This window comes from Hakea prostrata, chromosome 2, assembly GCF_041222555.1.
Source record: "Hakea prostrata isolate BN-2017 chromosome 2, UWA_Hpros_2, whole genome shotgun sequence".
NCBI lineage: Eukaryota > Viridiplantae > Streptophyta > Magnoliopsida > Proteales > Proteaceae > Hakea > Hakea prostrata.
Genome location: NC_142601.1, coordinates 42573150 through 42717328, shown reverse-complemented (window position 1 = coordinate 42717328; position 144179 = coordinate 42573150). Strand labels below are relative to the sequence as shown.

The 144179-nt window shown below is 39.0% G+C and overlaps 1 protein-coding gene and 1 long non-coding RNA gene across 4 annotated transcripts in view; one reads left to right on the top strand and one right to left on the bottom strand.

Moving 5' to 3' along the window:
- The first annotated feature begins 24665 nt into the window (after positions 1-24665).
- Positions 24666-101388, top strand: LOC149024393 (D-lactate dehydrogenase [cytochrome], mitochondrial-like). Its single transcript, XM_089144651.1, has 18 exons — positions 24666-25020; positions 25334-25436; positions 25636-25736; positions 38464-38512; positions 41792-41884; positions 49655-49769; positions 53623-53683; positions 54934-54970; positions 55041-55102; positions 55600-55696; positions 60603-60677; positions 61362-61470; positions 72640-72749; positions 83712-83774; positions 98394-98473; positions 98719-98849; positions 99639-99682; positions 100218-101388. The coding sequence occupies exons 1-18, from the start codon at positions 24770-24772 to the stop codon at positions 100335-100337; spliced, it is 1701 nt and encodes a 566-aa protein (XP_089000777.1). The 5' UTR covers positions 24666-24769; the 3' UTR covers positions 100338-101388.
- Positions 101389-141546: 40158 nt separating this feature from the next.
- Positions 141547-144179, bottom strand: part of LOC149024392 (uncharacterized) — a 13908-nt gene continuing 11275 nt past the window's right edge. For 2 of the 3 annotated variants that reach the window (XR_016171638.1, XR_016171639.1), the window contains 3 exons: positions 142932-143040; positions 142729-142824; positions 141547-141887 (listed from right to left, as the gene is read on the bottom strand). This is a non-coding gene — a long non-coding RNA (uncharacterized LOC149024392). The remainder of the gene's footprint in view (positions 141888-142728; positions 142825-142931; positions 143041-144179) is intronic. The other variant, XR_016171640.1, reaches the window with a different exon arrangement.

Sequence of the window (144179 nt, the reverse complement as noted above, 5' to 3'; positions counted from 1 at the left end):
CACCCAAGCAATCTTTGTTCACGAGCAAGAGCACCCAATGACCAATTCTAATCTACCAACCTAGACTAGAATTGAAACAGTTACAAATGAAGGATATTACCTTACAAGAGGTGTGACACTTTACCTCTTGTGTGAGTGTGATGCAATGTGAGTTGTATGCTCAAATGGAAATGTATGCACCACCGATGCCTTCAATCACCTCAAGCTTGGCTTCCACAAGCTTGATTAACACCTTGGTATGTTTCTTCAAGGTTGGGGAGAGGGTGAGAGGCAAACCACAATTGCTTGCTTGAGATTTGAGAGCTTAAGATCACTTGGGGAGTAGTAGATCAAGTATGAGGTTCAACCCTCTCAAAAGGGGTGAATTGGACTTAAATAGATGGTCTTTGAGTGCCTTAGCCCAATCCCCAATGGATAGAATACGAACATAATTTTAGTCCAATTTTTAGTCCAGACGGTCGTCCGTCTAGGAAACAGCCGTTAAAAACTAGCCGTTATTGGCTTAGTTAAACCAAATGGTCGACTGTCTGGCCAGACAGAATTCCGTCAGACTTTCTGTGACCAAAAGTTGCTATCAGCAACTAGACGGTTGACCGTTTGGCAGACGGTCATTCGTTTGAGACGGTCATCCGTTTGAGACGGTCATCCGTATGGTGCACAGTTTTGCTGTCTTAGTTTGGGACTTTGACTTGGCTTGGGGTTTTGGACTTTTTGGTCAACCTTAAGCCTCATACACCTTCCTACTATGTCCTAGGTCAGTCTAGTGACATGATATGCACATGATTACTACAATTACATGAGAGTGCATATAGAGGTGTCCTAAGTCCTAATTCAAACTAAGTCTTGATCATTGAAGTTCTTGAGTCTTCTTGTATTCCATTGTTCATGATCATCTTCATGTCCATCTTGGCATGATCTTGGCGTGGGCTTGACTTGAGCATGACTTGAGCATGAGAATATGGCTTTCACTTGGAGTTGGTCCACTTGTTCTCATCTTGAACTAAAACAACACAACTCAATATAGCCATTAGTAATTCATGTTTGTTATCATCAAAACCAATGGAGGCTGATGTGGCAAATGCCGACATGGCATTTTCCAACAGAAGCAATATTCTTTTCAGTGTATCCAAATGGAGGCTTTCAAAACTCTTATGAAGTGTTCTACTCATTATGGTCCTAGTATTTCAATTCACAAGTTTTTTCTTCTTCTTCTTTTTTTTTTTTGGGGGGGGGGGGGGGGGGGGGGGGGAGGGAATGGATGGATATTTCAATTCCAAGTCATTTACTTTTCATAGAAAAATAATTCTTGAAGGAAGAAAGAATCTTGAAAAATACATTATAGAACTAAAACTATCTTGGGTGAACACTAGTTGCACCATCAAGTTAGACTCATGGACTGATTTAAAGGAATTTTCTTTTATTATGTGATTGCTAACTCCCCTAGAAGTGTTATTTTCTTGAAATCAATGGAACATTCCCGTGTTAGAACAACAAAACCTTTTATTTTAAATATTTTTTATGGTGTAATTGAAAATATTGGTCCAAATAATCTGGTTTGAAATTTTTTTATAATGCTTCAAATTATAGGATGGCAATTGACATGTTTATTGGAAAATATTGATGGTTATTTAGTACTCATTGTGCAACTCATGGAATCAACTTAATATGTAAAATATTTATCAGCACATTATCTGGGTTGAGGAGATTTTTTATGAGACAAACAATATTGGTTGGGGGCAGTGGTGTCAACCAAGCATATGAAAATCAAATTCCAAACAAATAAACGGATAGGGGAGGTAACTTTTGATCAAAAAACCTCCAGACAGTGTTATGTTTTGTACTTGAAGGACAAAGCTGGGCCCAAAAAAGCCACAGCCTTATCAATTGAGGTTTGAGATGATCGGGACAAAGACGTAATGCAGAGGCCTGAACCTGTTGAAAAGTTGAAGCGAATCCAACTGGATTCGGATGATGGAGAAAGAACGACCCTCATCGAGTCTGAGCAAACAAGATACTTCAAAGAAGAATTAAAGGGCTTTCTTCAGAAGAATATCGATGTGCTCACATGGTCGGCAGATGATATGCCTGGTATAGACTGATCGGTGGCAGAGCACAAGTTATGGATAGATCCAAAGGCCAAACCGGTGATACAAAGAAGAAGGAATTTCTCAATTGAGAAGCATGAGGCTATCCGGAGCGAGGTGGAGAAGTTGAAGAATTTGGGATTCATCCAACCGATCGAGTGTCCAACCTGGTTGGCCAATGTTGTGATGGTCAAGAAGTCAAAGGGGAAATGGAGGATGTGTACCGATTACACAGACCTCAACAAGGTCTGCCCCAAGGACTGCTACCCATTACCCCAAATAGATCTTCTGATTGATGCAACAGTTGCATATGAAACTTTAAGTTTCATGGACGCGTATTTGGGATACAATCAGATCCTCATGAACGAGAAGGATGAAAAGTTTACGGCATTCATGATCGACCGTGAAAGCTTTTACTACAAAGTCATGTCGTTAGGAGTTGAAGAATGCGGGAGCAACTTATCAAGAGCCGTGAACAAAATCTTCAAAGATCTGATCGAGAAAAACATGGAAGCTTATGTGGGTGATATGCTTGTGAAGAGTCTCCACCGTTCGGGGCACATAGCAGATTTGATAGAAGTATTTTCTCTCTTAAGGAAATATCAAATGAAGCTGAATCCAGAAAAGTGCGCCTTTGGGGTGTCTTTGGGAAAGCTTTTGGGCTTCATGGTTTCGCAACGAGGGATTAAAGCGAATCTGGTAAAGATATAAGCCTTAATCGATATGGAGCCTCCAAAGACTGTTCGAGATGTACAATGCTTAACAGGTAGAATAGCAGCATTGAACAGATTCATAGCACAGTTGGAAGAAAACTGCCTTCCTTTCTTCAAAGCTTTGAAAGATCTTAAAGGAAGCAAGGAGGCACGATCGACAGAAGAGTGTCAAACAGCGTTCGAGAACTTGAAGGTGATGTTCAAGAAACCTCCACTATTATCTCGATTAGGGAAAGGTGAAACCTTACCAGTTTATTTGGCCACTTCACTATTAGATGTAAGTGCAATTCTAGTTCGAGAGAAGGACAAAAAACAATGGCCAATCTACTATGTCAGACACGTACTTCTGGATGCTGAAACAAGATATTCAGAGATCGAGAAACAAGCGTTGGCCCTAATGATGGCAGCAAGAAAATTAAGGCCTTATTTTCAAGCACACCCAATCGAGGTATTAACCACTTTCCCCTTGAAAAAAGTTCTTCATAAACCTAACCTGTCTAGGAGAATGGTTGCATGGTCGGTAGAGCTTGGAGAGTTCCAAGTTGATTACAAACCCCAAATAGCTATAAAGGCTCAAGCCTTAGCTGATTTTGTGGTAAAGACTACAGTTCCAACAGAAGAAATTACCGAACCCAACCTCTTGACCATGTGGGATATCTACGTTGATGGTTCGAGAAACAAGCAAGGTGCAGGAGCAAGTGTGGTGTTAAGAAGTCTAGGGGGCTTTATTATACGATATGTGCTGAGGTTCAGGTTCGAGGCAAGCAATAATGATGCAAAATATGAAGCCTTCTTAGCCAGCCTTCGGTTAGCAAAAGCCTTAGCAATGTCTGAGATAATTATTTACAGTGACTCTTAGCTTATTGTTAACCAAGTACAAGGAGAGTTCTGGATGAAGGAGCCTAGGTTGCAAAGGCATCAGGAAACAATAAAAACTTTGAGAAAAGAGTTCAAAGAAGTCCAAATTTATCATATCTCGAGGAAGGAAAATACTATGGCAGACGAGCTCTCAAGGCTTGCAAATGCGAAGGAGAAGACACTTGAACCATTGGTATACATTGAGGAATTAAGTTCCTCGAGCACCAAGGCAGAGGAGGTATTTTACATAAAGGACGAATGATGCTGGATGGACCTAATCGTGGAATATATCCAGAACGACAAATTGCCCGAGATTCAAAAAAAGCTAGAGTCATCCGTGTTCTAGCAGCAACGTTCACAATACAAAATGGTAGACTGTATCAAGGATCTTATGCTGGACCACTGCTCAGATGTTTGGGACCCGAAGGATCGAAGAGTGCCTTAGCAAAAGTACATGACGGAATCTGTGGAGCACATATGGGTGGTCGGGCATTGGTACATAAAATACTAAGGCTTGGATTGTATTGGCCGAACATTCAAGAAAATGCTCTAAAGTATGTATGTCACTGCAAGAATTACTAAATCCATTTGACCATGTCGAAGAAGCCAGCAACAACCTTGACGTCAATCCTTGACCCAATCCTGTTCTCAATGTGGGGGATTGACATCATGAGAAAATTCATCAAGGCATCTGGCAGTCACAAATATCTGATTGTAGCAATTGATTATTTCACTAAATGGGTCGAAGCAATTCCATTGGCAACAATAACTGAGAAGAGGGTAGAAAAGTTTGTGTTGGAGTCGATCATCCATAGATTTGGAATCCCGAAGATTCTCATCACCGATCACGGAACACAATTCGACAACCCTCAATTCACACAATTTTGCGAAAATTATATGATTAAGCATCGGATGTCTTCAGTAGCTTACCCTTATAGCAATGGCCAAGTTGAGGTAACAAACCGAACCTTACTGGATGGAATGAAGAAAAGATTAGAATCCAATAAGGCTTTATGGGTTGAGGAACTCCCGAATGTTCTTTGGGCTTACCGAATGACTGTTTGAACACCCACCAGAGAAACCCCATTCAAATTGGCTGATGGGTCAGAAGCTTTAGCTCCTTTAGAGACAATGGCTGGCACCCTCAAAGAATGAGAGTTCGAAGAGAATACAAACAAGCAAGGATTGTTAAACAGCCTAGATCTACTGGACGAAGTCCGAACGAAAGCCATCGCTCGAACTCAACATTATCAAAGGAGCATAACCTCCCACTACAATGCCCGAGTAAAGCATCGACAGTACCGTTTGGGAGACTTGGTCCTCAAAAACACTTTAGTATCTGATCCACGTCATCAAAGAAAATTGGACCCTTCAGTGGGAAGGACCATACATGATCGTGAAGCCAATAGGTTTGGGAGCTTATAGGTTGAAGAATCCAACAACCGATTGTGAGCTTGATCGGTCGTGGAATGCTAGGCATCTTAAAAAGTTTTGTCCCTGGATGTTATTTTAGTTTTGAGATGTAACACAAATCAAATTTTCAAGATCACAGTGCAATTCATACTTTCAAACACCAAACCTCTTTTGAATGGGGGTATAAGGGTTTCAGTAGTTCAATCAATTCAAAAGGCTTCAGTGTTTATTGATCAAGTTCCCTCTAAAAGCTTAGAAAAATTCTGAAAATTTTTCCAAGTATGAGGCATCGGCTTAGCCCAAGTGAGACCTCCTAACACTTGGAAAAATTCTTCAGGAATTTTCTAAATATGAGGCATCGGTCAAACCCGGATGAGACCTCCAAAAGCTTAGAAACATTCTTAGGAATTTTCTATGTATGAGGCATCGCTTGAACCCGAATAAGACCTCCAAAAGCTTAGAAAAATTCTCAAGAATTTTCTAAGTATGAGGCATCGGCCGAACCCAAATGAGACCTCCGAAGGCTTAGAAAAATTCTCAGGAATTTTCTAAGTATGAGGCATCGGCTTAACCCGAATGAGAACTCCAAAAGCTTAGAAAAATTCTCAAGAATTTTCTAAGTATGAGGCATCGCTCGAACCCGAATGAGACCTCTGAAGGCTTAGAAAAATTATCAAGAAATTTCTAAGTATGAGGCATCGGCTTAACCCGAATAAGACCTCCAAAAACTTAGAAAAATTCTCACGAATTTTTCAAGTATGAGGCATCGGTTGAACCCGAATGAGACCTCTAAAAGCTTAGTATGAGGCATCGGCTTAGCCCGAGTGAGACCTCCTAACAGTTATAAACATTCTTAGGAATTTTCTAAGTATGAGGTGTCAGCTTAGCCTGACTGAGACCTCCTAATACTTAGAAAAATTTTCTGAAATCTTCTAAGTAGGAGCATCGGTATAACCCTAATAAGACCCCTTAACACTTAGAAAAATTATTGGAATTTTTCTTAAGTATAGAGCTTTGGTGCACCCGAACGTTATTCATAAGATAAAGCATTCAATGAAGAGTCACTAGGGAAAGCATGAAAAGAATAATCTAAGGGACAATGGAAACAAAAGGGGAACTTTTTCATTGATTTTATGGCCAGAGGGGGCCAACCCTTACAAAAAGAAAAAGTGAATACAGAATGAAGTCGGTAGAAAAAGTAAGAAACTATTGTTCATCTTGTACATATTCAGGTTCGACAATTTCTAGAGGTTCAACAATTGGGATCTGATCTAGGAGGGGCCTGATTATCTTGGACCACTTCAACTTCGGGAGACAGAGGAGGAGAATCATTAAGGTAGAACTCCACATTCGGGTCAGCTACGGGGGGATCATCCTTCGATCGAGCCCACTCGAGAAGTGGTTGCTTCAAAGAGTCAAATAATTTGGGATGGCAGACCTCATCAAATGGACTAGTGTCGAAGGCTGGGTCAACTGACAGTATTGCTTTCCACACATCATTCTACCTGTCTCTGTAGGCCTGAGTGTTGAAGGGGACCAACAACTCATTGAAAGGCTTACTATTCAGATACTTCCGAATACAAGCCTTCCTGGCTTCAACAGAGATGTGTTCGGGCTTAGAAGGAGTTGTCCGATCCTAGAGATCCTCTTTCTCCTTCACCAGGTTTTCAATTTTTTTCTCTACCTCTGCCAGCATCCCTTGGAGGCTCCTCACCTCCCAATTAAGATCACCGATCCTCTCAATGGCAACCTTTAAATCTTCGTTGGTCCTCCCCAGCTTTATATTCTCCTCCCTCAATCGAGTAATCTCAGATCCGCTGATCACCTCCTCCTCCTGTTGTTTCGATCGAGCATTGAGACGCCCAATCCAAAACATAGCTTCCATCTGTCGGTGAAAGCTATCAGCAATTTCCCTGAGGAAAACCACCAAGATTGACGATCAAGATCAGGAAATCTTAAATACTTGTAAATTTCACGAAGAAAAGTTCACAGAGGACTGGTTACCTGACCGAGGAATTTACGAATCCCTCATCACTGATGAGACTCAAGGATCTTGCATTTTGCAAGCATTTAGGCAAGGGTGCCCCACTGCAGAGCATTTTCGCAATCTTGGGTGACCCGATCGGTCACCTTCAATTTCCACTAGGGAACATAGATCTTCCCTCTCTCCGGACCCGTTCATTGTTTCTTTGATGCAACGTCATCGGCCAAGTCATGTCTCCTCTTAGTGAGGATGACATCTTCGTGGGTGGATTCTTCCACCTCAATGGGAGCTTTACCTTTTCCCGAACCCTTGGTTAGCATCTTCAAAACCCCATTAGGGCTTGTGGGGTAGGCTTCAAGGAGGAGGCGACAATGCCTCGGGCTCTTTCCTCCTCACCCGAGGGGTTCTATCTTCTGCTGCCTCCATCCCTTTGGCAGCTAAGGCCTTCACTGCCTTTGGGTTGTATCTTGGAGGCATTGCACGATCAAGAAAACAGAGTTAGCAAAGCAAATATGGTGAACAAATCAAAGTAAGTTATGCAAAGTTTTAAATGGGTTAGGGAGCTAACCGGGGGCTAGACCCCACATCTGGAGGACAACTTCATACTTCATCATTAAGCCATGAATCTCTTGACACGCCTTGATTGATTTAATCTTCCTGGTATTTGCTTTCGTCTTCGAGAGTCAAATGGCAGAGCACGATTTGCCTGGCTATAGGAATCGACCCAATTCCAGGCGATCGGGAAATTAAGTTCGGATGGTGGCTCCCAGCAAAAGAAGTACCGATGACACCACCCCTTATGATTGGAAGGGCAGGTGCCCTTAGCTAAAATACCACCCGAACATTGCATATCGGTTTTATGGCGTTTGGAGAGAAAAACTTAACCCGAAGGACCATCCAAAGCCCAAGAAAGCCGACGATGTGACGCCAACTATTCAGGAGGAGCATCCATTGGCGAATCTCCCAATGATTCAGAATCTCAAAAAACAAGGGGGAGAAGAACGTGAATCTAACACTACTCTTTAAGGTATCCAGATAAAGAGAAAACTCTTCGGGAGGGTTAGAGTTAACCCTCTCGTTCAGGTTAGGTACCCGAAGGAGGTATGCTGAGGGCAACGAGTAATAATCCAAAGCATATTCTAACTCATCATTAGTGAAATGAGAAACAAAGAAGTTGGGGCCTTTGGTCGGCCTCTTAGATGGTCAGGAAGTTTTGGCAACAACTTTTGAAGATTTTTGTTTTCGGGAATAGGGAGGCAAAGTATTCCCTGAGAGTTCCCTAGGGATTTTGTTTGGGCCCATGGAAGCAAGCCAACGATCAGTAATCCTATCACCTCTGTCACCAGACAATTCAACATAGGCAGAGGGGGTAGGTTGGTCGCCGGGATCTTCTCTTCCAGCAACATTATCAACGGAAGCATCATCTGAGGTCCTTCCACTACCCATTGTAAAGAAAAGAAAGGGTTTCTAAGGATTTTCTACTGGAAGAAGAAAATAAAAACCCAATAACAGAGCCCCAAACTCGAAAGAGCAAGCAAAGAGAATGAAGAAACAGTGAAGAAAGATTGATGAACTTACTTGTTAAATTATTGGAGAAGGATTGAAGCCTGGAGACTGAAAAGTTTGCAGTTGCAGGATGAATGCAAAGAAACCTCAGAGACATACAAGTTCGCAAATGAGAAGGTAAAAGTTGAAGTCAAAGTCTGGAAGAGTTTAAATAGGCAAAATCATTAGATCGTGTATGGTTGAGATGCATCTGAATCAATGGTCGAGACCAAGTGACCTTTCGTGATTCAATCCAATGAACGAGGTTAATCCAATCTAACGATTACGAAGAGCTGTCGATTCAAACCCGGAGGTAATGATGATTACAGCTAACATAGGCCATGTGGCATAAAGGGAATAGGTTACAAGAAGAGTGGGTGGCATGAAACGTATCATTGCAGCAGACTAGTGCAATAAATGCAACTTTTGGAGATCGGGAGGATGTTTGGCATTCTGTCCACCTCTTCTCAATGATCGTGATTGGTAAAAAGCAAACCAAGCTCTAGGTAATCTTGACCGCTTGGCTTGGGGGGCTTATGATGAGGATAAAATAGCCTTGAACTGGGTCCAACCACGGTTGGGTCATGAGCTCCGGTTGGAACCCTATCGAGGTCGGTCCATAATTCAAATCCAATAATTAGCACAAGGACGAAAGGACTCTATGGTTATGGGAATTAACATACTCCCGAAGAATTCAGGATATGTGATCGAGTTATAAAGGGTAACTACCATGATGTGGAATCGTGCCAAGAAAGGTAACATGCCTTTAGTTCCGAGATATAGGTAAAAATCCTAAGATTGAACGGCCACCAAGATAATGTATGAATGAATCCAACGGTTGGGAATAAGAGGTAAAGCCTATATAAACTAAAGGGCCATACACAACGAAGGTATCTGAATCGTTTCCCTCCATTACTATATTCAATTCAAGCTCTGCAACTAGCCAGAGCTCTGTGATCTGTTCCATTACTGACTTAGTCTTCGGAGGTTGTCACCCAACCGTGCGGTCAAGCCACGTCTAACCCCATCTTGCAGGTTATCATCAAGGACCAGGAGGCTAAACCAATTTTGGATGCATCACCCCACAATTCATTACTGATAATGACCAAGAACCCATACAAAATCCTGAAACTACACTTAATTATGGGATTGACCAAATTCATCATTATTGTAATCATAAATTAAAACCAGCTACTTTAGCTTTCCATAACCATTGCAAACAATATAACCCCCATTTTTCTATTGATATTGTCTACATTAAACATGATTTACCACCCACTGTTAACATGTTATTAGGACTCAATTTTCTCTTTTATCATACTTCCAGACTACTTCTTACCAAAGACACCCTCCTCTTCTTTCAACACTGTACTATGACCCCAACAATTTATGGTTCCTCCTATCTCTCAGAGATCACCGCAGACCAACGTGGTGGAGGTATAGCGAAAATAAATCCAACAATAAATTTAAAAAATTTAGAAAACCAACCTCAACAACAAACTTGTTCTAGTACAAGGAACCAGTGCGGGTTACCCCCTTCACAACTCTTAGAAACTTCCCTAGAAACCTCTCTAGAATACCAACTAGATACATATCTAGAATACTTTTGTCAAATAAACCCACAAGATTTTGAAAATATCATAACAGGAGAAACTTTATATTATAGCATAGAAAATAATAAAGATATTCAGCAAGTCATAAGAAATTTAGAAAAAATAGGTCTAATAAATAATGATAATCTATTAAAACATTGGGAAATAGATAAACCCCTGTGTAAACTAGAAATAATAAATCCTAAACATAAATTGATACAAGCCAAGCCAAATATACTGCCAAAGATAATGTTGAATTTAAGATGCATATGGAGGAATTTATAAAATATAATTAATAAGAAAATCAAATTCTAGACATTCTAGTGCTGCATTTATAGTTAACAAGCATTCTGAACAAATTAGAGGAAAAACTAGAATGGTTATAAATTATAAAAGATTAAATGACAATACATATGAAGACGCTTATAAAATCTCAAATAGAGATTATCTCCTTAGTTACATACAAGACTATAAGATATTCAGTAAATTTGATTGCAAATATGGATTTCACCAAATTAAAATGCATCTAGAATCTATTAAATGGACTACATTCACTACAACCGAATGACATTATGAATGGTTAGCGATGCCATTTGGACTTAAGAATGCTCCTTCTGTTTTCGAAAAACTCATGGATGAAATATTCTTTAAACATAGAAATTTTGCTATAGTTTACATTGATGACATATTAGTCTATAGCAAAACACCCAAGGAACATATTAGCCATTTACAAATTATATTTTTCAGAATTTCTGAATCATGAAATAGTCATTTCTAAAAAGGAAATGGGAATAGGAAAAACATACATAAAATTCTTAAGAATGGAACGGGGAGAAGGGACAATAAAATTACAACCTCATATTGCTTCAAAAATTCTAGAGTTTCCAGATAAATTAACAAGTATTGCCCAAATAAAATCGTTTCTAGGATTAGCAAATATGGCTAGACCTTTTATTTCTAACCTAGGAAAAATATTAGGACCATTATACCAAAAGACTTCCCCTAATGGAGAACATAGATGGAATAACTAAGATATAAAACTTATTCAAAAAATTAAAGAATTATTTAAAAACGTACCACCATTAAGATTACCTTTTTCGCTAAAACGATCATTATATTAATCGAAGAAGAAATATTAAAAATACATCAATTAGTACCTTATAAGGAACCAACCTCCCTTATCCGCAACAACTGTTGCCCCCAATACACCCTTCATCACTAGTTCCTACTCAGATTAGAAAACCACTAACTCATAAAACGAAACCTAGGACATCTAGAGGCATCCACATCAAGTTCATTAAGGATTGAAGCTGACCAAGGAATGTTAATATCAGAAGTTCCTGTCCTAGCTGCCAAATTTGCCAAAAAAATCTGCCACTGTATTAGTTTCATGATAGTAATGTGAAATCTTCCAATCTATAGTCAGCAAATATTTTTATAACTCTCTCCACATATGAAAGATATACCAAGGTATTTTCTTCTGCTGTATTAAAGTCACCACAGCTTTTGAATCACTTTCTACCCAAAGCTTTGTAATTTGTAAATGCCTTGCCCAACGTAATCCGTGAATGAAAGTTTCCAATTCATCCTAAAAGTTGGTTTTAACATCTAAAAAATACTGAAACTGAAAACCACCGTTCATTTCGAAATATTCCTCCACCGCTAGACCTTCCTGGATTGCCTAAAGAAGACCCATCAATATTTAGTTTAACCCATCCTGCATCAGGAGGACACCAAAAAATTTCTTGTGGAGGAGCAGCACTAAAGATAGAGAAGTGAAGGCCCAATCTTCTTGCATCCGAAAAAATGGTAGGAGTTACTTTTCTCCCATCCATTTTAAAACCAAACTGTACTAAGTTTGAAAAAATTAAACTCACCACCTCATCAGTCCTGAAATTTAAATTTTCAAACCGGATTTGATTGCGGACCATCCAAAGAAAGTATAAAAGCAAACAACATCCATTAATCCAAGCGGGTATATAAAGGAGACTGTGAAGCCTGGTGTTTCCAAGCCTTGAACGACTCTACCATCGAATCTTTTACTGTCCAACTATAACCAAACTTTGCTGCAAAAGCTTCTCCACATCCACGTGAAAATGAGCAGTGAAGAAAAAGATGCTTTATGTCCTTTGAAGCTTTACCACATAGATTACAACGAGAGGCCAGCATAATCCCTTTCCGAGTCAACAAGGCATCAACAGGTAGCCTATCATGAAAAAGTCTCCAACAGAAAACTTGTTGTCTAGGCTGCAAAGAAGTCTTCCAAATACTTTTAGCCCATTCCATTTGTTCTCCTTTTCTACGATAGAGATCCCATGCCGATCGAAAACTAAACTCTCCCCCCACTGAACCTTGTCAATGACAAACATCAACAAAACCAGCACAAGGAACAGGATATAACATAATAAGAGAGATTACCTCTTGAAATTTGGCATTGTCCACTGACGGAAATCTCCACTCCCCTTGCTGTAAACAATATGCAACAGTCAATTTCAAATGACCCTCTAGATCTAGAGGAATACCAACATAGTCTGCAATGGTAAAATTCCCCAACCATCTGTCAAACCATAAATTTATATTTTGACCACTATTCATGAGCTTGAACAAAACCCCAAACCTTCCTCAATCCCAACATAAAAAATGACTGCTGCCCATAAATCTTTAAATTTCCCCTTTTGTCCACCATCTTCCACTTTAAAAAGTGAGCAAAACCAGAGTGTTTATATTTAATTATCAAAGCCAACTTGCATAAGGATGCAAAATTGACATCTCTTAATCTCCGAATACCCAAACCACCCTCACATTTTGGAGTACATAGTTTTGTCCAAGACATAATAACCTTCTTCACAGCCTCTATACTCCCTGTCCAAATGAAGTTACGCATCTAAGCCTATCCTTGAGAAAGAATAGAGCTAGGCCACCAGTACACTGAAAAATTATGAATCGGCATGCTAGAAATAACTGAACGTCCACTCTACCTGCCAAAGATAACAGCTTTCCACACCACCCTTGTAGCCGATTCTTAATCTTGTCTAAAACTGTAGCAATCTGACACGAGTAACTCTTCCTTTAAAAATATTTACCCCCAGATATCAAGTAGGAAAGAGAGCAATTGGGATATTTAATAAGTCCACAATTTTCTGTTTCCGACTAGGAGGCACACGTCCAAGAAAAAGCTTACTCTTCCCCAAATTGATATGTTGACCCGAAAATTCTTGATACTTCAATAAGAATTTTTTTTCAAAGCTTTAACATAACATAAAGAAGCATTTGAAAAAATAAAAATATTATCAACATATATCAGTACGGAAGGAACTTCTACTCCCCTAGGACCTGGCAAAGCTCTCAATCTACCAGCAGCTATAAAAAATGAAGGCCCCTGCATAGTACCTCTTCTGCAAGAAGAAAAAGAAGAGGAGATAAAGGGTCCCCTTGTCGAAGCCCTTTCTCAACTCCAAAGAATCCAACTGGTCCCCCATTCAATAAAACTGAGATTCTAGTAGACTGAAGCATCTCATGAATCCAACCAACCCATCTATTTGAAAATCCGAAAGCCTTCAAGACCAAGAATAAAAACTCCCATGATAGAGTATCATAAGCCTTCATAATATCAATCTTAATTCCCATCCCTCCCCCTGTAACAGAAGAATGTAAAATATTTGTAAGTTTAGAAGCTACAGCAATATTTTCATAAATCATCTTACCTTTCTGGAAAGCTCCTTGCTCCTCAGAAATAAGCTTAGGCAAAAGAGGACTCAGCCGAGAAGCCATTATCTTTGACAATGCTTTGCAAAAAAAATTCCCCATACATAGAGGCCGAAATTTGTCCAATGTAGCTGCATTCTCCACCTTGGGAACTAAAGTGAGGAAACAATTATTTACCCCTTTTGGAAGTTTCCCTTTTCGAAAGAAGGATCGAACTGCAGCCCCAAAATCGACAAAAAGCCATCTGATCTTGGAGAACTATCAGGATCTAGGTCCCATACCACTCCTTTGATCTCCTCATTAGAGGGCAAACCTTCAAGTAATAAACAATCATCATCCATCAGCACTTTTGGAATCATAGACAACAACTCTGGGTGACCCAAGTAGGAACCAGTTTTATGATAGTTTTCAAAGTAAGTCACCACATAATCCTGCAGTTCAATCGAACTTGATGTCCAAGTGTCATCCATTCTTTGCAAGGATTTAATAGAGTTTTTATTCCTTCTAAGTTTAGTAGAGAGATGGAAAAATTTTGAATTCCTATCTCCCTCCCTCAACCACCTGACCTTTGCTTTCTGCCGAAGAAGAGAGTCCAGACGATCCATTGCTTGTACAAGTTTTGACTTCAAGGAAGCCTCTTGATCAAAATATTCATCATTCATATCAAGTTGATCAATATTATTTTGAAAGGATTCTAGATCTTTCTCCGCTTGTTGTACTTTAATAAAAAGATTAGGAAAGGTCATTTTTGCCCAGACTTTAAGACGCTGCTCTTAACATTCTTCAATCTCTGTGCTAGTACAAAAATGGGGTCACCAACAACCGGTTCCACCCAAGCCAAACGAACCACCTCCAAAAAAGAATTGTCGGTCATCCAAAAATTATTGAACCTGAAAGGAGAGTTTACCGGTTTGACTCCTTTGTCAACAAAGACACAAATCGGAGAGTGATATGACGAGTGTGTCGGATGAGTGATCTGTTTAGGACCACCAAACAACTCTAACCATCAAGCATTGAAGAAACTTCTATCAAGGACCGAACGAACATTACCAACTTTGCGTTGATTTGACCATGTAAATTTCCTACCCGAAGATGGAACTTTAAAAAGCTCACAAGCATCAATGGTAGCCTGAAAATCAGCTGCTGCGTCCATCTGGAATCTGCTTGAACCCCTCCTTTCAGACACCCATAACACTGCATTAAAGTCCCCCATAACAAAAAATGGTAAGCTGGACAAAGGGAGAGCAATAAGATCCTCCCAAAGCCGTTTACGATTAGATCTATCACAACAAGCATGAACCATTGATATACCAAATTGCACACCTTGCCACTTGAATTGAAGAGAGAGTTGTTGGTCAGATGAAGAGAGAACAGAGGGCCGCTGCAACTCTCTCTTCCAAAAGACTCAAAGATTTGGAACTTTCTCCAGCCGAAAATTATACACAAAATTAGAAGAATATCCCAATCTATTAATAAAGAGAATTGGGCACTTACTGACATCCACTTTTGGTTCAACGACACAAAAAATGTCTGGTTGATGAGTCATTAACAGCATTTTAAGGGCCTTCCTATCAAATGCATTACCAATGCCGCAAATATTCCAAAAGAAAAGCTTCATATCAACAGTTACAAAGCAGCACTTTCCTCTCCCAATGAGAGGCTCTTATTTACTGTAGAGACTTTCCCTAAAGCAGCATCTACCTTCTTGAATTCCTCTGCCAACAAACCGTTTTTACTTGTAGCCACTTTCTTCACTGGATGAGCCTTCTTAGGATGACCAAGCTTCCGACGAGAAGAGCCTTCAGCCCTCATTGAGATAGAAGACGAAGGAGGAGGAACAACTTCCAATTGCAGCGTTCCATCATTTTCAAATATGGCCGAACTCTTCTGGGCCCCACTAGAGTCCAACGCATTTTCCCTAGTTGCCACGTCAGCCCCTAAGGAATTCTCTCTAAAATACCTTCCTTCCTTGGTCGAACCTCTTAGTGAATTAACAGCATTGGGTCCCACCAATGAATCCCCCAAAGTAAGGTTTTCAAGTTGAATAGAACTCTTACCCGCAACATGAACTGTTTGAATTTCAAAATGCTTGGCCGAATCACACCCTTCATTCTTATCATTGGGTCCCACAAATGAATCCCCCAAAGTAGGGTTTTCAATTTGAATAGAAGTCTTACCCGCAACAAGGACATTTTGAAATTCAAAATGCTTGGCCGAATCACACCCTTCATTCTTATCATTGGGTCCCACAAATGAATCCCCCAAAGTAGGGTTTTCAATTTGAATAGAAGTCTTACCCGCAACATGGACATTTTGAAATTCAAAATGCTTGGCCAAATCACAATCTTCAATCTTATCTTCGGGTCCCACTAGTGAACTCTCCAAAGGAGAGTTACCAATAAACTTAGAACACTTATCTGCATCTAAGGATTTTTGAAATTCAAAATTTGTGGCCGAACCAATAACCACACCATTTTGAAAATCAAAACCATCATCCAATTGAAGGTTTCCATGAGATTTAGAACTCTTATCCGCATTAAGGATTTTTTTAAGTTCAAAAGGGTCGTTGTCCTCGGTAGGAGTCGAAGAAGAATGATTCGAAGAAGAGTCCTTACCCAAAACCAACACCTCATTATCAGAAACCCCTTGATTTAAAAAAGAATTAACTAAATTCCCATTGGCAGACGGAGAGTCCACTAGCCCAGCCTCCACTAAAGCCGCATGAACCACTTGAGAGGACGAATTACTCTCACCCTCTAACTCCTACGTCTTTGCAATCCTAATAGAATTAGGACCTTCATTCAGAACAGCATCGTCATGCGCCAAGTGTTGAGGAACAAACTTCTCTTTAGCCGAAGGAATATTAGTATTGCAATTTTTGCCCAAATGACCTTCTCGATTGCATCAAAAACATCTTTGAATTCCATCCTCATAGATCACCTTTTGAATGAAGTTGAAAACACGTGTAGAACCAGGTTCAAGGCGCTCTATTTGAACTTCAGACACTCGCTCCGGTTCCAATTCTAATTCCACCAGAATTCTTGCGTAATGTCCCAAAGAACCAAGACGAGTGTGATGGTCTAAAGAAACAGGATGACCTACCGTCTTAGCAATAGAAAGTGATACCTTGGCATGCCAGTATTCAAGAGGAAGATCAGGGAAGCGAATCCAAACTAGTTTGGTAAACGATTGAGGAGCATGAATGTTAAAATCCGAACGCCAACATTGGAATCGAATCAGTTGATTGCCAATATTCTAGACACCTCTTCTCCAAACTTCTGACAAATCTTCCTCACATCTAAATTGAAAAATCACGAAACCCTTCCCCAAGGAATGAAAAGAAACTCCATGCTTCAGTTTCCATGATTTAGAAGCCAGATCACGTAAAGCATCCATTGTTGTCTGACAAAAGTTTGCCCTCCCAATCAAGGAGAAACGAAATTGAGTACGCTACAACTCGTACTCAGTTTGAGGAATAACAATACGCCGATAAGATCCAGCCTACATAGGGGATGGGAGGGAATCAATCACAGGCATAATGGAAGTCCCTACCACCCCAGCGAAAGATCTCCCACCGTCCATCTTCTGAGAGAAGCAATTACCATCCCTATCCGAAGACCTATGCACACCATCTTTCTCCAGAGTTTCTCTCTCCTCCATCAGAGTTCATTTCCCCATTAAGATTACCTACTGATAAGGATTACAGAATTTTAGAAACTGATGGATGTGAAGAAGGATGGGGAGCCATCTTCAAAATAAAACCATATGAATATCACTCAAAGACTCGGGAACAAAATATTCTCAAAATCAACATCCGTAGAATATGAAGTTGAGCCCTACAAAGGACAAAACAATGGAAACATTTCTTACAAACATACAATGAACTATTTGTCAGGCGAAAGCATAGAAAGAAACCAGGTGGGTCATACTCCCACATTTTTATAATAGGGGGTATCAAATCAAAATTGAACACATCAAAGGCAATGACAATAAAATAGCTGATTTATTATCTAGGATAAACCAAATATTGAAAGACACAAAATGAGTGCACAGGATAGGCTAAGAGATCTAAGAAGAATACATAAGCTAGAAAATAAAATAAGAGAAAAAGAAGCTGAATTAAATTCTATGAGAAGAAGAATTGCTGGAATAGTACATGATGAATCCATATACACTATTCCAAAAGATGAACTTAACAGGATTAATAACAAAGCCATGATATATAATATCACAAATGAACTATATTATTTAAAAGACTCCTATATTATAAACAAAAATGAACTGGCTAATTATGTTGCTTAATAATGTAGGAGGACGAATTCTTAAACACCTTTCTTGGGAGATGGCCATCCATTTCTCAGGATCATCAGCTAGAGTCCCTACCTATATCCTCTCCCCTCACACCAAACCAACTACAACCTTCGGGTACTACTGGTGTTTAATAAGCTTTTCTTCAATTCTGCTGCCGACGGTCCCCACTTAAAGTATTCTCAGTATAGTCTCTTTCATTCTTCTCAACTTCAGCTTAAGGTAAAGTTTCTTGATGATTCATCAAGGATTTGGGGTCAAAAAACAGGGAATTCCTCGAGGGCGCTGGAAAAATCATCGTGTTTGGGTATTGCCCAGATGCTATCAATGATCCCATGAATGAAAAAATAGAGTTTGTTGAAGTTCAGGAACTTAGGCAGGCTGACCAGGAAGCGAAAAAGGAAGCAAGGCCCTATTTTCAAAGGTCGTTGCTGGAACTTTACTCGAAACAGGAGAGATTATTAAGAGAATATCTGTGGCGAGCTCTACCTTGCGACCAGCTGCTTTTAATATTTGAAACATTTAATGAAGTATTCAACCGAATTAATTAGTTCTGGTTTAAAGTTTCTAATGTTCTATTAGATTTACTTATGGTATTAAAGTTTCTAATTCTATTAGGTTTCTAATCATCACCAATTTGCTTGCATTACATTGTCATTACAAGAAAACGGGCCAATGGTGGCACTTTGGGTAAGGATACAACGATGTATGTTAACTTAGAGGGGCGTTTACCAAAAAAATGCCGTTGTATGTTACTTGTTACGGCGTTTCTGTAAAATGTTGTTGTATGCTAAGGTTTTAGTTGCGTTCCTGAAAGTGCCATCGTATGTCGTGAATTCATAAGGATTGTATAGCACTTTGTAAGGGCATTTTTGTAAAATGTTGTCATATAACACCTTTTGACTAAAAAACACCGTTGTATGTAGCTTTGTAATGGCGTTTGTAAAAAGCGTTGTCGTAGGTCCCTTCACTCATGCCGTCAAATTTTGAGGGATTATATAACATTTGTATTATATAACACTTTTTAACGGCGTTTCTAAAAAATGCCATTGTATATAGGTTTATAACGGCGTTTACAAAAAACGCCGTCGTAGGTCCCTTCACTTATATAACCTTTTCTAATAGCATTTCAAAAAAAATGCCTTTGTATATAGGTTATAATGGCGTTTACAAAAAACGTTGTTATAGGTTCCTTCACTCATGTGTTATATAACATTTTTTAACAGCGATTTCGAAAAACGCTATTGTATATAGGTTTATAACGGCGTTTAATGTAAACGCCGTTGTAGGTCCCTTCACCCATGTATTATATTACATTTTTTAACGGCATTTCAAAAAAACGCCGTTGTATATAGGTTTATAACGGCATTTATAGAAAACGCCGTTGTAAGTCCCTTCCCTCATGTCCACAATTTTTAAAATATTATATAACATTTGTTAACAACGTTTCTAAAGAAACGCTGTTGTATATAGGTTTATAACGGCATTTACAAAAAACACCGTCGTAGGTCTCTTCACTTATATAATATTTTTTAATAGCATTTCTAAAAAATGCCGTTGTATATAGGTTTATAATTTGTAAACGCTGTTATAAATCCCTTCACTCATTTATTATATAACATTTTTTAACGGCGTTTCAAAAAGACGCCGTTGTATATAGGTTTATAACGGCGTTAGGTCCCTTCACTCATGTCGTGGTATTATAAAATATTTTTTAACGGCGTTTCTAAAAAACATTAGAGGAGACGTCTCTTTAATTTAAATGTTATATTAGACTGATTACATGTCAACGTTAAATGTTTACATTGATACATTCGTAAAACCAATATTGGTGGTTGTCTGTGAGGTCCAGAATTTGCCATGATCGAACAAAAGAGAAAGAGAAGACACGCCAATTGAACTAAGAGGTTGAGGTGTTTTATAAGATTTTCTTCAATTTTGCTACCGACGGTCCGCACGTAAAGTATTCTCGTAGAGCCTCTTTCATTCTTCTCAACTTCAGCTTTCAGTGAAATTTCTTGATGGTTCATCAATGTTGTGTGGTCAAAAAACAGGGAATTCCTCGAGGGCGCTGGAAAAATCACCATGTTTGGGTATTGCCTAGATGCTATCAATGATCCCATGAATGAAAAAATAGAGTTTGTTGAAATTCAGGAACTTAGGCAAGCTGACCAGAGAAACAAAAATGGAAGCAGGGCCCTATTTTCAAAGGTCGTTGCTGGAACTTTACTCGAAACAGAGGAGATTATTGAGAGAATAACTGCGGCGAGCTCTACCTTGCGACCAGTTGCTTTTAATATTTAAAACATTTAATGAAGTATTCAACCGAATTAAGTTGTTCTAGTTTAAAGTTTCTAATGTTCTATTAGATTTACTTCTGGTATTAAAATTTCTAATTCTATTAGATTTCTAATCACCACCAATTTACTTGCATTACATTGTCACTACAAGAAAACGGGCCTATGGCGACACTTTGGGTAAGGATACAACGACGTTTTCATTAAACGCCATAAAACGCTGCTGTATGTTAACTTATAGCGACGTTTACCAAAAATGCCGTTGTATGTTACTTATTACGCCGTTTTTGTAAAACGTTGTTGTATGCTAAGGTTTTAGCTGCGTTTCCTGAAAATGCCATCGTATATCGTGAATTCATAAGGATTGTATAGCACTTTGTAAGAACGTTTTTGGGAAACCCTGTCTTATAATACCTTTTAACGGCGTTTTTAAAAAAATGTCGTCGTAGGTCCCTTCACTCATTTCATCAAATTCTGAGGTATTATATAACACTTTTTAACGTCGTTTCTAAAAAATGTCGTTGTATATAGGTTTATAATGGCGTTTCCAAAAAACGCCGAGGTAGATCCCTTCACTTATATAACATTTTTTAACAGCGTTTCTAAAAAATGCCGTTGTATATAGGTTTATAACAACGTATTATATAACATTTTTTAAAGGCGTTTCTAAAAAACGCCGTTGTATATATGTTTATAACAACGTTAGGTCCCTTCACTCATGTCATGGTATTATATAACATTTTTTAACGGCGTTTCTAAAACACATTAGAGTAGACGTCTCTTTAATTTAAACGTTATATTCGACATTTCAACGTTATATTTGATTGATTACATGTCAACGTTAAATGTTTACATTGATACATTCGTGAAACCAATATTGGTGGTTGTCTGTTAGCTCCAAAATCCGCCATGATCGAACAGAAGAGAAAGAGAAGACATGCCAATTGAACTAAGGGTTGAGGTGTTTTATAAGCTTTTCATCAATTCTGCTGCCGACGGTCCCCACGTAAAGTATTCTCGTATAGCCTCTTCATTCTTCTCTTCAGCTTCAGGTGAAGTTTCTTGATGGTTCATCAAGGATTTTGGGTCAAAAAACAGGGAATTCCTCGAGGGCGCTGGCAAAATCACCATGTTTGGGTATTGCCCAGATGCTATCAATGATCCCATGAATGAAAGAACAAAGTTTGTTGAAATTTAGGAACAACGGCAGGCGACCCAGGAAGCGAAAATGGAAGTTGGGCCCTATTTTCAAAGGTCGTTGTTGGAACTTTACTCGAAACAGGGGAGATTATTGAGAGAATAAATGCGGCGAGCTCAACATTGCGACTAGCTGCTTTTAATATTTAAAACATTTAATGAAGTTTTTAACCGAATTAACTAGTTCTGGGGTAAAGTTTTTAATGTACTATTAGATTTACTCTGATATTAAAGTTTCTAATTCTATTAGGTTTCTAATCATCACCAATTGACTAGTGTTACATTGTCACTACAAGAAAACGGGCCTATGGTGGCACTTTGGGTTAGGATATAGTGCTGTATGTAAACTTATAGCGGCATTTACCAAAAATCACTGTTTTATGTTACTTATTACGGTGTTTTTGTAAAATGTTGTTGTATGCTAAGGTTTTAGCTACGCGTTTCCTGAAAGCGCCGTCATATGTCGTGAATTCATAAGGATTGTATAACACTTTGTAAGAGCGTTTTTGGAAAACACCGTCTTATAATACCTTTTAACGGCGTTTTTGAAAAACGCCATTGTATGTAGCTTCGTAATGGCGTTTATAAAAAACATCATCGTAGGTTCTTTCACTCATGTCGTCAAATTCTGAGGTATTATATAACATTTGTATTATATAACACTTTTTAACGGCGTTTCTAAAAAATGCCGTTGTATATAGGTTTATAATGGCGTATTATATAATATTTTCTAACGGTGTTTCTAAAAAACGCCGTTGAATATAGGTTTATAACGGCGTTTACAGAAAACGCAGTCGTAAGTACCTTCACTCATGTCCTCAATTTCTGAAGTATTATATAACATTTTTTAGCGGCGTTTTTAAAAAACGATGTTGTATATAGGTTTATAACGGCGTTAGGTCCCTTCACTCATGTCATGGTATTATATAACATTTTTTAACATCGTTTCTAAAAAGCATTAGAGGAGACGTTTCTTTAATTTAAACGTTATATTCGACATTTCAACGTTATATTTGACTGATTACATGCCAACGTTAAATGTTTGGGTATTGCCCAGATGCTATCAATGATCCATGAATGAAAAAACAGAGTTTGTTGAAGTTCAGGAACTTAGGCAGACTGACCAGGAAGCAAAAATGGAAGCAGGGCCCTATTTTCAAAGGTCGTTGTTGGAACTTTACTTGAAACAGGGGAGATTATTGAGAGAATATCTGACGGCGAGCTCAACCTTGCGACCAGTTGCTTTTAATATTTGAAACATTTAACAAAATATTCAACCGAATTAACTAGTTCTGGTTTAAAGTTTCTAATGTTCCATTAGATTTACTTCTAGTATTAAAGTTTCTAATTCTATTAGGTTTCTAATCATCACCAATTTACTAGCATTACATTGTCACTATAAGAAAACGGGCCTATGGCAGCACATTGGGTAAGGATACAACGGCGTTTTCATAAAATGCCGCTGTATGTTAACATATAGTGGCGTTTACCAAAAAACGCCGTTGTATGTTACTTATTACGGCGTTTCTGTAAAACGCTGTCATATGCTAAGGTTTTAGCTATTATCTCTGAAAGCGCCGTTGTATGTCGTAAATTCATAAGGATTGTATAGCACTTTGTAAGGGCGTTTTTGTAAAATGTTGTCATATAACACCTTTTAATGGCATTTTTTAAAAACGCTGTTGTATTTAGTTTTGTAATGGCATTTGTAAAAAGCGCCGTCATAGGTCCCTTTACTTATATAACATTTTTTAACGGCGTTTCTAAAAAATGCCGTTGTATATAGGTTTATTTTTAATGGCGTTTCTAAAAAAAAAACTAAAAAAATATATTTATTTTCAAAATGTAATTATTTTGAGCGGAGTCGTACTGATAACATATTATAAAATGACAAAGATATGTTCAAGACAAGATAAATTAAACTCTTTTATTAAACTGTGTGCATTACTTCTTTGATATGAAAATATCAAAGTCTATAAGGAAGTATAATATACAATTATTGCACACAATAAGATGCTCTTGATATAGAATGATAAATCGTTGTGATATATATATATTTTTTGAACTGAGGTTCATCCACGATTTACTTCTTCAGGGGGAGCTTTATATTAATGCCGCTGAGTGGGTGCGAACCCAAGACCTTCCCTAGGGAAGTCTTTAACCGCTTTAACATACCACCTTTGGCAGATCGTTGTGATATTTAGTTAATATGAAAATGCAAGTCTTTAAGATTGCACGCTAATGTGGTTGAGATTTTTATTTAGAAATTACATTTTTTGGTATGTATTACTTTTTTAGGAGTGGATACCCACAAATAAATATTATTTAAAGTTTTTTACATGTGAGTCGTCTTAGTGGACCACAAACTAATGTTTGATCCCTTTAGTGCAGTACATTACGTGTGGCTTCCAATTAGACTAACATTGTTTGCTGCCATTAAGTATATTCAAATTTTAAACGTGAAAGGATCAAAATGCCCTTCAAATTATATTAATACATTGTGTTATTATATATATAATTAACGCTTAATGACCAATTATCTCTTTTTAAAATTATATATTAATACAATGTATTAAATAACTAAAGGGGTATTTGGTCCTTCACATTTGAAATTTGAATATACTTAATAACGGCTAATAATATTACTTTGGTTGGGACTTACATTGATTTACTGCATTAAAGGGACCAACATTAATTTGTAGTTTATCAAAGGAACCTAATGTGAAAAACTCAATTATTTATATGACAATTTACATATTTGTTTGGCGATTGTATCATCACTTGACTTAATCCTTAAGAATAAGGGGGCGTTTGTAATTATGATTGTGTAAATTCATTAACAATATGGGCGTTTGTAATTAAGATTGATCCTAAATCATAGGGGTATATACGTAATTTGTAAAAATAAAGAGAAAAGAATAATAAAGAAAATAAAAAAGAACTGGATAGAAAACTAAAAACACCAAACCGGTCGCCAAGACCACCACCGTTCCCCGTGCATGTCAGGAAGTTCACCACTAGCTTTGTCTCTCACACACGCAGGCTCGGTGGAAACCACCATCTAGATTCTCTCATGGCCTTCTCATCTTGGTTTTCTCGTTTAAGTTCATCTTCGAGGAACATTTACAGGATCATCCAGAGCTCATCAGTCCATATTCGCAATCAGAGTACTTACACCGTAGAAGCTTTGAACTCCGGGGGTACTAAACCAATGGGTTTAAGCTCCCTTATTCCACTCGTCATCGCGCTTTCTGCTGGATCAATTGCCATTGACATGGAGAGAAAACCTTCGATGTGTGATGCCACCAGTGTTGTTGATTATCGGTGCGTACTAAATTACCATCAAATGTAGTTTAGTTGATTGATTGTAGTAGTTCTGATCATCTAGACCTCTCATGCAATACTATGTGCCTTTTCATTATGGTGTTTTATACATTATGTTCGTCCACATTTATCAGACTGCTCCTCACCGTTCCTTCTTCCTTAGTGAGGTTCCCGGAGCTTCAATTGTTATGTATTTAGAGGCTGGGTCATTTAAGTGAAATATTGTTAGTTTCATTTGAACGACCGTATTTTGTAGTTACTCAGACAAGCCGCTGATTCGTTTATTTAATCATATTCGGATTTTCAATTTCAGTGGTGGCACCGTTGGGGGCAAAGATAGCACGGACCTTGTTGTTACGGGTTCTCGAAAGGATGTCCCGCAAGAGCTAATTGACGAATTGAAGGCCATTTGTGGAGTAATTTAATCTCAACTCTTCCATGTTCATTCTATCAATACTAATTTCCCATCTAAATGGGTTGTATGTTCATGTTCTGAAAATAGCTTTTAATTTTATTGGCAAAATTGTCCTTGACTTGCCCGGTTTGTAGTAGAAATTTGATGGATAGGATGTTGTGGCGGAGCTTGATGTTTCCTTCATATATATATATATATAGGGGAATATGACGCTGGATTATGATGAGAGATACTTTCATGGGAAGCCGCAGAACAGTTTCCACAAAGCAGTAAACATCCCTGATATTGTTGTTTTCCCGAGGTCTGATTATTTTTTGCATGGTTCAAACCATTCCATGACTTATTTGTCAATATTTGTCTTTGAGATACATTCAGGTGATTTTGCTTTAGGATTGCAAGAACTTTTACCTGATGTTTTGATGTATCAATGAAATTCATGGAGCCACTGGAGTAGGGTACACTAGCATCTCTATGAGACTATGCATGCCTTTATCTCTCCACTTTTAAATGACCTCACTGCCTTCCAGAATATGTTGCTGTTTTACCTCACCTCATTTGTTGCTCCTCTGTGCCAATTGCTCAGAGATACCAGATTGCCAGATATCTTGTACTTATGCCAAACCATTAGCTTTGATAATAATAGGAATGTGCATATGTGGTGTATGAGTTTTCTACCACTGTGGGGTGATCTGGATCAGGTCATAATCTACGTAGCTCAACCTTTTGATTGGACCTGTTGACCTGTTGATCACAATGGGGTAACCTTATAGTTGTGCCAATCCCTGCTGTATAGCATCTGAACTATATTAGTAAGATTGTTATTCGCACAGACAAAAGAGAAAAAACAAAAAAGAAAAAGAAAGAAGAATTATAACAAATATAATCAGTTCTTGGTGTATGTAAGCATTGCAACCTGTTGAAAGAAACAATTGTAGTAGAATGGCTTATTGATCCATGATCTCAAGCCCTTTATTTATAATAAAGTGAAAAGTAAACTATTACAAGGAATAGAAGTTTACATGAATGCAAACTCTAATTTAACTCCTATACAAACTCTTATTAGACTCCTAATAGAATCCAACACTCCCCCTCAAGTTGAGGCATGGATATCACACATGTCCAACTTGACCAAAAAAGTATAAAACATCTGTCTAGGTAAACATCTACAATTTGATCTTCAAACTTATAGATTACGTCTGCCTTATAGACTTCCATTTGATTTGCCCTCATCTTTACTGCAACTTTATGTCTCAAAGGAAGAACGCCCAAGTAAAAAAGTAGAATCTTCAAATGTTGAGAAGACTAAATTTCTGCACAAATCTGAGGGAAAATATATTTTGGGGTAACAATAGCTAGGGTAAAACAGCCAAAGTGAAAGTTTTGATTTGTAGAATGTTAGATCTTTAAAGGGAAAGTTTGCTAAGGGAGAATCTCCAAAGGTAGGGGAAAATTTGTCAAGATAAGTGACAATCTCCAAAGGTAATAGAGATCAAGTTCTGCAAAGGTCAAACGACAAGTCTTTTGCAAGGTTAGATCTCCGAAGGGAAGATGTCAAGTTAAGGGGCAAATCTCCAGGGTTAATAGAGATCAAGTTCTGCACAGTCAAAAAGATAGCTCTATAGCAATGTTAGATCTCCAAAGTGGAAGATTGCGAAGGTAAGGGACAAGCTTTCAAAGGTAACAAGGATCAAATTCTACATAAGGAAGTCTACATGAAAGGCTTTGAATTGTAGACATCTTCAATCTCCCCCTCATGTGTAGCGTTACACGTGGGAAGATAATAACAAAGGAAATTCCAATGGGGAAACTTGGAAAGGAAGAAATTGTAATGGTAAGATAAAAGTATCAGGAAAACAAATCTAGAGAAAATGATAAAATTTGAAAGGGGGTTGACCGAGCCTACGGTGCCACTAATGAATGTCTGATATTACCGAATGGACCGGATTAGAAGATGTAGTCAAAGCAGAAGTAGATCCTCCAATCGGCTCGAGCAAATAAAGTCCATTTACCACGACCAATCTCCTTCCCCAGATCCTGAAGTAGCTAGGTAGGAGTTGGTAGGGGTAGTAGAGGAAGCAGTGGTCGAGGCTGTACCGACAGTAGAAGACTGCATAATACGTCGCAAAGTAGCGAACGCCTCTTGCGAAAAACCAACGTCTGCAGAGGGTGTGGTGGAAACTGTCTCAGAAAGATTAGTCTTTGGTTTTCCCTGTCTTTGTGCTTGTTTTTGCTCAAAATCAGTAGGCTTCCCATGCAGTTTCCAACAATTTTCCTTGTTATGATATGGTTTGTGACAATGCTCACACTTGACAATCTCCTTAGCCGGATCAGATTTAGTGCGAACAGACTGTAAAGCTGATTTCTCCATAATAGGAGTATGAAGCATGACTAATCGACGACTTTCCTCACACTGAACAAGAGCATAAGACTGTTCTAGTGTAGGAAAGGGAGAACGACATAAGACTTGCACTCTGATCTGATCGTACTCCACGTTCAAACCTGCCAAGAAGTCATATACTCGAATCTTATCAATATACTTATATGTCGCCACATCATCTGGATTAGTGGGGTGATAATCCCCATAATGATCCAACTCTTGCCAAAGAGATCGCAACTCAGCATAATAGTGGGCCACAGTTAGTTCCTTTTGAGTAGTCTCATGAAGGTTCTTTCGTAGCTCATAAACCCGTGCATCATTCCCCAACTGTCCATATGTTTCAGTAGTAGCCTTCCAAATTTGGGATGCAGTATCAAGTAATAGGTAACCCCGGGCAATATTTGGATGCATGGAATTCAAAAGGAATGACATAATAAGAGAGTTGTTTGATATCCATTTATCTTGTAAAACACCTGCGGTAGTGGGTTTGATAGTAGTGCCCGTAATGTATCAAACTAGTCCTCTTCCAGCAATAGTCAGGTAAGCAGATCGAGACCAAATCAAGTAATTTGTGCCGTCAAATTTTACCGAAAGAGAATGAAATGTGGAAAAATATTCGGATCCAGTGGGAGTAGTAGTATCATCAATAGTTGTCATGTTGACAAAATTATCTGCAGTTCTTCAGTCTTCACCTTTTGAAAAAAAACTAAAACGTCGCAGAATGCAATAGCCAAACAATGTAAGACAAAAATTTTTCTCCTCTTTTATTTTTTTTATTTTTTTATTTTTTAACAGAATAGCAGATTATAAAAAACAAAATATCAATATGGTTTGGCCAAATATGCAATGGTCTGGTTTGGTCTAAATTCAGAGAGAACCAAAATATGGTCTAAAGTTGGAGAGAACCAAAATATGGTTGGACCAAGATTTATTGTTTACCTGGTTCAGTCTGATTCGTTTTCTTCTTCTTCTTGAAGTCCCAAAAGCCGGAGAGAGACGAAGCAAGTAGCAGACGATGAAGCAAGTAGCAAGCGGCGATGGTGTTTCTTCTCTTTCTTCTCTTCTTCTTTCCTTTTCTTCCTAGTCTTCCCTAATCGAACCCACTGTAGTGCAGTGGGTACTGAAGAACAGAGAAAAAAAAAGGAGATGGGTTGCGAGGGTTTGCGATGGGTGCAGATGCAGCGGTGATGGTATGCCGGAAAAAAACGATGGGTGAAAAAAAATTCAGGGAATTTCGATTCTTCTGGCTCGATAAGAGATGCAGCGGTGATGGTATAAGCAGGGTTCCTCTTCTCTTCTTCTTTCCCTCCTTTTTCTTGTTCTTGCAGTGGCAGATTTCTGTCCAAAACTAAAGAATTGATAGGTGCAAAAAATTTCTGAATTTGAATATCTGCGATAGTTGCAGAAAAAAAGAGGAATTTGAATGTCTGCGATAGTTGCAGAAAAATCCTGCGATGGTTGTAGAAAAAGTTCTGCAATTGTTGTAGAAGAAAGCGCTCTACGATGGTATTACAGTTGCAGAAAATTCCTGCGATGGTTGCAGAAAATTCTGCAATCTGCGATGGGTTTTACGGTAGCAGAAGAAAGAGAAAATCTGCAAAAAATCTGCGATGGGTTTTGCATGAAGGAAAAAATTCTTCAATCGAACTTAGGCTCTGATGCCATGTTGAAAGAAACGATTGTAGTAGAATGGCTTATTGATCCATGATCTCAAGCCCTTTATTTATAATAAAGTGGAAAGTAGACTATTACAAGGAATAGAAGTTTACATGAATGCAAACTCTAATTTAACTCCTATACAAACTCTTATTAGACTCCTAATAGAATCCAACACAACCATTGTGCCGAAATGCTTCAAAAAACACAAGGAAATTGTCTGACTGCTTTAGTCAGACTCAACAAATCATGGTGTCCATCATCGATAAAGAAATTCCTCCAAAGCCGACTAGCATGAGAAGAAGATTGCAAATGTATCGAGATGTAAGAGTGCAGTCTTTTTTACAATATGATGCAAATGCAATAGTCACAATGCAGTTACCCATAAGATTTTTTTTCCATGGTGCAGTTCTTCCTTCAAGAAGACAGTCTAGGCAACTCATCTGGTAATTAAATTCCATTGATAGGTCTATGTCTATGGTTAATTCTTCAGACCTGGTCCATCTTGCTGGCAGCCAACCACACACACACCTGCTTATACTATATTACTAACCAAACTCCTACCACGGACTGAGGTTTGGGTCATTTAAGCCTATAGCTAGCCTTTCAGTTGGAGTCTCAACTACCACTCCACGAGTGGATTAGTTGAGTGACTAGACAACGACTCTCTTTGATATCAATCACAAATCTCATGTCATTTTGGTGGTCTTGGTCTTACCAGAATATCTGAAATACTGATAGTCAAAATTTTGCAGAAATCTGGTATCCTTTTGCCATTATTCTTAGCGTGATATTGGGGAATCTAATTGCTATTGCTCAAACAAGCATGAAACATATACTTGCATATTTCTTTTGGATGAATAAGATTTCATTACCAAAACCCGAGGAGGGGAGACAGAGAAAGTGCAAGAGGCAGAAGGGGGTGGGGTGGGGAAGGAAACGGTCTTTAGATACTAGACCAGAAAGGCGAATCTGAACCCCCGGCAACAATAATATGCCTATTCCTTGGGGTATTTATAGGTCAGATTGAGTATATAATTATTGGAGACTCAAATGGGCAATGCAAGCATGCTGACTTGTATGCTATTCTATATCAATATTTCAGATTTTTTCTTGTCATCCTCTCAATTCCAATCTAAGGAAATTGGATATAGTATGAATTGGTGATCGATATGCATAGAACTTATAGCAGGGTTTCTAGAAATAAGTAGTTTCTGTTGCCTTTATTCTTTTTTAAGGTTCAATGGGGTCCCTACTGTTTGGATCTTCTAGTCATCTAGGTAGAATTCTGATATCCTTATTTCTTCAGTGAGTCATTTTTATGTGTTTTAAGCCAAATTGAGGCCTGGAACTTCACGAAAACCCTCTTTAGGTTATGTGAAACCAAGGTTCGAAATCTTGGTTTCAAGTAGCCTCGAAACCGAGATATGGTTGAAAATCGGAACCCGCGAAATTTTGGTCAAAACCTGGAAATTTTCCTGGGTAGTTTTGATAACCAGCTTTGGGGCTATGTACAAGGTTTTTTGGTTTGATTTCTTGTAGACTACCCATTTAAAGCATAAAGAAGATAATGGCACATGTACTTCACTAAAAACACCAATAAAAAGTTATCATTCAAGTGTTAGTATACATGAGAGGTTCTGAGAAATGCAACCTTTGTAAAATTGTATTGCATACATTGTCTTTGTGATGCAGAACTGAAGATATATTTAAGAAACAAGAAGCCCATTGGGTCAGGCCCATCAAAGGTCTAAAGCTATTACCCAAATTAGCCCATGACTGTCATGAGCTAGGGCTGTTTTAGTGGGTTAAAGTTAGCCCACATATTCATGGTCTAGACCTAAGCCCAAGTCTAGTTCTTGAAAAGTCAATAAAAGAGGCTGTGCTTTGAAAATAAAAGAACTCATTGTCAAAGGAGTTTTCCTTAGTCAAAAGTTAGGTAGTAGTTGAGTTATTAATAGGTAGGTGGTGTTAGCTAGTGGTTGGATGTTACCATTAATGTTTATGTCTCTTTAGACTGCTATATAAAGAGACTTATGTAAGAGGTGAAGACACAACTTATCGATTGAAATCAAATTGCTTTGTTAGCATTCTTTCTTTATGGAGAATCCTTGTATTTGATCAAGGTAGGTTGGTGTTCGATCCAATCGATCCACCTTTGCGGTGTGAAGCCCGGGTGTTACATTGTTATTCTTAATTCCCTCACATTGTCCTTCTATAATTAGAAATCAGATTATTCATGAATCATCCATTCGAATCAGATCCACGGATTGGACAAATTTTTCATTTCAATTTCTTCAACATAGTTCTGCCCCCATTTTGAAGATCTATTCAGCCCATATTGTTATGCTATTATTATTATAATACCACTTTAGTTTCAGGTCTCTTTCACATCTAAATTATGTTTCATCTTAAGTCTATCAAATCTGAACTTGATTCCTTGTGAAAGGTCCTATTTGGCTACTGTTTTGATCAATCAAATACAATACTACATTACTTTGATACACAATTACAAATACAAAAGAATTGAATAACTAAAACGAAGCTTCCAGGCTTCAGTTCCAAGTTGTGTGCATGGGTGGATCCATCCCTTTAGTCATGTAATACTCTGAATACTGTAAAAATGCAGGCCATGTCATGGTACACATAAATTTGTCCATGTAGTCCGTCACTGCCCTTTTATAGGTGGCTTCATCAACTTGAAGTAGATATCCTAGCTTAAGGAATGTGTCGTAAGGCAATGGACTGTAACCTGATGATGATAGTTGAACTGCCATAACTTGCATGTGATAGTCTTGATGGATATCCAAAGATGGAGTCTACAAATGATGCACTTGATCCATCCCCATTTCCCATATGCAAAGATACTGGTTGGAATCGTAGATGCCCCCAGCTCCACCACATGCTCCAGCTCCACCATATTCATATCGATATACATAACCCCCATATGGTGCACTCTTACACTCTTTATGCCACTTTTTGGGATTGGGAATCAAAGAATTATGATGGTTTCTAGTATCCAAATCCTTTACCTTTAGGCTCATCCATGATCATGAATTCGATTGAGCCTGGCAAGTTGGCCATATCTATCTGAGAATTATCATCCTAATATCCATGGTTATGTCTGTGATAGCTATATGTACGTGCACTATAGTGTGAATCCTATGTCGCATACATGAACTAATACTCTCTTGTGAACCTTGTTGGTGATACCTCCTCACGCTGAGAACTCCCTCCATGACTAGGCTTAGCTGGTGCTTGACCACCACTATGATCATTATAGTCATCATCCCCAGAACTATCACCACCACCATCACCATCATCATCATACCCTGGGTCTCAACGGTTGGCTAAGTGGCATCATCATTGGTGTTGAAAAATTGTAGGTCATCTTCAATACTCGTCGATGCATCGGGATGTGGCACAAATGGAAAGGCAAGCTGTTATGCAGTCTCCCCTCTGTTGTCGAAAGTATTCCACATCAACACCCATCTCCTTTGCAATATACCTACTGGGCCGACCTCCCTCCTCTTCCAATAGTGGTTCTCCTTTGTCTCTGACCCACTCGAATAAGGGATTCTCATCATCATCTTCCGCCTTAAGTCTGTTGGCCAACTCAATCAGGGCATTATCATGTGCTCATCCCTTAATCTTATATTGTAGTGCACATAGACAATGTTTTTAGCTGTTTTTCAGCCAATTGGTTATGTCTCTTTGAGTGAATGAGGTTGAAAGTGCTCTAATTTTGCTCACACCCAGTGGCAAATGATGTCTGTGAGAGCACCTTATGTGCAGTCACTGGTAAGTTGGGTGAGTTAGTGATGTAGGGGAAACACTAGAAACTAGGGTACCTACAAAGTGGGCTACTAGACTCTTAGAATGAAACACCTATTCTTGACAGATAGTAAAGAAAAGGAATTGCAACACTTGAATTCTGATTAATCATATGCATATAAGACAGCTAAAGCAGAGAAGAAACACAATAAATCTTAATTGATAAGCCCAACTAAACAAGAATCAATAGGGAAACAAGGGGATGGGGATCTTGGCTCCATAACACTAAATTGAATGCATGAGTATTAAGAAACTTAAAGAAAAGAGAGCTGTCCTAATCAATATCAGATTTCTAACAAAGAATTCTGTAATTAACAATGTAAGGAAATCTTAGGAAGTTTTGTTTTAAAGAAAACTACTGCCAAAGAATAAATGAGAAATAGTTAGGGAGAGATAAGGTTACCTGCTGGTTCTAGCTGCCAAAATAGGGGTTAGAAAACATCTAGGAACAGAAATAATAGAAGGAAAATATTTCAGAACAATGATGAAATCCAAGAAGGGGCATAGGGTTAGGATGGAGAAATACATCAAGACTGCTGTACGAGCAGTGAGAAAAGAGAAGGAGAAAAGGGAAAGAAGAAAAAAAGAAAAAAAATACATAGAGAAAGAAGAAAATTCTGATAGACAGAATAGCAGGGAAAGAGGAAGAAAGAAAAAGAAAGAAAAGAAAATTGGGAAGAGTAGAGAGAATCGATAGAGAGAGAAGAAAGAAGAAAGCAGCTATCCTAAACAAGGAAGAAAATAAGAAGAGATAAGTCTGATCACGCAAGAGAGAAAGGAGGAAAAGTGAGGACTTACCCGAGAGAGAGATGAAACCAAGCTAAGAGAGTTTGCATAAGAGAGAGAGAGAGATAATCTTCTGTTTTTTTTCATTCATTGCTGCCAAAAACGAATTCCATACAAGGTTTAAATAAAAGAATTGATCCCTCCTAACCCTACATGTTTAATTCCCAAAATAACCCCAACTTAAGTAGTAAATATAACCCAAACCCAAAATAATTCAAAATTGGGCCCAAAATAGACTAGGCCCAGCCCATAAAGACTTAAACATAAATTAAAAAATTCAATAGCAAACTACTACCCAACCCACTAAAACTAAGGAAAATAACATGACAAACTGCCTATAAGCAATGCTTCTCATCGAACCACAGGATCTTAGCAATCCGATAACCTTTGAACTCGTCGTTCATTCACATAGATGTTGTTGTGCGATGATCTCTACGTCGGCATCATCGGTAAACTCGGAATTTCCCACTGATGTCCTCAGCAACTCTCCCCGACTTTGAAGAATTCATCTCCGGTGAATAAAGGCTCTGGTAGTACTCGAGCATGTCTGGGTCAAGTCATTGTATCTCCTCCATCGTGATCCAAGTGCTGTTGATCTTAGGATGTCCTCGCCACTTAATTAGGAATTCTCTGTAACCTCCCTCTTTTGTAGTTGTAACTCTCTCATTAAGGATCTCTTCAACTGTCTCAACTTTGTGGTGAAATTTAGGCATAGGTGGTACTGAAGTAGTAGGGAGTGAAGGGGTCTTACCAGCAGGGTCATCAAAAACAAAGGGAAGGGTTTCAAGGTCATCTAAATAGAAAGATGCAGTAGTAGGAGTGCCGTGGAAGGGGACAAGGTCCTCCACATTGAAATATTGTTGATCCCCATGTTAGTTGGCAGATTAAGAACATAGGCATTAGCTCCTATTTTCTTCAGAATCTCGAATGATCCGCACTACGAGCATGTAGCTTGCTCGCTTTCCCTTTAGCGAGAAGCTGCGGTCTGATCCTAACCATCACCATATCTCCTCCTTGAAACTCTTGCAGTTGTTGATGCACATCAGCTTTGGACTTATATTGATCATTACTCAGTGCTATTCGCTATCTTATACTTGCATGTAAATCAGATATGTACTGTGCAAAAGACTTGGTTGATGGGGAAGTCCTAGAGCTGGACACAGCTGGAATAAGGTCTATAGGAGCCTTGGACTGGTATCTTGGACAAACCTAAAAAGGTGACAGACCAATGGTTCGGTTCTTGGAGCTATTATAGGCAAACTCGGCGGAGGTAAGGACCCGGTCCCAACTGGTAAGGTACTCTCCTATAGGACAACGTAACAAGTTCCTTAGACTTTTATTAACAACCTCGATCTGACCATTAAGGGGGTGGAATGCAAAAGAGAAACGGAGTTTGGTTCCCATCATCCTCCATAGAGTCCGCCAAAAGTGACTGGTGAACTTAACATCCCTATCGGACACTATGGAATTAGGCAACCCATGGTATTTTACTACCTCATAGAAGAAGAGTTTAGCCACAATTGATGCATCTTATGTCTTAGAACAGGGAATGAAATGAGCCATCTTCGAGAAATGGTCTATTACCACAAATACAGAATCATGACCTCTTAAAGTCCTAGGAAGACCAAGCACAAAGTCCATACTAAGGTCTAGCCATGGAGCATGTGGTACAGGCAAGGGAGTATACAAGTATACAACCCTGTGTTCTGTTTTCTATTGCTTTGCGGTCGATATGTCTTACATTGACTCACTACCCTAGCATCATCTCTTTTAAGTCTTGGCTAGTAAAATCAGTCCCAAGGAACAAATTTTCGACCGAAATGGAAATTTTGACCTTGCAAAAGGCCGAAGGACATTTTTTCTCAGACTCTTGGAACCTTAATTTCGGGCCTCATATGCACTCAAATTGATTTGGATTCTTGCATACTACTTATTTCAAGCATAATAAACACTACAAAACTACTAGTTTACTAAAAAAACCACTGAAAATGTAACATCCAACTTTCCAAGTATATAGTACATAAGAGAATAAGCGAGAATGTTACTAATTACAAGTCTATTCTATTCAATGTCTCCCTCTTCCATCTGCACCCCATACAAATGACAATACAAGTCCTATGATGTTCACCCCATATAGTTTTGGACGTAGTCAACAACTGCATCTCTGTACGTGGCCTCATGCACATGCATAAAATTTCCTGACGGTGGGAAGTTGTGAATCTCCAAACAAGGAACTAGTGGTGGTGGGCCTTGTGGCTGTGGAATAGAGTGGAAGATTTGCTCAACAAATGAAAGAGCACCCTGGCTGTCAGGAGAAGGATAAGGTCCATACTGATAAGGTCCCAGTGGCTGACTCCAATAGGTGACAGTGGGAGGGACACCATAAGCTCCATAGGCTGCTCCATAACCATAAGGCTCCACTAATGGCTGACTGGCCTGACCCTGAATCTGATAGCCAAGAGGGACACCATATGGTCTATAACCATAAGTCGACTCGGTAGAACCAATACATTCCAAAGCAGTATCATATGAGGACTCTGCAAGCCTATGCCATCTGGATCCTCTGAAGGTGAAGGAGTCTCTAGAATCATCAATGCTCATCGATCTTATAGATCCCACCAAGCTCTCGACATCGGTTGGACGGTAGGACCCATATGATGGCGTGTCCTCTATACTACAACCGTGCTGTCTCCCCTTCCCCTTCCTCGAATATTCAGAGAAAACATTTTGGCCTTGAGATGCAGTTCCAATATGGTCTAAATCCTGTGTCGCGTGGGTGAACTGACTCTTGCCTATGAATCTCGGTGGTCGTCCTCCCCACCCTTGACTCTCACGTACTGATGATGGTCGTGGTGGTGGTTTGTCCCTAGGATTAGCTGAATCCTGATCACGAGGTCCAACACCCTCCTCATCCCCTCCATCATCCCCTTCATCATCACCGCCATTGTCATCATCATCACCATCGTCGTCATCGCCGGAGGCCTGAGTCACCTCATCCTCAGTGTCGGACTAGACAATCAAATCCTCACTCTGGGTGGATGCACTAGGGTGTGGCACGAAGGGACGGGCGGGCTCTGCATGTGCACTCCCCTCCTGGGCTATGAAGTTCTCCACATCAGCCCCCATCCCCTCTGGCAACTGTTCTCTGGGACAACCTCCGTCACCACTTGCTTTAATAATTTATAAATATATTTTGCATCCTTCTTATCTCCAGATGCATCTACTGACTTGAGGAACACTGTCCTTCCATGTGCTTGCTCATTCATCAGAAGATGACAACATGGTGATGTAATTGAATCAAGGCTAATTCTTCCAGGGCTTTGATCTAGGAGAGCCAGAGAAGATAATGTTTAAATATAGGTTTATAATTATATGGGACTGAGTTGCAGAGATGATATAGACAAAGATGCAAGCAATCAAATAAGAAGGAAAAAGTGTCCCATCGTAGAAGTAGAAGAAGAAATGTCGGAATTCTTGCATTCCTGTCTCTCTAATGAGCAAGAACTCTTGTCTAGCTCTCCAATCCCAATTCAATCACATTTTGTGGGATGATCTGTTTTTCAGTATTCTAGGGTTTTCTTACCCGATGGAAATGGGGCTTTCATCATTTTCAACTAAGGGCATAATTTTGTAAATTTGAAATTTTAACACCCTTGAATAAAATATAAAAATTTATAATTACAACTATAATTCACATTTTTAATATAAACCATTGGATTGAAATGGGTATATATGATACAATTTTGACTGTTGCAGAATAAAGGGTATTTTGGTCAGAAACATTATACAGTGTCCTTAGTGGTCTTTTCGGACACCACAGGGGAGGCAGATGCAAGTTTTCATTTTTTTGGGTTAAAAATGACCTGGGTCAAGCCTCATGGGGTCTACATGAAAATTATTCCTAAAAAAATAAAATTCCAAACAAAATAAATAACTAAATCCCCCAGGCATGGTGTATATATGTTAGAAAAGAAGGGGGGGGGGAAAGGGATGGACAATGAAACTGCCATACTCACCTTAACACTGCTTCAGTGGGTGCCTTTCTGCCTAAGTACTTTGACTTTCCCTAAAATGCCTTGGATTCCCCTGGCGCCATGACAACTATGTTGGAAACTAAAAATATACTCTTTACTTAGGCTTCATCTCTTTCTAGATACCTAATCATGTAAAATAACAAATTTCTAGTAAAACCTTATTCTCTACATTGATTTTACCTGATAATTGACTTTTATGCGGATTTTATCGGGATCCAGTTGGAGCATGATGAGCTGTTTCTATTGCATGTTTTTCTCTTCGGTATAAAACGTTTCGCCATTGCCCACCAGAAACATGATTTCTTCATGAATTAACCTTAATTCATTATTTGAACATACAGGTCTGAAGATGAAGTCTCTAAGATTGTCACATCTTGTAATAGTCACAGGGTGAGTTTTGCTGACCGTTTTTCTATGGAAGTCTCTGATTTTTCTTCTGTGTTTATTTTAAATTACACATGGTTATTTCTCCTTCAAAGATATGTTTCCCAATCTTTGCGCACCACTGAAAATGGGGTCCAACCTTTTTGTTCCTCTTTGTAGTTTGTAGTAAATGGAAAAATAGTTTGTCTAATAAAATTTATGTAAAAGAAGATGATGTAACAGATCCTTCACCCAAATACCATGAGCTGTAATTTCTTCTGTTTTAGATATTGAAGAAAAGCAGCGGTTTAATATACAGTGCAATATTTCCCAAGTCAGCTTATCTTCTCCTACTTTGGGTTTAGAGACCCCATTAGTTCTTTTCCCCTCCTCTTTATAGTGCTCAATGGTCAATGCCTATAAAAGTCACCAACTATGGAAAACAATTTGGATACACTTTCGGCTTTATCTTGGGAGATCCTTTCTTCTCTTTTCCAAATTCCTTATAATAGAACATGGCTGAATCTTCCGAAAAATTTGACCTTACAATTGAAAACCAATTTTCTGTTGATGAGAGAGTTTTCTATGTACCCTTGGGAAGTTATGTTTTCTCTGTACTCTAGGACAACCAAATTTAGTACAATACTCAGCATATATAAACCGATGAGCTACTGGTTGTTCCTGTTCCTTAATACACATGATGCATGCGTTTTCCAGATAAAATTGTATTAGTTACAAATTACAATAGGCACAGTCAACCTTCCCCAAAGCTTTAATCCACATGACTCAACGTTTGTGATGGTGCTGTTCCTCAAATTTTGTGTTGCAATTCTTGAGTGTGAGATTAATAATATGCATGAACTGACCTAGCTATGGGTGTTTCTCCCCCTGTTCTCGTGTTTTTCAGAGAAATTTGTACCTTGAATTATACAGTCCTTCAAATATTCTCTCTTCTAACTTTTTTGTAAGTTTTTACATGAGAAGAGCGCATGCTTGCCAACTTTCCAGTCAATACTGATACTCTATTCAGAACAGTGAATCACTTTCAGTAGCTACATTTTTTATTTATTTTATTTCTTTTCTTATTTTATCGAAAGTGGATTGAATAATCGTAGGAAAAGTTCCCCAATCAGATGCGTCTTTTGATCATCCTCAAAAAGTTCTTATAGTCATCTTCAAATGCTCCTTATTTTCTCAATAACCTTCATGAGATTTGTCAATTCCAAGCTGACAGTGATGCATATCCTGCACTGTTGGACTTTTCTCTTTTTATGTCAACTTACGGTTGATGGATGTGGGTTTCTGGCCTTTGTTGCATAGTTTTATGTGGTTATGGGCCCCAAAGCTGAGTGTCTTGGCTAAATACAAAGATAGTTTATTATTATTATTATTATATTTTTTTTGTTTTGAATAACTTCTCAAGATTGGTCACCAAGCTGACAATGATGCATATCCTGCACCATATTGGATTTTTGTCTTTTGAAGTCAACTTAGGGTTGATAGCTATGGGTGTTTTGCCTAGTCACCCCTCCTTTAGATTGACTTTCACTAAAGACTCTTGCCTAGTGTAGAGGCTTTCCTTTTTCTTCTATATGTCCTGTTGGCTAAGCAGTTTTGGTTAGACATCTTTCTGACATAGCTGGAGATTCTTACTTTTTAGATAAATAGCTTGTTAGGCTATTTGTATACCAAGGATTTTTATTGATGAAGAATTGGCTTAGTCTTTTTGTTGCTGTGAAAATAAGCTGTCGTGAGACTCAGTGAAGAGTGAGAAATTCTTGGGATTAGTGAGATTCTAGTCTCGGCTTGTTGGTGGGAAATCCTAGGTCATGATTTTTAACTCTTTATTCTGTTCTCTCCTCTCAAATAAGTGTTATTTCATCAATTATAATCGGTAATTGCTGAGTTTTATTTACGTGGTTTTGAAGAGTTGGTTATCCACTTTTATTGCTGGTCATATGCTTTTGTACTGAGGTTAAATTGCAGCATTGAACCACCTAATAAAATCTGTTGTCCGCCCAGCTTTGAGCCCTAAGTTGCCGAAATCAATATGGGCGATTCAAGGGAATATCACCAGCAGATTATCCTGTGATCAAGCCAGCTGATCTGTTTTTGTGTGTTTTGAACTCTTGTTTATGGGTTTCAAAATTTCACTGTTTTGACTGTTGACTTTGTATCCAACCATTAGAACATTGCAGTATTATGTGGATTATTCAGTTTAACAGTATATGATCATCGTTCAGAATCTGACCTCCATTGGATAGGTTGAATATGACTTTGTCATTGATGAAAATCCTGTTTCAGGGTTTTTCCTGAGAACCTGTTGAAGGAATGGGTGTTTGATCTAAACCTAGAGTTCATTCTACTTGCCCCTACCACCTATCCTCTTAGTGTCATATCTCAAACAGATGAGATTACTGAATAAATCTTGTAAGGATCCGAAAATAAGGCTAAGTGAGAAAACCTGTCATATATCCGAAGTTTTGAGCTCCCTTTATAGCTATGTCAATTTCTAACCTGCAAGATAATGTGTCTTCAAATTAACCTGAATACCTATCAAACCTTCCAAGTTCTGTGAATACCTTCCCCCTCACCCCACCATTCTCTCCTCCCAACCCCCCCCCCCCAAACCAAAAAAAAAAAAAAAACCTAAAAAATAATATGGGAACAAGATAAAGAAGCTCTGTAACTCCTTAATGCCCCCAGGAAAAGATTTGCTGATTTAGATTCTATAAGTGTAGCATTGCTAGAAGTTTATTAGCCTCCCCAATTTTGAGGCTTGACTTGGTATCATTTCTAATTAAATTCCATGAGGTGATTTCTATTTGAGAATTTGTTTATATTTGTTTTTTTGCGTATTGTTTCAGTGAAATTGTAAACGGAATTGAAATTTTGAAACAGGTTGAGGAGTTGTTTCAATTTGAAATTTTATTTTACTCTTGCGCTTGCACATGATGAATTTGATGGGCAATACAGTTTTTGGATGTTAAGAATAAAATTTCTCCTTTCTTCTCCTTATGGTGTCATCACCACCACCTCCATACCATTCAGCACTATGGCCACCAACACGCTCTCTCACAGAATATAGAGAAACTTTCATAGAAATTGGACTACCAAGTAGATTGGTTATTCTCAAAATATTTGTGGTTGATACAATGAAAACAATTTCAATTTCTTGACTGAAGTTAGTTTGTTGGCTATTTCATGAATCCTTTATTGAAATAAAAATCATAACCAAATCTGAGCTATTTCGAATTTTGGCTTCTAGAAGTGATTTCTAAATCACTCCTCTTTTGTCATAAGCAGGTTCCCATTGTACCTTATGGTGGAGCTACATCAATTGAGGGTCATACTTTATCTCCGCATGGGGGTGTTTGCATTGACATGTCATTGATGAAAGTATGAAGCTAAATTTCTGGTTGACTTTTGGACGATTAGTCCTAACTTTGCTCTTATATTTCTTTTTTTATCAGCAATTGGGATATTTCATATTTTATTTGCTGTGGCAAATTGTTCATATTTGTGTAAAGGAGAAAGTCAATAAGAAGTCCCAAACAACCTTGTTGAATTGAGTCTCTGTAGCATTTTGTCCTCTCCCAGCCTTCTTTGATGATCATTACTTGGTTTTCTATGTGCACTGTGTTCTATTAGGTAGGGTCCTCTTCTCTTGTGCAATAAAATCAGTTTTCTCATTAGAAAAATAAAAACTGCTTATCACCAAATGTGTGACAAAAAGAATCAGCAAAAGGACACAGTAAAGAGGTTAAGACTGATGGGGTCTAATTATTCACTGGTTCTTCATGTCATGGTTCAAAAATCTTGGTCTTGGAGGCCAACTCGCTTCTCCAAAAAATTAAGTTGGCTTGTTACCTCACTGAGTTTGAGGAATTCTCCAACTTGGCATCAAACTCAGTGGGTTGTAGGGGTCTTAAAGGGCTGAGACTTGGTGTCTAGTCTGTTTCAAGACTTCTGAACACTGCAAGGTAAACAATTGTGTCGAAATCTTGACGATATTCTGAAAACTTTGAACGTGTTGTAAGTTGAGGAAAATTTACTCAGAGAATTTGTGTCTTTTTCATAGGCCCCAATAGGGTATTTATGATTTACAATCTAAATCCTGCTCTTTGTAGGAAAAGAAATACGAAAAAAAGTAGGAATAGAAAAACTACCTAGACTGATTAGGAAACTAGTCTAACCCAGAATGAGAAACGAAAATATAAAAAATAAGAAAACAAAAACATAATCAAAGTAGGAGTTTTAAAGAGGATTCCTACTCCAGTTAGGAAACCTCTCAGTCTAATCCTTTTGATTGAGAGGGATATTTCCCTCTCACAACGCTACCCCTCGAATTGGGGCATAGATGTCACACATGCCCAACTTGATCAAATGGGATGAAACATCTGTCCAGGTAAATCTTTGGTGAAGACATTTGCTACTTGATCTTCAGGCTCACGCATGGCTTACAGATTAGTGCCGCTTGGATACTTCTCTTTTATAAAATGCTTGTCAATCTCCACACTCTGTCTTGTCATGTTGCACCAGATTATGGGCAATGCTTATGGCAGCGTTGTCATTACAATAGAGGATCATTGGAAGGGGCACCAAAGACACAGATCTTCTAGTAGACTATGTAACCATAGGTCCATAACAATTCACAAACCCATTGAGCCGTAGCTCAAAAGTTTGCTTCAGCACTAGGTCATGCAACAATAATTTGCTTCTTGCTTTGCCAAGTAACTAGATTCCCATCAACAAAAGTACAGTATCCTAAGGTGGATTTCGATAATGTGAACCTCCCTAGTCTGCATCAGAGTAAGCTTAGCTCGAAGATGATTATGTGGGAATAGAAGAATACCTTTTCCTGGAGCTAGTTTCAGATAATGAAGAATTTGGAAGACGACAAACATATGATTGGTATACGGATTGTGTATGAACGGATTCATGATACTAACAACAACAATGTCAGGTTGTGTATTAGATAGGTAGATTAGCTTTCCCACTAATCACTCTTAACAGCTTATATCATAGTTGTTAAGGTGTCGCCTAATCGTCGCCTAGGCGTCCCGGCACCTTCGGAGCGCCTCAAATTGGTGTCGCCTTATTTTCCCTTTTTATTATTATTATTTTTTTAATTTTTTTTAAATCACATGAAAGATGCCAAATCAAAGGCATTGTTTGAAATACTAAGTATCCATTGTTTGAACCTATATGCATATTTATAATGACGCTACATGTGATCAAATGTTAAAATAAAAAAAAATAAAAAACAAACAAAATCAAAAGAGAACAAGTTCTTGACTCGAGTCTCACACTCTCACTCTAATTCCTAATCTCTTTCTCTCTTCCTCTCTTCTTTCTTCTTCTCTTCCATTTCTGCGACGACTCTCTGGCAAGCAACGGCCAGTGATAGGCAACTTCTTCTCTTCCTTTCTTCCCACGTCTTTTTGTTTAGGACTTACTATGTGTGGTTTATAGTATGTTGGATGACTTAAGGTAGGCTAATATTAGTTTTTTTATTATATAAGATATGATAGATTTATAAGGAATTAGAGTGAATGAGATGTACACTAAAAATTTAACTTAAAACGCCTCAACCGCCTCAAAAGCGCCTTGAAGGGCGCCTCGTCGACTCATCGCCTCAACTAGCCTAAACCGCTTTGCATCGCCTCATCGCCGTGACAACTATGGCTTATATATAGGTTGCTCTTCTTTGTCCGTATGTCTTTGGGATAGAAATATGCCTTTAGCTGAATGAGCATCTTGAATCCCTAGAAAGTACTGTAGTTTTCCTAAATCTCTTATTTTAAACTTGTGACTTAGAATTTTTTTTTTAATTCTAGTATTTCTCAGCCATCATTACCTATGACAAGTATATCATCAATATAGACAATTAGAATGGTAACCTGGGGACCTGTTCTTTTAGAGAAGGATGATCAACATTTCTTTTTTTATAACCAACACCATTGCCTTATTGAATCTACCAAACCACGTGTGCGGATATGCTTTAGCCTATATAGTGCATGTTAAAGTCTACAAACTTCTTGTTGGGTCTTGTCATTAGAGAAACTAGGCGGAATTTCCATGTATACTTCCTTTTCTAGTTAACGATTTAAGAAAGCATTCTTCACATCTAGATGCTGAAGACCCCATCCTAAGTTAATAAAACATGCTAGAATAATACTCCGACGGTATTCAACATTGCAACAAGTGCAAATGTCTCCTGATAGTCAATCCCGTAGGTCTGAGTGAATCCTTTAGCAACCAACCTGACCTTGTTGATCTACAGATCCACCACTGTTCTGCTTCACAATAAACACCTACCTGCAATAAACTGGTCTATTTCCCGGAGGAAGAACGACAAGCTCCCAGGTCCCATTTTTGTCAAGAGCTTCCATTTCTTCCAACATTGCTGCCTTGCACTTAGGATTTGCATAAGCCTCTTGCACTTTCGTGGGATAGATATAGAAGAAAGGGAAGACACTATGATGAATGTGAAAGAGAGTCAAGCAATACAACATGGGATAAGTACATTTTCTCAGACCCTTTCAAAGGGCTATAGGTTGTCCAGGAGAAGAATCCTTACCGAGAGATGAAGCAGGTGGAGATCCATGCAATTTTGGAGAGGATTCTTGTAATGGTAAAGGTGCGCTAGCTAGTGCCAGATCGAGAAGGATATTCCCTCTCTCAACAGAATGTTTTAGTTCCACTGAAATCAAATAGACTTTTCAAATAAAAATGTACAATGTTGCAATCAAAATTTCAGAAGTTTCAGTAGTCTGATTGAAATCTGAAAATATTGGAAATTCAGTTGAAATCTCTGAAAATTCAGAAATTTAGGTTGAAATCTTGGATTTTTTGGGTTATCATGGTGACTCCCACTCAAGGGACATGTCGAATCAACTTTTCTAGAGGATATCTTTTCCTGCCCAACCCATCAGCCGTACATGCTCCTAGTTGCATCATATGAGTTGTATCCCAATGGTTCAGTTGGTTTCTTCGTAGTTTGCTGATCCATAACCTATGATAAGTTACTCAAAAGAACAATGCATTTTAATTCCATGAGACTTTTACTAAGTACTAACAATGGTTCACGATCTCAGTTTTGATGGCCATCTTGCTGGGATAAAAAATTCAGATTTGGGAGTTGGGAGAATTTTGTTTCATCCCAACTTGATGGGCTTACTCTGTGGGTTTTAATGCTCTTCTGTTTCGGGGACTTTTTGTCCAGCCTATATCAATCCTTGAACACAATGGTGCCCTCAGTTTTATGGAAAAAGAACTGTAAATGTGAGTTCCATTTTGACCCAAGTTTGAAATTGCTACATTGAAGACGTGAAGATGCACACTAATAACATCAAGCATACGTAGTTCAAACTTCAAACAGGTGTGATAGCTACATCACACATTTTCATCTTCAATGTTCAAATTACGATCTTCACATGATGGGCAGAGTTACAAGACAAGACTCAGAGCACTATGCCACTAACTCAGTGGTCCGTACATAGTTGACCAGCTCCTGCTCCACCACCATCAAAACCAGCTCCACCATGTTTGTCTAAGTAAAATAGTGTTTTGGTCCTACTAAGGTATCTCCAAGATATTTATGATTCTTAGTGAAAGACCAATAATGATCGTTCTTTTGGTTGAGGATTCAGCCTACATAGCCACTCTAGCAATTCACAGCTTCATATAAGGCTCCCCCACCAAGGTATCTGGCAACCAGCACCCCATCCGCTTCTTTTATTTTTTTCCCTTCAACTTTTGGAGCTTTCCCAGATACCCAAAATTCTAGGTCAGATCTCCACTAATCTTACCGTCTGACCTACCCGAAACTTTAGACATATCATCCCCTCAACTTTGGTGACCCTTGATCCTAATCTAATCCCATTTTGACTGCCAATTTCAAGATATAAATATTTTCTTGAGTTTTTGTACTCCCAAAAACCCCATACTCAATTTTGCCATCCAAATCCCACCAAATGTGGAGGATCATATCCCTATATATGACCTACATTGCCTTAAAATTTCAGCCCGTTTTAACAGTCCTGGCCCCAAAATCCATCAAATCTTGATTGGAACCCTAATTTCTTACATGAAAATAACTAATCTATAACTAGATAAGAAACCAGCCAAATCCACTTGGAGAGCATCTTCCCCACCATTTGACCTCCATTTAATCTAAGTTTCACCCTATAACCCCCAGGTTATCCAAATGCATCAGTTAGAGATATCCATGTTTCTCCTAATTTCAAGAAATCACTCTTTGGTCTTGAAAGGCAAGCTAATCTCGTTGAAACCTACCTACCCCTCCTATATGAGTTTCATGGGCATTGTTACATAATAGATCATCATAAACTTCAGCCACATAAGTCTCTGTCGAGCCCATACTACGGAACCCTCCTAAAAGCCCTTATCAAACCTAAGTACCTAACAAGCCACCTATTTGGCCACATAAGTTGGTTCTGATCAAGATCTTGGAAGACCTTGCTCCTAATTGATCATTAATTAATGTAGGAAAACGTCATTGATCTAACCCAATTTTTAACCCAGTATAACACTCTTTCTTCTCCCCTTCATCGCCTTCGTGTTTTTTGCTTGTGAGACTCCAATATCCTTCCTAACCCTATGACCTGCATTTCGTTGCCTACTGCATGCCATGTAGTCAAGGTTCAAATTATTTTTTCCTTCTATTTTTTTGTTTGGATTGAAATATCCAAATTTTCGAAGTGTAATATTCTCTGCCATGTTTTGGTTGGTTTGAGCAATCTCTTTGCACAATAACTCTTCACAAAAGGGAAAGATGGCCCAACAAAAGTGGAACATCCTAATTCTAGTGTTGAAAAAGGAAAGAAGATAATATAGAACTTAACTAAGCTAGACTACAGTAAAGATTTTTGGAGCACAAGGAATATTAAGCAATAAATAAAATGCTCAACCACATCTAAAATAAACTTCAAATTTGGAAGGGTAAGCTCCTATCCTTCACTCGTAGGGTGGTCCTAATCAAATCGATCCTTTAATCCTCCTATCTCAATTTGTGTGGCACCTTCTCCATCCTTAAAGATACCGCTAGATCATGGAGGCTCTTTTTTGTGCTTTCATTTGGAAGGGTCACCACTCATCCCATTTTCTCCACCCCATCAGCTTGTTGCCTGTCTATTTTCCTATGGTGAAGGAGGTCTTAGAATTTGTCAAATATGGTATTACAGTTCAGCTAGCTTGATGAAGCTAATCTGGAATATCTCCTCCAAACATGACTCTGTATGGAATAATTGGTTCTACTCTCACCTCTTGAAATCTAACTCCATACAGATGGTTTCTCTCCCCTTCAACTGTTCCCGAGTTCACAGGAAGCTTTTTCTCCTTAGACCACTTGCTCTCTTGGCCAGCACCACCTTGGTCTTAAATGGTTCATTTCTCTCCTTTTGGCTCAAGCCTTCTCATTTGCTAGGTATCCTCTACAATAACTTCGGCCTTTGTACTATCCAAATCTTGTATTCCTAGGTCTACCATTGTCTCCACCTTCGTCTCTAATAACTCTTGGTCTCCCCCTCCCCCTTAAGTCTCAATCAGGTATGGGCCTCTCTTCCTTTCCTTCATACTCTTCCTTATGATGGAACCATCTGACTCCCCTCTTTCTCGGGTACCTTCTCCACCTCCTCAGCCTAGAACCTCTCCATTTCCCTTGGCAAAATTGTCCCATGGTTCCCCTTGGTTTGGTTCAAAGCTTACATTCCTTGTCATTCTTTCATTCTCTAGAGATCATGACCATTGGCTTCCCACTTCTTTCCTTATCCACCAAGACATCCCTGCAAACCCTAATTGCATCCATTGTTGGAATGGTAGTAGATACGTGGATCACCTCTTCTTCTCCTATCCTTCTCTCACTCCCTATGGGGAATAGCCTTGTTCTCCATTTGGCCCCCCCTCTAGGTGCTCTTATGGGTTGCTCGGGATTGGTTGTGGATTTTGAGATCCTTCCCTGACTCTTCTATTTGTTATCTCGTTGGTAAGTTGGTTTTTGGAGCTTCCGTTTATCACTTATGGTGGGTGCGAAAGTTAAGGAGATGGACCTCCAACTCTAGGTCTTTGGACTCGATTTGGAAAGCCATCTACTTTGATGTCTCTTCTAAGCACCAATTGCTTCCCCATCCCTCTATTTTGGACACCTAAGAGACATGCTCATTGTTGTTGCTTGGGGGTGTTGCTTCCTTCTTTCAGAATACTAGCTAAAGGGTGGTTCTTCTCTGGTATTGCCCCGGCATTCCTCCTTTGTATATTCTTCTCTTTTCCCCTTGGGGGGGGGGTTTGGTAATCATAGTTTATTAGCCCCCAAAGAAGCAGGTGATACCCTCTACTAAAGAGGCATCGACATGTGCATGGTACAAGCCCAAGGAGAACGATGGGATGGAGGATGCTACTAGAAACACTTGCAATGAGGAGGTGCCTCGCAGGTCTAGAAGGATCTGCAGGATGCCTGACTTTCTGAATGATTACTGGGTGTAAAGGAATAACAGAATTCTGTTGGGCATGGGAGCTGTGAGCCTGCTAGTGGCTAGTGAATGATTGTGTTTGCCAGTAAATGATTGTCTATTCCCTATGGTCTTCTTGTAGTGCTTTAAAAGTGACTAGATATCAGAGAAAGGTGATGAGAATGTTGTTCCCAATCACCTCCTTCTTCATCCCTTGAATCCTGTTCTTCTCTTCCCATTGCCCTTTTCTTCTACTGCAATAGCCACAACGCCTGCAAAGACATGACAAACATGTAATCCCATGGTACATATTGAGCCTGATAACAGTATGCATTGCCCATACAAGACGATATTGTATGATACGAAATCGGCTGTGCTCTAGACATTGACTAAGTTTTTATTTCATTGGTGAGTGGTGACTAAGAACTTTAATGTGTGTTTTGTAAGCTTTTATCTTTGGTCCTTTAAACCTATGCAAGGACACTGAATAACTGGTGGCCTTTTATTCTTGGCACTTCTGTTAAATACCATTTTGCTTGGTTGTCCCCTTGCTCAGACATGGTTTATAATCAAAATCATTCTGAGTAAAGCTTCTCAATGTTTAGTTGTTACAAATTTACAAGGATCTAAATTCCTTCCATATAGCAGTTGACTAAGGAGATATCTAATCAGAGGCTACACTTCTGCTGTTTGGCAGAATGTTAAAGCACTGCATGTTGAAGACATGGATGTCGTCGTCGAGCCTGGGATTGGATGGATGGAGCTCAATGAATATCTGGAGCCTTATGGCCTTTTCTTTCCCCTTGACCCAGGTCAGTCTAACCTATATTTCATATTTTTCTTGTCATTTTTGTGTCATTTTGGAGGGGCCCTATCATATTTGACATGAACTTCAAATTAAAGTATTAATTGATGGAAAATTGGAAGTCTCCGATTTGTCAATTCAGCTTTGTCATGGCCTCATTTGAAAATGCCTTTAGCTGCCAGCCTACCAAAAGCTTGCATTCCTTCCTCCTAATTGGTACAAGCATATGGAAGATGGTTCTCAAGTGGTTTCTTCTGTCTTACATTTATTTTACTAACAAGATTCTTTTTCATCACTATTGTTTCAGTCATCACCATGTATCATTGTCTGTTGGCTTGTATATTTCGGGATTAGGCTTGTGTGTTATGTTATTTTGGTCATCATCATCTTCTTCCTCAGTCAAAAGCTGATTGCCTTCATGGCTCAGAGTCTTTTTGACATTCAGTTAGTTTGCAATGGCAGAAAGAAGCGAGGGTAGTAGCTGGATGTTAGGGCTCTCGGTCACGCCATGTGGAGGGGGAGGGGGATTAGTTTTGGTTAGTGGATTATAAATAGGGGGGGGGGGGGGGAAGGTGTGGGGAAAGGTCAGGAATGTTTTATGTGAGTGTTAGGGCAGCCTGTGGCTGAGGGGCAGCTTATGCTGCGGGGGTGACTGGCACCATTATAACCAGTCTATCATTGTTTTCTTGCTGTAGTTTGTTTTTTATCGTATTGGATTAGCAGGTTCTTAACTCTGGACCACTTGCAATGCTCTTGGGAAACCTCACTTTTTGTGCTGCAGAACTATGTGCCTCTTCCACAGTCAAAATTTTGAATGAGTGCACATCCAATCTTTCCATTGTTGTCAAGGCATTACCTGGTTGATGCCTTGGCCGTTGGATGTTGCTATAGGACGAGCATGCCTTATCGTTTGATGCCTTTTTTTCTTTTAAATATTTGAACAAATTGTGTTTTCTCTGACATTTTTATTGGAATCTGTATGTTGTTTAGGTAAATTTCTTTGTTGGTCTATTACAAAAGAAAAATTGTTCATGTAATTCTTAATACTTTGATTTGATGATTTAAGTCACTTGGTTGCATTATGATATGTGGGGTCAACTTATGTATTAAATACTACAACAGATAGTAAAAGAGAGGAGATTCCTCGAAGAGGAATAGAAGAAGTTGAGGAGTTCTTCTGTTGCTACATTTCTGCTGGTCAACAGCATATTGCTGACTGCTGCTACAGCAATTACCATCAACTGACTGAAAAGTTCTTTATTTTTTTTTCTTTTACTTTGTTGGATGTGTATCTCCAATCCTCCATAGCATTTTCTCACAGGAACCTCCCATCTATCTTTCCCATCTCCTTGAAATTGTCTCTTGTTTCTCTTCTATCTCTTCTCCTCCGTTAAACCGTCTGTCAGGAACCCACTGAGAACATCTCCTCCCTGATGTGGTTGTATAAGTTGATCTATTGCTTGTATTGTTTATTCAACTATAATTCCAGGCTGATGAGATTTTTCAAATTATCTGTTTTTAACCCCTTGCCTCCTTTTAAACCTGGTTTTTGCCTGTACTCGTGATCTTGTCACAAGCTGGTCTTTCCCTGGATCTCACTGGTTTGGGATTAACACTGCATTAACATTTCAAGCATTACACTGCTACAAGGTAGAAAAGAGACCTTTTCTTTTCAGTAATGGTCAATATTCTTGCTTATTTTGTTAGCATTCAAACTCTTAAAGGTTATTAGCCTCTTCAAGTACCTTATGAAAGTCCAAAATATGTCCATCACCTTATTGGTGGGAGCTGGTAGCAATTTGGCTGGGTAGTTGTCCTAAAACTTGTCATTCCTGTTGACCTAGGGTTTTACAGTATTTTTTGTTGTTGTTGTTGTTGTTGTTGTTGTTTCCTATATGGAAACAGGATCCTACATTTTCTTTAAGTTTTGGCAGTTTCCTAATTTGGCTTAGATTCTATTGGCTTTCGTTGTTGTTGGGCTTTTTTTTGTTTTCTGTTTTTGTTTTGTTTTTGTTGCTGGGGGGGGGGGGCTCTGGAGGCGATGGTTGGTTTTCTTGTAGAAGTGGTTTGGAGGATCTTTCTGGCCACAGTAGGTGTTTCCTGTCACCCTCTGAGTGGCTATGTTTTGTCTTCATGCTTTCTGACAACTTGTTTGCGCCATCATGCAATGGAATGGATCAGGTTTTCCATTTGAAAATAAAGTAGGGTTTTGAGTAGGGATTTCTGTTGGGGATTAGGTTTATGTAAAGGCAAGATCAAGGATGACTTAGCCCCAGTTAAACCCACAAATCAGAGAATTAGAAATAACAAAGTAGAAATAAAAAGACAAGGTAATAGAGATTAGAGAATGGGGATTGATGGATTTGGCTCTTGACAGAAAGGCTCCTTCAGCCCCTAAGTGGTTTGCTCTCAACAGCAAGGTCCTCACCCTTCTTATCACTCAAGTAAGAGACAAGGAAAAAAAAATTCAAAGCAAAGCTTCATTAATCAATTTCACAAATCTGGCTATGACCGAGTACAGCCAATTACATGTATATAAAGCATAGACTCTTGAAGAAAAATAAGAAACTTCTAATTTAGAAAATTGGAATTACTAAATGTTGCTGAGGTGTCTAATATTCTCAGCAATAACAAAAATAGAAACTTACTATAACTAAAATAGGATCTAGGCTTTATAATCAGCCACATACTTGAATGATAAAATAGAAACTAACTTTGGAAACTTAGAAACAACTTAAAAAGAAACTAAATATTTTAGAAAGATATTTCTGAAGTAAAAAACAATATCATTGCGGTATGTTCCTTGATTTGATTCTTTTCAGCCAGGAGTTTAAAGCCCCAAGCATGAAATTTATGTCATGTCACATGGAAGTTTTTGATGAAAACTTGCTGTCCATGTGTTGTTGATGTTTTCTGGTTTCTGAAATCTTGATTCTGAAGTCACATGTACCTTTTGATATGCATCATGCCATATCTGCTGATACTATGTGATAATTCTTTGAACCCTCCATCAATTGTTTTGGTAGCTTTGTTTTGTATTGATCATATTGCATCATGCTGTTTTGACCGATACAATGCAATATTGATCAACCTCCCCACTGCCCTCCTCCCCACAAAAAAAAAAAAAAAAAAAAAAAAAAAAAAAAAAAAGGGAAAAAGAAAGAAATAGAGGTCTTGTCTCATTGTATTATATCAATATTCTGCAATACCAATATGTATTGGCTTAGATGAGATAAGATAATGTGACAATTTTAACGGTGTTGGCATGTTCGAAAATTGGATTAAAAAACAGCTCCTGAACATGTAATGCTAGAACTCATAATGAGGTATGAACCAAAAGAAAATGGAACTGAATCTTGTTGCTGTCTTGCAATGGATGAACAGTTATTTTCAGGAGTAAAAGGTAAACCTCCGTACCTCAATTTGACATCATACAGTTCATTGTTATGGATCTATGCTGGAGACCAGATGTTCTATCTTGGTTCCCAATTTCTTTTTAAAACATTAATCTGTTACTTTGATGGGAAATATTTCAAATATCTATCCGATGGGTGAATCAGATGAGAAAAGGGCACTGGACTGGCTTTTGTATCTTCTATATTTAGAGGCCTTCTCATTGTTAATCCAGACTCGGAGCTTGAATATTACCTTGATTTAAATACCTCAACAAACAATTTAGTTGCTGGTTGCAAGTTGCAACCTTCATATCTCTGTGGAAGGCGAAGAGAGATTTCTACTTTGTTTTCTTTGTGAATGAATCATATAAACCTTTTTGTCTGTCTTATTTTCCAGTTTGTCATGAAGTTAATATCTTTTTGTCAGTTCCAGCTCTGTTTGATATTTTTCAGTTGCACAAGCAGGTCCTGGTGCATCCATTGGGGGCATGTGTGCTACACGTTGCTCTGGGTCATTAGCTGTAAGGTACTGTTCTTTTTCCTTTACATATGGCTTGCTCAATGTAATTGTGACAAAGCAGAAAGAAAATTTCAGATTTAGTTGAGAACTAATTATTCCCGTGTCTGTTTTTGTTTATTTTTCTACCTGAAAGTTTTCTGCCTTAGCTGACAAAGTGACTATTTTGACATGGGTTGTATTCACATTTGAGGTAATTGTTTGTTGTTACTATTAAGTGACCTAGTTTGCTGTCTTCAGTTTCCTTGCCAATCAACTTGTCAGAAAGAATTAATACCTATAATTTTAACTAGTCCTTCTGACATTGGATGATGCATTTTATCTCAACCTGCTTATAAAGTTGGGCTTAGAGCATCTCGAAACCATGGTTCAGGATATGAACTGCTTAAGTCAATTGGTTTGTTTTTCTACTTGGGTCTGATTCTTGTCTTCTAATAGCCAATACTCAACAGTCACATGATGATGATGATGATGATGGTGATAATGATGAGTTCACTATGGTACCAAGCTTATTCTGTGTGTGTATCAGTGTATGTGTGTGTTTCTTTTGCTGAGATGTAATAGCATGTGTGTCTTCTCCCTACAAGCCGCCTTTTACCATTTTGACATTGGACAGTGCCTCAACCTGCCTAAAATATATGGCTTAAGGCAACTGGAAGCCATGATTCAGGTTGTGCGTGTGTGTGTGTGCGCGTAAACCACATCCCTACAATATGGCTTAAACCTACTGGCTTTTGTGTATGTACAACTATGTTGAGATCTATACATCAACTCGTGGGGGAGTCTTATGATTTCACTAATTTGTGTACCAGGGTATGTTCGTTTTATTTTTTTCCTTAGGTATTCTTATTGTGCCTATTCCAGAATGTTCCCCATTCTGTTCTAAATTAAGTGGCTGTTGAAGTAATGTTTAAAGCCATTATCTAATTTTTCCCTCTATTTCATTGGTAAGATCTTTACTATTGCCGTTTAATGCATTTCTGGCATATTGAAGCAGATAATTTACTGTAAAATTTCCCACAATGTAATTTTGCAAATCTATGTGATGCTTTTGAACCTCTGCATGTTGCTAGGAAAGTTCATATGGTGTTTTATTTGTATATGTAGGGTTTTTTTTTTTGTGGCTGTGTGTGGGGGGGGGGGGGGAGGGGGGGAATATAAACCAGATCTTATTAAATGGTGAAGGTTTCTGTTACTTTCTAAATTATGCTTATATTTTTGTTCTTAGTTTGAGTTGGTGATTAGTTTTCAGCGTGTAGGTATGGCACCATGCGTGATAATGTCATCAACCTCAAGGTTTGTTTTATCCTTTTCTTGTTTCTACCTTGGCAAATTAGATTAGTTTCTCTGATGTGTTTTATTGCAGGTAGTTCTGGCAAATGGGGATGTAGTCAAGACTGGTTCTCGGGCAAGAAAGAGTGCTGCAGGGTGTGTTTCTCTCTCATTCCCTCTCTCCTATATTTTTGCTGCAGGGATTCTTATATTTTTGCTTGAGAAAGGAAAAATTTTGTCCATTCCTGAATGGAGGGAATTTACGCCCGACGTGTATGCAATTAGGTCAACTCGTTCAAAATGACAACACCCCAGTTTAAATTCTCGAGGTTACCCAAAATGCTTCATAATTTCCAAAACTACTGCACGGTTCCACGTAAATGACCAAAATAGAACACTAGGAACTGCCCCTTCTTTGAAGTTAAAAGGTATTGAAATATTGATAACTGGATATGAGCTAGCTTTGGAATCATCAAAACAATCTGTTTGATTGCCTCTCTTCATAAGCTCATACACAATGATTCGCTTGTAGATTGTCATTCTAGTTTAGTTTAAAATAATCAATAGGAAAAAGGTATTGGAATATTGATAACTGGATTTTCCATCTTTTTTGTAGGTCATTTGACAAGCTTTTGTATTTTCTTATGTTGTAGATATGATTTGACAAGGCTGATGATTGGAAGTGAAGGAACCTTGGGAGTAATAACAGAAGTTACTTTACGGCTTCAAAAAATTCCCCAGTACTCAGTGGTATCTTTATTTCTCCTTCATTTAAAGGGATTTTCAGTTCCTGGAAGTTTTTCGTACTGATGTATTTGTTTTGTGATAAGCTGAAATGCTTTTAATCTTTGAACAATATCTCATAAGTTTAAAGTGGAATCTTTTCGCTTCTTAGTAGCTATGTTCATGAAGTCAGATCCAGCCTTAGTAGCAAAAGGTACTTCGAGAAATCTGAATTTTGAACAAAATCGGTGCATTTTGGTGGTTGGTTTTAGTCCATTTCAGTGGTCAAATGTCCATGTTTGTCCCGAGAAACTTCATGGAAACATTAATTAAGCAATCCTAAAGACAACGGAAACCAAATGGTCTAAAAAAAAACTCGACTTAGTTTTATTTTGTAGCCTAGACTGTTTGTATACTATGTCCCTTGAATGTATTTATCTTAAAATATAGCCTATACTAATTTAATGCTATAGCATACACAAATAAATGAAAAATATTAAAATATGCAATTTCTATTTACAAATGGACAAGGATCCAGTATGTATTATCTTTTCTATTTTCTAAATTTGTTGCAAGAAACTCAGTTTATCAACTGCATAAATGTAAATTCAACTCTGCGAAGTCGTAGATCTGTCTATGGTGTCTATCATGTCAGATTTAGATGTCTAACTGTTACTTACTCTTTTTATATTTTGTGAAAATTAACTTGAGGGAGAAGGAAATCTTAAGCTGTGAATCTTCATGAAATCCTGCACCAACGCTTTGTTGTAGATGTCCAATGGTTTAAACAACACAAAAGCAAGGGGTTGGAGTTGGATTCACAGCTTTTGGTTTAAATATGTAATGCCAACCCATTTCAACTGATGGTATTTAAATTAAATGAATGTGTCATTTTGGCAGTATGCAGAGCGATGAAAATTGACTGAATAGTTAAAACATTGCATTCAGATTTGTTCCTCAGACCTCAGTCAATACTTGAATATTTGTTGAAATCTCATTCTCCTTTTATTGTTCAATTTTTTTTTATCTGGTTTTCCGTTCTTATCCATATTATGAGGTAGATATAATGCCATGAGTGTATGCAGTGGGATGGAAACCAAAATCTTGATTTACTCGGAGAAAATTTGTTATGCGATATATTTTTTATTAAATAGATAAGTTGGGAGAAATGGTAAAACAGAAAAAGAAATCAGGAATCATTATCATCACAAAGGTCTGTCATTTTTTCAAATATTACAAAACGTCTATTCTGCCATGGGACAGATGATGTCTCTGTTCCGACCATTGGTGATGCAGTATTGGTGCCCTCCAACTTAATGAACAAGTCCAAGGCGAAGTGGAGTGCCAGTGGAAACCCCTAGGGTTGCCGCCCAGTTGTTTGATTCAAGTTTAATTGCTTTCCTTAGTCTACTCAATAGTTCAGTGGAAAAATTGTAAATTCTGCTATTGCTAGGGGCTATGTATGGTATGCAATTTCTTTAATTAGAAGCTTGTGTTTAATTTGGAATCTTTAAATCAGGCCTTGTACAGATCAAACTATAAGACAGTAGTTGTTGAGCTCTAGTAGCATTTGGCTGGGAATACAAGTCCTAGTAGGAAACCCAGCCCCTAGCATGTATAAGTAAATCCCTCCACTCAATGGGGAGAGGCAGTTCTGATTATTGAGTAGTAAAAGCTTTTAATTTGAGCACTGTGTGTCTGCTTTAGTATTGAACAAGTCAATTAGTTTGAGGATTCACATTGCAGCAGGTCTGGTGGATCTTTCAATATGTTTGGAGAATCAACCCTAAGAAGGTAATAAGTGAAGTCCAACTCAGATCCTTGACAGCCCCCATCAATAGCAGCATTCTAGATTCCTCAAAGCTCCATTCTAGGTCCTAATCAGGTACTTGGAACTCCTCATCAATCTATTTTTCTATTCCAGATTCCCCTTCCATTTTGAAATCTTTTTTCTATTTTTCTTGAATTTTCTTGATTTTTTGCATTTCCCAAGAGATCCAAAATTCAAGGTCAGATTTACACCAATCTAACTATTAGATCTGTCCCAAACTTTAGGTACGTCATCCCCCCAGTCCTAGTGACCTTAGATACCAGTTTGACCTTGTTTTGACCACCCAATTTCAAGATATAGATATTTTCCTAAATCTTTGTACTCCACAAAATCCCCAGAACAAGAACCCTTAGATCTCTCGATTAGCCATCCGAACCCAACGAAACTTGGGGAATCATACCCTTGTATTATTACTAGAATTCCTCCAAATCTCACCCATTTTGTCACCTATAAATCCCAATTTTGCATCTCAAACAATTTATATCACTCTCATGGGATTTAAAAAAAAAAGGATCAAATTTATTAATAAGAAAAGGAAAGGATCCAACACCAATCTTCGAGGGTTACATATCAAAGTATAAAACCTTCCAAAATCAAGATCCCCCTAACCAAAAAAGAAATCTTGGTTTTTGCATAGCATCTACCACAATGAATTCTTGTTTTTCTGTAGCATCTCAAAACACTACAAACCAAATGCCTCTAACCAAATTGAGTATTGCATTGTCCACATTCACCAACTCCTCTTAAGCTGCTTGCAAACAATCATCGACAAGATCACATTGCACCTTCCTTGATGTTGTACCTTCCTCAAAATCAACTTGCTGTTGGGCATGACTTCAACTCTGGCCCCCTCGGCTGGAAGCACCACAGCCTCCTCTCTTCAATGCATAATTCACCCCAGCTCTTTTCGGATGAGCAGCAGCCATTGAGAGTGCAGGGGCAACTTCACAAGACCTGACCATATCTGTCTATTTGGGTTGATGGTTAACCCCCTTGCTAACACTGATTGGTTGCGACCTTTCATATAACAAATCCACCACCAACTCATGATCATTATCAACCACTAGGATGGCCCACCTTCCACACATACCCCATCTACCAAATTATCATTTTGAAATTCAAATCCTTCATATTGAGAGCCCACTTCATTTTGGACTCTTAGACATCCCCCATCCATGAAATTATCATTTTGAATTTCAAATCCTTTATCTTGAGAATCCGCTACATTTCCAACTCTCAGACATCCACCATCCACCAAAGTAATCTTTTTGAATTTCAAGTCCTTCACCTTGAGAGTCCACTTCATTTCAAACCTTCTCACATCTTACATCCTTAGAATTTTCTATTTGACTTTCAAAGCCTTCAAATTGGGAGTGACAACATTTCCAACTCTCCTAGTGTCCCCAAACGACTCAGAATGGCCCCTAGGCACCTTATCCTCATCCATCGAATTTTTAAATTCAAAAAAAAAAAAAAAAAAAATGAAACTCAACTCTTGATCAAACTCTCCATCGCATGCCAGGGTCTCATTTGACGGCTTCTGAGCTGGAAAAGGCTGAGAAATTATAGGAGTTTCAACCAATTGAGACTCTGTTGTAGCAAGAGGCCCCTCCAAATCCAACTTCCCCTTGTGCTTGAGCCTTGCTACCCATCCACGTCACCCTCTTCCACCATCACCCCTGGCGCCACCTCCACCTTCTCATTTCCTTGTTCCAACAATTTCAAACATTCTCTCTCCTCCATCCATGCACCTCAGTCCCACCGACTCTATTTCAACAGTTGGTCCTTTACATGGGATGGGCTAAATATCCTGATTACCTTAAATATCATTTAAGAATGTATGATCTTGGGCCCAAAAAAAACCTAACATAACCTTTTGTCTTAAGAAATCAACTCATCACTGCCCATTTTACAAAGAATCCTCCATATCCCTTAACTAAAATTTCAAGAAACCCTTTCTTGATACCATATGAGTTGGTTCTATTAAAAAAAGATCTTGGAAGAAGTGGCCCTCACTAAATTGGAGTTGCATAAATCGGATAGTTGAATTTCTTAGAAATTTTAAAATCTATTGCAATCAATTTTGAGTAAATATGGAAGCCTATATAGTCCTTTTTGTCAGTACCAAGATTGCTGTAGCTCCCCACTGGGTTGTAATTGATTTCCCAATGCACATGGTTATTGTTGTCTCCTGGGCATACCTGTTCCATTTTGCGGCACCTTATCCCCTCTCTTTGATGGTTGGGCTTTGGTTTGCTTTGTATTTTTCTCCTGTCTATTCTTCTTTATTGCAGTCTTGTATTTTTTTAATCTTTTGGTAATGAATTATTTTTTCGCACTAATAGAAGGAAAAAAAAAATCCCTTTTTAGCCTGCATATCCAAGCATGTGTACCGGTACAATAGACATTACTATCCACTATCCATGCTCAGAGTGGGAACTGGGAACTGATTGTTTATATTCAGAAGGATGCGAAAGCTGAAGTATATTACAGTGTGTAATTATAATGGGTTTTCCTCCTTGTTCGGGACCCCATATTGGAGGGTTGCCCTCTTTTGCAGGAGTGTCCTTCCCCCAATTGGGTTTCTGAGGAGACTGCTTCTTTTGTATCTTCTACCTTTCTAATACAAAACAACCATCAAAAAAAAAAAAAAAAAAAAAAAAAAAACCACTAAAATAAAAATGGATGCCTGATGAGTCAGATTTATCTTGTAATTTTTAAAAACACTGCTTTTTGTTATTACATGGATAAGTACCCAAAAACAGAATCATATTTTGTAGTGGAGATCCTGAAAAACTTGACCATAATCTTTTGAGCATATGAGCTATGTTATATAGATTCTGTTCACACTATGCAAAAATACAAGGTAAATAGTGGCAGGAAGTGGCTTCGGTAATGGAATAATGGTTATTTGTTGTTAAAAAATTTCTAGACTGGAATTTTTTTATATAAGTTCATAAATACTGTGAAGTTCCCCAGCTATCCTACAATTTTTGTCCCAACAGTAGTAGTATCCTGAAAATTGTGAATTGTGCTACCTAAATTTCTTATTTGGTCTTTACATGCTCATATTATGCATTTAATGGCTTACTAATACTGCAGGTTGCAATGTGCAACTTTCCAACGATAAAGGATGCGGCCGATGTTGCTATTGCCACTATGCTGTCTGGGATCCAGGTATAGTTTTAGCTGCACACTAACCTTAATCAGACTATGGCATTTTACAATTTTACGATGAGGTTTCAAGTTTCATTTTATGGTGATGTAATGTCTCTGATCCATCCTACTTTTTATCTTATTAGGGACTGAATGTTGGCCCAAAAAAATAAATAATTAGAGACTGAATGCTATTCTACACGATAAACTCTTTCATCTATTTTTTGTTCTGTGGGTTTCAGTTTCCATTTCAATTTCCCACAATTATTTGAAAATAGTGACATCTTCTTCATGATTCTTTGCAATATTTTTGCTGCTATCATGAATTCGATGTATTCTCAATGGTAGCAAACTCTACTTAAGTTTTGTTTTATCTGTTGAGTACTGATCTCCAAAATGGGTTCTATTTTTAGAGTGTTCCGCCTCCCACCACTTCATTTTGTCTTTCCCTGTTTCAGGGCTTTGGTAGGGTGTGTTACCCTGTAATTAAAAGCCACTTGTTGCTCCCTCTCTTTATCCTTTAGGTCCAAAAATACTTCTTTGCCATCTTGATAGACTGGTATAGTTTTTATTGTCAGTTTGGTAACTTCATAATCTTCAGTTTTATATTTTCATTCAGGTCATTCCAAATTAACTATGCCACTTCTGCTGTATACTCATAGCTGTATTTGTATGTTTTCTGAATGTTTTCATGATCTTCATTAGGTATCAAGAGTGGAGCTGTTGGATGAAGTTCAAATAAAGGCTATCAACATTGCAAATGGGAAAAGTTTGCCTGAAGTTCCAACTTTGATGTTTGAATTTATAGGGACAGGTGGGAATTAATTCCTTATTTTCTTTTGATGGCTGGGTTTCACAGGCTGCATATTCTATTTTATTTTCTCTTTCTTAACAGGAAACTGCAATTCAGTTCCTTGAAGTATGTTTATCATTGGACAAATGTTGTTTTTATTATCAGTCTCAATGCGTAGAGAAGTTATTGTCACATTGGTTTTTGAAAATAATGAGATGAAACCTGGGTGGAATCGAAAAAGTATCAGGTTTCAACTGAAATGGGTTGAAACCTGTGAGATTGCGCAGGTTTCAACAGCTTTTGGTAGATTTTGCCCTTCCAGTTTCGACCCCTAAACCATTTTTTTCTGGTTTTTTTTTTGTGATTTCAACCTCTTTTTCACCCTAAATTGGTAACTCCTTTGCCTTTAATCACACCACTTGCTCCTTCTTTAGGGATTCTAGAAGATTCTTGCAAGGTTTGTTCCAAACTTCCCTATTTTTATTTTGCTTTGTTGATGGCTTGAGTGGCTGTCGTGTAAAGTATTTTCCCCTATGACATATTCCTAGGATAAGATATTTACATTATGCTGATGATCCCACCTACAGAAACACTGTGAATCAGTTCTTGGACAACTTTACACATAACATATAATGGAAGCTTTCATCCATATTCACTATTCAGAATACTACCATGGACAAGGGATGGATCCACCTATTCCAGCACCTATGAAACACTCTGAATCAGTTCCTATTCAACTTTAAACATAACATGTCATGGGAAGCTTTCATCCAGTATCACTATTCAGAGTAATGCTATAGACAGGGGATGGATCCGCCTATTCTAGCCAGCCACTCAACCTAGAACTGAAGCCTGGGATTTTGTTTTTGGTTCTTGTATTGTTGTAATGTGAAGAATTGCTTATTAAAGTATATTATTCACAAGACCCCAATTGGGTATTTATAGTTCCAACCTAGTTAACCTCCATACTATGTAGGAAAAGGAAATATAAAAACAAATAGAAATAGAACTCTAGACTTTTTAGGAAACATAATCCTATTCTAATTATAAAAACTCAGTCCATGTTTTCAACACTCCCCCTCAAGTTTGAGCATAGATATTTATCATGCCTAACTTGCTCATAATGTAATTGAATACCTTCGTGCTCAAGCTCTTTGTGAACACATCAGCCCGTTGCTCGTTTAAAGTAACAAAGGTGATTTAGATCAACCTAGCCTCAACCTTCTCTTTGATCAAATGTTTGTCAATCTCCACATGCTTAGTCCTATAATACTGTACTGGGTTATGAGTTATGCTGATTACTGACTTATTATCTGAGCATAACGGTATATGAACCTCCAAATCTGTCCAAACCTCTTGAAGCAGCCCTTTAAGCCATAGTACCTCACAAATGCCTTGAGCAATCGCCCTAAACTTGGCCTTGGCACTGGACCGCGCAACCACAGTTTGTTTCTTGCTTCTCCAAGTGACAAGGTTACCTCCCACATACACACAATACTCAGAGGTAGACCCCTTATCATTCGGACATCCTGCCCAATATGCATATGTATATGCCTCAATCTTCAAATGTCCATGAGCTGAAATTAAAATTCCTTTTCCTGGAGTAGTCTTCAAGTATCTCAAGATCCGATATACTGCATCCAAGTGTGAGGAGTAGGGATCATGCATATACTGGTTAACAAGACTTACTGCAAATGTGATGTCAGCTCTAGTGTGAGATAGATAAATCAATTTTCCCACTAATTTTTGATACCTTATCTTGTCAACTGGTTCTCCTTCCTTTGCCTTCAAGTGTAGGTTAGGCTCAATAAGAGTCTCAGCATGCTTACATTGTAGCATCCTAGTTTCCTCAAGAAGATACAATGTATACTTCCTCTGGGATAGAGATACACCGCTAGTAGAATATGCCAACTCTAAACCTAGGAAATATCTGAGTTTTCCCATGTCTTTGACCTCAAATTTAGTTCCCAAAAACGTCTTCAATGCTGAAATCTCATCCTCACTACTGCCTGTGATCACAATATCATCCACCTATACTAAAAGTATAGTAATGCTTTTAATAAACAAAGTGGGGTCTGCATTGCTTTGCTTATAGCCATTAGATATCATTGCCTTATGGAACCTTCCAAACCACGCTTTTGGAAATTGCTTCAACCCATATAAAGCCCTCTTTAACTTGCACACTTTCCTATAAGTCTTTGTAGTAGAATACCCAGGTGGTATATCCATATATACCACTTCTTGGAGTTCTCCATGCAAAAAAAGTTTTTCACATCTAATTGTTGTAAACTCCACTCTTTATTAATTGCACATGAAATAATAGTACGAACTATGTTCATCTTGGCAACAGGGGCAAATGTCTCATGGTATTCAATGCCATAAGTTTGAGTGAAGCCTTTGGCCACCAATCTTTCCTTGTACCTTTCAACAGTTCCATCTACCTTGTGCTTGATCACAGACACCCATTTGCACCCAACAGTCTGCTTTCCTATGGGCAAAGTCACCAAGTCCCACGTTTTTTTTTTTTTTTCCCAAAGCTTGCATTTCCTCATGCATAGCTTCTTTCCAGTTTGAGTGAGATAATGCCTCTTGCCAAGTGTTGGGAATAGAAGTAGAGGACAAAGAGGAAATAAAACTTTAAAATTCTGGAGATAGTGACTGGTATGAAACATAATTGAAAATAGGATGTTTGGTGCAAGTTCGAGGCTGCTTTCTTAATGCAATTGGTAAGTCCAAAGTAGTATTAGAAGAAGGGTCAAAGATAGACTCACTTAGAGGAACGGATTGTTCAGGGCCAGGAACCAAAGCATTTAACTGGCTTGGTTTAAAAGGGGTCACTCGTTGCTTTCTTTGATAAGTCTTCAGAGGTATTGTCTCCCCTTGTATATCATCCACCAGCTATTCCTGTCCGGTCATTCCATCTTCCAAAGGAGGATCATCTGCAGGAATCTCAGGAGAAATATCGAAAGGAGGAATCTACACTGGAACCTCTTCACTAAAACTCTCCCCTTGAAGAGGTGTGGGGAGAAAAATAGGAATTTGTTCCTGGAACACAACATCCATAGGGACAAAAAAACAATGGGAACTAGGATAATAACACTTATATCCCTTTTGTGTAGGAGGATAACCGAAGAAAATGCACTTTAACCCATGAGGATCTAACTTTCCATAAACATGTCGGTTTTGGACAAAGGCGACATATCCCAAAACCTTAGGTGACACCGTAAGGCTGCTGTCCCCATCTCATTTTGCCTATCTCAAAACACGAGATATCTTGCAAGATCTCCCACCATGACTGTCCCTAAAAGAACCTCAAGGGGACAACGTTGGTCTAAGACTCGGGAAGACATTCGGTTTATTAGATATGCCACGCGAAAAGGCATTCTGCATGGTAAAGATGAGGGACGTGCTACCTCAGTGGATGTCTATTCTTGCGTTTGGCAACCCCATTTTGAGGTGGAGTGTCGAGCAACTAGTTTGGTGTATAGGTCGCTAAGAGGAAGGGATGCGCCACCCAGTACTCCTTTCCATCGAAGGATTTTGATTGTCGCCCCAAACTGAGTCTTAATCATATTATGAAAAATTTGAAGGCACGAGAAAACGTCACTTTTTTAGTGAAGTAAGTAAACCCATGTGGTCCTAGTACAATAGTCAATAAAGATAACAAACCATCTATGACCAGATACAGACATGGTCCAAGAAGGACCTCACACATCAGAGTGAATGACTGAAAAAGGGATTTTACTACGATTATCTGACATAGGATAAACATGCCTGGTCTGTTTGGCCAAAATACATGCCTCATAATAAAAATCATTCAAATTAAACCTTTTAATCAGATCAGGAAATAACTTGGTCAAAATAGGTGAAGGAACGTGGCGACAACTATGCCACTGTAATAAGGTAAAAAGTGCAGGAGAGGTGGAACTAGTGACTGTAGAAAGAGTTGATGGGGACCCATCCATTATGTAGAGCCCCCCTTTTTGTCTACCACTGCCAATCGTAATCCCCGTTTCCATGTCCTGAAACACACAATGAGAAGGAAAGAAAGTTATTTTGCAGTTCATATCACGAGTAAGGTTACTAGGAGATAAAAGATTAGCCGAAGACTTAGGAACATGCAAGACATTAGGTAAGGTAAGAGAAGGCGAACAAATAATAGATCCTTTCCCAGAGATAGGGGAGAGAGATCCATCAGCCGTTCAAACATCCTGAGCAAAAGGGACAGATGAATAAGTATGAAACAAAGTAGATGAGCCTGTTATATGGTCGGTTGCCCTAGAGTCGATTACCTAGGAGGAATAAGTCGAATTAACATTGTGACAACCAAAAATACCTGTGGGGAATTGTGGATCAACAAAGGGAATAATGACAGAGGCTATACTAGCACTAGAAGTCGGTACTGTAGAAGATGAGTCAAGTCTAGACATCAACTGGCAAAGGTGCTGGAGCTCATCTGAGGAAAGAGGTGTTGGAGTACTTAAGGTGTCAGAATTGGTTTGATTTGTAGATGCTTGATTGCTGCCCTTGATTCCATTCCTACCTCCTCTATAGGAATTTGTTGGACATCCATGCAACTTCCAACACTTGTCCTTTGTATAACGCTCTTTTCCACAATATTCACACTTTACTAGAGGGCAAAAATCATGAGAACTAGATTTATTATTGCCATAATCAGCCACCAATGCAGATCTATCAGATGTCTAAGTGTGTACCATAACTGTCCTTCGAATATCCTCTGTATCTACCATGGCATAGGCTTGAGCCAGAGAAGGGAAAGGCTCTCTAAAAAGGATTTGTGCGCGAATTTGATCAAATTCTATATTCAATCCTGCCAAAAAATCATAAACTCTTTGTTTATCTTCCCATTGTTGATAGGCAATAGCATCTTCAACATTCTTTGGTGTAAACTTCCCATAGAAATCTAAAGTCTGGTAATATCCCCGAAGATTGTTATAGTACTGAGAAAGAGTAAGGTCCTTTTGTTGTAACTGATTGATTTTCCGTCTAATTTCAAAGCACCGTGCATCATTGCCAACTCTATAGTATGTATTTTTAGCAACTTTCCAAATAGTTGCCGCATCAGGAAGGAGGAGATAACTCTTTGCTATGCTAGATTCAATGGAGTTGATTAGAAAACCCATGACTAAGCATTCATCTGTATACCACTTGGAAAGTTGCAGAGTAGGTGTGAAAGGTTTTGTAGAAGTCCCATCAAGATGGCCAGTAAGACCACGAGCACCAACAGCAAGGGAAACCGAACAAGACCATCTAAGATAATTTGTCTCATTAAGTTTCACAGTGGTTATCTGAAGTGGAGAAAACTCACGATCCCATGAATGGAAGACATGGGAGACTCTTCAGATGTACTAGATAAGGGAGATATAGGATCAGCCATCATTACAAGGAGAAATCATTCAAATTTACAAATAGCTCCCCTGAACTTTTTCGAAATTATGAAAAAGTCCCTGAAATTGTTTGGAATTTCAAAAAAGTCCCTGATTTTTTTTTGAAATTACGAAAAGTCCTTGAAATTGTTCGGAATTGCAGAAAAGTCCTTGAACTTTTTCGAAATTACGAAAAAGTCCCCAAAATTTTCTAATTTACCAAAAATCTGCCAATCGAGAAAAGAAATTCAAAGAGAGTAGAAAAGAGAGAAAGAGAGATAAGATAGCAAAGTGTTTCTTGTTTGTCGTCTCCGTTCTCTCCCTTTTCACTAAGAAAGCCTCACCTGTCACTACTAAACTTCGAAAAACCAAGGTTCATGTCTGAACTCGATGTCCAGATTCCTACTGCTTTTGATCCTTTTGCCGAGGCAAATGCTGAGGACTCAGGTGCTGGATCGAAAGAATATGTGCAGCTCTGTATACAGCAATGAAGGAATTTACTACAACAAGATCCTCAGGGACCTCAAGAAGGAATTCTGCTGCAATGGTGATGCTGCCCAGGAGCAGTGGCCGCGATAACGGCTGAGACAACAGAAGCGGTTAAGGAGGAGAACAACAGCAGTGGCAGCGACAGTGACAACGGAAGGAAAAAAAGGCAGCAGTGACAGTGGCGGTTAGCGGCAGTGGCAGAGGTAGCGGGAAATCAAGAGAAAGTTTCTCTAGTTCTCTCTTTCTTCCCTAATCGAAATTAGGCTCTTGATACCATGTTGTAATGTGAAGAATTGCTCATCAAAGTATATTATTCACGAGACCCCAATAGGGTATTTATAGTTACAACCTAGTTAAGCCCTATACTAAGTAGGAAAAGGAAATATAAAAACAAATAGATATAAAATTCTAGACTTATTGAGAAACATAATCCTATTCTAATTAGAAAAACTCAGTCCATGTTTTCAACATGTATTTTGTTGTATATGTAATTTTCTATCAAACAATTCATGTATGCAATACATTTTGTTCAATTTTACAAAATTTGTATTTCTGAGAACCTCTCATGTGTTAGTATACTTGAAAGATAACTTTTCAGTGATTTCTTTTTTTAACAAAATACCAGTTTCATTGCGTTCATTGTGCCTTAAATAGGTAGGAGGCAATAAATCAGATGAAAAACACATCATATTAAGATTGAAACCTGCTATTGAAGCTTGGGTTGAAATGTTCCAAGTTTTGACTAAAATTTCGGCTGTAACCAGCATTTCTTAGTTTCAGGCCAGGTCGAAACCGGCCTCAAAACCGAGATTCCGATCCTTGAGTACAACTGAGACGGTCTATTTATAGGTTGGCCAAAGCTTCACAAAACAGAGAAAATAGGGAATCTTAAATAAAAAAAATAGTACCCGAAATTAGAAATTACCTAAGATTCTATTACAATAAAACAAAACATAATTTCCCTAGAAACTACATTTTGGCAGCCTTAGGATAGAAACCTTTGCTATACGGGCCCACAAGATATCATAAGAAGCATTTCTAAGGCACATGTTAGCTGTGACACTGTTCAGATGAACAGTGTTTTGGCCTTTTCTTCTTCATTCATGCGTCTACTTGGAGTGGGCTTCCATATTTGATGGCTCATTGGGCCAACAAATACTTGCCATGTCATCAGACCCCATGATCTTGCTAGGATGGTTTTGGTGCTCATTCATACAGTTGAAGAAAGTGCTTGTGATCTGTACACTATTCAGGTGAACAGTGTTTTGGCCTTTTTCTTCTTCATTTGTGCTTCTACTTGGAGTGGGCTGCCTTATTTGATGCTGGATTGAACCAACAAAAACATGCCATATCATCATACATTCATACCCCTGACCTTGCTAGGATGGTTTTGGTGCCTGGTCCTACAGGTGCATATGGGCTTGGTGATCTATATCATTTCTTCTTTATGCAGTTAATGTTGCAGTACTTGAATATTTCTTATAGTAAGGCTAAGGGCAAGCACACTTTTTTTTATTACAAAATCAATATTTTGTAGTACACACCTGCCATTCTTGACTTGAGGAAGAAATGGAATAAGGGATGGACGGCCTTATTGGATTGAAGGAAGAAAGACGAGAGAAAGTCTTTCATGGGTGAGGGAGCTAGCTAACATCAGGGAAGGTCAGTTTTGAATCGGTTCGACTCATTAGGGAGAATATAGAATGTGCTCATGTCCCTACAGCCTCAAAGCAAGGAAGCAAGACAAGCAAGGGTTTCGTTATAGGACTTGACCAAACATCTCACGACACGAGCTGACGACAGCCATGCAGCACCTGTATGAGCTTCAGAGAAAAATCTCTTCGTCACATGATACTTGGAGGAATCTTGATTCCATTTTCCTGAGTCAAAATGCGGTGATATCTGGGCCTTATGTGGCCATTAAAAAAAAAGGGTCATGTGAAAGTAAAAGTTAAACTAGAATTCCTGTTAAATGATTCTATTGTTTGATCTCTTTCATTTATACTCATGAACATATGGTCAATGGTCCTGAACTTAATGCAATGTAATAAATCTTTATCACTGAAATCTGTGGTTGGTGATGGGTGGCTAATCTTAGTGTTTAGAAAGAATTCAGCCAATTGTGTGTCCCTCCCCAAGTGTATATTGCATACACAACCCCAAGTGTATATCGCATACACAACCCCAAGTGTATATCGCATACACTCTTTCACATCAATAAGTCACATTTTATTATTCCTACCTCTTAACAAACTTGAGGTCTGTAATCTGTACTTACAAACAATAGGAGACACTGAGAGAACGAACGTTAGAGGAGAATGAGACTACAAACTACAAAGAAGGTACCAATTGATGGAAGTACAAGAAGAAGAAGAAGAAGAAGAAGCGCCTTGTCCCAACTAAATGGGGTCGGCTAAGTGGATCCTTGCCCTCCAATCAGCTCTTTTTGAGGTCATACTAGATATAAGGCCTACATATGCATTCTCACCACCTCTTCTAAGGTTACTATAGGTCTGTCCCTAGTTCTTCTAAATCTTTGATCCTGATTAAATCACCTCTCCAATAGCGCTTAAAGGCGAATTGAATGTGGTCGTGCTACCTCAATTGACCTTCTCATAGCACATCATTTATTGGAGCTTCTCCTAGGTCATCTCTAATATGAACATTTCTTACCTTATCCTTCCTAGCTTTACCACTTCTCCATCTTAGCGCCTTCATTTCGCCTATACTATGTTTATCTTCTTCTTCTTCTTCTTCTTCTTCTTCTTCTTCTTCTTCTTCTTCTTTCTCTTTCTTTCTCTTTTTTTTCCTTCTATTGTAGAGGGGGTATAAGTTTATCGATATAATGGTTGTTAACAACCCAACACTTTGCACTATACATCATAGATGGTCATATGGCTGTCCTATAGAATTTTCCTTTGAGCTTTAAAGGAATACATCAATCACATAAGATGTTGGGCTCACCTCTCCACTTTGTCTACCCAATTTTATTTCTTTGGGAAACATCTTCCTGTATGTTACTTTCTTTATTTTGTTATTGAGCAAAGGCTTACCTAAATAATTGCTTTGTGGAATCTCCTCATCAAGCTTCCCCACCTCATCATCTGTCCGATCACAACCAAAGTTAAAAACTAGATATTTCGTCTTTGTTCTATTTAGATAAAAGCCTTTTGATTCCAAAGTTGCTCTCCGTGATTCTAAGTTAGTACTAATGCCAACTTGTTTCTCATCTACCAAAACAATATCATTAGCAAAAAACATACACTAAGGAACCTTAATTTGAATGTCTTCGGTTAAATAATTTACTTATAAGTGCAAATAAGTATGGGCTTAAAGCTAATCCTTGATGGTAGGGGCGGAGCCAAGATTCAACATTTTTTTTTTTGGGGGGGGGGGGGGCAAGTGTTAATATAACACACTGGAAGAGGGCCAAAAGACCAAAAAATTCCCCCCAAAAAACCACCTTGTCCCCCCCATTCTTACACATGTCTTTAATTATGTTCACATACTTGCAACATTTACCTTCTCTAATGCTTGTCAGATTAATGCTCTAGGGATTCTATCATAAGTTTTTTCTAGGTTAATAAAGTCCATATAAAGTTCTTTCTTACACTATACCTTTCCATAAGTCTCTTAGTAAGGTAAACTACTTCCATTGAAGATCTTCCCAGCATAAATCCAAATCGGTTCTCCATAATGGTAATAGTGGTTTCTTGTCTCAAACGGATTTCAATTACTCTATCCTATAATTACTTTGTATGACTCATCAATTTTATGCCTCTATAGTTATTACCACTTTGATTATCTCCTGTATTTTTGTAAATTGGGACGACATTGCTTCTCCTCCATTCATTTGGGATTTTCCTTTTACTCATAATCTTATTAAACAACTTGGTCATCCATTCCATTAAACAACTTGGTCATCCATTCCTAAGCTCTTCTATACTTGTGATGAGATTTCATCAGGATCTTTTGCCTCGCCTACTTTCATCTTTCTTAGAGCTTTTCTTACTTTGGACATTGTAATTTACCATATAGATGTTCAAAAGTTGGTGCCATTCCGAATGGTTTAATCTTTTGAGTCATAGATACCTGAACTATATTTGTTTAGTAGGCTTGAGAAATAAACTTCCCATCTCTTCTTGATGTCCTTATCACGTAGTAGTACTTTACCATCTTCACTTTTAATGCATTTGACATGGTCTATGTCTCTTCTTTCCTGCCTCTTATCTTAGCTATCTTGTAAAAAGCTTTTTGCCCTTCCTTCATGCCGATCTTATTATATAGATCTTCATACTTCTTCTCCCTTACTTTTGGCACAATTTTCTTAGCTTCATTTCTAGCCAACTTATACCTTTGTGGGTCATCTACATCCTTAGTCCCTTGCCATGTCTCAAAGCTAGCTTTCTTATTCTTAATAGCTGTTTGAACCTCACCATCCCACAACCAAGTCTTTTGATAGGAATGGTGCTTTCCTTTTGATTCATCAATGACATCTCTAACCACCTTCTAAGTTCTAATACATGTAGCCATTTCATTCCACATCATATTTGTGTCCCCCTCAATTTCCTACTTTTCTTGTTTGACTACATCATTAGTAAAAGATATCAAGTGATCTCCTTTTAAGTTCCACCACATTATCCTAAGATAGTTAACCTCACACCTTTTATGAGTTTGCGGAGTGAGGCACACATCTAAACCACTACTCTATGCTATACAGTCAAGCTTTCTCCTGGTTTCACCTTGCGATCCTTATACAACAATCTATCCGACCTTCTAGTTAGGAAGAAATCTATGTGGGTTCTATAATGTCCACTTTTCAAGGTAATTAAATGCTCCTCTCTCTCTTTCAACTAAGTATTTATGACAGACAAATCAAAGGCAACAACAAAATGTGAAACTAATATCCCTTCCTCATTCCTTTCTTTAAACCATGTCAACCGTGTACAAGAGACTAGGATTAGAATCCTCTTAAGAGCAGGGAAGAGAAAGAAACTGATCTAAAATACGAAACAAATATGTCATCCAGGTAAGAAGAAAATAAATAAAAAACTTGAAGCCTAGCTTAAGTAACACCTAATTACCCATGATAGGGACATTCCCTCTATCATGGTAGATTTCTTAACAAAACCAACATGTAATCTATTTATGAACTCAAGTCCCTATCATGGATGTGATACACTTATTAACGAGGCCAGAGTTTAATCTATTTTTGAACATATCTAGTTCTCTACAGGATGTTTGATCATATTTAGTCAATGCAATTATCTGCAGTCTTCACTGTCAATTTTGCTGATTCTTTTATGATATACAGAAGCATATTCACGTGAGCAGACATTAATGGTTCAGAAGATAGCTTCTGAGCACAATGGGTCTGATTTTGTCTTTGCGGAGGATCCTGAGGCAAAAAAGGAACTTTGGAAGGTAGAATGGTTTCTCTTTTAACAAATCCAACTCTTTGTATGCAGATTACTTAATTTTCCACTGATCCTTATATATTTTTACTTGGCCCATGAACAATCCAGTTTGTTGCTATACATATTTAATGACTATGGTATCCTCATTGATAGAGTTGACTCCCTCTGCAAAGTATTACCATCATCATTACTTGACCAATCATTGGTCAATCATTGCTTGACCAATCATTACATATTTCCTTTTGGGAGTTGCATTAAGGTGTTTGCTAAGACAAGGGATAGCTTGGCTCCAGTTATCCTGGAAATTCAAAGAATTAGAAGATTAATGTGGATGGCCAGATCAGGGTGTAGAACTCCACCAGGCATTGTCAGTCTATAGCCAACAAGTAGAAGAAATACTGCTGCAAATTTTATTCAATTCCAAAGTAGTTACTTAGGTGTTCAGGTCAAAGTGTCAATCGGTAGGGCTTCAAAGTGGGATCAGATGAAGGCCTGATGATGCTGAACTGAGCTGCAACTAGGATTTCTGATGGTCAGAATGTTGCCATGGTGGTGTTTCAAGATTAGAAATTAGTTTAGGCGAATAAATTTGAAGATGTAATGGAGAATCAAATTGAATATAAGTAAAATGAATTGAGGTTTTGAGAACCTGGCAGGGTTTGTGAATGGAAGAAAGGGTTGGGGAGGACTTCTGGTTCTAGCAGTCAATCAAATCTCAGTACAGCAGCAGCAGCAGCAGCAGCAGCTTTGAATGGTGCATGTTCTAAATGTAACAGTTGCATAACTAACTTGATGATATTGAGGATCAGTTATGGAGGGGGACTGGAAATAGAAACTTAACGGTGTTTGGTTGAATGGAGTGATGGTTAAATGGAATAAAGGGATGGCGTGATGAGATGGAAAAGCTGGAAACCCTGCTAGGTTAGTCAGATGGAAAGGGAAGAAGAAGCTTCAGAAATAATAATTCTGCAGTCACAGCACGTTCGAATGAGGAACTCTAGGAACGGTTCAAGAGCAATAATTGCAGACTGCGCACAAAAGATACAGAGGCAAGGATAGGTGGATTTATCCTTTTCAGCCAGACTCCTTCAGCCCTATGGTTTAGCACTGATGGCGAGGTTTCCCGGGAGGTTTTCAGCTCTTACGACAATGCCCTTAACCTTCTTGTCACTCATGCGTGAACAAGAGAATAAAACTCAAAGCAAGGCTTCAATTAATCAGTTCATTAAATCATTCATAGACTGTGAAAAGCCAGTTACACATTTATAGTGCAAAGGTTTGCTAAATAAGAAACGGAAACTGGACCTTGCTGAATTATTTAGCTAATATTCTCAACAATAACAAAGAAGAAACTTTCTAAATTCTGAAATCAGATACTAACTTTTAAAAGCTATTATGCTTCATAATTCAGTTGCATGCATGAACACTAAACAAAGTAAATAAGACCCCAAACCTTCTAAAAGGTCTTTGTATGCTCTGGTGTTGGGCCCCACGATATTTTAGTAAAACAGAATACGGGCTGTGACACTTATTAACATTGCTGTTCGCATGCAAAGTTTTTTGGCCTCTTTTTGGCCTTTCTATAAGACCTGCTGGACTGGTTTGACCTGGTCCAGTGGTCCAATTAAAGTTGGTTCGTTTCTGTCCAGGTTCTACAAGATGCATTGAATTTCATGAGCTGCAGTTGACTGCTGGAGTTCACTTCCCTGAATTTTCTGCATTAGCCGTTAAAATATAATATGATTTTTGTTGGAACTAAATCTAATATGCTCTGATTTAGCACAATTGTTACTGTTTTCATTTAGATATGGTATTTATCGATACAGCATTGGCTTACTATTTCGGCATTGATGGGAAGAATCTGGTGGTAACAAAAAGTGGTAGGTGAATTATGGTTATATTCTTGCGAAGAAAGTAGAATAATGAAGTTATATAGGAAATTAAGGTCAGGATATTCTAGTAATGTTATGATGGACACCAACATGGTGTGAACTGTGAACTGAGGGAAGATAAATACTAACTATTTTAGATATTTGTGGTCAATCATAATTTTTTTTTCTCTCCAAAAGGGTGATATATAAGATGGTGCATCTTACAAAGAATTAAAGTGGGATGGATGAAGTGGAGATGTCTGTACTGTGACCAATGTAATCCTTTTAAGGATTAAAGGTTTTGTTGTGGACTATCGTATGACCAGCCGTGATGTATGGTTCAGAATGTTGGGTAGTTAAGAAGTGTCATATTGGGAAACTGTGTAGCAGACCTGACGATGTTAAGATGGGTGTGCTGAGTAACTAGGAAGGATAAAGTTAGGAATGAGTTTATTAGGGCTGACTCGAGAGTCACCCCAATCAACTACAAGCTGCTACTGTGAGAGAGTTCTTTGAGCTTGTATGGTCATGTTCAGTGAAAATCCCAGAATGCTTCAATAAGGAGGACTATAGGATTTGGAGCCTAGATAGGGGCAGGCCCAAAATCATTGTAGTAGTAGCCGTGGGGAAGGACATGCATAGCCTAGGTCTTGTACCAAGTATGACCTCAGATAGAGTATATTGGAGCATAACTACCAAGTGCAGCCAAGGTGCCTTGAAGGAGTCTAGGCACATTTCTAGGAGCCCAGGCAGCTGCCCCCTTATTGTAGGGTGCCATGCACTAATTTTGTCACATCCACCCAGCCGGTACCCTATCTGGAATACCCGAGTGTATGATCCACAGTCCCGAAGATCCAGTATTTCGAGGAAATCATCCTCCTAGATTCACAATAATATAATTCAGAACAAGATTAAATCAAATGTTAACTTTATTAATCAAAAGATCAAGATAAGGTTCAAGAATACAATCAGAGTGCGGAAAATGATACCAATAGAATAAATCAAAATGTAGAATGAGGCGGAAACTCACTCCACAGCAGCATCGGAAAGTAGATTAAAAGATTACAAATGGTTCCCAAAAGAAAGGGGAAGAAACAACTAAAGTCTCAACGAAACTATAAAAGTCAAAAAGAGGATGAGACGATGTCCCATCGCTGGCACACAAGTGCAAAAGCCGAACTACTCCTGATAAGTATTAGTCTCGTACTGATAGTCTTCACCAACGTAGTCACCATAGCTAGTATCTTGAGTACCATAAGAATCATCAACTTGGTCTTCATAGTATTGACCATCATGATCAATAGTAGTAGTAGTAGTACCTGCAGTAAAATCTAACAGAAAATGTTGCAAAAAGGAGTGAGTTCAAAAGAACTTAGCAAAGCAATTCAATCCATAATAACATAATAACACATGATAGCAAATCATACAGAATGCAAAATGATATGAAACGGACAATGCAGATATGCTTCTAAATCTATGAATGCTGGTTTTTATTGGCATACATGCTTTAAGTCATAGCACCATACTTCTTTGGGTAAGTCTCAATCACTCCCCCTCAACCATCTCGGTATTTTGGGTCTATCGGTGGTAGTTGGGTCAAGGCATCCCTCTCGGACATTCTATGGCTGGGGTTTAGGTCACCGCTCTCTCATGTCACCATTGGTCTAAGTATTGGCGCATGTCAAGGTTAAGCCTAGCCAAATGCAAGTCTTTTACTTAGTTATATCAACTTAGCTCCAGATACTTCCATTCCTCACCCCGAGCAATCCTTTCCGGTATCCTTCACCCTAGAGTCAGCGTATCCTATAGTTACAACCAACTCGGACTACGGACTCATCAACCCTATTGGTCAGCTACATCAAGTTAACAGGAAGTTCCCGTTTTCTCTCACGGGTTGGTTACCGGTCTTGATTTCAAGGGCCCTTGTTCCACTTCTGCAACTGTACCAACGAATGGCCTCTCATGAGTATCCACAATGTGATTCATGTCCTTTATGGATGTAACTTTCCGGTATCCGAAGCGCCCACAAATCCCCATTGCTACCACGGGTTGCTTGGTCTCAATTCCCTTCCGATCGGGTTTGATATAATAGGGACATCCTAGCCTAACACTTCTAGACATGCCTTAGGTATGTCAACCAGTAATCAAGGAAAGCATCAAGGGGCACCATAGGAAAATGTCCCATACCACCTCCACTGGTGTCCAAAGACAAAAATGCCAAAAGGGCATTCCCCAATTCCCAATCACAACCTAGGCAATCACATTCCCAATCAGTCATTCACAAGTACTACTGATAATACAAGACATAAGTAAATAATCATTCATAATTGAAATAACAATTGAATCATAAGAACAAGTACTATTGTAGTTGAAGAACTACAACATCAATATAATTATAAGAAACTAAGTACAGCAGTAGTAATGATCATGTAATCAAATATAAAGACATGCATATTAGGTTATTAGGGATCAACCATCCTTACCTTAAGTAATCTTTAAAGAATTCCGTAGAATAATTAGGAAGAGGTCCAAGACTAGGAATTAAAACCTAAACAAGCATATAATAATAATTAGGAATAAGACTTAGAAGATTAGAAGTCAAACGGAAGCAAACAGAGCAAATTTGAGGCTACTGTCTGTGTTGGTCGATTGGTTGGTCTACTGGCCTAGTCGACCAATGGAACAGTATAGGGGCTGCAAACCCTAATTTGGTTATAACTTCTTCGTTTGAAGTCCGATTGGTCCAAAATTTGAAGGGGATCTTCCTAGAACATATTAGGACTATCTTAGAAGGTCAAAACATCAAGTCATGGTCAAAAGATAGGTTCTTGATTGAGCCATAATGATTTAGGGTCTTAATATATACTAACCATGGCTCTCATGGAAAAGGCCAGGGAGAATAAAGATTCACCCTAGGGAAAATAAAGAGTACGAAACCACATCAAGGAAAGCTTTGGGGATGATCCAATAATTAATAAAGGATTAGGGTTCTCAATTGGATATCATCTCATGAAGGTTCCCCTAGATTGGTTATCAAAATAACCCAAGGTAGGTTCACAAAGGGTAAGGGAAACATAGGTTTAGTAATTCAAAACCAACAATGGCATTGGGGAGGATCAGAAATAATAGGGTTCCCAATTTGGATATTCTCTCATGAAGGTTACCCAAGGGTTTCCTCCCAAATTCAACTATTATGGTTTCTCATTTAGGAAAGTAAAGGGATTCACCCAATAATCATGGGGACACAAGGGAAGGTCATGGTAATGGTATGAGACCTTCCCCACAATCATAAACTTTGTAGAAAAAACAATACAAGGGAGTAATCAAGAATTCAGGTAAAATCAAAGAAATAAGAACATCACCATATGGTTCAAGAATATAGAGTGAATGGGGGATTCACTCTATGGCCAGGAGAAACAAAGAAGAGGCCATTACAGTAGTGTAATACCCTTCTTATAATCAGAAGATCAGAAGTATAGAAGAAAGAATGAATCAAAGAAGAAACGGATTGGTTACTAACCTTTTAGAAGAAGAATCGACAAAGAAACTCGAACGGATGCTTGAGGATCTTCCTTGGCTTTGGAGGAGAGGTTCTAGGATTCTTCCCATGTTCTCCAGAGGCTTAGAACTGATTGTGAGTGAAAAACACGGAGTTCCCCCCTTTAAATAGCATAAAAAGTCCCAAAATTGCAAGGATTTCCAAAATTGACCATTATAACCCTGTTGGTCGATTGGCCAATCGACCAATCAAGACAGCAACTCCATTTTAGGGAATTGATGGTCCAGACTTCATTATTTTTGCATGGGCTTCGTACAACACCTCAAACAACATACCTAGCATTGAGGGATGTCTTCAAACCATGTCCAGATAGGCTTTAGGTCCAACAACCAGACTCTCCTTCATCAATGTGCAGCTTCTTCTTCAACTTAGACAAGGTTTCTAAGTATAGAACACAATCATCAATATCCATGGGTTTTGGATCAAACACCATGTCTTCTACTGAGATGGCCCATAGTTGTCTTCTACTTTCATTTCGGGTCTTAGGTCCTACAAACAACAGGGTTTCCAGGTTAGGGTTAGGGCTGGATTTCACAAATTTAATTGGTACCAAATCAAGTTTGGTACTTATCATGCCAGATATCACTTGAGTAATTGACATAATTTCGTTTACTCGACTTGATGTTTATACATTTATTTTGTCCTGCTTAACAGTTTGAGCTCTGTGGTGAAATTTGTAGTACAGCGGAACGGTCATGTGTTATTCCTTGGAAATGCCCTGAAAGGTTCTTCCCCCTTCCCCCTCTTCTTTTCCCAACAGCTCTTCTCCTTTGGTGTCAATGTGATGTTGGCCTACACCTACGACAGAATGTTGATTATCCTTCCTAACAGTTCAAACTTTTATGTGAAAAGGTTGTGAATGATTATTCTTGTGAATTAAAGTTGCAAAAAGATAAGAAGAGAATAAGTAATGGAGAATAATGAGAGACTATAGGCTTGTGTAACGTAGGGTATTTCAACTTATTGTTTGAACTCCAACTTCATTCAATATATATTCACTTAAAAAGAACCAAGACACATAACAATACCTAATTGCCCTCAACCAAAGAAACAATCTACTTTGTCATGTTTTTTCTTCATGAAAGAATGATTTGAAGCAGTTCGAACAGCAGCTTGGTTATCCCACTACATTTGCATAGGAGAATAATCTGTAAATTCAATCTCAGTCAACAGCTGTTTCAGCTCACATGTTACATGCACTATAGCTTAGTATTCTGACTTTATGATGAATTGAGCCACAGCTCTTCATTTCTTGCTTTTTCATGATACCAAGTTTTCCTACAACAAATGTGTTATAACATATAATACTAGTTGATCTTCTATCAAGTGGAGATTTTGCCTTGTCTGTATTTAATTGACTCTCAATCCTTCCATGTCCATGATGAGTACAATAGACCACATTTTTAGGTGTTGCAAGATACATATAACAAAATCCTGATGAGATGGGCTTCTCTTAATGTGTGCTGGAATCTGATTGCTGTGAAAGATGGAACATAGGAGACTAACACTACTCCGTCAGCACTTGAGATAAAGGACTGGAGCTTCAACCTCGCTTCCACCGCCTCTTCAACCTTGTCAGTGCTCTTACCTTTTCCACCTTTAATCGCAGCTACTCACAGAAATGAAGAAGAAGCCCAAACCTCAAGAACCCCCGCTTCTCCCCTTCTTCCTTCATCTAGAATCACTGTTGCTCTCATACCTGTTGCTGCTTTCCTCCTTGACCTCAGAGGCACCCTTGTTGTCCCCACCCTTCCTTAGGTCTCATGCTTGCTTATATCTTGGATTCACTAATCCTCAAGTCTGGCTCCCTCTTCGGTGTTTATTTCTCTCTTGTTGTTGTGCAAATCTCCTTCTTCCTTAGCTCGCTGGTCTTTTCATCTTTCACTTCTGTTCCTTAATCTATCTAGCGGCCTTACTCTGAGCCTTCACCAACTTCCTAATCGGAGTCTGGATTCAAATCAGGAACCCCTCCATTGCTATCCATTGCTCTCGCCTTTGAGCTTCTTTGTTTGCTTGCAACCCCTTTGTCACATCATCTCCATTTACTTGGTAACTGTCTCTGCTATTGATATGGGCAACGGTCTTCTCGCGACGTCACCGACGATCTTCCTCTGCTATTGCCGCAATGTAAGCCCCATCATTGATGCTCTTTATAGGGTCTCAGTGGTTGTCCCCTCCGGTGGTGACAATTCTCGCTCCTGGTTAAAAGTCTGCACAGCCACAGTTGAAGATTTCTCTGCTGCAAAGAATGCCCCTGGTCCACACCACAACCACAGTCACATCCTCAACAATTTTCTCGCGCTCGTGACGTCACCAGTGATCTTCCTCTACTCTGGTGAGTGCCCTGAGTAACCACCGTCAGAATAGGGTGGTCCCCCTACTATCCTTGCCTTTGCTTATGCGTCATTGGCCAGGAATCATGTTGCAATTAGGCTGAGAATTTGGATATGACTCAGTCCATGATTCCTGCTGCCTACGTTGCTAGATCTGAGCCTGACACCCCTAAAGCCTCCCCTCCCCTGATGCCTTCCCTCTGTTGGTCCCCTCCCCCTTGTCCTCTGCCATCGGCTGCGAATTACAGTCAAGCCCTGACTCTCTCTCTCTCTTTCCTCATCCCCTTTTTGTCTCTATATCCCCTCCCTTGTGGGCCCTCAATCTTGGACCGCCACTCTCTTATTTCCTCTCCCTTCAAATGAGCTCACTTTTCCATTTACCCCCCTTAACCCTGAATCCTCCTCTCCCCCTTCTTGTGTCTCCCCCTAATGGGCCTGGTCCATCCTCTCCCTTGCTGGGCCCGATCACCCAGCCCAGGCACTTATCCCCTCCGCTTATGTTTCCTTTTGGTCCAGCCCTCCTATAGTCCTACTAACCTAATCCCTTGGCCCCATTGCTTGCCCAGCCTTCTGGGCCCACTTCTTCTCTGAACCTTCCCCCCTCTTCTCTCTCCCACCTTATCAGCCCTTCCTCTTTCACCTCTCCCCCTTCCGACCCTACCAAGGACGCTGCCCAAATCCTTTGTCGGTCTCTAGTTGTGAAATTTTTAGAAGGAACAATCGCACCAATATAAGGCAAGACTAAATCGGCAAAGATTTTTTTGTAGATTATGTGTTGCTGCGAAATAAGAAAAAGGAAAATATGAACAATAGGTGCTGTTTAGTTTGTCTAGGCTGTTTGCCATTGCGCTCATGGGTGGTTGCTAAATTTGTTGCCTCTTTGGTTGTCTTGTTTGTTGAGCCTTGTGGCTTCTGTTGCTTGAGCTTGCCCTTTGTGGTCTTGTACTTTATTCTCTTTGGTAATGAATTTATTTATTCATCAGAAAAAATAAATCCTGATGAGATGTCCCTCGAGCAAGCAAAAGTTGGCTCATTGTACTAGTAGGAAAGGCAATATGAGGTCAAGTTACAATGAAATAATATATTCTCCCAAGTCCCGACAAGCATTCATTATGTCCAGGATCACCAAGAGCATCACCATTTCCAGTAGTAAGCTTTTAATTACGGCTTATGAAAGTATCTAGAGCTTAAGCCTAACAGTCTTGTCTCCAAATGTAGATTAATAACATATTTGCATTGTGAAGGGAGTATTCCTTTCCTTGATTGAGCCACTTGTTCACTTAAAATTATTTCAACCCTCCCAAATCCTTAGTGTGAAATTTCTATTGCAAATGCATTCGCAACTCAATTTTTGAAGTGTCATATCCTGTAGTATCTATATCATCCACATATTCACTGAGATATATTTGTTATGCATTAGAATGTCAAAACAGTACAGAATGACAGCTAGCACAATGTGTTAGTCTAAAACTCTATGAAAACTTCAGTTACTGACAAACATGCTCAAGGTGATCTTTTTCAACCCACAAAAAAGACTTTTTGAGCATACACAATGTCCTGTACTCCCCTGTTCAACTAACCTTCGAGTTTGTTCCTTGTATATCCCCCTCATGGAGATTCTCCTGCAAGAAAGCATACTTAACATTCTACTGAAATAATTGACAATGATGAGTGTCAACAAGTGAAATCAATATATGAACAGAGATAGGCTAAGCAATAGAAGAAAAAGTGTCCAAAGTAATCAACACCATACATCTGGCCATAGCCCTTGGCCATCAGCATGGGACACCAAATGTGCCAAAGAACTATCTAGATTTACCTTGACCACAAAAACCATTGACAACTAACAGCCAATTTACTATAGGGTAACACAACAAGATCCGATGTCTGATATTCCTACAATGATTATAATTCCTGAGTTGTAGCAGCCACCAACCAGGAATAGACTGTGACTCTGGATCAGACTCCGGAGTAGGATGACCCTCAATAGTATGCAAGCAGGAATGGAAGGTGAAGACTTTGGTAATCTCCAGAGTTTACATGTTTTACTAGCTGTGGAGTCTCAAGTGAAACCTGGAGGAATGTCCATGTAGAATGCTTCTTCCAAATCACCTTGAGGAAGTTATTTTTACATCAAGTTGCTGAAGATTCCAACTGACATTTGAGCACAAGGCAGTAAGGCATGCAGTCATGCACAAAGTTCATTGGCAACAGGAGAAACTGTCTTGATAGTCAAGGCGACACCTTGGCATCCAGACACTTTTCAGGTAGCTAGGCATCTTGTGTTGACTTGGTCACTTACCTATGAATTGCCTTGCTGGTGTCACTCCCCAGGGGTTGAATGCCTTGAATCACTTAAGATGCCATGACTGCTATAAAATACGTGTTGTGAGAGACGATTATCCTCTCGAACTGGCGCTAGCTTGTGCTACCACAAGATTGAGAGAAAGTCCTAATTAGAATAGGACTTCCCCCCTTGAAGTTGTCCTAATTTGAATATGACTTCCCCTTTCAGTCTTTTGTAAGTCCTTCTCTTCCATAGCTGTGTTGGTTCTAGCTCTTGTTTGGGCAAATGAATAAATCAACTTTTTCAGAGCAATTATCTTTCTATCTGCAACGGTATGTGTAGGGGACTCCCCCGTCAATCTGGCCGTTTTACCTCTCAATAGTACTGTTTATTTTCCGTTTAATGCTACAAGCAGATTTGTGTCCTATTGGTCTTTCCCCTTCAGGATGGAACCAGCTCCTAAGTGTCATTCTTCTTGAAGGCTGCATTTCTTCCGCCATGTCATCTTTCCATGTTGGGTATGTGATAGCATCTTTCCAGCCTGTAGAATAATGCTGGTCCAAAGCAGGAAATACCAGGTTTCAAACACTGATGGTATATCCAAAATTGTAGGCATCAAATAGGTTCCTACAAACCCACCATAGGTTGATCATGTACGTCAGAGACTAGGGAGAATTTTTTCTTAGTTCTGGACATTCCAAGAGAACTAACTCATTCAGTTTATTATATCATTTTTTTATTATTATATTTGAAACTTAAAACAATCTTGCTTGAACCACACTTTGGCATTTTCTTGGGTCTGAATTTCTTGTATTGAGATAGTTATGATCAGACTACTAGTAATGATTGTCCAGTTCCTTTTTTCTTGGTTCCAGTGAAATCAGATTTGGTTATTTTCCTTTTTCCTCTTTTCATGTAGATAAGGAAGGAAGCACTTTGGGCTTGTTTCGCAATGGAGCCTAGTTTTGAAGCAATGATTTCGGTGAGTTCCTAATTAGTTCCCATTTATTAATTTGTTATATACTATTATTCAGTAATGATTTTAGATTAGGTTGAGAGTCAATCTAATATATTCCATTTCATGGGGGAACTTTGTGAAAGTAAACAAAGCTTGCATTTCTCTTTCCTTGGTCCACATTAAGCACTTAGTCAGCTTTTGTCTAATCACCATACCTTATTTGATAACAATTGGAGTCGTCACCCAAAACTTGGTGTGGTTTTCATGTTATTTACCTAAACTAAATCTTGTCCAGATGATGAAATAAAACTTTTGGAGGACTTCATTTTTCATAAATTTGCTTTTATTTATTTTATTTATTTATTTTTAAGTTGGACCAGTTCATTTAATTATTACGTAAGAGTTATGAAACAAACCAGAATCTCCTCTTGAGGTGCAGCCACAAGTCTGAAAGTGAAACCAGAAAAATAGAGAAGAAGAAAAGAGAAGAGAAGAGAAGTGAAGAAGCAAAGGGGGGGGGGGGGTGTAGAGACTGCTTCAATAATCTGCATCTATACACAAAGAGCTTTATTTATAGACGAAGATTACAGCTCTAATCACTCACTAATTCTGAGTACATTCCAAAAATAAAAAACTGACTCTCTAAGATTCTAGTGACAGCTCTCAAAAAAGGAAAGAAAATATAAACTAGAGCTATTAGGAAATTAATAACTTTCTAATTTTGTAAAGAGCATAATACTTTTCAAATCTGTAACTACATTTCCTCTAAGACAGAGCTTTCTCTTTTTGAGACAGCTGGGACTCCAAGAAGCCGCAACTTGCTCTCCAAGTAACTACTAGGGTATTGCAACACCCCCCCTCATGCTGGAGAGTATTGATCACCACCTCCCAGCTTGAGGCATCCATCTTCAAAGGCTGGACCAGATAAAGATTTAGTCAAGATGTCTCCAACATGTTCAGCAGAAGCAACATATGGTGTAGCTACAACTCCTCTCATGACTGTGTCCCGCAAAAAATGCAAATCCACTTCCACGTGTTTGGTCCTCTCATGAAATACCGGATTACTAGCAATGTAGATTGCTACCTGATTATCACAAGACATCTCAACTGGATCTTCAACTTCAATCCCTACTTCTTTCATGAAAGATTTAACCTAAAATTTTCAGACACCATTTGAGCCATAGCATGGTACTCAGCCTCAGCACTAGACCAAGCCACTCTAGTTTGCTTCTTACCCTTCTGAGTAATCGAATTCCCTCCAAGGAAGGTACAGTAAGAAGAAGTTGACCTTTGATCATCTCACAATCCTGTCCAATCAGCATCTAAATAAATGCACAACTTTAAACAAGCATTTTTCTTGTACACAAACCCTTTTCCTAGAGCCTTCTTCAAATACTGTAAGATACGCATCAAATCATCCCAGTAAGGCTTCTTAGGTGAATGCATGAACTGGCTAATAACAACTATAGCATATGACAAGTCTGCACGAGTCACAGTAAGATATATAAGCTTCCATACCAACCTTCCATACCTCTGAGGATTTGTCAAATCTTCTCCTTCATTCTTGTGAGTTTGAGATGAGGTTCTATGGGTGTATCAACAAGTTTATGCCCAAGAATACCGGTTTCGGTCAGCAAGTCCAGCACATACTTTCGTTGAGAGAGGCTGATCCCATGATTGCTTTGAAGAATTTCAACTCCAAGAAAATACTGCAAATGCCCCAAGTCCTTAATCTGGAACCGTGCACTAAAAAAATTCTTTACCTCATTGATGCATGCATTATCACTTCTAGAAACATTTATGTCATCCATATAAACAATTAGTACCACAATTCCAAACTTCGTCTTTCTTACAAAGACACAATGATTTGAATAACATTGGGAAAATCCCACTTAAGGTAGTGTGGAAAATTCTTCATACCATGCTCTTGGTGACTGTTTCAACCTATAGATGGATTTGTTAAGTAGACATACTTTAGTAAAATCCCCCCCCCCCCTTAAGCAACAAACTTAGGAGGTTGCTCCATATACGCTTCTTCAACCAAGTCTCCATACGAAAAAGCATTTTTTACATCTAATTGATGAAGAGGCCATCTAAATTAGCCGCCAAGGACAACAAAATACGGATAGAATTTAAACGAGCTACAGGGGAGGAAAGTCTCAAAGAAATCCACACCATAATTTTGACTATACCCTGTTGCAACTAGCCGTGCTTTAAGGCACTCTACAGGTCCATTAGACTTATACTTAATCACAAATACCCAACGGCATTTCAGAAGATCCTTACCTAAAGGCAAATCCACAAGAGTCCAAGTATCCCTAGAGTGTGAAGCCTCAATTTTAGTTTCTATAGCAGCTTTCCAACCAAGATGAGAGAGCCTCAGAGTATGTGATGGAACAGTTATAGAAGGTTGAGATATAGTAAGGGTACGCTACTGAACTGACAAGTGAAGAGTAGTATCATAATGAGAAATGTGATACATCACATTAGAATGTTGGAGCGCTTACCTTTATTCAAAGCAATGGGAAGATCTTCAGGATTATTAGATGATGGAGGAGGATCTGTAGAAGAAGTGATATCGACTGCTGTACCATCTAACTGTTTTTGTTTCTTCCGCCAATGATAGACTTGCACTGGTGGAAACTAAATTGGTACCTCATTTGGGGCAAGAAGTACAATGGGTTATTCAAGGGTTTCACAATCTGGTTCTTCCTTAGGCATCTCAGAAAGAAACAATATTATTTCAAGTAAAGGGGGGGTCAAACATATCATCTTCAAACAACTGATTAGGGTCATGATATGGTGTATCTTCAAAAAAGGTAACATTTGGTATGATGAATTGATGTTTGGCCAAAGGGTCAAAACCTTTGTATCCTTTATGATATCGAGAATAACCTTAAAAAAAAAAATCCACTTTTGAGCCTTGGCTGAAAACTTATCCTTTGGTTGGGGTAAAACATGTGTAGATGGCACAACCAGAAAATAGAGGTGAGTCTAGATACACAAGTCAAAATGGTATTCCTCTTGCAGCGGTGATGATGTCATTCAATTTATTAAGGTGTAAGCTCTAAGGCCATCATCACACCAATATTGCTTAGGTACACTCATATAGGACATAAGGAACCTTGCTACTTCTTACAAGTGCCTATGTTTCTGCTCAGCTACACCATTTTGTTGTGGCGTGTGTGAGCAACTAGACTGATGAATAATACCTTTAGAAGAACATAGATCAGAAATCACATTTTGTATATACTCCAAAGCATTATTCGTGTGATTTTTTTTACAGATGTACTAAATTGAGTAAAAACTTTAGAAAAAAAATCTATAATAATTTTTTAAACTTCACTCGATCCTTTATTAAAAATAACTAGATAAATCTGGAGAAGTCATCTACAAAAATGATAAAATACTGAAAACCAAGACTATTAGGATTATGACAGGGTCCGCAAACATCCGAATATACTAAAGAAAATAAAATTGTACTTCTAGGTTCAGTAGTAGCTGGAAAACTTGTCCTGATGTTTACTTAACTTACATGCTTCACACTTTATTGACTTAACATCCTTGCAATTAGAAAAAACCAACCTAAGTCTACTAGGAGAAAGGTGTCCCAAACAATAATGCTAGTCTAATGGTGACACAGTATACGTCTTCGCAGTAGAAGTGTCAAAATCTGTCAAAAAGTGCAGTCCATCTTTTTCAATTCCTCCATCAATCCTCCTTCTAGTTTGAAGATCCTGATATTAAAAAAAAGATGGAAAAAACAACACAAGACATTGTAAGGCTTTAGCAAGAACGACTGACATAAATAAGATTTACTAGAGATTGTGGAATAAATAAAACAGATGAAAGGTTCAAATTCATGGTTGTCAAAGCATTCGCTTAGGCGGCAAAGCGGTTTTTCAACCGCTTTGTTTTGAACCGCTTAATTGATGCCCAATTTGCAAAGGAACTTCAAGGCCTAAAGTGACATAGAACCTATTTTTTGCTCCGGGGGCATTGCCCCCCACGCCCTCACCGAGGCAACAGAATGTGAAGCATAAGCCATACTTAAAATCAAGAGTCAATGAATCAGTAAATGCGTAGGCGGACGCTTTGACAACCATGGTTTGATGAGATGAACTTATGTTTGTGTTCTTTTTTTGAATAATTTTTCATAATTATGATTCTTAAATGCTTATTTTTTGGGATGAATGTGACTATTGAATATTTGTTTAGCTTATTATAGAAAGTAGTTGTAAAAGTAGTTGTATTGAAAATTTTTGACTCAAATGCTTTGTTCACCTTATTGCTGCCTAGGCGCCGCTTTGTCTACTAATCGCCTAGGCGGAGCCCCAATTGCTTTTTTATTTTATTTTATTTTATTTTATCGCCTTGACAACCATGTTCAAATTTAGTAAAGGGGATACATTTCCATTACTGAAAACGAAAGACTTTTCACCGTTAGCCATAACAATAGGAGTAGGGATAAGAAATTTTGAAAATTTTGAAAACATGGATGAAATACCTGTGATATGTTCGGATGCCCTAGAGTTTACAATCAAAGAATCTAAAGCATAAAACTTAGTAGATATACCTGTTTGGGCAAGACTGGTGGTGGATGTATTTTGACTTTGCTCTAACTATTGTAGGCACTTTAGAATTTGATTGAGGTTAACACTAGTAGACGAGGAACTTTTAGATGCCACTAGAGTAGATACGGATGAGTTATCATTGGTATTCTCTCTAGTGGATGTTGTTATATTAACATAGTTTTCTGCCCACTTTGGCTGGCCATGCTTGTCATAACAATTTTCTTTTGTATGATTTTGCTTGCCACAGTAAGAGCACACTCAATTTCCTTTGGATAAATTTTGTAGGGGGAGTTCGATCTCCTCCCCTTCCTCTTCCTCGACCATTGCCTCTTCCTCGTGAGGGATAAGAGCCACGACCATGGCTTGCAACCATTGCTGAAGTCTCCTTGCTTTCTTGTGCACTCTTTTGTCCACACATATGTAATAACCTATAGAAAGCATCACTAAAAGTAGGTACAATTTCAAATGTCAAAATTTGACTTTGCCTATTAAAAGTTCTGGATCCAAACAAGCCAGGGCATTTGGAAACATTAAGCTCGCCGTGTCTTTAAAGTTTCCAGATTGGTAGTAAGGGGCTGATGTTGCAGTTCTTCAATTAATCCTTCAAAACCACTATAATATTCCATCAACAAATGAGCATCCTGAGAGTAATTGAACATTGGTCATACAGATCATAAACTTGCATAATATTTTTCTCTTGACCTAAGGAGTCGCGTAAGTCCTCCCATATTTGCTTATATGTGTTATAAAACATGATGTTATTTGTAATAAGAGAATCAATGTTATTCCAAATCCATATCTTGTCTACAACATCTTCACGAGCCCACGTTTCATGTGCGGAAACATTGGTTGTATCCAAGGAACAAAATTCGACCGAAATAGGAATTTTGACCTTGCAAAAGGCCGGAATTTCTATGTTTCGGTTGAAATTTTGGTCGAAACTGGACACCTTTTTTATGGAAATTGGAACTTCATTTTTGGGCCTCATGTGGATTCAAAATGATTTGGATTCTTGCATAGTACCTATTTCAAGCATAATAAACACTATATAACTACTAGTTTACAAAAAAGAGAAAAAAATTGAAAATGTAACATCCAAGTATATACTAGAAGCGAGAATGTTACCAATTACAAGTCTACTCTATTCCATGTCTCCCTCTTCCGTTTGTACCCCATGCAAATGACAATACAAGTACCATGATGTTTGCCCCATATAGTTGTCGATTGTAGCTCTGTACGTGGCCTCATCCACATGCCTAATATTTTCTGACGGTGGGAAGTTAAGAATCTCCGGATAAGGAACTAGCTCAACAACATATGGAAGGCCGGTGGCGGCTGTGGTATAGAGTGGAAGATCTACTCAACTAATGGAGCAGCATCGTGGTTGTCAGCATAAGGTTCATACTGACAATAAGGTTTTAGTGGCCGACTTCGATGGGTGACAGTGGGAGGGACACCATAAGCTCCATAACCATAAGGCTCCACTAGTGGCTGACCCTGAGTCTGATAGCTAGGAGGGACACCATATTGTCCATAACCATAAGCTCCACAAGTTGATCCAGTAGAACTAATACTCTCCACAGCAGTATCATATGAGGACCCTACAGGCCTATGCCATCCGGATCCTCTAAAGGTGGAGGAGTCTTTGGAATCATCTATGCTTATTGATCTCATAGATCCCACCAAGCTCTCGGCATTAGCCGAACAGTAGGACCCATATGATGGTGTGTCCTCTATGCTATAGCCGTGCTGTCTCCCCTTCCCCTTCCCCTTCCTCGAATATGTAGAGGAAACATTTTGGCCTCGAGATGCAGCTCCAGTGTTGTTTGAATCTTATGCCTTGTGGGTGAACTGACTCTTGCCTGTGAATCTAGGTGGTCGTCCTCCCCCCTAACTCTCACAGAGTGCTGGTGTTGGTGCTAGTGATCATGGTGGTGGTGGTGGTCTGTCCCTAGGATTAGTTGAATCCTGATCACAAGGTCCAGCACCCTCCTCATCCCCTCCATCATCTTCATCATAATCATCATCATCATCGTCATCATCATCACCATTGTCGTCATCGTCGGAGGCTTGAATCACATCATCCTCAATTTCGGACCAGACAATCAAATCCTCACTCTGGGTGGATGCACTCAGGTGTGGCACGAAGGGACTAGCGGGTGTGCATGTGCACTCCTCTCTTGGGCCATGAAGTCCTCCACATCAACCCCCATCTCCTCTGTAATTTGTATATTAGGACGACGTCCCTCCTCATCCAACAATGGCTCTCCATTGTCATTGATCTAGTCAACTACTAGGTTATCATCAACATCCATCTCAAATATGTCAGCCAACTCGATATTATTACTCTCTTTGTCCATCCCTTGTCTAATATGATCATCCCTCAGTCTCATATTATACTTTATGTAGACAAGGTCCTCTAGACGCTTCACACCCAATCAGTTGCGCCTCTTTGAGTGAATGAGGCTGAAGGTGCTCCAATTTCGCTCACAACAGTGGCAAAACATGTTTGGGAGTGCACTTTGCTTGCAATCGCACTCAAGTGGGGTGAGTCACTTCCAAATTTCAACCACCATTCAGCTGCAACAAACATAGACTCCAAGTCATTTCAATACTTAAATAACTAAATTAAAGATAGAATATAATAATTAAATATATAATGAATGAATTTACCCCCAGGGACGAATTCCCGTCCCAATACAGCCACGGAATGACCGAAGCTCCCAGTGGCATCCCTAAATGCCTTTATCTAATATATAAAAGGAAAAAAAAAAAAAAACTAGTTACTAGGTCAATAAGTTAGTATAAAACTATGAATTGTGAATATCAAATCACTATCTCACCTCCATAAGGATGATTGCTTGTTTAGATGGATCCGGTTCCAACTTCTCCACTACAGTTTGGACGGCATCCATCAACTCTTGCCTCATCCCAAGATTGTCCTTGTAATGGTACTTGGGATTTAAATAGTATTTTGTGTAAGAAAAAAGATTCCTCAGAGTGATTGTTTTAGGTACCTAGGTTCAATCATAAGTAAAAGAGGTGATTTAGAGGATGAGGTTTCCAATAGAATTAAAATAGGGTGGATGAAGTGGAGAGGTGCGTCCGGGGTCTTATGTGATTGGCGTATTCCATTAAAGCTTAAAGGAAAATTTTATAAGACTGTTGTTCGACCAGCTATAATGTACGGTGCAAAGTGTTGGGCTGTTAAAAAGAATTATATAGATAAACTCAGTATAACAGAAATGAGGATGTTAAGATGGATGAGTGGAAAAACTAGGATGGATAAGATAAGAAATGATCATATTAGAGTTGGTCTGGGAGTTGCTCCCATAAGTGATAAGCTTTGAGAAAGTCATTTGAGGTGGCACGACCACGTTCAAAGGAGACCTATAAATGCCCATATACGGAGAAGTGATATAATCCATATTGAAGGAACTAGAAGAGCTAGGGGTAGACCTAAGATAACCTTAGGAGAAGTGGTGAGAAAGGATATGTATAGCTTAGGCATTGTATCTAGCATGGCCTCGAACAGAACTGATTGGAGGGCAAGAATCCATGTAGCCGACCCCATTTATTTGGGATAAGGCTTATTGTTGTTGTTGTTGTTGTAAGAAAAAGTATAAAAGGGAATAATTAATACTTAATAGTGTGATAACATAATGAAAATTAAATTGAATACTAGACTTAACAACTCACCAGCCTTATGTAGTGGATGCTGCACATAGACTCCCATCTAAACTTAGAAGCTTCAAGCGTTGTTGCTACAGCTGCTGCTGCTAGGCCTGCTCGCCTTCGGTCGGAAGCTCCTTGACTCCTGAATCCCGTCTTGCCATGGTTCTAAGTAGAAGAAGAAGTTGAAGCCGGCAGTTGACTTCTAGGTTCCGTCCGGCATTCCTGGAGGCGGAGAGATGCTAGCGGTCCTCCTCTTTGCGTCTCTCCGCCTCCTTCCCCTCTCTCCCTCTCTCTTCCTCTCTTTCTTCTCTCACTCTTCTTCTTGTTTGGCCTTTTCGGAGGAGGAGCAACTTTCTGCCTCATCCTCCTCTCTCTTCTCTTGCTCTTCTCTTCCCTCACACCCTCTCCACGTCTCCTCTCTGTCTCTGCTGATTTTTTGTCGAGCTCTCTAATCTGAGCTCCGTGCTCCTCCCTTTTACCTGTTTTGCAGAGGTTTGGTCGAGCTTGATCTCAAATTTGAGATCAGCTCTCTTCCCTCTATTTCTTCTCCTCCCTTTGCTTCTCCTCCTCTCGCTGTTCTCTCCTGAGGTTGGCTGATCTTGTTCTTCCCTTTGATTCTCCACTTCTCCTTCTGTTTCTGCGATCCAATCTCCCTCTCCACCTCCTCTCTTCTCTTCCTTTGGCAGCCTCTGTCCTCTTCTCGAAAAGAAAAAAAAAAACCTCGAGTGTGTCTGTCCATTTTAGGCTCATCTGTGTTTGTTGAGGGTTCCGGTCTCATTGGCTCCTTAGGCATCGGGGGGTAGTCTTGAGGGGTTTCTTTGCTGTTCTCTCCAAATCGGATACAATCTCATATTCGCTCTCTTTCTTCTCCTATCTCCCAATTTGAGCTCGGCTTAACTTCGTTGAGGGTTCTTTCCTCTTTGGCCTCTCCAGTGTTGGGGGTACGCTTGAGAGCCTCAGTTGTTGATCTCTCCATATCAAATTCGACCTCAGATTCAGATTCTTCTTCTCACTTCGTTTCTCCTTCTCTTCGCTTGTTGTTTCAAGGTTCGCTCCGATTTGATGAGGGTTCCTTTGATGGCTTCTTTGGCTTTGGGGGAAAGCTTTGTGAGCTATCTTTTTTGAACTCTCCATTTTGTTTCGAATCTTATTTGCTCTCTTCGTTCTTTTCTCAATCTTGTGATATTGCATTCCCTTGCGTCCCTTGCCTCTATGGTGCTAGTGTGTTGGTCCTTGTGCTTTGTTTCTAGGAAGGCTTCCAATTGTTCCGATGGATTGGGAGACTGCGAAGGTTCAGCTGGGCCCCTTTGATACGCTTCCATGGTTGTTTCTAGTCTAGCTATGGGTCACTTGTGCTGTGTAACAAGTTTGCTATTATTGATGCCTTAAATTGTTGTTTGGCTCATTGTCTTTTAGTTTGCTTCTTTGTTGACCTTGGGTCTCTTATGCTTGTGTATCTAGTTTGCTTTAGTTGTTGCTCTTGTAGTTGCTAGTCTCAATGCCTCTTAGGTTGCTTGTTAGATGAGGCCTTTTTCTAGCTTTGTCCGGGCTTGTCGCTTGTGCTATTGTATTTCCTTCTCTTTGGTAATGAATTATTTAATCATCCAAAAAAAAAAAAAAAAAACTTGGGTGATTTCGAGGACTTTCTTGTTGCCCTGTGGGTGGACCTGAGCAACTTGCTGCTTCATCCTCTCTACTTCAACAACTATGTGTGGTAGAGTAGGTCTTCTTTGTTGATCTACCATCCTCAACACATACACCATAGGCTCAAACATCTTCACCACTATCCTCACATTATGCCAAAAAGTCTCATCGAGTATGGTCAATTGTGTTCTCCTTCCTCTTACGGATGAAGAACCCTTTCAACGAAACCATTGCTCTAATGCAAACATGCTCCAAAGTTCAGTCTTTCTACTCTCAAAACTCTGCAGTGCCATCCAATTGGTAGCAAATCTGGTTATGCCTGGCCTCACTAAGTCACAATGACACTTGTCCCTCATCATTTTTAATGCATATGTGTGGTTTGAGATGAATGTGCTAACTTGTTGAACTTGCTCCACGGTCTTCTTCACAAGCTTGACCTTTCCGATGTCCTTCAGCATTAAGTCAATGTAGTGAGCAGCATATGGAGTCCAAAAGAGGCTATATTTGTCCATCCATCAAGGCATCAATACAAAGTCATAAAGTGTACATATAATGTAAATATATGCATTTAAAAATGAAAAAAAATTAGTACTATATGTTTTGATACCTAGAGTTTCCTTGCACCTTCAACCCAGCTTTCTTGTAGTTGGAGCCATTATCAGTCACAATTTGGATCACATTCTCTACTCCAACCTCCTTCACCACTTGCTTTAATAATTTATAAATGTATTTTGCATCCTTTTTATCACTGGATGCATCTATTGACTTGAGGAATGTTGTCCTCCCATCACAATTCAACATGAAATTGATGATAGACTGTCTAGTGGGACCAGTCCAATCATCAGCCATCACGTCACTCCATAATGAGCCCACATGGGCTTTAATTCATTAATATACTCGTTTAACTCCTCCTTATGCTTAGGCAAATATACATTATATATTTTATGTGGAGTGTGTCCCTGTACACCACTCCTAGCCTTGCTTATCTCCTCAATCATATTCCTACAGTAGGGCCCATGGGTTGTATATGCTAAAGTACTATGGCAATAAGCCCATTTGGAGAAAGCCATCCCCACTTTTTCCTTCACACTCCCCCATAAGTGCTTCAACTTTCTCTACTTTTTCTTAGGCCTCATAAATAGGGCTGGATCATTGCGAAGAATTTCTAGATCCAGATCTGTTGGATTTGCTGATGAAGCTTGACCCCTTGTTAGGGCCCGTGGGATAGGAACCTCCTACCTCACACTCTGACTCCTCCTCATAGGGACTTAGGAGCTGCCTGTGCCTCCTATACCTGTTGGCTCTCTAGAGGACCCACAACCTAGAGACCTCTGTTGCTTCCTCATGTCATCAACCCTTTGTTGCTTCCTCATGTCATCAATCCTCTGTTGCTCCCTACTCATCATCATCGCCCTCCTGATCTGCTTGGCCTTTGGGTCAAGGTCACATCCATACTCTCCTGGCTCATTTAGACCATAATCCTCGGGATCTGGAAGGCCATCTAAGCATGCATCCTCGAACTCCTCCCTTTGTGTTCTCTTCTCTTTCCTCTTTTGCTTTTCCCCACTAATATATGAGGCCATTGCCGCCTTGACCTCTGAGGGCACCTTTTGGCACCCTACCACATCCCTATTTCCACCAAGCTAGATGCACCTTCAGTCTAGTTGCCCCACCTCCTCATACTTTTTTCTTGCAGTAATTGCACTTGCTCTTCCTCCTATCAGTTATCAATGCCTCCCGTGTTGCCAAGCTATGTCTAACGTCTTTGAAAGAGAGTGTCTGATACAAGAAATACACACTAATTATCTTGAAAAGCTCCACAATATGCTCAAAAAATTACATACATGCTTCTAATAATCATGGTTATCAAAGCGTCTACCTAGGCGGCAAAGCGGTTTTGAACCACTTAAATTGTTGCCGCTCAACTAACGAGCTGATTTCTTGCTGCTTTTTTGCTTAGGCACTACTGTTTTGCCACCTTTTGCGCCATATTACCACCTATATGCTAAAGTAACCGTTTTTTTTACATTTTGTAATTTGTGCATATTATTTTTTTATCATAATTTATTCTACAATGCTGTATATAAATTTAAATATGTGAGCCATTTCGGAATCGAGACCCAATTTACAAATGAACTCCGAGGCCCAAAGTGTGTGTCGGCAACAGAATGTGAAGCATGAGCCATATTCAACATTGTTAATCAATGAATTATTAAATAAATAATGATTTGGAAATCGGAATAATGAGATCATTAATTTATCATGTCGGCATTGTTTGGTTAAAGAAAGAGAAAAATGGATACATCAATTCTGATTACTGATCTATGCACAAGAGTACAAGACACTTATTTGGCGTCACACTATCATAGAGGTAAGTAAGAATGTAAAATTACTACTTTCATTTTCATTTTTCAAATTGATTATTGATATAGTACATACTACATAATTATTGTTATGAATCTTATGATGTTTGATGAGATGAAGTTATGTTTTTAATCTTTTTTTGGATAATTTTTCATAATTGTGATTCTTGAATGTTTTTTTATTTTTATTTTTATGAATGTGATTGTTGAATGTTTCTTTAGTACTTTAGTTTATTATAAAAAATATTTGTATTAAAAAATAGTTTAAAAGTAGTTATATTAAAAATATTGACTAAACCACTTTTGTCGCTTTATTGCCGCCTAAACGCCAAAAAGGAGCCCCAATCGCTTTGGTCGCTTTGACGCTTTTAATAACCTTGCTAATAATAACCTCCTATTTTTAAATATAAAAAAAATATTTAAGTATTTTTTAATGTATAAATAATTGAAAAATATGTAAAATACACACTATCTATCTTAAAAAGCTCCACAACATGCTTAAAAATTTCATACATGCTTCTACTAATACTCTCCTATTTTTAAATTAAAAACATAAATTAAATATATTTTTTAATAGTTACATATAAATTATTTAAATATATATTAAATACAATAAAAATAGATAATTAACAGAAAAAAATTGATTCAACACCATTACACCAATATGGTGTCTCAATTCTCACATACATTAATTTGAAGCTCACACATCTACCATACATACACATTTTTTAGCAATATAATTTACAAAATAATTTTTAATAATAGGAAAAAAAATAGTAGGAAGAATAAAAAATTAGTTTTGACACTACAAATTCATAGATCAACACTCAAAGTAAACATACTAAAATTTGGAAGCAATCCAAGAAGATTTAAGGCACAAACAAAACAAAAATAAAAAAATGAGGAAGTTTGTTACTCATCTAGTAAGATTTGAGAAAATTCACAAATGGAGGAGCAAATCTAGTATTTGAATGAAATGGTGTTGTAGAAATTAGATGAAAAGAGGGATGAAATCAAGAGAAATAAAAAATAAAAATAAAATTGAAAATAGGGTCGAAATTCGAAACTACTCGAAATGACGATAGGTCGATAAATGGCTCGAAAATGTACATTTGATGACATAAGGTTGTATCGTTTCGGGTTGATACAGTATTGGTCGAAATATCGGTTCGTATTGACCGATATCGGTTGATACGATATGATATGGTACACTTTTTGTTCCTATCCTTGTATTTTGTTTCGTTTTTTAAAATTGCAGATATTTTGACCGAAATTTCGGAAATTTCAATTTTGGTCAATCTTTCTTCCATGGCTATATCCTTCAAATCAACTTCAGGACAGTCTTCTTTTAAGTACTTTGATTTTCCTTGGGCATGAATAAATGCATACATCGCGTTTGCCCAAAGAATATAATTTTCAGCTTTTTTCAACTTGATACTTGTAATTTGGAAGGGCATACCTTCCTTGGCCAGAATTTTCGAAGGATCAGCCATTACAAAAGCTGAGACTCTTATTACTGATAGTACAGACAACTACAATCATAGAAAATGTAATTATCTTTGTAGAATTTAATTTCATGTAAACATCACAACTACTATTGCAGCATAATGCTGTTGCTGCCACACACGAACCACCAAAAAAAAAAAACCACCAAGAGATGAAAAGTCAAGTAACCACGACCTTAGTGGAAGGCTCTGATGCCATGAAAGAAACCAGAATCTCCTATTGAGGTGCAGTGCAAGTCAGAAAGTGAAAATCAGCAAAATAGAGAAGAAGAGAAGAGCAGAGAATGAGAAGAGAAGTGAAGAAGCAAGGGGGTAGAGACTGCTTCAATAATCTGTGTCCTCTACCCCAAAAGCTTTAGTTATAGATGAAGATTACAGCTCTAATCACTTACTAGTTCTGAGTACATTCCAAAAATAAAAAGATGATTCCAAAAATATAAAAAAACTAACTCTCTAAGATTCTAGAGACATCTTTCAAAAAGGAAAGAAAATATAAACTAGAGCCATTAGGAAATTAGTAACTTTCTAATTTTGTAAAGCGCATAATACTTTTCAAATCTGTAACTACTTTTCCTCCAAGAGAGCTTTCTATTTTTTGAGACAGCTCACACTCCAAGAAGACATGAGTTGCTCTCCAAGTAACTACTAGGCTATCGTAACAAATTACATTTACTGTTTTCCTTGTAATTATAGTTTCTTGCAAAATTTTATACTTTTAAAAACATGGAGCATTTTGTCCCCATCTGCAATCCTTTCTTTTCCCATTATCCAGTAAAAGACCGAAAGTGGCTTTGCTGCCATTGGATGGAGATTTCCATCGGTGGAAAAGTTGTGATCTTGATCAAATTTTGGGATGTTTTTACATATTTTCTTTTCTTTCAGGATGTATGTGTTCCTTTGTCACGGCTTGCAGAATTGATATCAAGATCTAAGCAGGAGCTTGATGCATCATCCTTGGTGTGGTATGTTGGTCTATTCTAAACATATAACAAATCAGAAGGGGGTTGCTTTGATTTATTTTCTTCTCTTCTTTTGTGTAATTTCTATTCTAAAGCTTATTCCTGCATCTTCTGGTCTGTTATGGTGTGCATCTAGTGTATAGTCTCACAATTTAATGGTAATGAATAATTATACTCAACAGGAAGGAAGAGAAATAAATGCTGATGTTGTTCACATTTTTTCTGTTTTTAAATGTTCCTGACATCAGTACGGTACTTGCTCATGCTGGTGATGGGAACTTCCATGCATTGATCCTTTTCGACCCCAACTGTGAAGAACACAGGAGAGAAGCGGAGAGACTAAACCATTTCATGGTCCATACAGCCTTATCAATGGAAGGTACTCATACTAAAATTTTTGTTGAATATTGGATGGTGTTTATTTACTTATCTCTTTGAATATCCAGCTGTTAAGTCCAGATTGTCTCTTTGAAGCAGCCAACCTATCTGACAGCTGGGTTGGCACACACAATCCTGGTTGGCATATGGGGATGTGTGCCTGCTTCAAGGTGAGGATCAAGTCACCCGGCTCTGACAAATTACGAGGTTTTTAGGAAAGGCTGACTTTTGACTTACATCCTATGTAACGAAGAGTAGATGATAAGTCTTATATATGAAATTATGTTACTAGTTTCTTATGTGTAATAATGTCATTAGCTTTTTCATTTTGTCTCCTTTTCAGATTTTGTTATGTCAGATACCTATGTCAGTGTCAGACACAAATGACTTCTGATTTCTATACAACTTAGACCTTCTGAATTTCCAATTAGGTTCCATTGTAGATAGGGTTTTGGATGCATCCCATTGGCCGTTGCCCATGGATATTGTAAACTAGCAAAAAGTTTAACTCGGGAGGTTTCTGTCTCAAGCTTCTGTGCAACATGGTAATTGCATAGAAATATTTTTACATGTTAATCCATTGCTCATGTAACAAAGAACAATTGGCAGGAATTGGATTTTTTTTTTTTGGGGCAAATGGTTGCATTTTAAAAGAAAAATCATTTCTCTGTTACAGTATTGCAGGGTGTATGAACACAGTTCAGAATCCTTCATTTGTAGAAAGTGTTTTGACGTTTGGAACTTCAAATACACTAATCATCTCCTTCTTTTTGCCTTTTTATTTGTATAGGGACATGTACAGGGGAACATGGTGTTGGCACTGGGAAAATGAAGGTATGTTGACTTCACTATCATACATAATTGGGTGCCATCTTATGTTGCATAATGGTAGTGCACAACTTGAAGAAGGCCATAAGCTGAAACATAAAACACTGTCATGATCACCTAGATGGCATCAAGCATATTTTCACGATCATATCTTCCTAGATGGCATTAACTATTAAGCATTTATACCAAGATATTCACATTGTTTTACCTTGCAAGCTTTTAACGAGGTAATCCGTTCTGCAATGTATATGCATAGATGAGCAATGTCCAAGTCTTTCTTAGAGCTTTTTTTGGGTTGTTTGTGGATTATTAAATTATCGAACTTTGACATCAAAGAGAAGGCTGTAGAATAATGAAATATCTTTTACCTGCATATTTACTATCTACATCAATAGATTACTTTTCCCTGTGATAGGAAACACTATGGTGTACATGCAAACCCTATATATGATTATTTGAGAGCCTAGGAAATAACGTGGTTGCAGTTTTGCTTTCAATGATATTGCCATGCCTAATGGAAGTTTCTTGGTTTTCTTTTCAGTACCTTGAAGAGGAACTTGGAATAGAAGCCTTGGGAACAATGAAAAGAATTAAGGCAGTCTTGGATCCCAACAATATTATGAATCCAGGAAAACTAATTCCTCCTCATGTTTGTATCTAAGCTACACCCTTCTTCAGATTGCAGACACTGTATACCTTCCTAAATTAGGTGAGAAGTGTAAAAGTTATTTAGGGATGATAAAATGATGAGAAACATTATTAGCCTGTCTGTTATACTTTGATTATCCCAACTAGCTACATTTTTAGGATTATTTGCTGGATTTATCTCTTTTTTGGCTTTTTGATGTTCTCTTTCATAATCTATTATTAAAGAAATGGTAAATTTCACACACTGCCACTGTATTTATGAGTTTATCAAGTCTAGTCTGTCAAGTGTGCCTGGTTAACTTTCTCTAAATGACCAAATTACCACCATAATACCTTTATGTCTGTCTCCAAATAACCTATCTCAATTGTATTTGACGCTCTGTTAAAGGAACATTAAAGAAGTTGGAAATCTGCAATCCAAGAAAGAATATCAAAGAAGCTGAAAGTCTGTGATTGGAGCAGGAAAATCTTAATCAGCTCGTAGCTGAAGCATGCCTGGTTGGCGAAATAAGATCTCAGTTCAAGTGTTTCGAATAGGTACCGAAGTCTGCACAACCAAATTATTTCTTCCTCCTCGGCCCCCATCCATCCAAAATGATTCTTGGGGTACAACTAGAAAGTGTTTCCTGTTGTTGCCAAGAAGAGGATATTAGCAAGATAATTAACCCACACCTACATAGAGGATATACTTCCCATTTGAAATAGCTAAGAGGAGATGCACCTAGTAGAAGGGGTCATGGCCTAATAGGCTTCAGCAAGAGTTGGTGCCAAGATAGGAAGTCCGACACCACACACAGAACTTTCGCGTGAAAATCATCTGTCAATTGCATCCCATAAAACAAAGTCGTTATAAGAATCTCTAATGGCTGAGTCAATTTTGATTCTCCCATTTAAGGTTTCACAAACCACCATGCACAAGAAAAAAAAACCACCTTCTTGTGTTAAGATCGAGCGAGGCTAAACCTGCAATGAACAAGTGAGTATCATGAAAATCCTGCCAACTTGGAGAACACAAGGAGAACCACTAAGCACCTGCACCTTGTCATCTTGATTGATTGAGTCAATCTGTGAGTTAAATTTCAACTGTCTATTGCTGATTGATTGGCTCATCCCTAGGCCGATTGACTGGCAGTTGCTGTCAAGGGAGAACCGGGTATAGGACTAAGGGGAAGGCTCCAAAATGTGTACTAACACATTTATATCATGTCCAGGGACTAAACACTAGTTTGGGAAGGTTATACAGGAGGTCTTTAGCCAAACCAGGCAAATTTACTCCGAAACCAAGGTGAGGGATTGTGTGCTAAATTCTGCAATTGTGCTTTTCGTATTCTTTTGTGGTTGATGTTTGCCTATGATTAGTACGAGCAAGCATCATATGGATTCACATTTTCTGTAATTCATTTCCCTACAATTCCCTACAATTTCCCTATAGGATTGTGCCATGTGGCATTTAAGTAATCCAACGGTTATCCAATTTAAACTAAATTTGAATTTTATTTAAACCCACCCATAAATTTGAATTTTATTTAAACTCTAGCTTGTTGGGTAACCGTATCATTACTTAAATGCCACATGGCACAATCCTAAGAGGGAACTGTAGAGAAAGGAATTACAAAGGATGTGGATCCAGCGTCATACATTCATGCATTCATTAAGACTATGGGAATGAATATGGGATCATACATTTGGTTTAAGTTATTGACTCTTATGTTACAAATTCATCAACTTGAGTTCTTTTCAGGGAGTAGATGTAAACTTAGAAAATTAAATCATTATAAAATCATTGTGTTTTGGTACGTGATGTTTAAAATCTTGTATAAATTTATTTTTATTTCATTTAAATTTGCCTACTTAATATTATATGTGCAATTAATTGAAAAATTAAGTTAATCCACTAGTTGCAACCTATTCATCTCCTTTAGGTTGCATTAACAAGTACAACATCGATATGAATGCATGGAATGAGGTGTAGTGAGCATGAGAATAAAAGAGTGCATGAGCAACTTTTAATGGGCTAACTAGATGGATTTGCATACTTTTATTATTGTACATCTTGTGCAGCATGTAGGACTGTAGTTGTTTATCCATTATATTTGTTGTGTGCTTCCCCCTCAAATTCAGTAGAATTCACCTTGTGAAAGTTTCTCTTTTTTAGATGATGGAATAGGTATATGGGCATCAATTTGTGGAACAGGAGGCACTTGGGTATGAATATGGTTAGGGGTGCAAGTTTGGCCCTGGCGGCCCTGACCTGCCCTAAGCCCGCCTTGAGCCCGAATAGGGCTTGGGCTAAAGATTTTGGCCCTAAGGGCGGGTTAGGGCCAAAATATTCTGGCCTTGAACTAGGGCCAAGGGCGGGCTTGGGATTACTCTCTAACCCGCCCGGCCCTGATTTTTGGCCCTGATCTTGGCCCTGACCCAGGCCTTGATTTTGGCCCTGATCCTAGCTCTGATTTTGGCTCTGATCCTGGCCCTGATTTTGGCCCCGATCTTGGCCCCGATCCCCCCGATCCCGGCCCCCGATCTTGGCCCCCGATATTAGCCCTGATCTTGACCCTGATCTTGGTCCTGATTTGAGTCTAAAGACTCTGGACCCTCCACCCACATGGAGAGGAATTAATTGTAATACATATGGGTGGATACTTGACACGTGTCAAATTTTAGAAACATGATAATGTTTTGTAGAAAATTAATAAAAATAAATTATAACCTCATTACCAATGTAATAAGCATCTATTTGATTTTGGCCCTGATTCTGACATTAATTTTGGCTCTAATCTTAATATTAATTTGACGATGATCATGTACTACAGTATTAGATTTTTACCTTGATCTTCATACTAACATTGATATGAGTCTTGATTTTGACATTTAGTCACTTTGATCATATTAGACTATAAATTCACTTTTTATATTATTTTTCCAACAAAGTCATTTTTAGTTCAATAAAATATTGATTTTGTTTTTTGACTAAGGCGAGATAATATATTATAAATAATAAAAACTATTACGTAAAGAATTAATATCTAACAAATCTACTGTGATATTTCAAAAAAATTTATTAAAGACATATAGCTATGTTTGTAACTAAAACATCATTTTCTTTACCTATGAAAAAAATACATTTTTTTTTTGTTGAATACTAAATTATCGTCGATTTCCTTGTTAACAAGGTTTTGAATATGAATTTTTTGTATTGAATAAAGATATCAATTTATTGAACAGTTGTGAATGAAAACATACCTACCTACGACTTAAGGTTTTGAATGAAAACATACCTACCTGGCCAAACAAATCATGGATGAGGGACCTTGGGGTTTTGGTTCTAGAGCTTTTGTTTTACAACCATGGTCGCCTTTTGTGAATCATCAAAAGAAAGAAGAAACGGAGCTTCCTATCTGGGTACGTATTTATGGATTAAATCTTCAATTTTGGACACATGAGGGTTTAGCTTGTATTGCTAGTATGTTTGAGAAACCATTGTTTACTGATCGGAGAACGTCATCATTTGAACGTCTTGCTTACGCGAGGTTCTGTGTAATGGTTAAGGCATCTAATGGGCTACCATCTTCCATCCCAATTGAACAAGAAGACGGAACCATTGTGGAACAGCCTGTACAATATGAATGGGCTCCTCCTGTATGCACCAAGTGTGCAATATTTGGTCATAGGGAACAATCATGCGCTAACACAAACCCGACTGTGCTACCTTCTCAAGAGCAGCAAACTCCGTCGCCGACGGCAGATCAGTGGCAAACAGTGGATCGACGTCGAAACTCTAATTCTAAGGTGAATGGAAGAGGTCCAAACCAGAGTAACTTGAATCTCTCTGGGACTCTTCAAACGTCATTGGCAGGAACGAGTTTGAATCAATCTCAAACTCCTAAAACGACATTGGCGGGAACGAGTTTGAATCAATCTCAAACTCCTAAAACGACATTGGCGGGAACGAGTTTGAATCAATCTCAAACTCCTAATCTGGGCGTTCAGGCAGGACCCACCACAAACAACACGATGATTGTGTTTGATCCAAACATGTCGCATCCCCAACAGAATATGGAATAACAAGGGACGATAGTCTCCTCGACACCGCAAACTCTGCATCCTAGAAATTCTGGATCGGTGAAATCTCGTGCACGGCTATTCTCTAACAGAACTGATACTTCGGATAATGTGAATCGTTTTAACAAGAATAGGTTTGCTCCTCTTCAAAATAAAGAGTCTCTGCCAAACCTCGTTGAACATACAAACCAAATGGATAATATGGAGATTGGTATTAATGTGGTGCAAGGTGGGGGTGGCCTTGAAACTCACCCAAATCTTTCTTCTATTTAATTTATGATTTTTGGAGCTTGGAACGTCAGAGGACTATGTGATGAGAATAAGGCTAGTGTTGTTCTTGATTGGGTGAAACGTAACATGCTTGATGTTTTTGCTTTGATAGAGACTCGTGTAAAGATTCATCAATTTGATAGGGTGTCCTGCCCTTTCATTAGTCATTACCAACATCTTACAAATTATTATGATGCTCCTGGTGGCCGGTTATGGTTATTTTGGGATGAAGGGAAAGTACAAGTCCAGGCTTTAAAGGTTTCCAATCAGATGATCCACATCAAGGTAAAGTGTTGTACTACTTCTCAAGAGCTTGCTTTAACCTTTGTATATGGTTCCAACTCTGTTAACGATAGAAACCACCTATGGGAAGACTTAACAATATTAGGCGATAATATGACATTGCCTTGGGCTATTCTAGGCGACTTCAACGCATACAAATCTTCATCAGAAAAACGAGGTGGGCTCCCGCTTCGTCCCAATCAAACCTCTCCTATGTTTGAATGCTTTCACTCCATTGACTTATAGGACCTCTCATGGTCTGGGTGTAAATACACATGGAGTAATAAAGGTATAGGGGCCGGCATAATTGATGGTGAGCTTGATCGTGTTGTCGTAAATCCCATGTGGAATGATTGTTACCCACTCTCTTCAGCTCAATTTCAGAATCCTGGTATTTTAGATCACAGTCCTATGGTTGTGTGCACTGGTGACCGCCCTCGTATACGTGGTAAACAATTTTACTTTGCCAATCATTGGGTGGAGCATCCAAATTTCATTCCTTTAGTCAAAGAAGTGTGGGCTCGCCCAGCCCCTGGTAGACCCATGTTTGCCCTCATGCATCGCTTGAAGGAATTGAAGGATGTACTTAAGAATTGGAGTCGTAGTACCTATTCTAACTTGGATGGAAAAATAAATGAAGCTCAAAAGTTAGTAGATACTCTCCAATCTACTTTGATGACCAATAATTTTGATGATCAAGTCATACTTCAAGAGAAACAGCAAGAGTGAGACCTTAAATTTTTCCTGGCAGCTAAGGAGGCAGAACTACGTCAACGATCGAGGGTGAGGTGGTTGCAACTTGGAGATGGGAATTCTGAATTTTTTCATCGCTCCTTAAAATCTAGACGAAGTAGAAATACCATTACATCAATCACCAAAAATGATCTCTCCATTCTAACTGATCTTGATCAGATTAGAGTTGAGGCGGGTAGACACTTTGAAGAAGCGTATGCAGGCTCTCAACCCTTGGTTTGTCCAGACTTTGAGTTACCTCTAAACATGCATCTCGACTTTGCAGATGGAGAATGGCTGATCAGACCCGTTACTAATGATGAAATTAAAGGGGTTGTTTTTGAAGCGGATGATGATAGCTCACCTGGAACTGACGGATTTGGGGCACTGTTCTTCAAACATTGCTGGGATATCATTGGTGAGGATGTCTGCAAATCCATACATGATTTCTTTGACAACCTTCGCATGCCACGGCAGATCAAACTTTCCAGACTTACCCTAGTTCCAAAAGGGGAGTCTCATAATTCATTTAATGATTATAGACCTATTGCGGTGAGTTCGTTGTTATACAGGTTTATGGCAAAAATTATTGCAAACAGGATGAGGGGTATCATCCATAAACTGGTAGACCTTACTCAGACTGCTTTTATCCAAGGAAGGCAAATTAGTGACAATGTTCTACTTTGCCAAGAGCTTCTTTATGGCTACCACACCAACACTGGTTAGTCGAAATTTGCAGCTAAACTGGACCTCAGGAAAGCTTATGACTCAGTACAATGGGACTTCCTTTTTAAGGTGCTTTCTAAACTAAATTTCCCTCATAAATTTATTGATTGGATTAAGCATTGCACCTATGAACCCAGCTATGTTGTATTTGTGAATGGAGCTCAATCCCCAATGTTCACTGCCAATAGGGGCCTTCGGCAGGGCTGCCCACTGTCCCCTTCCATCTTTAATATTGTTCTACAATTTTTCTCTGATTCCCTATCTAGCGCCGCTGTATCAGGTGTTTTTGAACATCATCCTTACTGCAAAGAGCCTGGGATCACAATAGTTTGTTTTGCTGATGATTTGATTGTATTTGGAAAGGGTACCCAAGCAAACGCCATTGCTTTGCATGCGTCTCTTGAACAATTCAGGGCGCTGTCGGGCCTCTCAATAAACTGTGGTAAATCCGCCTTGTTCTTTGGGAATTGCCCCATTGATATCAGGACAACTTTCACCAATACCTTGGGCATACCAGAAGCAAACCTTCCAATCAAATACTTGGGCATCCCTCTAGGCTCCAAATCTCTGCGAGCTACTGATTAGGATGTTCTACTCGACAAGATTGAAACCAGAATACATTCTTGGAGCTCAAGAGCTCTCTTTTATGCTGGACGATTGACATTGATAAAATCTGTTCTTATGGGCATCATTTCGTATTGGATAAATATCCTTGTTGTACCTGTTAGTGTCTTGGATAAGATTGAGATGCGAATGGCAAGATTTCTTTGGAATGGTAATGCACACACAAATAAATACAAGGTGGCTTGGGCTAATGTTTGCTTACCGTATGATGAGGGAGGGCTTGGCATAAGGCGTTTGAGGGAAATGAATGTTGCTGGTCTAATGAGACACCTATGGAAGCTTGCCTGCGTGGAACCTTCATGTTGGACGAATTTTATTCGAATTCGGTGGTTGGGAAATCACTCGGTTTGGTCTCTACCTAAACCTAACCGGTGTTCATTATCTCTCAGTCATATTCTAGACACCAAGAAATCAGCAACTAGTCTCATTCAATGCCTTATCAAGGATGGGAAGACCACAAACTTATGGGACGATCCCTGGTTAAAAGGAGGGGTTTTGCAAAAGGAGGGCATGATGATTGCTCAAGCACTTGGTAGACATACATTTGACAAGGTGCACAAGCTTTTATTAAATTCAGCTTCATGGCAATTAACAACGTCTGACCCATATATCTTGAAGCGGTGGGATGAAATAAACGATACCCACATTTATTCTCGCCTTCCCTGTGATTCAGGAGTTTGGATGCCTAGCACAAATGGTATTTTTTTCACTTCGCACTGCATGGGATAGCCTGCGTAAGAGGTCTGATAAAGTTGCTTGGTCGGCGGTGGTCTGGGCAAAAAGAAATCACCCTCGTTTTGCATTTATCACTTGGCTGGCATGTCTAGAACGCCTCTCAACAAGAAGCCAGTTGCGTAATTGGGGCGTAGTGACAAAGACAACTTGTGTGCTTTGTAATAGATGTGAAGAGAACTTAGATCATATCTTCTTCTATTGTACCTACTCTAGTGAAATATGGTGTCATATCTTAGAGCTAAATGGGTATACCAGGTTGCCATTGGCTTCTTGGAAGGATGAACTCATATGGATCACCACACATTTTTGCAGTCCGACAACAAGAGCTGCAATCCGTTGTTTCTCTATGACAACAACTATATATAGAATTTGGGAGGAAAGGAACAATCGAATATTCAAGTGGTACTACTACAGAAGCTCAGGTGGTATTGGGAAAAATTAAGAAGGATACCCACTTGCGATTCGCACACCCTCCACTCAAACTTACTGACACTCAAGAAGATAGGAATTTTTTTGCTCGATGGCACATTGGGGTGACTTTTCAACTTCCAAAGGCAGTTTGTCATAGATGGCCCAAGCCAGAAGGTAATTGGGTGGCTATAAATTGTGATGGTTCTAGTCGAGAAGACATTGGTGGGTACGGAGCTATTGCCCGAAATCGTCATGGTAAGGTTATTTTTGCTTTGGCAGGTGGTAGTAATGAGAAAAATATTACTCGATTGGAATTATATGCGATCAAGCATGGCATGGAGATTGCTCGTGAAATGGGTTTGACGATGATAGAAATTTGATCTGATTTCATGGTGGCCATCCAATCTATTCAAGGACATTTTTCTACATCTTGGAGGGTTGTTGATTTGATCATGGAGATTAGGGAGTTAAGGGGTGGTTTTTTGATATGTAATTTTGTTCATCATGTTCGGGAGATTAATATTTGTGCGGACTTCCTGGCAGGTTTCCTTAATACCTCCCAAGAAATCCATCTAGCTGCAGATGCTCTTCCGTTAGCTCTTTCTGCTTTTGTTTGGGATGATGCTAATGGTAAGAAATTCTTCAGAATGTAATTTTCTTTTTTTTTTTCTCTCTTTATTTAATCAAAGCTCCCTTTCTCCAAAAAAAAAAAAATTTTTTTTTTTTTTTTTTTTTTTTTTTTTTTTTATTTTTTTTTTTATATATAATATTTATATTTTATGGTTTAAAGAAAAAATATGTATGGGATGTGATTGTATTAAATTCTCTTAAATTTACAATAAAATAAATAAAAATAATTTCTTCTTCTCTTTCTTTTTTTTATTCAAAATTAAAATTTGCTTACAACCAAAAAACAACCCACACAACAAAAAAAAAAAAAGAGAGAGAGAGAGAGAGAGAGAGAGAGAGAGAGAGAGAGAGAGAGAGAGAGAGAGAGAGAGAGAGAGAGAGAGAGAGAGAGAGAAACTTGGGGGAAAGACAAATTGGAAATTTGGAATGAAGTTTGACCATTGTCTTAGAAATTAGAAATTAATTGAGAATTGAGATAAATCTTTTTCTTTTTCCCTTCGAGCTTACATATAATAAACATAATTTTCATCGAATAGCAAATTAAAAAACCCTAGAAATTTGGATTTATCTATTTCTCTAAAATCTAAATGGGTATAAATAGTTAAATACATATTGAATATAAGTTTTGGATTATTTGTTGACATATTTACTATTTTATTTTCTAGAATTGAGTTTGGAATTTAAGAATTTAATTACTTTAATATGTATTTTAATTACTACTTGTCTTACATTTGATATTTACGACCAAAGATATGGCCAATTAAATAGGGACAAGGCCAATTAGGGCTTGGGCCAATCAGGGTCAGGGCCAATCAGGGCCGGGCCAGGGCCAATTAGGGCTAATCAGGGCCAACCCATCCCGATCCGGCCCAATTAGGGCCAATTAGGGTGGGAATGGGCTTGGCTTGGCCCTATAGGGCTTAGGGCCAAGGACAATAATCATTGGCCCTGAACTAGGGCCAAGGCGGGAATAGGCTCAAATTATACCATATAGGGCTAGGCTTGGGATTGCAAAAGCCCGCCCAGCCGTGTTGCAGCCTTAAATATGGTGGTAGCTACCGACCCTAGGGATATCGAGCAACATCTGTTATGTATGTGTTATGCGTGTTTGTATAGATTACACTTGGTCTAGTAAAATGTTTTATTCGATGAGACAAGAAGTTTTATATTTAAAATTCTTGGATATTTAATTTATTATATGGTATGGATATTTAAACCAACATTACACTAAAATTATATGGTATTCGGATATATTATTTCTCACTTTCCTTGCTGTGATTATGTACTTGGTTGATTATATGGTTATGGTATCGCATTGATGGTCCAAAGGAGTGTCAGGTGTGATATAACATGGGGTCACTTGCAGGGGCCGTACCCGTTTAAAATGGGGTCTAGCAGTTTTTAAACCTGAAGGTTGGTTAGGTTATATGATTCTTTTAAATTTAGGATTTATCATTTTTTCATATTGACAATGTTTTTGTATCCTCCCTCCTTTTTCATTCTCACCTTTCTATTATATGTCACAGGCATTACTAAACTCTATTTAGTTCAAATATTACACAAGACAATTTTGTTTTCCTTACAATCCGATTGAAATTGGCGAGTCTAATATATAAGATTTTCTTTTGTGATATTATTCTAGTTAAAAAGTGGCGTCGGTTCAGTAAATTATGTAAGACATTTATGTTTGCAGCGAAGCTATTTTTTATTTTCACAGTGTAGACAAAGTGAAAGTATCAACAATGACTTTGCATCGTGGGGCTAACATTAATGTCTTACGGTGCCCTCAAATGCATATTATAAATATAACTAGAGCAAATTATTTGTACACTCTTTTATTTGTAAATAATTATGTTCATATTTATTGAAACTTATTCTATTATGTTTTGAATTATATAACAATTATATTTGTTACGAATGAAACGCACATGTGGAAACACATGCACACAAGGTCGGCATATCACTCGGCCTATCACCCAGATGTTTGGTCGGGATATACCCTGGTTAAGTAAGACATGAAGAATGCCCCATTCACGCTAAGGTAAAAAAGGACATGATATAGATGTAAACTCCCAATCAAGGATTCACCCCACAAACAACTGTACGAGCAGGTATGCGGGACTCTGTCGGCTCCAAGAAAGGTAACTTGCACATTATATAATAGGGTTCCAACCCTTAGGTAAACACACAAACATTTTTTGGATAATCTCTGAGTAGGCTTCGCTTGGAATCCTAGTATGATCCCTAACTAACTTAGCCATCGGAGGCGGCTGCCCGACATCCTAGCCAACCCGCGTCTAACTTCCCTTGTATGTTTTATCTTCTTCATAGTCGAGACCTTAATTGGGAGTCAATCCACTTCAGTTGGGACCAAGGTCAGATCTGGGACGCAAAATCTTTGGCGCTATTTGTGGGAAAGAGAACTAGTCATGACAAGACGAACAAATAATGCCAGATAAACTACCTGGCAAAATACTTCAACCAGGGACCAAAACCCAACCTCCAGGATGACGGAGGTCAACATTCAGCCCGGGAAGGTGATCCAGATGAAACTCAAAATGTCCTGCACCCTTACGGGGAGGGTACATCAGTAGATCCCCAGGGGTGCTACTGCTGCAGATCTGAACGAGATTTAGAGAGGAATGCTCGAGCTGCAGGGAGTGTTGCGTGGGCTGGTGTACCAAGTTGGAATTAAACAAGGACCACTCAACACCTGAGCGGGGAGATTACAACAAGTTGCCCGAGCAGGAAAGGGTACCAAGCCACCGAACGTAAACCGGGCCAACGACCGGCGGGAGGCGCAGCCTAGGACTAGCAAACAAAAGACACGGGGATGGTACAGGGATCAACTCATTCAATCGGTTTTCAGAACCTAGACAAACCCAAGGTCTCCCCCAAAGAAGTCAACCAGGAAAAAATGATCAAGAAGGAGAAAGTCATCCTCAAATACGCTCGAACGGATCCCAATCAAGAATATCAACGTTCCCAATCACGATCAGTTCAGGCAAGTACCATGGCTGTAAAACCCAGCCCTAACCTTGACCCGGAAACCTTGCTATTTGTAGGTCCGGACCAGTAAGTAAGTGCTTTGGGCATCCCGGGGCTTGGTGTGGCTTTGATCCTGGTTGTGTGGTTCTATTTTGGTTCTGTGAATCTGTTAGTTGTGGACTTGGGTGCTCTCTATCTTGGTTTGAGGCATTTCTACCTACTAGGTAAGTCACTTGACTTGTGTGCAACCCCTTTGGTTGGTTTGTTTGGACCTTAATTCCTGTTTTGGTCTTGTGGTTGTCTGTTGGTCGTTGCCATCCAATCCACTCCTAGTTGTCTTTGGTTAGGTTGTTCTTGCTCTATTTGTCCAATCTCGAGTCCCTTCGTTTTGCTGCCTCCAAACTCTCGGGCGCAGACCTCTCGCAAGTCATCTCCCTTGCATCCTTGATGTTTTTTTGGGGTCTTCGTCGACTCTTCTTTTGCATCAGGTATGTCTACTCTCTCTTCTTCTCCTCCATCTTTGTTTTTCTTTCCTTTTTGAGTTGAGGCGGTGGGATGCTGCATTCTCTGTTGCAAACATCTCTGAACATGTTCTCATGATCATCCTAAGGTTTGAGGCTAGAACTGATCTTAACCATGATCATTGCAAGCTTTTGAAGGAATCATGATCAAACCATGATCTAATCTTGTTAAACTTCTAATCTGAATTCTGATCTCTTTGGATCTTCTATGTTGATCATGTTAGTAGTTAATTCTGTGTTTTCCTTCCATGATCCATAATCTATAAATCTCTAGTTGTTCTCTTCTACCTTACTATGTGTTCTTCATGTGCATGGTGTTACATATATGGTGGTTTTATTTCCTTATTTAGATTTATGCTTCTAAGCCTTATTCCATGAAGATCTATGTATGTTTTCATGATACCATTACCTGGCGATCTATCCTCCTATTGTTCTTGTCTTTGTTTTCTATTTCAAATTCATCAAGATCCATGGTTGATTTAATTATGGTAACTTTTTGTTTCCTAATTTGGATCTTGATATCTTGATTGGATTAGTGTTTTGAGGTCCCCTATATGTTAGAATACTACTGATGTAGTCTACCCCTTGATTAGTACCCTTTTGAACCACCAAATTCGGTTTCATATCTTAAAACTCTGTTTTTTTGGGCTCTGTTGCATTGGTCGTTGATTGGTGGGACTCGACCAATCCACTGACAATGAGTCGACTCTTGGTCTTGTTGGATGTTTTGGTATCTTTTCTGTTAGGATCTTTCCTAATATGTTGTATATACTTGTTTAGGACCTTCTTCTCAAGTTTGCGAGATCTTACTTGATTTCTTAGGATTCCTTTGGAGTTATAGGTAAGGATGGTTATTTCCTTAATTACATAGATAGATGAATCTAGTTTCTATATTTGAATATCATAGATATGATTCCTAAATTAGATTCTTACAATGATATACTCTGTTGCATAACTTTGATTACGTAGCATTACTTATTCATATTAAATTGATTCATGTATGATTTACTTACCAATGTTATAAAAGTGATTGTAATAATTGATTTCTTTCCATATATGAAGTTACCATATATGTGATGATATGAATTAATGCATGTGTATGTTAAGTATGGTTTGGAAAGGAGAGGTGTCCTTTTGACACTTCTGTCTTGGACTACTACGGGAATATTATGGGATGTTTCGAGATGCCCTCTGGACACCTTCCTAACTGTTGGATGACATATCTAGGATTGTCTAGTAGTGTTTGGCTAGGATGTCTGTTATGTCGGACCCTATCGGAGGGGTATTGAGACCGAACGACCCGTGGTAGCAATGGGGATTCATGGGCGCTCAAGCCGGTAACCAACCCGTGAGAGGCGAATCACATTGTGGGGGCCATTTATTGGTAGGGTTGCATATGGTAAGACTTGGGCTCACGGGCGCTTAAGACCGGTAACCAACCCGTGAGAGGACGTGAGAGCTTCCCGTTTACCATATGTGGATGATCAATAGGGTTGGTGAGTCCGTAGTCGGGACTATGAGGACTCTAGTGTGAGGTACGGAAGGATCGTCGGGGACGAGGAATGGCGTATCTGGATCGACTTGATGTAACTAAGTGAAGACTTGCATTTGGCTAGGTTTTACCCGACATGCGCCGACTTATACCAAATGGTTGTGAGAGAGTGTGTTGACTTAACCCCCGCCAAGGTTTGTCCCGAGGGATGAAGGACCCATTACCAATCGGCTGCTCAAGACCGGTGAAATGATCCGTGAGAGAATCCAAGATATCTTAAATGGTTGAGGATGTGAGTGGACTTTCCTAAAGAAGTACGGTGCTATGACTTAAAGCATGTCCGCCAACAGAGACCAGCATACATAGAGTTAGATTCATTCATTCATTGCTTGTCTCATATCATATTGCATTTATGTTTGTTACGAAATCCTGCCATTTATGTTATTATGGATTTTAATCGCCTTCACGAGTTTCTTTGAAACTCATTCCTTTATTGTACAATGTTGTTAGACTATCCTGCACCGAGTACTATGACGGTCCCTATGAAGAAGCGCAAGGCGAAGAGGCATATCTCCGGGAAGGTGATTGCGGTTACCACAATTACTCGAAGATCCCGCGAGTGGTTATGCTCCGTACGATGCTTAGTCCGACCATTGAGTGGAAGCGTCCTTGTGCCATTTATGAGATTTACACTTACAAGGATGTTGTCTATAAAGTGGAGAACAATTTAGTTACCCAATGTACTTGCTACTGGGATTAGGTTTTGTCTAGTTTATTCTTTAGAGCTACTTTTCCACTGGTTGTAAAGTGGGATTTTTGCCTCACTTTACTTATCTGTTTGATACTCTGATTATATCTATTATTCTGATTCATTTATGATTCATTCTTTCTTTATTGGATCTATGATTTATCTTCCGCACTCTTGTTATGATTGTTCATGATTATGTTATTGTTTATGTGGGAGGTTGATCACTCGATACCTGATCTTCGGGCTGTGGATCACACTCTCGGGTATGCCAGATAGGGTACCGGCTGGGAGGGCGTGACAATGGCGTCCTGGAGAAATCAATCAGGACATAATTGGTTGCAAAAGAGGGTAGCAGAAGTAGAGAGAAAATTAGAGGATCAGAATCATGACAAGGATTTTGACGTGGTTGATCGAGAACCTTTCTCAAATGAAATAATGAACATGCCACCCCCAGCTAACTTCATCATGCCGACTTTCACCCCTGTTCGAGGGAAAAACCAAACCAAAGGAGCACATATGCTACTTCAAGTCCATCATGACCATCTTGGGCCATGAAAGATGAGCTACTCTGCCGCACCTTCCCGGCATCTCTAAAGGGGCTGACAATAAAGTGGTTTAGTAGCTTGAAGTCGGGCACCATCAACAACTTTAGAGAATTGGCTAGAAAGTTTATTGCCCGTTTCAGAGTGCAATCGGGAGTAAATAGACATATGGTAGCCTATTCGCCATTAGGCAAGGCAGGAACATGTCCATTGGGGACTATTTAAAACATTTTGATGAAGTAGCCATCGAGATCGAAGAACTAGATGATCAAGTGGCATATAGCACCCTGTGGAGCGGCATCACCCACAAGAGGCTCTTGGAGGTCCTACTCTCAATAAACAAAAAACTTACGAAGCCTTGCCTCGTAAGTGCCAAAAACAAGCAAGCTTCTACGAGGTAATAGATGCCCGGGTCAAAGCCGATAAAGATCATAAAATGGACGAGGAGTGAGATGGGCAATCCAATGCCCGAGAAAAAGGAACCAAAGGAAGGTGGAGAAAATACTCGAGATCTGGCCAAGAAGGCAACACCCTCTCAACGTTAGGCCTTCAAAAATCCTCATGCAGATCTTGGATAAGAAATCCCTGAAGTGGCCTAGGAAGATGCACTCCCGACCAAAAGATCGGGACATGAGCAAGTATTTCCGTTTCCACAAAGATTATGGCCACAACACAGATGAACTACCACACCCTCAAATGTGAGATTTAAAAATTAATACAAAAAGGGGGAACTCAGTCAATTTGTCAGAGACTTGGGATGAGGTCGGGATAAGTCACCTGACAACCGAATGAGACCCCGATCAAATAGCCCGGCAAAGCTTCGAAAAAGCCTAAAAAAGGGAAGGAGCAAGAGGAGACTCCCATATACGTTGTGTTGGGAGGGCCGATCATTGAGTCGGTTAGGAAAGCAAAGCAAAAGGCTTGGTTTGTAGGGGCCGTACACCTACCGAAAGAAGAGGAGGAACCAAGCTTGTCCCAAGCCAATTACCTTCATTGACAAAGACTTGGTCGAGATAGCCACTCCACTCCTCACGATGACGCGATTGTCATAAAAGTAAGATTGGCCAATTGAGAGGTCCAACGGGTCCTAGTTGACACCGGCTCCTCAGTCGATCTTCTATCATATGAAGCCTTTAAAATGTTGAAACTAGAGGACGAGATGTTGACTCCTTGTGCAACCCCCCTGTATGGGTTTGTGAGATCTTCAGCCATAGCAGAGGGAACAATCTAGCTCGACTTGAGGATCAAGACCTCACCCAGGGACGCACTTGTTGGGGAAAACTTTATGGTAGTTCGGGACTTATTGACATACAATGTAATACTCGGACGGCCAACACTCAACATGTTAGAAGTAGTGGTCTCGCCCAAGCACATGAAGCTCAAGTTCCTGACTGAGGCAAGGGTAGGAGAATGTAAATTCAACCAATCCATGTCCTAGCAATGGTATATGAATTACTTGAAGAAGAAGTGAAGGTATGAAGGATCGAGAAGTGCACTCACATTCGAAATTCAAGACGATTGAGATGAGGACAACATGCAGAGAGCTGAGTTGGCAAAAAAATTAGAAAGAGTTCAATTATACTCGAACTACCCGGAGCGTGGGACAATGGTTGGGTTAGAACAACCTAAGTCCTTCAAACAAGAGTTAATTGAGTTCTGTGGGATAACTCGGATGTCTTTGCTTGGTCTGCAGAATATATGCCTTGTATAGACAGATGGTTGGCTCAACACAAACTATGGATTCAAAAGGATGTTGTCTCGATCATCCAAAAGAGGCGAAACTTCTCATTGGAAAAGCCGGAAGTAATTAGAGTAGAGGTCGAAAAATTAGAGCGATCGGGCTTTATTGAGCTGACCAAGTGCCCGACCTGGCTAGCGAACGTTGTGATGGTCAAGAAACCAAATGGTAAATGGTGGATGTGCGTTGATTACATAGACCTTAACAAAACTTGCCCGAGCTACTACCCGTTCCCCGGTGATCTACTCTCGCGTCATCGCCGCCCGGTATTCGGTTTTGGACTCTTACTCTGGGTATAACCAAATACTCATGAATCGGGATGATGAGAAGCACACTTCATTCATGATTTATTAGGAGAGTTATTTCTACCGGGTGATGCCATTCAGTTTGAAAAATGCCGGGCAACCTATAAAGGACTGTAAACAAGATCTTCAAAGATTAGATCGGGAGGACCATGGAAGTATACGTCGATGACATGCTCGTGAAAAGCTTGGCTCGGGCAAGGCACTTGGTAGATTTGGAGGAAGCCTTTGACGTATTACTAACCTAGAGAATGTGGCTAAACTCGGATAAATGTGCGTTCGGGGTGTCATCCGGGAGGTTCCTCGACTTCATGGTATCCCAACGGGGGTTTGAAGCAAACCCTTAAAAAAATCAAAGCTTTAGTAGATATGCAGCCCCTAAGAACGATAAAGGAAGTCCAATGCCTAACCGGGAGAGTGGCCGCACTAAACCGATTCATTTCCCATGTGGGGGAGAATTGCAACTCATTCTTCAAAGCATTGAAAGCCACATCGGGAGGGGAGAGAACATATGGACCAAAGAATGCCATAAGGCCTTTAACGAACTCAAGAGATCCCTCGAGACAACTCTCGTATTGGCCCAACCTACTCCCAATGAGAATCTCACCTTTTACTTGACCATCTCCCCGGTCGGGGTAAGTGCAGTCCTAGTCAAAGGAGACACGATGCAAAACTTGTTCTATTACATGAGCCACATACTCATTGATGCGGAGACAAGATACCCGGATATTGACAAGCAAGCCTTGGCCCTATTGGTAACCTCCCGGAAACTGAGGCCCTAATTCCAAGCGCACCCGATCATTTTGCTGACCAACTACCCGCTCAAGAAGATCTTACATAGGTCTGATGTGGCTCAGGTGGGCGGTCGAGCTGAGTCATTATCAAATTGAATTCAAGCCAAGGACAACAATAAAAGTTCAAGTACTGGTTGTTTTCATCATGGAAAACAATCTTCCTCAAACAATAAAAGATGACAATCCCGAGGAACTCTAGTTATTACATGTAGATGGTTCAAGAAACCACTCGGGGTTTGGGGCGGGCTTAACCTTGAAAAGCTTGGATGGTTTATGTGAAATCCCTTGGATTTCTACCCCTTTAACCCGTGGTTTCAAGACCAAGAACCCGAGCCTTGAGTCGGCGATAACTGGGGGCCATTCAAGTCAAGCTCTAAGGATTGGAAATGGAACCAATGTTGGTGGATGACTCTTGTGATGACTCAACAACTCTCCTTAGAGTTTAATTGAAGAGAGAAGATTCATCACGATGGTGTAAAAGGGGTGATTTTGGAACATCCATAGATCGGCAATGGAGAATCCGATTGATGCAAATAAGATATCAAATCGAAGATCATCAAAGGACCTTTCCAACAAGCCAAAAATCATTGAAATCAGAGTTCGTTTGGGGGTCCAAACATGGACTGGTCGGTTGGGCTGGCTGGGTGAACCAACCCCCCACCCCATTTTTTGTTTAGGGGCAAAAATGGAATTTCGGGTTTTTAAGCCCTATTTTATGTTTTAACTCATCCATAACCGCATTTCTTTATGCAAGAACGAGTTTGAGGCTGTGGGAAGAGGAGAAATGAAGAGAAAGAGCGGTTCCCATCCTTCCGAAGGTGTTTTGTGATCCGAATCTTCATGAAATCACTAGGAAATGTTAGTTTTCTTTAACCCTTCTCTTTAATCATAGTTGGTGGGAGTTTCTCTTCTCTTCTTTTGAGGGATCTTTCAAAGGGAATAATATTAGGTATCTTGGATGTTTATCTTTTGTTGTATTAATGATTCCCTTGAGTATGGGAGTATTGGTACATCCCCTTGCAAAAGATTTCTAAATTTGACTCTCCGGCTCACCCACGGGTGATTTACAAGAGCTAATTTGGGGTTTTTTTTATCTAGATTAAATTGGATCAAATTGAAGGTACTTGTAGGATCCTTTTGCTGCCGATTAGGCTTCCCCCAAAAGTTTCGTTTCGTTTCATTTCGACTTTGAATAGGTGGCGAATTAGAGATCATTCACTAATGAGGTTGTGAACTACCATTTTTAAACTAGTGGCTAGGATTCTATTTTTGTGGGAGCATTTTGGGATATCCTTTGAAATCCAAATTGACTCTAATTTGTGATAATTATTTCTTTTGCATAAATAGGTTTATGTATGTTGTATCTTTAGTCACTAAGCTGTGGGAAGGAATTACTAATCTTTGGAGAAAGGATCAAAGTAAATGGTGAGGATTTACTATGTTATACATAATTAATTGTTGCTATTTTAATTTATGTTGTTGATATTAATTGCTATAAATTTCTATCTACCATGATATGCATGTGTGTGACTTTGCACAAATGGAATATTAGATTTATTGCTTGAGTATTTCTCTTTTTGTTGAATCTGAATCCTATATTATTTTTTTTTTTTTTTTTTTTGGGGGGGGGGGCTTTTTTTTTTTCCTTCTTTTTTTCGAGGAATGTAGATTATTGCTTGGACCGTTTATATGGTATGACATTGTATGAGATGAAAGAGGAAGAATTATTATTATCCTTACCTTGTATTTTCTACTAGGGTTGTGGGTTTGCTCATTGCCCTAGTGACTTTATGTTATTGCTTAGGTTATGATTGGGGAATGCCCTTTGGCATTTCTGTCATAGGACACTAAAGTAGGAAGTATGGGACACATTCCTATGGTGCCCTTGACGCTTTCCCTGATTACTGTTGGCATACTTAGGGCATGTCTAGAAGTGTTTGGCTAGGTAACCTCATGAGTACTACTACCCTTCTGGTAGGGGTATTGAAACTGGTTAACCCGTGATGTCAGTGGCTAGGTCTTGTGAGCATTAAGCAGGCCCACTGCCATCATGAGATGGTAGGGTTGTGTGTAAAACCCAGCCCTAACCTTGACCCGGAAACCTTGTTATTTGTAGGTCCGATGACCCGAAGTAAAGTAAGAAGTCAGCTTTGGGCCATCCCAGTGGAGGACTTGGTGTCTGGCTTTGAATCCATGAAAGTTGATGATGAAGTTCTATTTATGGAAACTGAATCTTGATGAAGATCGGATTAGTTGATGGACTTGGAGTGCTCTCTATCTTGGTTTGAAGGCATTTCTACCTATTAGGTAAGTCACTTAGCATGTGTGCAAAACCCCTTTAGGATTGGATTTGATCTGGGCCTTCAATTCCCTGTTTTGGATTTGCTGTCAGCATTGGTCGACTGGGCCAGTCGACCAATCCACTCGACCAATGAGTGCTGTCTTTGGCAATTAGGTTTTTCTTGCTCTATTTAAGTCCAATCTCGAGTCCACTTCGTATTTGCTGCCTCCAAACTCTTTGGAACGAACCAAAGACCTCTGCAAGTCATCTCCCTTGCATCCTTGGTGATTTTCTTGACGGATCTTCGTCGAAACTCTTCCTTTTCATCAAAAGGTATGTCTACACTCTCTTCTTCTCCTCTATCTCTTATTTTTTTTCCTTTTTGAGTTGAGACAGTAGAGGAGATGTTGCATTCTCTGTTGCAAACATCTCTGGACTTGTCTCTCATGATCATCCTAAGGATTAGAGGCTAGAACAATGATCTTAACCATGATAATTGCAAGCTTTTGAAGGAATCATGATCAAACCATGATCTAATCTTGTTAAACTTCTGATTTGAATTCTGATCTCCTTGGATCTTCTATATTGATCATGTTAGTAGTTAATTGCTGTGTTTTCTTTAATGAACCATGATCTATCAATCTCTAGTTGTTCTCTTCTACCATACTATGTGTTCTTCATGAATCATGGTAGTTACATATATGGTAGGTTTTGTTTCCTTATTTAGATTTATGCTTTTAAGCCTATTTCCTTGAAGATCTAAGTATGTTTTCATGATACCTTTACCTGAAGCAATGATCCATCCTCCTATTGTTCTTGTCTTTGATTTCTATTTCGAATTCATCAAGATCCATGGTTGATCTAATTATGGTAACTTTTTGTCTCCTAATTTGGATCTTGATGTCTTGTTTGGATTAATGTTTTGAGGTCCCCTATATGTTAGAATACTACTGATGTAGTTTACCCCTTGGTTAGTACCCTTTTGAACCACCAAATTCGGATTTCATATCTTAAAACTCTGTTTTTTTTAGGCTACTATCTGCATTGGTCGACTGGACCAGTCGACCAATCCACTCGACCAATGAGTACAGCAACTCCAGAATTGGTCTGTGTTGGATGTTTTGGTATCTTTTCTGTTAGGGATCTTTCCTAATATGTTGTATACACTTGTTTAGGACCTTCTTCTCAAGTTTGCCAAGATCTTACTTGATTTCTTAGGATTCCTTTGCGAGTTATAAAAGGTAAGGATGGTTATTTCCTTAATTACATAGATAGCATGAATCTAGTTTCTATATTTGAATATCATTGATATGTTTCCTAAATTAGATTCTTACAATGATATACTACTGTTGCATAACCTTGATTACAGTAGCATTGCTTAAATTGATTCATGTATGATTTACTTACCAATTATATACAAGTGATTGTAATTATTGATTTCTTTCCATATATGAAGTTACCATATATGTGATGATATGAATTGATGCATGTGTATGCTAAAGTATGGTTTGGAAAGGAGAGGTGTCCTTTTGACACTTCTGTCCTTGGACTACTACGGGAATATTATGGGATGTTTCCGGAGATGCCCTCTGGACACCTTCCTAAACCGTTGGATGACATATCTAGGATTGTCTAGTAGTGTTTGGCTAGGATGTCCTGTTATGTCGGACCCTAATCGGAGGGGTATTGAGACCGAACGACCCGTGGTAGCAATGGGGATTCATGGGCGCTCAAGACCGGTAACCAACCCGTGAGAGGACAGGAATCACATTGTGGGGGCCATTTATTGGTAGGGTTGCATATGGTTAGACTTGGGCTCACGGGCGCTTAAGACCGGTAACCAACCCGTGAGAGGACGTGAGAGCTTCCCGTTTACCATATGTGGATGATCAATAGGGTTGATGAGTCCGTAGTCAGGGACTATGAGGACTCTAGTGTGAAGGATACCGGAAAGGATCGTCGGGGACGAGGAATGGACGTATCTGGATCTGACTTGATGTAACTAAGTAGAAGACTTGCATTTGACTAGGTTTTACCCTGACATGCGCCGGTACTTAGACCAATGGTGATGTGAGAGAGTGGTGACTTAACCCCCAGGCATGGAATGTCCCGAGGGATGCCGGACCCATTACCAACTGATGATGAGTGATTGAGACCTTCCTAAAGAAGTACGGTGCTATGACTTAAAGCATGTCTGCCAATAGAGACCAGCATACATAGAGTTAGATTCATTCATTCATTGCTTGTCTCATATCATATTGCATTTATGTTTGTTCTGAAATCCTGCCATTTATGATATTATGGATTTAACTGCCTTACTGAGTTTCTTTGAAACTCATTCCTTTATTGTACAATGTTTGTTAGACTATCCTGCAGGTACTGAATACTATGACGGTTCCTATGAAGAAGCGCAAGGCGAAGAGGCATATCTCCAGGAAGGTGATTGCGGTTACCACAATTACACTGAAGATTCCGAGAGTGGTTATGCTCCGTACGATGCTTAGTCCGACCATTGAGTGGAAGCGTCCTTGTGCCATTTATGAGATTTACACTTATAAGGATGTTGTCTATAAAGTGGAGAACAATTTAGTTACCCATTGTACTTGCTTCTGGGATTAGATTTTGTCTAGTTTATTCTCTGTTCGAGCTACTTTTCCGCTGGTTGTAGAGTGGGATTTTTGCCTCACTTTACTTATCTGTCTGACACTCTGATTATATCTAGTATTCTAATTTATTTATGATTCATTCTTTCCTTATTGGATCTATGGTTTATCTTCCGCACTTTTATTATGATTGTTCATGATTATGTTATTGTGAATGTGGGAGGCTGATCACTCGATACCTAATCTTCGGGTTGTGGATCACACTCTCGGGTATGCCAGATAGGGTACCGGCTGGGAGGATGTGACATTGTGTATAATAGATAAGGGCTCATTGGCGCTGGCCCCCCCCGGGGGGGGGGGGGGCCCGGGGGGGGGGGGGGGGGGGGGGGGGCGGGGGCGGGGGGGGGGGGGCCCCCAAAACCTAAATTAGACACCCTATTTGTTTTGGATGAAGAAGAACTTGTTTGATGTTTGACCTTGAAGTTGGACCTTGAGTATGGTGTTGACATGTTTAGAAGGTCCTAGGAAGTCAAGTCGGACCTCTCCCTTAGTTTAGATTCGAAAACCCATAGAAAATTGATGATGGAATTCCCTACTTGAAGAGCTTGGTTGATTTAGAAAAGAGAATGCACCTTGATGAAGAGAAGATTGATTGATGACCTTAGAGCATGGTTAGATATGATTTAAAGCCATTTTCCTATGCTAGGTAAGTTATAGTTGTTGTGTAGAAAATTTCGTTTGATTCCGATAAGAGAAAGGCCCTCAAATCCCTATTTTAGGCTATCTTGTCGGCTGGGTCGAGTGCCTGGGTCGATCAGGCCATGCTACCCACCCACTCGACCCAAGCAAACGAGAATCCGAGCGAGAATCTTCTGTTTAGGTCCTTATTGCTATATATACCTCATAACTTCGTGTTTTTAGTATCCCTAGCCTCCAAAACACCTAGAGAACGAAGGAAACTCATCTCCAAGCCTCCTTTTGGTGTAGAAGAAGATCTACATTCAACTCTCAAGCTTTCTCTCTCTTGTTCTTCAATCAAAGGTTAGTATTCAATCTATTATGCTATTGATTCATTCTTACTATGATCATTCTCTTCTCTGATCTGAGATTATGAGGAAGATATTGCATCTCTGCAATCATATCTTCTACAATCTCTTCTCTTTCTATAAGCTATGATTTCATATTCATTCTTTACATGATTTTCATGATTTCTTCTTAAACTATGATCATGTTCTTATTTCGATTTCTTCTAGCATATTAGATGCATCTCTATGATCATTCTTACTCTTGATTTACTGTGTTCATGTACTAGAATGAGATCTCATCATCTCTAGTTCATCTCTTTCATTCATAGCTTGTTTTCAATGAAAACCATGTTGTTTTCCAAATTAGAAAGTCATGTTTTCCAAAATAGAAACTATGATTCTAAATTAGTAAATAATGGTTTTAATGGTGATTTGATGTCTAAATTATGCTTTTTAGTCTTAGACTACTGTGTTAGACATTCCCTCCAAGTTTCGTCGCATTTCGGTTTGTGTAGCATAGGTTTCGGATCAAGATTCTCTTTTTATTTCAGGATTTTCTCTTGGGCAGATTGCTTGGGTCGACTGGAGCACTCAACCTAGCCAATCAACCCGCAAGAACAGCAACTCTGTTTTTCATCCGTTTCGACTCCAATCTTTTGGAATCACTTCTTATGACCTATACATGTTTTGTCAAGCTTGTTTAGGTGATTTTGGATCTGTTCTCTGATTTCTTATTTGAAGACTATAAGTTCGGATTACGAGGTGAGTATTCCAACTCACAATATGCCTATTTACATGTCTTATGGTATTATGACATGAATGCATGATTTAGCTACTGTTATGTTAGTTTCCATTATGATATGAATGCTGTAAGTACAGTAGGATCTTATTTCCTTATTTACTTTATGTACTTGATCATGAATGAATACTCATTCATGTATGTTTCTTATTCATTTAATCTTGTCTTATTATACTCTTCTATTTGATGAGATATCTGTCGTGGATGATATGACTGAATTATGATTGTGATTGTTTAGGTATGATTTGGGATTGGGGAATGTCCTTTTGACATTTCTGTCCTTGGACCTCATTGGGAGTAGTATGGGATATTTCCAATGTTGCCCTTTGACGCTTTCCCGGATTATTTGTTGTCATACCTAGGACTTGTCTAGCAGTGTTTGGCTAGGTTATACCCCTGTTATATCAGACCCGATTCGGAAGGGTATTGAGACCGAACGACCCGTGGTAGCAATGGGGATTCATGGGCGCTCAAGACCGGTAACCAACCCATGAGGGGACATGAATCACATTGTGGGGGCCATTTATGGGTAGGGTTGCATATGGATAGACTTGGGCTCATGGGCGTTCAAGACCGGTAACCAACCCGTGAGAGGACATGAGAGCTTCCCGTTTACTATATGTGGATGACCTATAGGGTTGATGAGTTCGTAGTCTGGGACTATGCTGACTCTAGTGTGAAGGATACCGGAAAGGATCGCCAGGGGCGAGGAATGGACGTATCTGGATCTGAGTTGATATGACTAAGTAGAAGACTTGCATTGGGCTAGGCTTTACCCTGACATGCGCCAATACTTAGACCAAACGGTTATGTGAGAGAGCGGTGACTTAACCCCCAGCCATGGATTGTCCAAGATGGATGAAGGACCCTTTGCCAACCGACGTTGTGAGATGAGACCTACCCAAATAAGTATGGTGCTATGACTTAAAGCATGTCTGCCAATAGAGACCAACATACATATATAGAGTTAGAAGCATATTTGCATATATTGTTTCATATCATTGCATATATGTTTGTTTGTGAATGCATGTAAAGATGCTTATTGTGTTTGGATTACTTGTTAAGTTCTTTTGAGCTTACCCTTCGGGGGACTTGTTTTTAGATGACATTGCAGGTATGAAAGAGAACCTGTGCACCAGCACGGAGAACCTTTCCTTACATGGTACAGCTCCGGATGTCCTTGGACAAGGTAATGAACAGCGAGGCAGCCAACACTCGGATTTGGGCTGCATTGATGGCTCCTATTGACGGCAGCCGGCATCGTCTTATTCGCCGATGGGATCGTGCGCTAGATGCTGATCTGAAGCTTCAAGAGCATGACCCTAAAGTGAAGAGGATGAAGACTGAAGAAGAAGAAGAGCCGACTGAAGATGTAGATTAGATTCTCTTGTTTCTTCTAGACTTTTATTTTACTTGTATTAGCTTAGAGCTTGCTTTAGATTTCGATCTACCTTCAGCATATGTTGTGGGGTATAATTCCGCTATACTCTACAGTTGTCTTTTGATTTGGTATCTTGTTATTCCGCACTCTGATATTCTTTAGTGATCCTTCTGTGATCCTTTCTTGACTTTTATTGTTAACTTATTAGAATACAATGATTTGTTCTTGCTTTTGATTATGTTATTGTGCTAAATGGATATGATCGTTCCTAAACTTGATGTTTTGGGCTGTGGATCACTTCCCCGGGTAACCCAGATAGGGTATAGGCTGGGTGTATTTGGGCGAGGGGGGGGGGGGGGGGGGGGGGGGGGGGGGGGGGGGGGGGGGGGGGGGGGGGGGGGCCCGGGGGGGCCCCCGGGGCGGTGGGGCCGTGAGGGGGGGGGGGGGGGGGGTGTGGGGGGCCCCGGGGGGGGGGGGGGGGGGGGGGGGCCCCCGCCCGGGGGGGGGGGGCCTCCCCCCCCCCCGCGCCCCCAGTTGCCGGGGAAGAGTGACTGCGACTGCCCAAAGGAGACTGGTGTATGACTTAATGCATGTTTACTTTAGAGACTACGTTATAGAGTTAGGAACCTCATATCATCAACATGCATCTATTTGTTTCTATTAGTAATTACATGATTGTCTTATGAATTATGATGTGAAATTGGATGAATGTATTGACTTGGATGTTAGTTAACCTCACTGAGTTCTTTGAACTCATTCCGTTAGTTTGTGTATGTTTTTTAGACTTTTCTACAGATTTTGTGTCACATCCCTCCAGCCGGTACCCTATCTGGAATACCCAGAGGTGTGATCCACAACCCCAAAGATAAAGTTTAGGAACGATCATATCCATTTAGTACAATAATATAATCAAAAGCAAGAACAAAACATTGTATTCAAGTAATTTAACAATAAAAATCAAGAAAGGATCTTAGAAGGATCACAAAAGAATATCAGAGTGTGGATAACATGATACCAATCTAAAGAAACTGTAGAGTATAGTGGAAATATACCCCACACACAAACGCAAAAGGTAGATCGAAATCTAAAGCAAAGCTAACTATAGGTAAAAGTAAAGGTCTAAAAGAAACAAGAGAAATCTAATCAAAATCTTTTGTTGGCTCTTCTTCTTCTTTAGTCTTCATCTTCTTCACCATCGGGTCATGTTCTTGTAGCTTCAGGTCAACATCTAACTCACGATCCCATCGGCGAAAAAGACGATGCCGGCTGCCATCAATAGGAACCATCAGAGCAGTCCAAACCTGTGAGTTGGCTGGCCCACTGGTCATGACCTTCTCCAAGGACATCCGGAGCTGTACCATATAAGGAAGGGTCCTCCGTACCGTGGCACGGGTTCTCTTCCAGACCTACAAAGTCATTTAAAAACAAGTCCCCCGAAGGGTAAGCTCAAAAGAACTTAGCATAGCAAGTATATCCAATCATAATAAGCATCTTCACACACAATCAAAGGCAAACAAAAATGCAATGATATGAAACAATATATGCAAGTATGCTTCTAACTCTATTATTATATATATATATATATATATATATATATATATATATATATATATATATATATATATATATATATATATATATATATATATATATATATATATATATATATATATATATGTTGGTCTCTATTGGCAGACACGCTTTAAGTCATAGCACCATACTTCTTTGGGTGGGTGTCAAATCATTCTCCCTCAGCCTTCCCAGCATCTTGCGTTCTCCGTTTGGTAAATGGGTCCTGAAACCTTCCCAGACATACCTTGGCTAGGGATTAGGTCAGCACTCTCTCACATCACCATTTGGCTTGAGTACTGGAGCATGTACAGGGTTAATCTTAGCCTAATGCAAGTCATCTACTGAGTCACATCTACTTAGAGTTAGATACATCCATTCTTCGCTTCCCGCAATCCTTTTCGATACCTTTCCCACTAGAGTCACCGTCTCCTTCCTGGCTACGTAGACTCTTAACCCTATTAGTCATCCACACATAGTAAACGGGAAGCTCTCGTTGTGAAATCCAGCCCTATCCTTACCCTGACCCGAAACCCTTGATGTTTGTAGGTCCGAAGATCCGAAGTGGTGGTAGAAGAGACTTGTGAAACCTACTAGTTGATGATTTAGTGTCGGAGTCCGAGCCCATGGACATTGACGATGATGCCCCTTACTTGAGTACATTGTCAGTGTTTAGTGAAAATCTACGCATCGATGAGGGGTGAACTAGTTGAAGTACCTAATGAACTCCCGTGCATGATCCAAAGGTATTTCCCAAAACTATACTTCTTGATTGACTTGTAGAAGAAAACCCCACTCAATTTGACCCCGTATAGCCCTCCGAATCCCTGTCCGAAGTTGCTGAACTATTACTGATTTTTCTATTGAACTATGCTTGGTTGATCCTACTTGGTCAATCCCATCACCAAGGAGCATCGACCAAGGCAACCAGATTCGAGCTAATGATTCCTTTGGAATATTCCACACCCTATTTATGCTAGCCTCGTGTTTTGAACCCTATTCTAATCATTGTAACACCTAAGAACGTAGAGAAGGTTCCCCAAAGTTCCTCCTTGATATTGGTGAAGGAGATTCTACTCTAATCATTGCCAATCATTTGATTCTTGCCTCCATTATCATCTACAAGGTATGAACTCTCATCTTCACTCTCTATCCTACTCTTTTCTCTTCTTTTCTTACTGTTGTAACCTTGGAGTTGATGCTGCAACCTTGCAACCATCACTCCAAGTGTTCATTCCTCACTAAACCATGTTCTCTTTCCATTCCTACTTATGATATACTCTCATTTTGATTCTTGTATATGCATTACCATGATTCCTTACTTAGCAACTTGATTCTTGTCCTAAACTGAAATGTGGAGTATGATTAGTCTAATTAATAGCTTACAAATGATTGTAATCTTGTTCCTAGCCTATTCCCCAACTAATTCCCTAGCTTCCCTTTCAATTACATTGATTTATCATTGATGCTATGATTCTTGTCTATAGAACTTAGTATTCCAATTTGGGGCTTTCTAATTAAACCATTAGATGATGTTAATTACTTGCTTAGATGTGTTATTATATTGTTATTAATCATCCCTCCAAGTTCCGGATTGATCCGAGCCCTGGAAGACCAATTTTGGACCAAATCACTAAAAATACACTATGCAGCCTCAAGACTGTCCTTGGTCGATCCCATCGACCAAGGAGCATCGACTAAGCATGCTTCTGAACTGTGTCCTTTGCCTTTTAACCTGTTCGACCTCCGATTTTCCCGATTTCTTCTCTAATCTTTCATTTATGTTTGTTTAGGGTCTTAATATCATCATTGGATCATTCTTGTGTGACCTTTGGATCATCATCATCACAGCTTAAGGTAAGGACGGTTATCCCCATAAATACATACGCTATGTGATTATGTCTTGATGTTCATAACTTAGTGAACATAGTTTCTTTATTAATTTTGGACATAATAGGATTGCTATACATGCTTTAGAACAGTAGTATTGTGTTTATATATATTCTTGTTTTAATGATTAGTCATTCTTGTTACTTATTTATATGATGAATCATTGCGATGTTATGACTTAACTTCTATTATGATGATGTTTCATTTGTGTATGGTATGATGGACTTGAGCATGTGATTGCTTAGGGATAATTTGGGATTGGGGAGTGTCCTATTGACACTTATGTCTTTGGGCGTTGGAGGGAATAGTATAGGATGTTCTCCGAAGGTGCCCATCGACACTTTCCCAGATTATTGGATGACATACATAGAATTGTCTGGTAGTGTGGCTAGGATGTCCTTGTCGTGTCAGACCCGAATAGGAAGGGAATTGAGACCGAACGACCCGTGGTAGTGTATGGTTTGATGGACGCTCAAGACCGGTAACCAACCTGTGAGAGGACATAAACCATGCTACGGATGCCCGAAAGGGGCCATTTATTGGTAGGGTTGCAAATAGCTAGACTTGGGCTCACAGACGCTCGAGACAGGTGAGTCATATCCGTGAGAGGACGTGAGAGCTTCCCATCTACTATTTGTGGATGACCAATAGGGTTGGTGAGTCCGGTGGGTAATATCCGTGACTCTAGTGCGAAGGATACCGGAAAGGATCCCGGGATGGGAGGAATGGAAGTATCCGGATTTGACTTGATACGATTGAGTAGATGACTTGCATTAGGCTAGGCTTTACCTTGACATGCGCCAATACTTAGACCAAATGGTGATGTGACAGAGCGGTGACCGAAACCCCATCCATGGATTGTCCAAGAGGGATGCAGGACCCAATTCCCACCGGTGCTGAGTGACTGAGACTTACCTAAAGAAGTATGGTGCTATGACTTAAAGCATGTCTACCATAGAGACTAGCATTCATAGAGTTAGAATCATATTTGCATCATGTGTCTCATATCATGTTGCATCATGTTATGACTTGTACTCAATGGTTTAAAAATTATAGAATAACTGCCTAGCTGAGTTCTTTTGAACTCATTCTTTTTGTGCAAATGTTTGTTAGATTATTCTCCAGGTGTTGAAGACCCAGATGGTATGACCTACGAGATGGACCAGGATTCCGCATACTACCCTCCGGGTGGTGGCTACTATGAAGATCAAGGTTATGGTACCGAGGAAGATTATGCTACGTACCAGAGTTAGTTCCACAGTGGTGTGGGAGCGGCTGTGTTGGGTTTCCTTCGTCTACACTTATGAAGATATACTTATTAAGACCGAGGAAACCCTAGTCTAGGCCTTTTTTCTTTGTTACTTTTGGAACTTGGATTTATAATTAACTTTCACTGAGTTACTCTTTTAGATGTTGGGATTGTAACTTAATTTGATCTCTTACTACTTTTCCTCTGCCACTGAGGGAGTGACTTCCGCTCACTCTCTCTTTCTTTTGATCACACTTATACATTTGGTATCATTTTATTCTGCACTCTAATTATCTGTTCGTATCTTATTCATGATATCTTTTATTATTTGCTTTTACCTTGATTATTACCGTTCATGATTGTGTTATCATGTATGTGGGAGGCATGGTCCCTTGATGCTTGATCCTTGGACTGTGGATCACATACCCGGGTATGCCAGGTAGGGTACCGTCTGGGTGGATGTGACACTCGTGTCCTCTCATGCATCTTGCAATCTCGAGAGCCCACGAGCCCAAGTCCACTACATGCAACCCTACCAATGAATGACCCCCACAATGTGATCCATATCCTCTCACGGGTTGGTTACCGGTCTTTAGCGCCCACTTCTCCCTATTGCTACCACGGGTCTCTTAGTCTCAATTCCCCTTCCGATGGGGTCAAATATGACAAGGGTTTCCTAGCCAAACACTTCTAGACCAATCCTAGGTATGTCAACTAGTAGCCAGGGAAAGCACCAAAGGGCACCATGGGAAAGCATACCATACCACCTCCCTGGTGTCCAAAGATAGAAACGCCAAAATGACATTCCCCATTCCACAACTACAACCTAGGCATCCACAACATAGCATGACTCCATACATATCACATCATAGTCCAAATCATACTCACATCAATCCATAGTCAATTCCAATATATAAATCACATTATAAACATGCTACTGTAATTATAAACATGCTACTATAATTATAGACATGCTACTGTAATTATAGAAGTATCATGATGTAAAGAAAACAAAATGACAGCAGCTAGATCATGCATTCATGTCATATCACAAAAGGCATGTAAATAGGCATATTGTGAGTTGGAATACCGACCTCAAAATCCAAATTTATAATCTTCAAGTAAGAGATTAGAGGACAAATCCAAAATCACCTAAATAAACTTGAGAAAACATGTATAGACCATAAGGAACAAATCCAAAAGATAGAAGTCGAAATGGAAACAAAACAGGGCAAAATACACTAATTTGGTCATAACTTCTTCGTTTTAAGTCCGATTACTCCAAATTTTGAAAGGAAACTCCACAACAACATAATAAGGCTATATATGAAGATTAAATCATCTAGGAAGGTCAATAGAAAATAATTCTAACAAAACCCATATTAGGCTCAACCATAGATCATCAATGAAAGGCTAGAATGGCTAGAATGAATGGAGATTCATTCAAAGGGATAGAATATAGTAGATCAGCAATAGAAACTAATAAGAAACAAGTCTAACATTGATTATAATAGAAAACTACAGTAGGATTAGATCATACCATCAAAACTCAATCAAATTCAAGGGGATTCACTATATAGCTTCAAGGAATGAATAGAGTGAATGAGGATTTCACTCTAAGACAAAGGAGATCATAGAATAGGCAATTACAATAGTGTAATACCTTTCTCACAATCAAAACAATAAGCTAGAACAGTAGAGAGAAGAGATTAGAGAAGAAAGAGGTAGAATACTAACCTTGTTGAAGAGAAATCGAAGTAGAAACTAAGAGGAATGCTTGAGGAGGAGGCTATAGGGTTCTTCTCACGTTCACCAACAATTGAGAGGCCAAACAATTAGGTTTAGAACAAGGTTTCAATATATAGGAGATCCCAAATCCAAAAATAACAAATTATGCCTTTCGGAGCTGCTTTGGTCGATGGTTTTGGTCAATGGGATCAACCAAGGGAGTCAACCAAAGGGTCTCCCTTCTTCAAATGCTGGATTTTGGATCTCTAGGTTCAAAAACGACACTTAGGCCTTCAACCAACTTAGGGGAAAGTCTGAATTGACTTCCTAGGACCTTCTAAACATATCCATACTGAACTCTGGGTCCCACTACAAGGTTAAACATCCACAAGTCACTTCTTAATCCAAAACAGATAGGGTGTCTAGGCTAGGGTTAGGGATGGATTTCACATTATGTGGTTCCCTTCCAAGTGGAGGATTCGTTGCAAGGAAGCTTCCAGGAGGGCACAATTGAGGAGGAGGTGGAAGCTCACGAGGTTATGTGTTCGTGCCTCAATTGCTCCTACGAGCAAACTTTTAGTGATAGAAACCTTGCTGTCCTTAGGAATCTTTAGTTTCTTTCATGTTTCTTTCCACATATATACGTTGATTTCTTTTGGGAAAGGCGAGGGTATTTTTTGTTTTGACTCTTGAAGTTTTCCGCTACAAATATTCTTTTCTTCTAGGACTCTGATGTTTAGTTTGGATTTGAAGTAATGGATGATTGTAATCATTATTTCATATTTGATAATTTATTACTTGAACTTAATTTATTCTTGTCCATTTAATTATGCTATATCATGTTTTGTATGGATTTTTCATTGAACCTAGATCTTGCGGTGTATCACCTCCATGGGCATTCGAGTATGACTGGATCCGACTGGGTGGGGTGTGATATTTTCAAAGTCAGTTATGAGCTAAGGTTTAGCTTTATAGCTTCCAATAATGAAGTCGAATACGAAGCAATTCTAGCAAGCCTTCGAGTTGCCTAGGCCTTAAGAGTTTGGAACTTAGAAGTAAGAAGTGACTCTTAGCTTGTAGTGAATCAAAACAAAAGGAAATATGATGCCAAGGAGAACCGAATGGCTAAATACCTCGTGAAAGTGGAGTAGTGCAAAGTGGAGTTCAATCGGGTAATATTCAAACAAATCCCCTAGAAAGAAAATGAAGAAGCCGATGAATTGTCCCGGTTATCCTCCGCCAAATACAAAACCCTTTACTCGGTTGTATACATAGAAGAACTTGTCTACCCGAGCATACAAGAGTCCGAAACCATGGAGGTTGGGTAGGAACCTAGTTGGATGGACCAGATCATGTCTTACCTGAGAAACAATCAACTCCCAACCAACCAAAAAAAGGCCAAAAAATCAGAAACCAAGCAGCAAGGTTCACCATCTTGGATGACCAACTATACAAACGCCCATTCTTTAAACCTCTCTTAAAATGCATTGGCTAGTCCCAAGCCAAGTATGCCCTTGCAGAAGTTCACGAAGGGATATGTGGTGCCCACATGGGTTGTAAAGCCTTGGTGCAACAAAAAAATGAGGACGGAATTGTATTGGCCAACCATGCAACATGACGCCCTTGAGTAAGTCCGAAAATGCAAACAATGTCAGAAGCACTCCACCGTCCCAAGAGGTCTAGCCTTGCCATTGTCCCCTTCTTATGCCTGACCCCTTTTGTTATGTGGGGGATGGACATAGTCGGGAAGATACCCAAAGCCACGAGAGGTCAGGAATACCTTGTCGTAGCCATCGACTATTTCACAAAGTGGGTAGAGGTAGAACCCATGACTTCCATCATAGAAAAACGGATGGAATTTTTTTCCAAAGACAAGGTCATCTATCGGTTCGGGATACCACGAGTCTGACAATGGCAAACAGTTTGAAGGATCAGGGTTTGGGACATTTTGTAGAAAGTTCCATATTGAACACCAATATTCATTAGTAGTGTACCCACAAAGTAACGAACAAGTTGAACTCACAAACTAAACGTTACTGGACGGGATAAAAAAGAGGTTGGAAGATAGCCGGGCCATGGGGTAGAGGAACTCTTGAGGGTCTAGTGGTCATATTGGACATCTATCGGAACGCCAACAGGCGAAACACCATTCCGCTTGGCCTCGGTTGAGGTCTTAGCCGGGTCAAATAGATTTCAAACCTATGCAGAGAAGGAAAATGAACAAGGACTCAGGAACAAGGGGGGGGGGGGGGGGGGGGGGGGGGGGGGGGGGGGGGGGGGCCCCCCCCCCCCCCCCCCCCCCCCCCCCCCCCCCCCCCCCCCCGGCACCATAGTAAAAAGAAAGCTCTCATGTCCTCTCACGGGTTGGCTACATGTTTTGAGCGCCCATGAGCCCAAGTCTACTACTGCAACCCTACCAATGAATGGCCCCCACAGTGTGATTCATGTTTTCTCACGGGTTGGTTACCGGTCTTGAGCGCCCACAAATTCCCATTGCTGCCACAAGTCACTCGATCTCAATTCTCCTTCTGATGGGGTCAGATATGACAAGGGTTTCCTAGCCAAACACTTCTAGACATGCCCTAGGTATGTCAACCAGTAGTTAGGGAAAGCGCCAAGGGGTACCATAGGAAAATGTCCCATACCACTTCCACTGGTGTCCAAAGATAGAAATGCCAAAAGGGCATTCTCCACTCCACAGCCACAACCAAGCATTCACATCATAGTCCAACTCACATTCACATTACTCAACCATCAATTCTAATATGTAAATCTTAATATGAACATGCTACTGTAGTTGCATAAGTAATACAATGTAAAGAAAGTACAACAACAGTAGTTAACTCATGCATTCGAATAATATCATAACAAGGTATGTAAATATGCAAATTGTGAGTGGAATACTCACCTTGTATTCCAAAATTATAACATTCAAGTGAGAGATTAGAGAACAAATCCAAAATCACCTAAACAAGCTTAAATAAACATGTATAGGTCATAAGAAGTAAATCCAAAAGATAGAAGTCAAAAACTACAGTAAGAATAGATCATGCTATCAAAACTAAATTTAAAACAAGGAGAATCACCATATAGCTTCAAGGAAAGCATAGAGTGAATGGGGTTTCACTCTTAGACAAAGGAGATCAAAGGTTGGGTCATTATAGTAGTGTAACACCTTCCTCATAATCAAAACAATAAGAAACAATAGTAGTGAGAAGAGATTACAGTAGTAGGAGATAGATCACAATCTTTGAATGAGAGAAATCAAAGAGAAAACTTGGTTGAATACTTGGGGATCTTCCTTGGCTTGAGAAGGAGGTTTTAGGGTTCTTCGCACATTCTCCAATAGTTGAGAGGCCAAACAATTAGGTTTAGAACGAGGTTGCAATATATAAGGGATCCAAAATCCAAAACTTCCAAAAATAACAAATTCTGTTTTCGGAGTTGCTTTGGTCGATGTTGCTTGGTTGATGGGATCGACCAAAGGGTCTCCTTTGTCAACTTGCTAAATTTTGGATCTCCAGGGTCAAAACTGACACTTAGGCCTTCAACCAACTTGGGGAAAGGTTTGACTTGACTTCCTAGGACCCTCTAAAGCTCCACACTAAACTCAAGGTCCACCTTCAAGATCAAACACCATTCAAGTCACTTCTTTATCCAAAACACAGACAGTATCCAGGCTAGGGTTTGGGCTGGATTTCACAACTTCCGTTGTAGATCTTTCTATATTAGGAAAAACTTATTCAGGTAAGGATATTCTCCCTTCTATTTATAGAATATAAAGATAACCTACATACACATACGGAGGATTGGAACAAAGAAGAAGAAGAAAGGGGATGAACGGTCCTTCCATTTACAACAAGCCTAATTTCATTTTGTTATGCAAGTTTCAGGAGATGAAAGAAGAAAAATGGAACTCAGAAAAAAAAAAGGGTATTAACACAATAAACAGGAAGAAACTAAAGGCCGGTGTAGACAGCAATGATGGCGAGTGCATGGAGTGTGGGGCAGACTGCAGAAGCCTAGCATTGATTGCAAGTTTGCAATAGATGCAACTCAAATAAGAGATGGAAGAGGACAAATGAGGAGCAAAAATAGTAGATTTTGATGGGAAGAAAAAAGCTAAGGGGTACATTGGTCTTTCACTATTCTAACGGAAAAGGGCAGTTGTCAATTTAAGAGACCTTTTTTAGCGTGTCTGCTTATTTGATATATTTTCGGGGGTATCTTTGAACTTTGTTTTTTATTTTAAAGTGTTTCTGAAAATTTCTCTTTTAAAGTAGGCTTTCATGGATGGTTGTTTCTTTGTCTCAATATACAAAAGATTAACAATGCCGTGAAGTTTTTCTTTAACATGTGTTAAAGAAAATAGACTTTCATGGTGATGCGTCCAAAATCTGCTCAGTCCTTAGATCTCCTCGTGATGACCTGCAAAACGAAAGCGTCAGATGTGGCCCGACCGCGGGGGTCGGGAGTCCACCTCCGAAGGCTAAGTCAGTTGATGAACTTAATCACAAATAGCTCTGCTAGAAGCACATAGCTAAGGAATAAAGAACTGGGAAAGGTGATCTAGATCGTAAGCCGCTGATAGTTTAAGTCTATCAGTATGTATCTGAACCTGAGTCTCAGATTGTGTGTTTTCGATCCCCTCACCTCGTATGGTAGTGAGGTTTATATAGAGTGTACCTTCGAATCTCCTTCGTTGGATGCACTTGAGCCTTCTTCGGGTAGTCGTTGGATCTTAACAGTTAGATCCGTTGAGCAATATACTTCTACTAGTTTGGACTAGTAGAGGACTCCTGAGATAACCCTTTAGGTTATGTGATGATTATCCCTTCCATAATGATTAGCCGCAGCCGTCAATTCGAGTCTGCCATCATTAGGGTAATTACCCTAATCCATTAGTAGGATTAGGGCGTGCTTGTAGCTGAATAAGTTTTCTTCCTCAGCAAGCCATCTTCTGGATCCGGTTGGCTCGGGAGCGAGTCGGTTCCCTCTGTCTCGACCGGGGTCGAGGGTCGAACTAGGTATGAACCCGGTCTGATCATAATTTCTTCGTATCACATGGATAGTTGTCTTTCTTTGCTTCTATATGTAGATGGTTGATAATACCTTTTAGGTTATGATGTTGATTGAATATTAGAATCTCTTGACCATGCCCGAAGGAAAATTTCTCAGCTGTATAAATGGCTTTTCGTTTGCTTCATAACATTAAATGACAGTAATAACTTCAAAAAATTAATAATTTGTTTTAATGAGCATATTATTAATAGAGATGTTGGTTTCAACCACTAGAACAGCTCTGCGTTGGCATATTATTATTCTCATGGCCAAATCACCTACTCACATTATATAAGTCTCCCTTTGAACATTGGATTAGGTGCGTAAGCATGTTCATACACCTTGGTCCCGAAAAGAAAACAGAAAAAAGTAAAAAATGACAATTTTCAAATTACTTATATTTTTTTGCTAGAGCATCACCACCATTACTACCACCCAAACATGTATTTTTATAAATTATAATTTATTAGATGGATTTCATGAATGGTTGCAGGCTTGCAGCCAAACAATTGAAAATTTCTAGCCATAGTAAAATAAAATATTCTATTTAAAGGAATTAAATTTAATACTAGATTGAAATAGTAGTCAATCAAGTCTTAATATTACAATAAGATGCAGGGCTCTTCCATCCTTACCCAAACCAACTCAACTTTCTCACACCATAACCCCAAAGTGTAGAAAGATTTAGAGAGGTATCCTCAAAGAATGAATTAATTAGCAGAGACCAATGCCTCTTAGAGTCCTTGGTCAAGAAGTCAAATGGTCTTTGATCTTATTTTCTCCTGTTCTCAGTTCAACTCATAGAGAAAGATGGATAGAGAAATAGTTAGCTCTGAGAACACATGTTTTGACTAGTATGGGTAGATGAACCAATTCTGATGAGTCTTCTACATGAATTAATTTCCTTCTTTCATTGTCATCAAAAAGACCTAAATTGGTCATAAAGTGGAGGGCCCAGAGGACCCATATATGTTGGAAAAAAAGGCTTTTCTAAAAGTAAGCTTTTCTTTTTTGTGATTTTTCTAAAGACCATTAGATTCATATTGTAATTGATGTGATTATTGCCATGCAGGATATATATATATATATTCATCGAGTTGGATTCATTTAAGTAAAAAAACAATAATCTAGATCTATATATTAGAAAATAAATATTTTAAAAAATATATATATTAGAAAATAAATTGCAAAACAAGCATGGTTCAATTTGTTGCTATATTTAACCATAATTATTTGATTTTGAGAAGAAATATGTTCGTATTCAAATTATCTTCACTTAGAGATGTGTTGGCCATCCTTCAGTCAAACAAGGATAGCATAATCTCACATTGTTGAGTGGATTAAATTTTTAAGTTTGAGTTTAAGTCTTGTTTTAATTCTTTACCCTTGTATAACTGTAGATGTTGTGGATCCAATATGCTGTACCTTGTAACATAAAGATCATTCTGGCATTGTTTTTTTATCCTTTTGCCAAGTGCTTCTGAGATTCCTGTTTCTTCTTTGCTGCTCGTCCCTTTAGCTTTACTATGAGGCTTGGTGTCGCTTTTTGAGCTTATATTTTGAGATGAGATCTTGAATCAAAGTGTTTAGCCAGTTAAATTTTGATAATGAAAGTCAAGATATACACATTTCCTATTTCATATGGAGATAGTTGCCTGTGAGTTTCCTTGTGTCTAAGAAGACTCTTGCGTGGTGGACATGTTTTGGTAAGTTAGGGATTAAAATTTGATTTTTTTTTTAGAAAACAGAAGATTAACTTAATGATGCTTGAATTTTATCTTAGATTAATTAATTACTTAAAAAAATTATGTTTTTAAATTAAATAGAATATGTGGGATTGTGAGAGGAAATTTTTTCTCTTCAGTGAAAGTTCCCCCTCAATTTATAGAGGTAAGATGATGGGGGCAGAAATCCAATACTTTCATGTAAGAAGTTAGAGTGCAAATTCTTTCAGGACTCGGGACAAAGCCTTGCCTTATATATATGTGTAATAATCACATCCCAATATATTAAAGCACCTGTTCCCAAGAATGGGGAAGTGATGACTTTGAATTTCCTTTTTCTTTAGGAATGGGACCAAGTAGAGCATTATTTCCTGGCTTGATAACCACTTGTGGTCAAAGTTAGAGGTGTCAATTATTGGGTTGGGTCGGGTCAATTTAAACCTAACCCTACCTTAGAGATCTAAACCCTAGATTCAAATCTAGCCTTGATTAATATTGAAAATAAAACAATATTTATGAGTTAGTGGCTCCAAGGAGATTTGACACTTAACCTTTTAGCAATGAAGAACAAGCTAACCTAATTCTTGGGTGGCTAATGAGATACATAATTATCTAAACTCAATATATATAATTTTAATTTACCTAAATTGGCACAATGTCAGGTAGGACCGGCTTGGGTTGGCCTGGGTTGGCCTGGGGGCAAACCCAAACCCTATACGACCCTTTCTAAACTAATTATATTGTAATCGAAACCTTCCCGCCTTCAAGTTAAATGGTTGAAGAGGAGAGGAGACGGATTTGGGAGTCGAGTAGTTGAGGGGTGGTCGGATTCGTATACTAGTAAACTTTAAACCTTAAAATGTAAAAATAAAATTTATTATTTACAAGTAAACCCTCCCATTTGATTATCAACCGTTCGAACTTACTTTAATTACGTGGCACAATCACCACCATTAGCAGCTGCAGGCTGCTGCAAATAAAAATCTCCCAGATTGGGCGAGCTCGGAGTGAGTTTTGGTCAGTTCAGACCGACAGTGTTTTCCTGGGACCTGAAAGTTGATGTCAGCGTGGTATAGAAAGTCCATGTCTCTCCACTTAACTCTCTAGGTGTTGGTCAGGGTATTGACCAAATGAGATTGTATTGGCTCCTCCTATGCGGATAACCCTAACCCTACTTAGTTGAAAAGTAGTGGTGGCTTTTGAGAAACCAAAGTTGAAAAAACTACAATTTCAAAGACGCGTATATATGATTTGACAAAGCGAAGGTGTAAGAAAAAATGTTCACAGAGACGAAACTTACCAACGCTTATAAATGGCCTTCCTTTAGCTTCTCCCTTCCCTTGTAAGGAAAACAGTACTGTTAGATAATTTATCATCCATTGCCAGTAATGGCAACTCTGAATCGTTTTCATTTCATCTCTTTGATAATAGTTTTCCTAATTTATCTTTCATCTTCTCCAAGCTCTTCTTCTCGACTTCCAAGTGGATTTCATGATCATGTAGTCAGTAGCAGCACCAAACTGGATCCAGCTTTCGTTGAAATTGAGTATACTGGACCTCTTCTACGTCGGAAACTTTTAGGTCCTGGCGGCGGTCCAATTCATCGCGGCTCAAATGGTAGAAACCCAATCCCATCTCCAAGCGGTGGTTGATAAGCTAAAACAATTTAATTGGTATTTTCTTTTTTGGATATGAGGCACTACAAAAAAAAAGGGTTTTCGTGGCGGTTTTATCCGCCACGAAACGAGGAAAAAACCGCCACCATTTGATATGTGGCGGTTTATAAAACCGTCACAAATCCGACGCGAAATCCACCGCAGCCATTTAGTCTCGGCGGTAATAGGTACCGCGCGTGTAAGTCGAAATTAGTGGCGGTTTTATAAAACCGCCACTATTAATATGCATATGCCGGCGGTATATACCGCCGCTACTTGAATGTGTAAGAGGATGACTAAGGCTTCCTTAGTGGCGGTTTTTTATTTACAGCCACTAATTATACCAATTTTGTGGCGGTCAGGTTAAATACAGCCACTAATTATACCAATTTTGTGTCGGTCAGGTTAAATACAGCCACTAAATGTCAATAATTAGTGACGGTTATTCCCAAAACCGCCACCATTAATACGTAAGATAGTGACGACAAGTCAATGAACGACACAATTTATTTTCTTTTTAGTGGCGGTTGTATAAAAACCGCCACTAATTACGTCCGAATTCTATATAAATACCCTTGTGAATTTCTATCATTAGTGGCGGTTTTTTGTTACCGCCACCAATTACGTTATTTTTTTTTTTTTTAAAAAATCCCTATATTTTCTTTTATATTACATTTATCCCTGAAAGACCATACAAATACATGAATACAAAGAAAATTCAAAAAAGCTAACAATATTCAAAGAACACAATTTAAGAAAAATAAATACAATACATATTAATCAAGTCAACAAAAACTACATGTTGTACTCTACTTGATGTTACATGTTAATATAAACACCAATAAGAGAAGAAGAAAAATGGCACAAAAAGGAATAATCCAATCACATTTCGAGGTTGCAACAGCTAGATCTTGTCTTCACTCTCTCTGCAAGGCTAAGCAGCCACTCTTTTTCTTCAGTACCAAAACTTAACACAGGAGGCGGGTCCACGAGCTAACCATCTACATAGTAAGGAGCAGCATTTAGAATACAATTTAACATTCATTGAGGACAGCCAGATGATTTCTTCACTTGATAACAAACAAACACATGCTGCAATTAGATTGGAAAGATATAACCAATTAACATTTGAGGGACTTATAAAATATCCTGCTACTTGGTAGTAGAAGGTTTTAAACACAAAAAAATTGATGATGATCTGAACCATTATATAACCAAACTATGTAAGGGGCTTTGTATAGCTCTATCAATGCCAATTCCTCAATTCCTGTCTACTTATCAAGTCTGCCTCTCAACCCCAAGAGAGCAGCTCCGGGATCACTTGAGATCAGATGCAGCAAACCAACTTGATATTCCAACTGCACAAATGCCTTCGATTTCATCAGTTGATTCTTGACTACGTCAAATGCCGGTTTCACTTCAAATTGGTCGTAGTCAATGGCTCAAAATCAGTTTGATTCGACCCACTATCAAAGAAGAGAGAAGGCTATACAAAGCCCCTTTTTTTTCCGTCCAAAACAAAGCCCCTGTTTGATCAATCTTGACCTAAAAGTTCTATTTGTAGGGCTAAATCCCTCCTGAAACCAAGTAATCTCAAGTGTCCATAAAATCCATGTGGTCATCCCTGAGAAATTAGAAAGACATCCACGAATACCAATCCATAAGCTGAAATCGTCTAACATCTCGCAAGAATAAAATCTAAACACCAGTTCAACTTGCACATAGCAGCATATAGAGATAAACATGAACTCAGCTAATGAAAGCTTCAATTTCCTGATTGGAGAACATGTGAAAGCCTGAAGAAAGGAACCTGACAAAAGATATAAGCAAAGCAGAATTCACCTTCACATCTTTTGCATCACTGATAGCTCCATTATCAGCTAAGGTGGCTTGCTGAGGGGCCATGCTCAACAAAGAGGTCATAGCTGCTTCTGTAGCCTATGACAAAAAGTCATTCTCATAAGGATTATTATTTTTAACCTATGTCTTTGGTATAGGAATGTTACATATTAATGGAGAGAGAGAGAGAGAGAGAGAGAGAGGACCTTGAAACTTTATAAACTGTATAACCCATCAGGACAATGGAGTTATGGTGGAAGTTTGGTGACAGATTTGGTGGAACTCAACACTCCAATTTCCTTCTCAAAAGCAGCCCTGCATGAAAAGAGAAAATCCAAAAATTTCAAATTATAAAATTACAAAAGCACTTGATAGAGTCACCAACTCAGATCTGAAACTCAGTCACAGCATGTTGGAACAGCTTAAAACCACCTTAGAACAGCTTAAAGTTGGCACTCTAGGGTTTCAACCACTTAATGGTCCATAACTTAAGTGGACTGAAACCTTCATTATTCATAAATTTAATTTCTGGGTTTTCCACTGCAATTGGAGTTGCAGATCTCCATGATAGCAATAGCCATTACTTATTCTATTTTAGTCACCATAGTTTTACCCGAAGACCGCCTCAGATTCATTCTCACTCTATTAACATCAATCTTACCTGTTAGTGTAAGTTTAATAATCAGATGGGTGAGACTCCTATTCAGATGTGCAAGAGCCAGAAGAGACATGTCCATAACCATAAACAGAAATGGCTTATTCCCATTAGTTTCTATTTATGCAGATTATGTAAGTACACCTACACTGTTTCAGACTGCATAGTTTATCACATATGCATGATTTTGCCAAAAGATCATCAGAATGTGTTCAAAAAGAATAAATTTCTGTTTCTATAAACTTGAACAAGCAAGCTTCTTGAAGTCCATTGCCTTTCTTGTCAAAAACTTGACCAGCTAGCTAGCAGAGGCTACAAAAGCATTATAAGCAGGAGAGAAATCACACAATGACAGCGAAAACTTGGAATTGGAATTCCACCCTGTAAAACGTAGACGTTTTTGCTTCTCAGAAATCAATCGAACCAAACAAGAGAAAAAGGTGTTGGCTTTTGTTGACTGATGATCGGCTGTAATGAAACAAGGAGAGAGTGCAAATGGGTTTGTCAAGAAACCAATGGCTGTCTTTATAACATTGTTTTTGTCAACAATTTAAAGCACCCTAGCACTTTTGTTTTTGTCAACAATTCAGAATGGAAGAATCAAATATATGATGAAATCAAAGGAAATTAAGACTTTAGTGGGCCAGCTAGGTGTTGGAACCAGAGAATTCTTTTCCACTGCCGCCGATCAACAATGGGACTACTATAGTGGGTCTTCAAGTTCCAATGGTGCAATCAATATTGCAGCTCCCATTGCTGCTCCACTTGTAATGTCTGCTTGCAATTTTTAGGTTCTTGT

What these genes read in the sequence shown, in the direction of transcription:
- LOC149024393 (XM_089144651.1), top strand. Translation starts at nt 24,770, where the DNA reads ATGGCCTTCTCATCTTGGTTTTCTCGTTTAAGTTCATCTTCGAGGAAC. An exon ending in TTTCTTTCCCCTTGACCCAG is followed by an intron (nt 49,770 to 53,622) that starts GTCAGTCTAACC and finishes TTGCACAAGCAG; the next exon opens with GTCCTGGTGCATCCATTGGG. An exon ending in TCTGGGTCATTAGCTGTAAG is followed by an intron (nt 53,684 to 54,933) that starts GTACTGTTCTTT and finishes TTCAGCGTGTAG; the next exon opens with GTATGGCACCATGCGTGATA.